This window comes from Lemur catta, chromosome 3 (genome assembly GCF_020740605.2).
Source record: "Lemur catta isolate mLemCat1 chromosome 3, mLemCat1.pri, whole genome shotgun sequence".
NCBI classification, from domain to species: Eukaryota; Metazoa; Chordata; class Mammalia; order Primates; family Lemuridae; genus Lemur; species Lemur catta.
In genome coordinates, this window is record NC_059130.1 from 107,262,880 (window position 1) to 107,401,636 (window position 138,757).

A 138,757-nucleotide genomic window follows, 5' to 3' on the forward strand; every position below is an offset into this window, starting at 1 on the left:
TCATTTGGTTAATGACTTTCTTCTTCACCAGACTGTAAGCTCCATGAGGGTCTGAATCTGTTTTGCTTACCTTTGTAGCTGTGCCATTGGCAGGCTGCCCTCCACATGGTCGATACTTAATAATTTTTTATTGAATGGATGAATCCATGAATGAATAAATAGCTACCAGGCACTTTGCACACATGACTCATTGTTGCCACGATGAACTCACTGAATCCTCACAACTGCCCCGTTGTCACCATTTTAGAGAAGAGGTAGGGGAGGCTCAGAGAGTTAGACAGTGGTGGAGCTTGGATTGAATCTCAGGTTGGTCTGACCCCAAAGCTACTGCCTTCTGCACAGCTTCCTCCCAGCACCCAAAAGCCACAGCCAGGATTTAAATAGTCATTGGTTGTCACACCACATGTCCAGATTTGAGCCTGAAGGACACCAACTGGGATGGCACAGGGGCCCGGTTGGCACCACCCTGTTGGCGGTCTCTGCCCTTCTAAAGTCTTAGGCTGCTTCCCTCCTTCTCTCTTCTTGGCCTCCTTCCTTTCCAGGGAGGGAAAAGGACTAGGAATTACAGCCAAGACAGCCCTTCTGGGAAAAACAATCCTGTGCTGAAAAGAGCCCTGTTCTGAGAGCAGAGAAACCTGGATTTAAGTCCTGGCATGGAGCTGCCCTGCTAAGGGCCCACAGTGGCATCACTGCTGTTCTTGGAGCTTCCATGTCCTCCTTTGGGATTCTGCCTACGTTCCTGACCTGCCTATCATCCCTTACTCACGTCCTGATTCCTAGAACCCCCAAAACAGCTTGGCCGCACCCCTAGGATCACTTTCCCTCGGGAACCTTGGTGATTAACAATAGCTGGGGGACGGCCTATGCCCAAGTCTATGCTGACTAGAGAGATGGGGGACTGGCCTGGCACCCTTAAGACTTTCCCTGGAATGCTAAGACGATGAGGGATGGAAGTCTTTCTCGGGTGACACCAGGCCTGGCAGGGAGAAATACAGGAATGGAAGCCAAAAGATACAGACTTGAGTCCCAGGGTTGTTTCAAATTCTCTGGGTGACCCTGGGTAAGTCATGTAACATCACGGAGACTCCGTTTTCTCTTCTGCAAAATGAGGATAATACCTGCCTGACAGGGTTGCTCTAGAGAACCAAATGAGGTTTCTTTGCCAACTTGTGAATTTGTCACACTGTTTACCAGCTGCAGCCTTTTATAATCAAGAAGAGAGGCCTTATGCCCATTCGTGCATGAATCCTCAACAAACCGCCCCAGGACGTGAGGTAGATATGACTGCTCCTATTTTGCAGAAGTTTAAACTAAGACCCAGATAGGTTCAGGGAGTTGTCTGAGGTCGCTGAGCGAGGTGGCAGTTAAACCAGGGTCCAGCTCACTTAACCATGGCCTTTCAGAACTAGTTCCCCGTGCCAGGACACGAGCCTCGCCCCGGATGGATCCTTTAGGGCGGGCTGGTGCGGATGACTCACTCTCCCCACCCTACTTTCCGCCTGGGCTGAGACCCGAGTGAAGGGACAACACTATCTGCAACTTGAGGGGTGTCTACAGAAAGTTTGTGGACTTGTCTCCTTCCTTCCACCAAAAATACTGGTTCTTTGAACTCTAACAAAAAGAATTCGTCTTTCAACATACTTTATACAAGTTTTTACACTTTCTTAGGTGGGATTTTCCTACTGTGAATTTAAGAGTTGATTGACTTTAATCTCCGCCCCCACTTCACTTGGTTTGCCCCCCGCTGTTTACTCCGATTGCGGAAGTTGGCCGGGTGGAGCTCCTGGGACAGTACCCTTGAGTACGCCTTTTGCGTAGTTATTTAACTGGCATTGCACTCAGGCCAATGGAATGCCCGGAAGCCCCAGGAGGGTGGGGCAGGGAACCAATCAGGGCCGTTGGCGGGGTGTGGCTGCGTCCCAGGGCGGGGAATCGCGTAATGGCGGACACAGGCCGTGCGAGCGCGGCTGGGGGCGTAGCGCGCTGAGGGGGGTCCGGCCGTGTGGCAGCCCGCGAGGCGGTCCGCGGGAGCAGACCCCGTGCAGAGACTGGGCGGGCGGCCGACCCTTCCTGTCGCTGAGGGCGACTGCGGGAGGCCAGGTGAGCAACAAGTCGGTTGGGACAGACCCCCGCCGTGAGGCGCGGTGGGGGGGCCCCAGCCGGGCCGACCCTCCGGAGCCGCGCAGGGTCCGGGGGGAGTGGGTGCCGCGCCTCCTGTTGTAGACCGGCAGAGGCCAGGCGAGCGGTCAGCGCGGGGTGGCGTCTTAGTCCACTCCACCCCCTCGAGGGGGTGACCTGGAGCCCCAGTCGGAGACTTGGAGGGGGCCGCAAGTCTGTGAGGCAGTGAAAGTGTCCCAACTTGACCTGGCACTGCCACCAACTCGCTGTGTGATCTTGGGCAAGTCACTTCCCTCTCTGGGCCTTAGTGTCCCTATTGGTAAAACGAAGCCTTTGTTGGTAGTTGTACATGAGTTGGGTCTCAGCTATTGTCTTCAGATCTTGGGCAAGTTCTTCCCCAGCCTGAGCCTCAGTTTCCATCTCTGGACGGTGAAGCAATTGAGGTGCTGGTTGAGGCTCTTGGCCTGCTAAGTTGCGGAGCCTCAGAGAGGCCACTGAGTGTGTATATGTACAAGATGGCCTGCAGAACAAGGAGAGTTGGCCAAAGGGGCTCTGCCACGAAGGCCATAGGCGCTACCCAGACCATGATGGGGTGAGGTAGGGTCTGCATATAACACCCCAGGAATCCTGGAGCCTCTGAGACGGGGAAGTTTTTATACAGTTGTCCATGGAGTCAGAAGAGGAAGGACTCCTTGGTGCCTCTTGGGGCTGGGATTGGAATTTAGGCCCAGAAGTCAAAAGGTTTAGGAGGAAGAGGGAGAACATTTATGGCACTCCTGCTACTATGTGCCAAACCTTGCTTAGGTATATGTTCTTATTTAATTTTTACAGCCACCCTTGAGAATTTACACATAAGGAAACTAAGTTTCAGAGGAGTTAATTAACTTGCCCAAGGTCACACAGTAAAGTGCAGAGGTTATCAACACTAAGTTGTTTCCTTTGAGAATCACCGGGCAAGGGGGAAAGTCACTGCCCACTTAAAAGTAGGGAAGTTTGCTTTGTCACAAATGGGGGAAGGAGCCCAGCCCGATTTGACTTCTGGCAAGGAGACAGTCTTGATCTCTGGATGGTTAATTATAAGTTCATCCCCTTTGTTCAGTCTGTGATTTGGAAAGGGCTGTTTCTAAGTTGGTAAATGTCACTTTGAAGTCTTGTCAGAACCTCAGAGAGTGCCGTTTGAATCCTGGTCCATTGGCCTACAGGAGAAATTTCACCAGCTATTGGTGTATTGACTTGGTTCAGAGTGGTGCCAGCTTTTTCTCCTCCCTAAGAAGGCCACGTTTTCTTGGGATGGGAGAAATTTCCCATTTGTTAGTTCAAATTTCTTTGGATTCCTTGGGATGAAAGGTTCAATAGCCCACCTCTGATGAAGCTTAATATCCCTTTCTTTGTGCTCCCTGTTATCTATTTCCAGATGAGTGAAGATTGTGGATTTGGGGTAGGCAGTAGTTAGGTACTAAAAATTGCAGCCCTTAATTTTTCCAAACCTCAGAGCTTTTGGTTAATCAAAATAGTGGGACCGGCCTTGAGTATTGTTCTCATATGGCTATGGTAAGGAAGAAAATTGGAAGAGGAAGTTGCTGAGAAAGAGGGCGTTTCTTAGCAGTGGAGCCAATATGTATTTCTTTGTTTGAAATTCTAAAACCAGAAAAGCAGCACTTAAAGGAGGAAGGAAGGAGAGAACTGTGAAACTCTTCTTCCTGTTCAAATATCTTTAAGGGCTGTTCCTGTCTCTATCCATGTCCAAGGCTCTGCTTTCACAGAAAAAGTCAATTGTAATTTGTTCAACATTTTCTTCTAGAATGAAATAATTTTAAATCTTAAACCCTCTGAGATAAATGTTTTTATAAAGTCAGAACATTTTAGTAAATTGCTTATCAGTGAATGATTCTTCTTCCCAACATAATTACCATTCAGTCTTTGGCTATAGTTTAACTGTGGTTTAAATCAGTGAATTTCAACCTAAGGATTGATTTAGATATTGGAGGATGCAAATGTCACCATCACTTGAAAAACGCTTAACAGTGTTTTTGGTTTTTGACATTTGTTAAAAGTATTTTTAATGCTTTATTTTCCAGGATTATGTATATGTGATAGTTGTTAAGACATTGAATTTACTACATGGGAAGATCAACATTTATTCTCAGTATTAGTTATATTTTCTGCGTAAGATTTAGTCTTCATTAGTATCCCAGTACCGTATTCAAAATCTTTGGGGGCCACAAAAAGTTCTTGGGGCAGGTGTGTTTCTGAGTTTAGACATTTTTGGCTGTTTGGATTTTAGAAAAGAAATGTGGTGTATGTACTACATATTATGTAACACACCAGAGAGGTCTGGGGCAGCACCTTTTAATCAAATGTATTACTATTTCTGTAGTAAACTGAATGTTCACACTAACTGGGATAAATAAATACTGTACTATCAATAGCCTCATGCCATTTCTTGTCTGGTTTTGCTACCAAATGAATAACAAAAAACTTGTTTTTCACAGCCTTTTGGATTTTGGAATTGAAGTGAAGGGATTGTGGACCTCTGAGTAAAATTATATGATGATGACAAGAATAATTACAAGGAAAAATATTGTATAACCAAATTAATTTCAAAGTCATGAGTCCTAAAAACAGTATTACATAGAAGATGCTTTTTGTTTGTTTGTTTCTGTCCTGTTAAAATCTTACTCTAATTAAAAGGTCTGATGTGCATTTTCCCTTAAGTACCAAAATTTATCTTTTTATACCTTCACTAGACTTCGTTTTATATGTTAGAATGACACTGTCCACTTCTTTTTTAAATAGCAATTTGTAGGATCTTTCCTCATTATTTTTTGTATAGCATTTAAGAGAATCGTACCTTTTTCTATATAATTCAGAGAAAGACTAATCAGGTGAGAATCTGTAGATTCTTGTTTGTAGGCTTTTAAAGCTGATTTTTCCCTTCAGGGTGGTCTTTGGTATGAGGTAGTAACTGTTGGATTGAATTTGGGTCAAATTTTTATTTATTTTTAATTTATGAAGCTTCCACAATTTGCACATCTTGGTGTAAGGAGTTCACTAAAATATATTTAATTTAGAGTATTTCTATTTTATGTGTATGCTATATGAGAAACTTGTGTTTACCAACCATATGAATTTGGGTGGTTTCTTTAAATGGCCAAAGTCCTCTATGAGTATATTTTTTAAAACTTAGGTTAACTTAGCTTTTCTCAGATACCTCTACTATAGAATTGAGGTAGATTGGTGTTGTTGGAGGATGAAGAATTATTTTTTCTCTTTAGAAGAAGCCCCATGACAGCATGGATTTGAAGAATTCTGTCCTTCAGGAAACCGTGTAGCCACCTGGTTTGAGGGCTTCAATTTATTTTCCTATTTAGGTGGCTCCGTAGTTCCTGAAGATGGTGTACCTTCACTGTCTGAGAGATACAAGGGGTGTGAAACAGTGTATCAGGAGTTGCAGGTGGAGTCGGTGATTGGACTAGGAATTAGGAACAATTCTTATCCAGACTGCCCAATTTCTTGTGTTTCATAAGCACTGATAATACTACAAAAGGAAGCCAGGCGTTAGTGGCACGTGCCTATAGTCCCAGCTACTCAAGAGGCTACGGTGGGAGGATCGATTGAGCCCAGGGGTTTGAGGCTGCAGTGTGAGCTATGGTGACACACGACTGCACTCTGGCCTGCACAACAGCACAAGACCCCATCTCTTAAAAAAAAAAGTAAGTAAAATATATTGCAAAAGGATTACAAATTAGTAGACTAACGTCCTATTCCAAGTTATTTTGTTGTGACTGTGGGTAAATTCTTGAAGACAGGTACTGTGTCTTACATTTCCTTTGTATTCTGTAATGCCTAAAGGCCTGGGCTTCTCAAACTTATCAGAATTTTCCCCCAAAATATGTATATCTGGCCCAGGAGCTCTGATGTCAGTATACAGCCAGGATTGAGAACCATTGGTAAAATACATTGTAAATGATCAATAAGTATTTTGAGCACTTACAACTGGCCTGAGTTGGGTAGCGTGGAAGAGGACCCAGATTTTTTCATAAACTAAAATAGCTTTTCGAGATACCAACACATATCTGACAGCAGATCTGTCAGTTCATTGTTGACTACTCTGCCAGAATTACCACCCTTATTTTATGACCTAGGCAGGGTTAGACGCAGTCTGTGTTAACAGACAATTGAAATTTTTGTTTACCCCTTGGTTAGTGGCCTTACTATGATTGATTAGGGCAGCAATTGCTAAATTGGGAAGAGGTGGAAATGCAGAATTCTTGAGGATTTGGGTGGGGGAGGTGGATCAATGGGCACCAGTAATACCAAAGGAAGAAATGAAAAGTTGTAATTTGGGTCTCCAAGACATAATACAACACATGAAACATAATTGACACTTCATAGCTTTTTCTTGACTGTTGAAATGAATGGCTTCTTGTTTTTATTTATTTTTATTTTTTTTCATTTTTCCTTTTTATATATATTTATCATGTCTTAAAGCTATGAATGGCTTCTTGTTTGGGAAGAGAAGTACGGGCTGTGACATAAGATCCAAGATGCTTCCTACTCATTCTTCATGACAGATCATCCGTTTCATGAAGCTTTCTCTGGGAAAAGTTGAGTGACTCCCTTTTTTTTTTTTTTACCCCTTTGTTAAAGCATTTGTCAGATTGTCAAATCTGATATTGGACAAATTACAAAACTCTTTCTCCTATCTGATTGTGAGCTCCTTAAGGTCAGGACTATATTGTTCTTTTTTTTTTTTTTTTAAAGGGATGGGGTCTCACTATGTTGCCCAGGCGGGAGTACAGTGGCTATTCACAGATGTGGTCATAGCTCACTGCAGCCTTGAACTCCTGGGCTCAAGCAATCCTCCTGCCACAGCCTCCTGAGGAGCGGGGACCACAGGTGGGCCACTGCACCTGGCTTATATGATTCGTTTTTGAATGACCAGTGCACAATACCACAATATAGGCTTAATAGATGTGAATAATCCTTAAATTATGGCCTCTGTATTCTTCCTGCTTCATTCTTGTGTGCTCCTCTTAAATTTTATGGTCAGATCAGGAATGTTTAAGCAGCATCCCTGGTCTACCCACTAGATGCCAGTAGAAAACCCCCCCCCCCACTGTGTGACAATCAAAAATGTCTCCAGGCATTGTCACATGTACCCTGGGGGGCAAAAGTATCCCCTTTTGAGAACTGTATCCACAGGAGTAGGGATGGTAGAGTAATAGAGCAAAGTGAGTGTATATGTTCTCAGGTGCATTCTTTCCTTTTATTCTTTCTTTCTGGTTATAGAGTTCCTGTCTCTGATTTTGGTTAAGAAAGGAAAATGAGGGAAATCAGGAGGTGACAACTTTAAAATAGCCCCATTATTTTTATTCTGTTCAAATTTTATTTTATTCAGTTTAAATATATTAGAGCAGTACAGATAGCTGAATTATTTATGCAGATCTATGTAAATTCAATTTCTACCACTGATTAAGATTAGATGGAGTAAAGAACTACTAGAATATTACTACCTTGCATGAAAGACTGTTTCTTAGAAAAGCTCATAGCTATAGCACAACAAAGTGACTATGGTCAACAATAAGTTAGGGTATAATTTAAAATAACTAAAAGAGTGGAATCAGAATGTTCCTAATGCAAGGAAATGATAGATCCCTGAGATGATGGATACCCCAGTTACTCTGATTTGATTAATTTATATGCCTGTATCAGAATATCACATGTACCCTATAAAGATATACAACCATTATATACCCATAATAATTAAAAAATAAAAAAGCCCCCCCCCCAAAAAAAAAACCTGAAAAGTTTTACATAGCTGAAGAGTTTAACACCTAAATAATAACCAGCATTGCTTTCATAAAGAACTTGTTAGGCTTGTCAGGATTCTTCTTTGCTAATTTTTGAGCTTCATAGCTAAGATATATCTTTTGATATTCCTGCAAAGTTACTTTATACCTCTAAAAAAACATGTTTAGCATGGACATGCTTTTCTTTTCTTTTTTCTTTTTCTCACAGATGGGGTCTTGCTATGTTGCCCAGGCTGGACTTGAACCTGGGCTCAAGTGATTCTCCCACCTTAGCCTCCCAAGTTGCTGGGACTATACACATGTGCCACAGTGTCCAGCTTAGTCATGCTTTTCCAAGCTCAGTATTTTTTGTTATAGGTAGACTGATCAAGGCAGTGGTCCTTGGTTCTTTTGGGCATTCATAAATTAAGGACAAGGTGGTAGTAACATTTGGGGACTTCACTCTCTTTTGGCCAACTCTCTAGAATATAATGTTATAATCATTCATGTCTTAGTCACCACTAAGGTGAAGTTGAATGAGTGTTTTTTTCCTGTTCCGTTTGAAGTTATGAATGGTACTTTAGAGAATTCAAATGTATAGTTATGAATAGTATCTCAGAATAGTTACCATTTATGCAAATGAAACACACTTCTTAACTTAGAAACCAAACAGAATTGAATTAGAAAAGAGAAGAATAGAGACAAGAATTGTTGAATGCTTGCTGAGGAAATAATGTTCAGATACAGAAGTGTCTCAGAAAAATTTGCTTTTCATCATGATCTCCACAGACTAATAAAAATAAATAATTTGAGATTGATGGGAGAAGCTGTTAAACTTTGCCTGTGATATTTCTTTTCAAACTGTGTTTTTCTTTTCTGGTAAAATATGGAGAAGTCTGAGATACTCTCTTAGTTGTAAGATAAATTCCAGTTGAAAAAAAAATTTTTTTTTAAATTTTAGAATATAGAAGCCCTTTTGAGAAATAGCAGTTCAACTCAGTTGCAATTTGAGCAAATATGGATGTGTGTATGCGCACATGCATACTTACACAGGTATATATATATATGTATATGTATATATATGTATATGTATATGTATGATGTGGCTCCTGTGAAATTTATTTTTTTATTTTTTATTTTTTTGAGATAGAGTCTCAGTCTGTTGCCCGGGTGAGTGCTGTGGCATCAGCCTAGTTCACAGCAACCTCAAACTCCTGGGCTCAAGTGATCCTCTGCCTCAGCCTCCTGAGTAGCTGGGACTACAGACTTGTACCACCACACCTGGCTAATTTTTCTATATTTAGTAGAGATGGGGTCTCGGTCTTGCTCAGGCTGGTGGTCTGGAACTCCTGAGCTCAAGCAGTCCTCCTGCCTCTGGCCTCCCAGAGTGCCAGGATTACAGGCATGAGCCACCACGCCCGGCCTGAAATTTAAACTTTGTAATTGACATAGTAAAGTAAGGAGAGCAGTTCATTTACTATCAAGTATCTAGAATTGAAACTCTCCCCTCCTCCCCGTTATGCCATTGTTCTAGCAAGTACTTAGTCTAAAAAGCTTTCTCTCTTATCAAGTCTTTAGAAATTTTATTTAACTATGTAGAAGAATGTCTTGGATCATGCCCATTGATCTCATTGATACTCCCTTTGACTCACAATTCGGAACTGTAAATAAATGTCCCTTTTTAGAATATTGGTAGTCTTTAAAGAATAGTATTCCCAATACCAATGGCATCTGTGGAATTATGAAAAGTATAGGACCAACTTCCCCCTTCTGTACTTTTAAAACTCCTTCACCAGCCTGAGCAACAGGACAAGACCCTGTCTCTACAAAAAAATAGAAAAATCAGCGCGGTATGGTGGTGCATGCCTGTAGTCCCAGCTACTCGGGAGGCTGAGGCAGAAGGATCGCTTGAGCCCAGGAGTTTGAGGTTGCTGTGAGCTAGGCTGATGCCATGGCACTCTAGCCCGGGCAACAGAGTGAGACTCTGTCTGAAACAAAAAAAAAAAAGAGTGAAAGTTTCCTCATTTATTTTTGTTTCTGCCTTTTTCCAATTATGAAAATAGTGCTCTTTGTAAAAGTAAATAAATAAATAAAAATGGCCCAATTTGGATAATATGAAGCAGAAAATGAGTATCGCCCGTCATCTCACCAGTTAGCATTTTGACACATTTTCCTCTTTTTCTGCATTTTGTTGACCACAGCTGAGATCATAGTTTAAGGGTTTTTGGGCTTCCCTTGTTATATAGGTTTGTCACACCCTCAATCAGTTTTTGTTATTTCAGTTCTCACGTTTGGGGCTACCCTAAATCTGACTGTCTAGCTGTGGGTAAACTTGGCAGGGTTGGCTTCATTAGGCAAAATTTTGGAACACTTACTATACACTCCTTTATCGCCCACCTTATTCTTGCATACCTATCACCCAGCATTTCTGGAAGAATAGGAGGCAGTATTACTCCATTGTTACGAGTATAAATTCTAGAGTCAGTCCATCTGGGTTCAAATGTAGGCTTCTCCACTTACGTTAGCTCTGTAGCCTTGGGCAAATGACATAACCTCTCTTAGCCTCAGTTTTCTCATCTGTAAAATGGAGACCTATCTCATTTTACTGTAAAATATAGAGCATATCTCAGAGGAATATTGGAAGGACTAAATGATATCACCTTAGTCTAGTGCTCAATAGATATTAACAATTATTATCATAAACTAAGATACAGCATATATGGTTAGAAACATCTATGTAATACAAAATTCTGCTTTTTTTAATGGTGAAGAAAATGTATTTATTTATTTATTTTTTATTTAAAAAAATGTGTATTTAGAATTAGGCAGCTGAACTTAGTTTGGATGATCCTAATTTTGTTGGCAATGTGGAAAGGATCATAGTCAGGAGCCAGTCGAACATATGACTTCTTTTCTTCATCAAGCCTCATCAGGGTGTTGACCTTGGCCGCTTCAGTGTCATAGAGCTTCTTCATAGCCTGTTTGATCTGGTGCTTGTTGGCCTTGAGATCCATAGTGAACACAAGTGTGTTGTTTTCTGTCTTCTTCATGGCCCACTCAGTGGTCAGATGATGGCATAGTGGTCAAGCTTGTTTCTCCTGGGGGTGCTCTTCCGAGAATATTTGGGTTCTCTCCAGAGACACAGTGACTTGGGCTACCGGAAGGTGGGTGATATGTGGATTTTTTTTTTTTTCTTTGTGGCTATGGATGCCTTTGAACCCTGCCTTCTTGGCCTTCAAAGTCTTTGCTTTGGCTTTGGCTTTGGGAGAGGCAGGAGCTTCGTACTTTGCCTTTGATGCCATCTTGGTGAAAAGGCAAAATTGTGCTTATATACTTCCAAGGAGCTGCTTGTCGGGTTGTCAGGAAGGCATGAAAACATGAACTTCAGAATTTAGGGCTATGTTTCCCCAAATTCATTTCTCTTAGGAGTTTCTTTTTCTTTTCTTCTTCTTCTTCTTCTTTTTTTTTTTTTTTTTTTTAGAGATAGGGTCTTGCTCTGTCTCCCAGGCTAGAGTGCAGTGGCGCAATCATACCTCACTATAACCTCGAATTCCTAGCCTCAAGAGAGCCTTCTGCCTCAGCCTCCCAGGTAGCTAGGACTACAGGTGTGTGCAAACATGCCTGACTAATTTTTTTTTTTTTTTTTTTTTGAGACAGAGTCTTGCTCTGTTGCCCGGCTAGAGTGAGTGCCGTGGCGTCAGCCTAGCTCACAGCAACCTCAAACTCCTGGGCTTGAGCGATCCTACTGCCTCACCCTCCCAAGTAGCTGGGACTACAGGCATGTGCCCCCATGCCCGGCTTATTTTTTCTATATATATTTTTAGTTGGCCAGATAATTTCTTTCTATTTTTAGTAGAGACGGGGTCGCGCTCTTGCTCAGGCTTGTCTCGAACTCCTGACCTCGAGCGATCCACCCGCCTCGGCCTCCCAGAGTGCTAGGATTACAGGTGTGAGCCACCGCACCCGGCCCTGACTAACTTTTTTATTTTTTTATAAATATAGGTTCTCATTCTGTTGCCCAGGATGGTCTTGAATTCCTGGCCTCAAGTGGTCCTCTTGTCTCAGTCTCCCAAAGTGCTGGGATTATAGGTGTGAGCCACCTTGCCCAGCTTCTTAGGAGTTTCTTATGGGAATGTTACCTATGAATTTATTTATATTATTTTTTGGATTATTTTTTCTTATATTTTATACTCTCCATTTTAGTGATGAGTTTTATACTGCATTATTAATACTTCATCTACTGGATTGGCTAGTAAACCATTACTTTTTGTTGGCTCTAATAAAGGCAGTAGCTACTGTGTGTTGAATATATACTATGTGCCAGGCAGTGTTCATCCTCACAGCAGTCCTTCAGATTAGTTGTTATTTCCAGATAAGAGAGGCTCAAAGAAATTAAGTAGCTTGCCCATGGTCACACAGCTAGGCCTACTGGGACTAGCATGTAAAACCCCCGTCTCTCTGATTTTATTTTATTTATTTATTTTCTCCCCTCCCCCTCATGATTTTAAAACCTGGCTTAAAATTTGTTTATTTATTTAGAGACAGGATCTCGTTCTGTCGCCCAAGCTGGAGTGCCACGGTGTGATCATAGCTTACTACAACCTCAAACTCCTGGGCTTAAGTGATCCTCCTGCCTCAGCCTCCCAAATAGCTGGGACTACAGGCACATGCCACCATGCCCAGCTAACTTTTATAGTTTTTGTAGAGATGGGGTCTTGCTATATTGCTCAGGCTGGTCTGGAACTCCTGGGCTAAAGCTATACTCTTGGCCTCAAGCTATCCTTCCACCTCCCAGAGTGCTGAGATTACTGGTGTGAAGTGTATTTTTAAATATACATCATTGTTTTTCTTTTTTCCTTTTCTTTTTTTAGAGATGGGATCTTTCTATGTTGCCCAGGTTGGCTTGAACTCCTGGGCTCAAGTGATCCTCCTACCTCAGCCTCCCAAGTAACTGGGAAACTGGGACTGTAGGCCTGCACGCACCACTGTGTCCAGCTGTTTCTTTAGACTTTTAACTGCTTTATAACTTCTAAGATTTGATACAGAAGCCTCTGTATTTACCATTTCATACCATCTTTGTTTCACATTAAAGTGTCCTTTATATATCTACATATATTCATATTTGTAAAAAATCTGTATTCACACTGTAAAAAATCTGTATTCACACGGAAGCCCCTCTGTCCTTAGGTCTTTTTGGGTACCTCTCTAGGTCTTCTCTATTTTACCTTTTTTTGTGCTATAATGACCACAAGTGCACATTCTATTCTAGGTACAGATACAGTTTGGTTTGTACAAGGATAGGATAATGTGTTCTGTGTTTCCAAAGCTTTCATAATAACAGCCAGCATTTTGTTGCCTTTTTGAAGCTGTATTCAGGATGCAGTCCAGGGACTTCGAAACCCCTTTCCTGTGTTGTAACAGGTAGCTTTAGAGCTCCTCATCTGGTAATTATAGTTTGAACTGTTTTTCCATTACTATCACCTTATTTTTGTCTCCATGGAAGCAGTTTTTCACATTTCTGGACACATAACGGCCTTGCACCCATTGGCCTTCTATGTATTGCTATAGAGTCATCTGCAAACTGGGAAGATTTCACTAGTTTTTTTTCTAGATAATTTCACAAAATGTTAATTGTATTAATTGTGATAGGTTTTTATCCTTGATTCCTAGAGGACCCTTTGTTTATACATCTTTAGAGCAGGGCCTATATCACAACTCTCTTATTTTTGTTTCTAAATGAATTCTCTGGGGGATGCATAGTCTGTTTATTTGCTGTTTTCAGTAGCCTCTGGAAGAGTTTTTTTTTTTTTTTTTTTAATTCTGTCCATTTAATTCCCATACTATGTATCCTCTCACTTCAGGTGTATATGTGTGTTATCTGAAGCCTTGCAAATAATAGTGGGTTCTCTGTAAGCCTTTGTTATATTAAACACTCAGCAATAGGGTAATGCCTAGTATAGAGTTATTAGTTTAACATTCAACAGCTTTATTGAGTGCGTACAGTGTGCCAGGTACTAGGATACATCTTTTTTTTTTTTGTTTGTTTGTTTTTTGAAACAGAGTCTCATTCTGTTGCCCTGAGTAGAATGCAGTGGCATCATCATAGCTCACTGTAACCTCAAACTCTTGGGCTCAGGGATCCTCCTGCTTTAGCCTCCCAAGTAGCTGGGGACTACAGGTGCACACTGCCATACCCAGCTAATTTTTCTATTTTTAGTAGAGATGGGGTCTCACTCTTCCTCAGGCTGGTCTCAAACTCCTGAGCTCAAGCGATCTTCTCGCCTCTGGCCTCCCAGGGTGCTAGGATTACAGGTGTGAGCCACCATGCCCAGCTGGGATGCATCTCACTGATAATGAGAAACAAGCTCCCTGCTCTTATGCAGTTTGGGAATGCCTGATAGACAATAAACACATAAATAAAATGTTAAAAGATTGTGATGTGTTAGGAAGAGAATAAAATAGGATGCTATAATAGAGAGTAATGGAGGAACTTTGATGAGGAAGGACAGGGCAGGCTTGGAAGGTGACAGACTGGAACTCAAGGATGAAAATGAACCAGCCAAAGGAAGAGATGCCAGAAGAGAGTTCCAGGTGGAAGGAACTGTAAGGGCAAAGGCCCTGAATCAGGAAAATCCTTAGTATATTCTAAGAATGATGGAAGCCCACTATGACTATAGACTAGTGAACAATGGTAGCATGATATATGATTGAAAAAGTAGGTAGGAGCCAGATAGGACTGATAAGGAGTTTTATTTTTAAGTATAAAAAAATGGGAAGCTTGAAAAAGTGTTTTGTTTTTAAATTGAGATGCTTGAAGAGGATTTTTGTTTTGTTTTTTAGATAGAGTCTCACTCTGTTGCCGGGATTAGAGTGCAGTGGTGTCATGATAGCTCACTGCAACCTTAAACTCCTGTACTCAAGTGATTCTCCTGCCTCTGCCTCCCAGAGTAGTTGGGACTACAGGCACACGTCACCACACCCAGTTAATTTTTCTTTTCTTTTGTTTTTTTGGTAGAGACAGTGTCTTGCCATGTTGCCCAGGCTGGGCTTGACCTCCTGGCCTCAAGTGATCTTCCCACTTCGACCTCCCAAAGTGCTAGGATTATAGGCATGAGCCACCATGCCCGGCTTGAAGAGTTTTATAAAGGCTTTTTTTCGTTGTTTTTTTGTTTTGTAATTTGCCCCCATTCCCCTTCTGTCTGATATAAAAGCTTTTTAGTGCAAAGTTTCAAGCATATATAAAAGTAAAGAGAATGATATTATGAACCCCTATGTATCTGTCTCCTAACTTCAACAATTATCAACTCGTGGCCAAGTACAGCAGGTCCTCGAATAAACTTGTTCTGTTCAGTGTGGTTTCATTATAACTTTGATGAGGAAAAAAAAAAATCTATTCCTGGCCAGGACCACTGCCCGTGTGGAGTTGGCATGTTCTCCCCATGTCTGTGTGGGTTTTTTCCAGGCACTGTAGTGTCCTCCCACATCTGAAGCTGTGTATGTTTGGTGAATTGGCATGTCTGATTGGTTCCAGTGTGAGTGTGCATGTGAGTGTGCCCTGCAATGGGATGGTGTCCTCTCCAGAGTGTGGGTTTCTTCCTGGTGCCCTGAGCTGCTGGAAGAGGCTCCCGCCTCTGCAACCCTGAACTGGCATAATTGGGTAAATAATCATCTTATTTTTATTAATTTTTCTTAAATGTTTGTATAGCTCACATTTATTTTGATATTTAATATTAGAAGCGTTTTGGTCTTTATTTAGAAGTTTGGTGATGTTTTTGTGATCAGAAATATAGAAGGAACTTAATTTTTTTTGTTTACATCAATTAGCCACTGGTAAATTGGTTTTGTTGTATGTCCATTTGCTTAAAGTTGCTATTTCTAAGAACTATTGACAATGTTAAGTGAGGACTTACTGTGTTATTTTTTTCTAATTCTTCTCTCCCCGCCCCTATTATTTTTTTTAAATAATTAACAATGTAACATTTATTTAAAATTATTTTCTGACCTATAGAACTCTAGCAGTTTAAATACTAGAATTAATGGTGCTTTTTACTAATTAACTTACTATTTTAGAGACAGGGTCTCTGTCACCCAGGCTGGAGTACAGTGGCACAATCATAACTGATCCTCTTGCCTCAGCCTCCCAAGTAGCTGGGACTACAGGTGCATGCCACCACACCCAGCTAATTTTTATTTTATTTTATTTTTTGAGACAGTCTCGCTCTGTTGCCAGGCTAGAGTGCCGTGGCATCAGCCTAGCTCACAGCAACCTCAAACTCCTGGGCTTAAGCAATCCTTCTGCCTCAGCCTTCTGGGTAGCTGGAACTACAGGTATGCACCACTATGCCTGGCTAATTTTTTCTATATATATTTAGTTGTCCAGCTAATTTCTTTCTATTTTTAGTAAAGACAGGGGTCTCACTCTTGCTCAGGCTGGTCTTAAACTCCTGACCTCGAGCAATCCTCCTGCCGTGGCCTCCCAGAGTGCTAGGATTACAGGCATGAGCTGCCACGCCTGGCCTAATTTTTAAATTTTTTATGGAGATAGGGTCTTACTCTGTTGTCCAGGTTGGTCAGGAATTCCTGGCCCCAAGCGATCCTTCTACCTCAGCCTCCTAGATTGTTAGGATTACAAGTGTGAGCCACTGCGCCCAGCCAGCGGTGCTTTTATTTTATTTTTACAACAGCTTTATTAAGGTATTATTGCCATACAATAAACTACACATATTTAAAATGCAAAATTTAATAAGTTGTGACATATGTATATACCAATGAAACCACTACCATAGTCAAGACAATGAATATATCTATTTACCTCTAATCATTTCCTCCTGACCCCTTTGTAATCACTCCCACCTTCTCCTCTGCCCACCTGCCCCTCAGTCCACAGGCAACCACTGATCTGCTTTCTTTCACTATAAAGTAGGTCATATCTTCTAGAATTTTATATAAATGGAATCATACAATATGTGCTCATTTGAGGGGGGTATCTAGTTTCTTTCATTCTGGATAATTATTTTGAAATTCATCCATATCAATAGTTCAATCTTTTTTATTGCCAAATAATAATTCATTATATGGGTGTACTAATTTGTTTAGCCATTCACCTGTTGATGCACATTTGAGGTGTTTTCAATTTTTGGCGACTACAAATAAGGCTTCTGTGAACATTTGTGTATGTCATTGTATGGACTTTTTTAATTTTAAAAATTGAGATATAATTTATATACCAAACAATTCACCCATTTAAAGTGTACGGTTTAGTATATTCACAAGGTTGTGCAACCATCACCAATATTTAATTCCAGAACATTTTTCATCACCCCAAAAAGAAACCTTATACCTATTAATAGTCATTCCCCATTCCTCCCTCCCCCCAAACCTAGGCAGTTGCTAATCTACTTTCTCTCTTTATGGATTTGCCTATTCTTGAGATTTCATTTAAATGGCATCTTATGTGGTCTTTTGTGACTGATTTCTTTCACTTAGCATAATGTTTTCAAAGGTTTATCCATATGGCATAGATTAGGACTTCATTCCTTTTTATGACAAAATAATATTCCATTGTATGAAATACTACCTTTGTTTATCCATTCATCACTTGGTAGACATTCGGGTTGTTTTTGCTTTTTGGCTATTATGGGCAAAGGTGCTATAAATATTCATGTACATATTTTTTGTGTGGACAAGTTTTCATTTCTCTTGGTATATATGCCTGTGAGTGGAATTGCTGGATCATCTGATAACTCTACATTTGAAGAAATGACAGACTGTCTTCCAAAGTGACTACACCACTTTATGTTCTTACCAGCAGTGTGTAAGATTTCCCCACATCTTTGCCAGTACTTCTTATTATCTTTTTTTTTTTTTTTTTTCCAGACAGAGTCTCGCTCTGTTGCCCGGGCTAGAGTGCTGTGGCATCAGCCTAGCTCACAGCAACCTCAAACTCCTGGGCTTAAGCAATCCTTCTGCCTCAGCCTCCCAAGTAGCTGGGGCTACAGGCATGTGCCACCATGCCTGGCTAATTTTTTTCTATATATATTTTTAGCTGTCCAGATATTTCTTTCTATTTTTAGTAGAGACGGGGTCTCGCTCTTGCTCAGGCTGGTCTCGAACTCCTGGCCTCAAGTGATCCTCCCGCCTTGGCCTCCCAGAGTGTTAGGATTACAGGCGTGAGCCACCTCGCCCGGCCCTGTCTTTTTGATTATAGCCATCCTAGTGGATGTGAAGTGGCATCTCATTGTAATTTTGATTTGCATTTCCCTAATGACTATGATATTGAACATCTTTTCATGTATTTATTGGCTATTTGGATATCTTTTTTGGAGAACTGTCTATATAATTTTTTTTCTTTTTTTTTTTTTGAGACAGTCTCGCTCTATCGCCCCAGCTAGAATGCAATGGTGTCATCGTAGCTCACTAGAACCTCAAACTCCTGGGCTCAAGCAATACCCCTCCCTCAACCTCCCAAGTAGCTGGGACTACAGTCATGTGCTAGCACACCTGGCTAATTTTTAAAGTTTTTGTAGAAAAGGGGGGTCTTCCTTTGTTGCCCAGGCTGGTCTTGAACTCCTGGCCTCAAAGTTTCTCCTATCTCAGCCTCCCAAGGTGCTGGGATTATAGGCATGAACTATTAATACCACGTCTGACCTATAGTTCTTTATATATTCTGGATGCAGTTTCCTTATCAGATATGTGATTTGCAAAGATTTTCTCCCATTCTGTGGGTTGTCTTTTCACTTTCATGATCATGCCCTGTAAAGCATAAAATTTTTTAAGTTTGAAGTCCAGTTTATCAATGTTTTCTTTGCTTGTGCTTTAGGTGTCATATCTAAGAAACTATTGTCTGTCAAATCTAAGACCATGAAGATTACACCTATGTTTTCCTCCAAAAGTTTTATACTTTTAGATCTTGTATTTAGTCCTTTGATCCATTGTGAATTAACTTTTGTATATGGTATAACGTAGGGGTCCAACTTTATCCTTTTGCATGTGGGTATCCAGTTGTCCCAGCACCATTTGTTGAAAGACAGTTCTTTTCCCGTAGAATATTCTTCTACCATAAATGTATGGATTTATTTTGGGACTCTCAATTCTATTCCATTGATCTAAATATCTATCCTCCCATCCAAGTACTAACCAGGCCCGACCCTGCTTAGCTTCTGAGATCGGGCGCATTCAGGGCGGTATGCCCGTAGACTAAACATCTATCCTTATGGTAGTACCACATGGTCTTCATTACTGTAACACCACAGTTAAGTTTTGAAGTCAAAATGTATGAATTCTGCAGCCTTATTCTTTTTCAGTAATCTGAGTTCCTTGCACTTCCAAATCAATTTTACACTCAGCTTGTCAATTTCTGCAAAAAATCCAGCTAGGATTTTGACAGAGATTTCATTGAATCTGTAAATCAATTTGGAGAGTATTGCCATTTTAACAATATTACAATTTCCAATACATCAATATGGGATGACTTGTCTTTTATTTAGATCTTCTTTAATTTTTTCTTTTTTTTTTTTTTTTTTGAGACAGAGTGTCACTTTGGTCCCCGGGCTAGAGTGAGTGCCGTGGCATCAGCCTAGCTCACAGCAACCTCAAACTCCTGGGCTTAAGCGATCCTACTGCCTCAGCCTCCCGAGTAGCTGGGACTACAGGCATGTGCCACCATGCCCGGCTAATTTTTTGTATATATATTTTTAGTTGTCCAGATAGTTTATTTTGATTTTTAGTAGAGACGGGGTCTCACTCAGGCTGGTCTCGAACTCCTGACCTCGAGCGATCCACCCGCCTCGGCCTCCCAGAGGGCTAGGATTACAGGTGTGAGCCACCGCGCCCGGCCAAGATCTTCTTTAATTTTTTCTGTGTTTTATAGTTTTCAGTGTACAAGTCTTACACTCCTTTTGTTAAATTTATTCCTAAGTATTTTATTCTTTTTAATGGTTTTATTTTCTTAATTTCATTTTTGGATTATTTGTTGCTAGTATATAGAAATATAATTGGTTTTTGAATATTAATCTTATATCTTGCCACCTTGGCTCTAATAGTTTCTTTTGTGGATTCCTTGGCATTTTCTATGTACAAGATCATTTCATCTGCAAACAGAGATAGTTTTACTTCTTCCTTTCCGATCTAAATGCCTTTTTTTCCTTTGCCTAATTGCCATGGCTAGTACATCTAGTACAAAGTTGAATAGAATTGGTGAGAGAGGACATCTATTCTTGTTCCTGATCTTAGGGGGAAAGTCTTTCACCGTTAAGTGTGATGTTAGCTCGGGTTTTTCTTGTAGATGCTGTTTGTCAGGTTGAGAAAGTTCCCTTCTATTCCTAGTTATTTGAGTGTTTTTATTATGAAAGAGTGTTGGATTTTGTCATATGTTTTTTTCCGTATCTGTTGAGATGATTGGTTTTTGTCCCTGTCTCATAAATGTGTATATTATATTGATTGATTTTCGTATGTTGAACCAACTTTGCATTCCTAGGATAAATGGTCATGGTGTATAATCTTTTTTGTATGTTGCTGAATTCATTTTGCTAGTATTTTGTTGAGATTTTTTGCATCTCTATTCGTAAGGGATATTGGCCCATGGTTTTCTTATGATGTCTTTGCCTGGTTTTGATATCAGCATAATACTGGCCTCATAGAATGAGTTCAGAAATATTTGCCCTTATTATTTGGAAAAAGATCCCAGACTTCATTTCATCTGTAAATATTCCAGTGTATATCTCTGAAAGACAAATATTCCTCATTGGAACATAATTGTCATACCCTAATATCTTTAAATATCCAGTTACTTAAAGATTTTTAAATGGGATGGGCAGTGAGTGGGGAGTGGGTGGGATATGATCTGATTTCCTTTTCTTTCCATTTCCATTTTTGAAAGATTAATTCAATTGCTGCAAAGAGACTGGATTATTTGGGGGCAGGACTTGATTTAGATGGGTAACAGAAGGCTATTGCAGAGATCTAGGTAATGATAGAACTAGATTGGTGGCAAAAGTGATGGAGAGAAGTGGATGTATTTAATATATATTTTGGAGGTAGAGCTGGTAAGACTTGTTGATTGATTAGATATGTGGGTCAAGGAAGAAGACAAGGACTAAACATGGCTTCCTTCTGGAAACTCTTCTCTTAGCTTTTATGACACAGCATTTGTTCTGGTTCTTCTGCCTTTCTGATCCTTCTTTGTCAGTCTCTAAGTTGTCCTCCGACCTTGCTTCTCATTTTTATGCTTTTGTATTAAGAGGTCATTTACTCTTGTGTCTTTAATTACAAACTCTATACAGTAACTCCCACATCTATATTTGAGATATTTGAGTTCCAGTGCCAGAATTCCCATTGTACTACTCCATTGATATCCTGTCTGTACCTGCAGCTTTTCATGGGCTGCGTGCTTTGGGGAACCTGTCGTCAGATTGTTACAGCTTATCTTCTCCTTTACAAGTTTTAAGGGTGGATTTTCTACCTTTTATATAGGTTTTAATGATGGAACCTTTATCGCTTCTCAGCCTTTTGGCTAAGATCAAGTGTAATGATGGAATCTTTGCTTCAGAGAAGTGCATTTTCAAGAAAGACACTTAGCACTCTTGGGCAGCATTTTGTCCTTTAGGACCTTGGCTTCCTCTTAGTTTAAAACGAGAAGGCTAAGCTTATCTCCTGCCCACCCCACTCTTCTACCCCCCCGGGTCCCAGACTTGCTGCTCTTTGTCATGATTCACATATTTCTATTTATTTATTCACTCAGTAATTCATTTATTCAGCACTATTCAGGGCTGGTGTAGGTCTGCCAACACGATAAACATTGGCCCCACCAATCTCCCAGTTCATCCAGATGTAAAACCTTAGTGTTGACTTCCCTGAAGTCTTACCTCTTATTGTACCTAGGCACTCTCAGATCCTCGCTGTCTTTTTCTCCCACTGTTCCAGTTCAGGTCCTTTGTTACCATTTGCCTTGATTATCTATCCCTTCTTCCAGTCTCCCTCACGAACTGTATTCTTTTTTTTTATGTAGACAGTCTCACTCTGTCACCCTTGCTAGGGTGGAGTGGCGGCATCATAGCTCATAGCAACCTCAAACTCCTGGGCTCAAGCGATCCTCCTGCCTCAGCCTCCTGAGTGGCTGGGACTATAGGCATGCGGCACCATGCCTGGCTAATTTTTTCTATTTTTAGTAGACATGGGGTCTCGCTCTTGCTCAAGCTGGTCTCGAACTCCTGACCTCAAACGAGCCTCCTGCCTTGGCCTCCCAGAGTGCTGGGATTACAGATATGAGCCACCATGGCTGGCCCCCACCTCCATTCTGTTCTCCTCTACTTAGGTGAGATGTATATCTTCTTCATACATATTCTATAATCTAAAACTCAAGTTGCTTTTGACTAAAGTACAAACTCAGCCAGATATTTAAGATTCTGTGATCTTAATTTTCTGACCTTGCTTCCCACTACTTGTAAATAATGTACTCATCTTTATTTCCCAAAAATGTCATATTTTGCCTCTGTGCTTCTGCTTACATTGTCTATATATCTCAGTTGTAATACTCCTTGTAACCACCTATCTCAATCCTACCCATTTTTAATGCCTAGTTATACGGCATTACTCTATGATGCCTTCTATGATTTATTTGACCAGAAGTTCCTTACTTATGATACTTAAACCATAGCTTCATCACTTTTTACCTTGTTTTGTGTTTATGTACTTTTCTCATCTTTCTTATATAACTAAACTCCTTAAACATAAACCATTTCTTTTATTTCTATGCATTTTCTACAATGCCAGGGCATTCCCACTTAGTAAATTACTCAGTAAATATTTTTCGAGTGTGATAATGTTGTTGTGTGTCCTGGAGGTGGTAAACTAGATTGAATGACCTCTTGAGTATTGGCCAACTCCATGGTTTATTTATTATGTATTTTTGTAGATTTAAGAGCTAGAAGAGTCCTTATGGGTACATTTGTTTGCTTGTCTCATCTTTAAAAATTGTAGAAAATTTCAAATACATACAAATGTAGAGAGGATGATATAATGAACCCCTATATGCCCATTACTCAGCTTTAACAGTTATCAGCTCATGGTCATTCTTGTTTCATCTATACCACTACCCATTCCCTCACCCACTAGATTCTTTTGAAACAAATCCCACACATTATATCGTTTAAATTGTAAATAATTTCAGTAGCTCTGAAAGATAAAAGGTATTTTTGTTTTACAAATACAACCGTAGTATATCATCAAATATCCAGTTAATGTTCAAATGTCTACAATTGATTTTTATTTCTTCTACTCTCTCTTTATCCCTGCCATTCCTTCTCTCTAAACATTTGGTTTATTTGAATCAAATAAATCTTTAGGTTTCAAATAAGGTCCGTACATTGATTTGGTTTGTATGGCTTCTTTTTTTTTCTTTTCTTTTCTTTTCTTTTTTTTTTTGAGACAAGAGTCTCACTCTGTTGCTCCACCCCAGCTAGAGTGTAGTACTGGAATCATAGCTCACTGCAACCTCAAACTCCTGGGCTCAAGTGATCCTCCTTCTTTAGCCTCGCAGAGTAGCTGGGACTACAGGTGCATGCCACCATGCCCTGCTAATTTTTTTTTTCTTTCTTTTTTTTTTTGTAGAGACAGGGTCTCACTCTTGCTCAGGCTTGTCTTGAACTCCTGAGCTCAAGCAGTCCTCCCACCTCAGCCTCCCAGAGTGCTAGGATTACAGGTGTGAGCCACTGCACCCAGCCTGGTTTATAAGACTTCTAAGTCTCTTTTTTAATCTATAGGTTCTCTCACCTCTTTGTTTCTCTTGTATTTTTGTTGTAGTTGCTGCTGCTGCTGTTGTTGATGAAACTCTTGTTGTATAGTTTTCCCATTCTAGACTTTGATAATTGAATTTCTATGATTCATTCATGTTCCTCTATCTCAAATATTCTCTGTAAAATGGCTGTTAGATCTAGAGCAGTGTTGTGTAATTAAAATATTCAGGCATCAAAATTTAAATATTTTAGTTGGCACATTAAAAAGATATGGAAAAAACTCATAATGTTCTGAAATAAAAAAATATACTTAAAAACATAAAAAGATTAAGGAAAAAACCAAGTGTAAGCCTTATCTCAAACTCCGGGCCTCAAGCAATCCTGCCTCAGCCTCCCAAAGTTCTGCGATTATAGGCATGAGCCACCACACCCAGCCTCCTGATTCCTTTTGACATAACTGCTGCAGTGGTCCTTGATAATGTTCCTCATTTTCTTTTTCTTTCTTTCTTTTTTTTTTTTTTTTTGAGACATAGTCTCGCTCTGTTGCCCAAGGCTAGAGTGCTGTGGCATCAGCCTAGCTCACGGCAACCTCAAATTCCTGGGCTTAGGCTATCCTCCTGCCTCAGCCTCCTGAGTGGCTGGGACTACAGATGCACACCACCAGGCCTGGCTAATTTTTCCTATTTTTAGTTGCCCAGCTAATCCTTTTTTTTTCTATTTTTAGTAAAGATGGGGTCTTGCTCTTGCTCAGGCTAGTCTCGAACTCCTGAGCTCAAGCAATCCTCCCGTCTCAGCCTCCCAGAGTGCTAGGATTGTGTTCCTCATTTTCTAGTGTGATAAGATGTTCCAGACTTGTCTTACACATTTTCTGCCCTTTCCCCAAAGAGCTCTGGATCCTTTTGTATTTAGAGACCACATTGTTGGCTCCCTCATTTTGTAAATGAGGCAACTGAAGGCTAGAAAAGTTGAGTGATTTAACTAAGGTCACAAAGATTTCGGGCCATAATCTGCCCTAGAACCCTAGCCTTCTGGCTCTTAGCTCTATGCCATTGCCATTTTGTCTTGCTTCCTCTACCTAGTTTCTAGGACAGGTGGTTTGACTACATTTTAGCTTCTACTCTAGGCCATCAGGGGAGGATAGGTTTTGTGGGTCATCATTGGAGGTACTATCAAACTTTATTAATTTGGGCTAATTGGGGGAAAACCTACAGTGTTGTGTGTTGTTTTTCTTTAGGTACAGCAGTTACTTTGAGTTCTCATAGTAATTGAAACAAGGCTAATAGTGTTACCAGGTTATTTTGTTAGGTAGAGGTCCATGTACCTGGTTTAATGAATAGCTGAGAATGATGTGCAATTTAACTTTAATTGTATGTAAATTAGACTCAAAATGCCTAAAAACAGCTCATTAAACATTTCTCCCTGCAATCTTAATTTACACTGTTTTCTTAGTCTTTATTAGAGGGCAGAGGTAAACTTTAGCTCAGATCTGAATTTATCTCATGTTTCAAATGGGAGTCTCTATATTAATAAAGTATTGCCATAAAGTTCAGAGAATTTTAGATATTTGAGAAAGTGCAGAGGAAGAGCATCTGAAAGTCAGACATCTGGCAGAGTCCACCAATCAGAATGCAGTTCCTTGTATCTAAAAACTAAGCTGAAAGTGCTTCTGAGTGGAAAGAGCTTTCAGAAACCTCCTTTCACTTTACCCCGAAAGTGTAGCATCACCCCAGGGCCTCACTTGGTTAATTGTATTAATATATATGGAGGCACAGATAACCCAGGTATGTGAGGGCTAACTGTTGCCTGTTGATGCTGTGTCCCAAAGTAAGTCACTTGACTTCTTTGAGCCTTAATTTATTCAGCTATAAATGAGGTAGTTCAAATTGGGAGTAGTGGCCTGGGGAGGGCAGGGGACCAAGCCCTGGCCGTATGACTCCCGACAGGATGGAAAAAAAATTGATAGTAGTAATACATGTTCTTTTTACCTCACAGACTACCTATAAGATTCATATCAGCTAATCAAATGATATTAATATAACAGATATTTATTGAATTAATGAGAGATGACATGAAAGTACTTTTTTAACTGGAAGCTTTGTATGACTATGAGTATTATTAGAATAATATAGATTAGACACAACAATACATGCTTATGCCCAGAAACATGACAGCAGGCAGAGATTCAAGTTGTCTGTCTAGAACTTTGTAGCCATTTTACTACAGGGGCACATAGACCTCACACCTTAGACACATAACAATGTCACAGTTCTATAGCAGTACCACTGCTGATTTGAAGACCCTGAGTTTCCAAGAAAAGGTTAAATTATATTTAATATATTCTGTTTAAGAAATAATTGGTATATACAATATATCTTAGATTTTGATTAAAAATGGTTTCAAAAAACATAGTATGTAAAGAGTTATTTCCATTCTCTGACAGTTCTATCTTATGTGGAGTCTGTCATTCTCTAAAAAGCATCTCATATGTGCACTGAAGCCAGCAACTATTCTAAATTCTTTATTTTATTTACTCCTTCATTTCTCCTGGTAAACATATGAGGCAGGTGCTATTATTAATCTCCATTTTGCAAATGGGGAAAATGATGTACAGAGAGGTTAAGAAACCTGCCCAGGATTCTGGATTAGGAACCTGGGAAAAAAAGAATTGCTTTAAAGAGCGTTAGTGGGACAACTGGTAGAATTTTTAATTTTTTTGAGACAAGGTCATGCTCCATCACCCAGGCTGGAGTGTAGTGGTCTCATAGCTTACTGTAACCTTGAATTCTTGGCCTTAGGCGATCCTGTCACCTCAACCTCCTGAGTAGCTGGGAATACAGGCATGTGCCACCATGCCTGGCTAATTTTTTTATTTTTTGTACATATAGGGGGAGATGTCTCGCTAATGTTGCCCAGGCTTGTCTGGAGCTCCTGGCCTCAAGCAATTCTCCGACCTCAGTCTCTCAAAGTGCTGGGATTACAGGTGTGAGCCACCACACCCAGCCTACAACTGGTAGAATTTTTTTTTTTTTTTTTTTTTAAGGCAGTGTCTAACTCTGTCACCCAGACTAGAATGCTGTGGCATCAGCCTAGCTCACAGCATCCTCAAACTCCTGGGCTCAAGCGATCCTCCTGCCTCAGCCTCCTGAGCAGCTGGGACTACAGGCGCACACCACCACACCCAGCTAATTTTTTCTATTTTTGGTAGAGACAGGGTCTCACTCTTGTTCAGGTTAGTCTCAAGCAATCCTCCCGCCTCGGCCTCCCAAGCGTGAGCGACAACACCCAGCCCAACTAGTAGAATTTAGATATGGACTTTATCTTTGATAATAATATTGTATCAACATTATGTTTCCTAATGTGATAATTGTACTACAGTTTGTTTTAAGAAATAACCCACTGAAGTATTTTGAGAAAGGGACATGATGTCTGCAACCTGTGATCAAATGGTTTAATAATTAGTAATAAAATAGTGTATGTAAGGGTGTGTAGAGAGAGATACAAAGTAAATGTGGCAAAATGTTAGTAATTGGTGAACCTAAGTGAAAGGCACGTTGGAGCTCTTTGTACTGTTCTTGCAACTTTTCTCCAAGTTAGAAATTACTTCATTTTTTTCTTTTTTTGGTTTTTTCTTGCCCCCCCTTTTTTTCTTTTCCTAATCAAATAGCTCAGATTATATGAAATTATTTAAAAATAAAAAGTAAAATAAAAGAATTTTTCTGAGGTTATAAAGCTAAAGAGTACATATAGCAAGGCTGAGGTTTGAACCTAGGCCATTTGGTTCCAGAATCCATGTTCTTAATTCTAGTGCTATTGTGCTGCCCTATTCATGGTGCTAGATAAATGAGGTGTGTTTGTACCAAATCTGACTGTGGGACTATGATTGGATGCTAAACACTGGACTATGTTAGCAGCTCTGCCTTCTGATTCTTCAAGGATAGGGCGATCATATAATGTATTGTATAAATGAGTTCACTTTTAAAAGTAAGAAGGAATACTATTAATCACTCTGGGATGATTGATGTAAACCAAGACGAATGGACACCCTAAAAGGATACCTCTTGGCAGAATTCAGTTTTAAAAAATGTGACAGGACATGATAATTGCCTCATTATAATTGAATTTGGTTTACCATGGATTCTTATTTACACAATACAGATACTTTTTTTATCCTGCCAACAGAACTCAGGCCTTCACCTAATGCATTTTCATATTTTCTTCTCTCGATTTTGCAAATTCTTTTGCTTCCTTCCAGACCACTTGGGAAATACTCTTTGTCAAACTCCATTTCCTCTAAGTCTGAAAAATACCAGCAGGAATTTCTGTAACACTTGTCCCATTTTTAAAATTATTGGCATTTAAAACCATAAATCCCAAAACATCTTTATTAACATGATTTCTACAAGGAGAAGAGCCAGTAAATGCATCTGCATTACTAGATTGACAGAGAAATATTACTGTCATCAACTTCCCATAGATATTTGGAAATAACCTTATTGTATGATACTAGAGGCTGTGTTAATGTTTGTCAAAAAGGATTATACTGGTCTAGAATCAAAGGCATGTATGTTGTTTCATTGATCCGTTGGCCAGGTAGTATCCATTGCCATTCTTCTAATCATAACTTATTTGCAATAACACTCTGCTAGAGCTGCATCCAATTAGAGGTTGACCTTTACTATAGGGCTAGTATTTTTTGGTCAAATCTCTAAGCTTTAACAATTATTCTAATACAGTCTGCACTGAATTTTTAAGATCAAGTTACCTCTTTTTGTCTTCTTCATACAGTATATATTTAACCAAGTACAGATCCACTAGGGCAGGAGCGGGTGGGACAGGGAAAGGATGCTGACAATTTTTTTCTTTTTCTTTTTTCTTTTGTTTTCCTTGTGAGACAGAGTCTTGCTCTTGTTGCCCAGGCTAGAGGGCAGTGGCATCATCGAAGCTCACTGCAACCTCAAACTGGGCTCAAGGGATCCATCTGTCTCAACCTCCTGAGTAGTTGGGACTACAGGTGGACATCACCACGCCAGGCTAATTTTTCTATTTTTAGTAGAGACAGGGTCTCAGTCTTGCTCAGGTTGGTCTCAAACTTCTGAGTTCAAGTGATCTTCCTGCCTCAGCTTCCCAGGTGCTGGGATTACAGGCGTGAGCCAATATGCCTGGCCATTTTTTCATTTTCAAGAGATAGGGTCTCACTCTGTCACCCAGGTTGGAGTATAGTGGCCTGATCATAGCTCACTGTAACCTTAAATTCCGGGGCTCAAGTGATCCTCTTACCTCAGCCTCCCAAGCAGCTAGGACTACAGGCACACATTACCGTGCCCAGCTAATTGTTTTGTTTTTTGTAGAGAGAGGATCTGGCTGTGTTCCTCAGGCTGGTCTTGAACTTCTGGCCTCAAATGATCCTCTCACCTTGACCTCCCAAAGTGCTCAGATTACAGATGTGAGCCACTGTACTCAGCCCAATTTTTACTTAATTTTTAAAAATCTTTATTTATCTTTTTGAGATCAATCTCATTCTGTCACCCACACTGGAATGCAGTGGCGTGATCATAGCTTACTGCAGCCTTGAACTTCTGGGCTCAAATGATCCTCCCACCTCAGCCTTCTGAGTAGCTAGGATTACATGTGCATGCTACAATGCCTGGCTAATTTAAAAATTTTTTTGTAGAGATGGGGCGTTACTCTGTTGCCCAGGTTGGTCTTGAACTCCGGGCCTAAAGGGATGCTCCCACCTTGGCCTCCCCAAATGGTGGAATTACAGGTGTGAGCCACCATGCCTAGCCAAAAATCTTTATTTTTTAAGACAACAGCAAATGTCACTTAGGTAACCTATGCACAAATAGAAATCAGCTATTAAAATAATGAGATACCTACTTGGCTTTAATTATGAATTTTGTATTTTTTATTTGATATAGGAAATCAGATATTTTTGAAAATATACTATGTGTAAAGTCTATGATAGACATAAGTTCCTGTCCAAAAGAAGCCTATATTCTGAGAACACAGAGACATATGAAAATGTTGCAATATTGTTGAATCCTAAATCTTTATGTCTGGATTATCTCTGCCATTATTCCATTTTTCTAGCCATTTTTTAAGAATTTTTTTTTGTTGTTGTTTTTGAGACAAGGCCTCACTCTGTTGCCTGAGCTAGAGTGCAGTGGTGTGTCATCATAGCTCATTGCAACCTTAAACTCCTGAACTCAAGCAATCCTCCTGCCTTAGCCTCCTGAGTAGCTGGGACTACAGGCATGTGCCACCATGCCTACCTGATTTTTCTATTTCTATAGAGATGAACTCTTGCTATGTTGCTCAGGCTAGTCTTGAATTCCTGGCCTCAAGTGATCTTCCCACCTCAGCCTCCCAAAATGCTAGGATTATAGGCATGAGCCACTATGCCCGGCCTTCTTCTAGCCATTTTATCGTAATAACAATAATTTTTGCTAATCAATTTAAGGAATACTATGAATATTGTGTCAATTATTTGCAAACTTAGATTAAAATGGACAAACTCCTAATAAAAGATGCTCATAACTTACCAAGATGACTCAAGAAAAAATGGAAAACCTTTAACTATTAAATAAATGGAAGCTGTCCTTAAACAACTTCTCGCAGAGAAAACACCGTACCCAAATAATTTTTCCAGATGAATTCCATAAGACTTTCAAGATACAGTCTATAGTTTTAGCATCAATTATAAATTCCACTTTTTCTTGCTACTGTTCCTCACAGTAAGAAAGTGACCTATGGTTTACATTTTCACTTCCTGGCCATTCTGACGTGGGTCTCTACTAAGGGGACATAACCATCACAATTTATTTTTTATTAGTTCCTACTTCCTATTTCCTTCCTTGCCTTTTCTCTAATTTTTTTCTTCATAGTCAGCAAGAGTCAGAAAGAACCTTTCCAGTGTTTTGGGATTTTTTTCCCTCAGCAGATTCTGTTCATTTTTCACTTATCCAGTATTTTATGAAGGTTCAATGGGTGACAAAAGTGCTGCTTGGCACCTCTGGGTTTAGAAGATAGTACCTTCCCTCAAAGAGCTCACAATGTATTCCTGTTAAAACTGCAATATGGGATGGATGCTATAATAGAGGAATAATAGAGTGCTATTGGAGTAGATGCGAGCTTGAACTCTGTTTTGGAAAAGTAAAAAGTAGCTCCTTTCTACAAAAAGGATTGGGGATGTTCAGCCTCATCAGTAATCAGGGAAATGCAAATTAAAACTACAGTGATATACTGGTTTTATGTTCATCAGATTGGCAAAAATTAAAAGTCTGACAAAAAATGTTGGCAAGCATATGAAGCAAGTAGAACCCTGCAAGCAGGAGTGTGAATGAATACAACCATTTTTCAAAAACAATTTGGTATTATCTCATGATTAAAGATGTGCCTACCCTATGACCTAGAAATTCCATTCCTAGGTATCTACCCTAAATAACTCTTACACGTGTACCTGGAGACAAGTATAAAAATGTCCGTAGCAACACTATTTTGGCAGTAGCAAAACAGAGTCAAAAAGTCCAAACTGGAAAAAATTCCAGTGTCCATCAACTTGAGATTGGATAAGTAAATCAATCTCATATATTCACACAACAGAATACTATATAACAGTAAAAATTAGTAAATGGCAGCTATAGCAACATAAATTAATCTCAAGAACAAACTGTAGAGTGAAAAAGTTGCAGAAGAATATATACATGGAGATTAGAGTCCTGTGAAGTTCAGCAATATGTGAGACTAAATAATATAACGATTTGAGATAGAAATGTGATAAAACTTTATAGAAAAGGAAATGGTAAGCACACATTTCAGGATAGTGGTTATCTCAGGGTAAGGAGGGAAAGAGATGGGTTTAAGAGAGGCATCCAGGGGGCTTTAAAGCTAATTAGAATACTATTCTTAAACAGGGTGGTAAGTACACTGATATTTGCTATATTGTGATTCTTTATACCTTATATTTTTAAATGTTTATAAATTTAAAGCATTAAGAAAAGGTTAGTTTATTCTCCCTGTTCCTGTCAACAAAATTAAAATAAAAAGAAAAGATTAGTGACACCTGATCTAGTCTAGTGTTCCCCCTAGTTATTCTATCACACATATACACATTTTTCAAAATATAAAAACTAAGGGCTAGAGAGATTAAGTACAGTAGTCCCCCCTTATCCACAGTTTCCGTTACCTGTGGTCAACCGTGGTCCAAAAATAAGTGAATACTGTGAGATATTTTGAGAGAGAGACCACATTCACATAGATTTTATTACAGTGTTTTGTTATAATTGTTCTGTTTTATTACCATTGTTAATCTCTTACTGTGACTAATTTATAAATTAAATTTTATCATAGGTATATATGTATAGGAAAAATATAGTATATATAGGATTCAGTACTATCAAGCAGTTTTAGGCGTCCACTGGGGGTCTTGGAACTATCTCCTGTGGATAAGGGGGGTACCAATGTAACTTAATTGTTCAAAGGAGAAAGCTTATTGATGATAGAACCTGGTCTCAATCCCAGTATGGAGCTCTATCATCTTATGTTGCAACCCTCCTGTTATGTAGATTCTATCCATCAATTAGAAGTGTTTCCACTTGGACTACTGCCTCAGTCTTTCACCCCTTCATGCAGTACATTCTCCACACTGCTGCCAGAGAGAGCTTTCTAAATGCAAATCTGATCATGTCACTCTCTGGCCTCCATCTTAAACAGCTTCCTATATCCCTCAGCACACTGCAAGTGTTACAGTGCAGCATACAAGGTTCTCTGTGCCTCGGCTTCTGTCTGCCTTACTAGCCTCATCACTCATGACTTCCTGTCCTTCAGCCACACCATGCTGTTTGATGTTCCTGGAACACTGTTTTCCTCTGCACATGCTGCTCCCTCCCTCTACCTGGAACTTCTCTTAACTAGCCTTATTTGTGTCTTATAAGACACCCTTTCTTTTTTTTTTTTTTTGAGACAGAATCTCGCTCTGTTACCTAGGCTAGAGTGCCATGGCATCAGCCTAGCTCACAGCAACCTCACACTCCTGGGTTCAAGCAATCCTGCCTCAGCCTCCCGAGTAGCTGGGACTACAAGCATGTGCCACCATGCCCGGCTAATTTTTTTTTCTATATATATTTTTAGCTGTCCAGATCATTTCTTTCTATTTTTAGTAGAGACAGGGTCTCGCTCTTGCTCAGGCTTGTCTCGAACTCCTGACCTCAAGCGATCCTCCTGCCTCGGCCTCCCAGAGTGCTAGGATTACAGGCGTGAGCCACCGCGCCTGGCCGAGACACCCTTTCTTAACTGACTCCCTCTTGCCCAACTTGAGTTGGATGGCTCCATAACATCTTGAACTTAACATTTGTAGTCACACTTACCACAGAGTATTATTTATTGTCCCCTTTATTTGTATCTCCTTCAGTAGCTTGCAAGCTTTGTGAAGGCAGAGGAAGTATTGAGTTAATACCACCAGTGTGTGGCACAGTGCTTGGTACATAAAAGTTTATTGAATGAATGAACAAATAATTTTATATCACTTTATACAAATCATATATATATTATATTTTTTAATATAGAGTCTTCCTATGTTGCCTAGGATGGCCTTAAACTCCTGGGCTCAAGCTATCCTCCCACCTTAGCCTCCCAGGTAGCTGTGACTACAGCCATGGGCCACTGCACCCAGCTCCAGTATATATTTTATAGTTGTCATTTGTGTGCCAGATTTTTACCAGCTCTATCTGTAGTTTTAGAGGAAAAAAATGAAGGAAGAGAGGGAGAGAAAAAGGGAAGGGAAAGGAAAGGAAAATAAGGGAAGAGGAAAAAAAGCAGACAGGTGAGTCAGTAGATGGGTAGGAGAAAAATATTGAGGAGAAGGAAGCAAGAAGCTGATTTGAGAGGGAAAGGAAGGATTCACGGGCTTATTAACATTTTAGGCCAAGTGCCTAGAGAGTTTAAGACAGCCTGGATTTCTTTCAAGCTTTGGACATATGCTAATTTTCATGACTTACCTTATTCTGACCTTCCTTAGCTTTTTTGGAATTCTCTCCCTTGGCTAATAACTCTTTTTTCTCTCCTTACATTAGAGAGTAAGAGCTCTGAGGCACATGAATAAAATGGAGATGGCAAACAGCTCATGTTGGTCAGGGTGGCCTTAGTTTCTAATTTTTAACTTCTCACTCTACTCTATCCCAGATTGGACCCCTAATCGCCTCCCTGGGCTTTAGGAGTATACATACATCCTATCTTGTAACCTGGAGAACTGCCAGGAATCTTAATTCTAAAACAGAGGTTGAACTTGTGCTGTTTAGATTGGGTTATCTTCCCTCAGGAAACAGTACTGTAAGACTGGAGGTCCAGATACCCTCTTTATCCTTTCCTTTGTGAGGGCCAAAGCACAAGAGCCACTAACTGACTTCATTCATTTGATAAACATTTATTGAACATTCTCTTCATACTTAGCATGGTGGTAGGCACTAGGATTAGAGATGACTCATAGCACCAGCCTCAGAGAACTTACAGTCCAGTGGGAGAACAAGTTAGAAAATCAGTCATTTTAATCCAATGCAATGGTACAGTCGTGGACAATGTGTCATGGAAGCTTAGAGACCCACTGTGGCATGTGGGAGGGGGGACACCACCTTTGGGGCAAGGCCCATCAAGAAATGTTTCACTTAAGCCTCAATCTTGTAAAACCTCAGAAGTTGGTGGGGGTTGTGGTGGGTGGTCAGATTTGAACAAAAGTATGGAAGTAAGAGAGAACGTGATACAATATGGAGCCATGAGAGGGTATGTAGGACTGCAGAGAAGAGCGTGTGTGTATGAGAATCTCAGGAGATGAGACTGGAGCTAAAGGGGCCATACTGTGAATGACCTTTTCTACTTTCCTAGATGAAAGGGATTATCAGTGGAAGTGTTCTCATTCATACAATGTTAGGTGTTTAGTGTTTCTCCTACTATTGTCTCTTGAGTAACTGAGTTTTACCATGTTTTATTTCTTTGATTTGCTCTTTTTATGATGCCCGAATTTGGAGCCCTCTTTCTTTTTATTCTTTAGGTGATTCCTCTTTGAGTACCATCTAGTCAAACTCCACATACAAGCATTGTGGAATGGATGATGCATTGCTTTTAAGGCAGCTTGGAAGGAGGAGGATTTAAATGACCTTCAAAGACTAATGTCAGGCCCCCATGTCAGTGTCACTGCAATTCATGCATGCATAGAGAGTGGGAAAGCGGACTTAATTATGGAGGAGGGGAATTGTAACCGTGCTTGAATGGGTAGTTGAAAGTCCTGGGTCCGCCCCTAAGCCTCAAAAAAGGACTTTCTTACATTTGCTGCCAAGAGGTCAGAGGGAGAGTGCACATAAATACCATCCTTCCTCTGGGGTGTGTGAGCCAGTCTTATTCTTTTACTTCCACAGGTGCAGAATAGGTTCACCAAATAGTATTCTGATCTCCATTGAACAGAATTTGGCATCTTATTGTCCTTCTCCAGAAAATCAATCCCTTTAAAGCATTGGAACATGGCAATTTTAGGCCAGCAGGCATTTAAAGACACCTTTTTAACTTTCAAGGGCTTGACCTAATAAGATATATTTTGTACAAAAATACCGGTGTTATCAATATGAGACTTGAATGATTTAAATTTTGCAGTGGGCTTAATTTTAGCTGCTAGTGCACCTTTTACCTGTGCAATTACTTCTTATTGTCTTTAAATGGTGCTGTCCTTCTGGGGCACTGTGATCATCATCAGATACCAGGCTCCATCCCTTCTGCTAACCTTTGGTAACTGTTCAGAATCCATTAGTGTTTGGAATGAGGGAACCCCCAGCAACCCATGTCACTGTCCTTTTAGACCAAAAAATAACTTTCCATAGTTAGGCTGGAGGACAGCAGACGCCACCCTTATGTAGTCAGGAACTGCTCTGACATGGCTACAGTCGAATAACCAAAGGAGTTGGTCACAGCCTCATTCATTTCATTAATTTGTTTAGCAAAATGGTATCAGTGAGACTGAGGTGCACCTTTGACTTGTTAATACCAGGTCTGAACAGGAAAATCTATTTCAGAGAAATCCTTGAGAGTTGCTGAAAACACATGATACCTGTTAATACTTTAAATAGAACTTTTCTACTTTGGAGCGAAATTGTGTAAACATGGCCGAGTTGTTACCTTTATAACATATGTATTCATATAGTTCTTGCTATTTCTGAAGTTTGGAAAAAGTTCTGTGTTAATGTAAATATAATTTAATTTCTATAAATATATATTCATATCTTAACACTCATTAATAGATGTTGGTAGGAGGTAGAAAAACAAAGCTCAATCTTAATTCTTCCTCTATGTAAGCCTCTTCCCTCCATTCTAGCAGACATTCTTCAGTGCTCAGAGGTGGCAGAGCCCATTTTCAAAGAGACTTAGCTGTGTAATTTATTTACCATTGGTCACCAAGAAAGAATAAAAACCAAAGAACCAGATGGCTACTGAGGGAAAATATTATAACAGCAAACTTGAGGGGCTAGAGACCAAAGAGCAAGAAGAATGCTTGGGGGGTGGTCTCAGGTAACTATGATTGATAGTACAACAGAAATTAGGTTATTTAGGCTGCTGTACCAAAGACATTCTTCTAACAAATTTTGTCTTGGGATTGTCTTTCCAAGTAAAGTTTTTATGATGATTGGAATGCCACAGAATTCATCTCCGGGCTTTTTGTCCCACTAAGGCATTAGAATTTAAAACAGACCCTTTAACATGATTTATAGCAGACAAGAAATAATACCAGTTCAGTTTGGGCAGGTGGTATTTAATTACCCCTCTCTGTGGGAGTGGGGCTATTCCCACCAAAATTGTTTGTAGGTGAAACCACAACAAAGATCCAGAAAGTACGGTTTTATGTATGTGTCAGTATAAATATGTATATATACATATTTTTAAAAGAGACATCAGTTTCTTGCATTTTTCTAATGTCAAAGGTTAATTTAAAATATTAATGCTTAAAAGATTAATTTAAGATATTAAATCTAGGCAAAAATACATGTACATATTGTAATTACTCCTTTTTACAATTAAAGTAATTGGATTATATTTAACAAGCTATTTACATTTAATAATTAAAAAAGACTTATCTTTTCAGTATTCCCTGTATGCAGAAAGAGATGAGGGAAAACTCACTTCTGATGTAATTATCTTGACTTGGGCTAAATAGAAAAAACAACTGTGTTTTTTAGAAAAAGGGTTAGAAGAATATTACATTAAAATATACGTATATAGTTTAGGGATTACCCATAGTAATGTGTTTTGGTTCATTGTAAAAGAAGGTGAAAGATTAGGTGATTTAACAAAAAAAAGTCCCTGATGACATGATTTGATGAGTTGAACAGTGAACAGAGAACGAATTGATTCTCAGGGACCCTGTGGATAAAAGTAGCCTGTCAGAAATGATAGAACCCCAAATGTCTAGCCATTTGAAAACGGGTTTGTTTGAAAAGCAATAGTATCTGAACATGTTATCTGAAGCTGGCACTTTAAATAAGCCAGTGTTTATGTTTAAAGTAAAAGATGTGAAGCCCCTGAGCAGCTGGCTAAAATTGGGTGTAGAGAGGGAGAAAGCAGTGTGTTATCCTCATTGACACCATTTCACTTCCAGGGTAAATATGTCAGGAAGGCTTTCTTAAGTTAACATGCAGTCTTTTTTCAAGGGGGAAGAAACTAGTCTGGGGTTTGGTGGCACTTGTGTATGAAGATGAGAAGTATGGGCATACAGTTTTTGAAGAGTCAGTGTGGTCTCATAGAAAGAGCATGAACTTTGGACACAGATGGACCTGGGTTTAAAAACTATCTGTGTGACTTTGATAAAGTTAAGGAACCACTCTGAGTTTTAGCTTTCTCATCTGTAAAACCAGAATACTACTACTTTACTTGGAGAATTGTTTTGAGCATTATAGATACTCAAGAAAATGTGAATAAATATCTGGCACATTTTAGGAATTTAACAAATGTTTATTGAGCAGACACTATAGGATACAAAGAAGTGTTAAGAATCCCACCCTTGTCTCCAGATAGCTGCTGTTGCTACTACTACTTGTGTTAGGTTTAAAGATATTTTGTTTTTCAATTCCTTTACTCAAAGAGTTGTAAACTCTGAAAATCTGTGCTACAAAATAGAATGTAGTGACTGCCATAAAGAGGTTCAGCGTACCTCTTTGGCACTTTTAGAGAGGAAGAAATGAATTCAGACTAGAAGAGTTGCGGAAAATGTCTTAGAAGTGGTGACATTTGCCTTAGGCCTTTAAGATGAAAGCGTTTTTTGTTTGTTTGTTTTTAAAAAGAAATACCATAATCCAGATAATATTCTCTTTGAGACTGTTTTCCTTTCAAAGTACATAAAGTGAAAATACTGGATTGACTCTTGACTGTGATTTGGAAGACTGATACCGTTTGTCTTAATCCTTAATAATTTGCATAATGTAAGCAAAGGTCATCCATCTTTCTCTTGATTTGTCTCCTGGAGAGCCTGTCTCAGAAGGTAAGAGGCCCACCCACTACTTGGCCTCCACTGAGACCAAATAAGAGAAGACCAATTAGGAGAGCTCTTGTGTAATGTTCATTGTTGTTTAATTTGACCTGCTCTCCTTAGATTATTCCATTACCACTAGGAGGTGAGTCCAAACAAACTCAGCATTCCTTTGAATTAGTAATAATGAGAGCTGTCAATTACCAAGTACCTATTGGGTGCTAGGTACCCCTCTAGAAGCCTTACATAATGTTATTTCATCTCATGCTTAGAACTGTCCTATGTGGTAGGTTTTATTTTTCCCATTTTATAGATGACACTCTAGAGAGATTAACCAACCTAAGGTCTTATAGCTAGTGGCTCAAGGCATCCTTGCTTTCCTTGGCTGAACATGCCTCTGGGTTTACCAAGCTATATTGATTTTTTGTTTGTGTGGGTTTTTTTGAGTTTTTTTTTTTTTTTTTTTTAAAGAGACTGTGGGTCTTGCTGGGTTGCCCAGGCTGGCTTGGAACTCCTGGGCTCAAGTGATCCTCCCATCTTAGCCTCTTGAGTAGCTGGGATTATAGGTGTGTTCCACCACATCTGGCTAATTTTATTTTTTTAGAAACAGTGTCTCGCTATGTTGCCCAGGCTGATCTCAAATTCCTGGGCAATCCATCTGCCTCTGCCTCCTGAATAGCTGGGATGGAAAGACCTCTTAAAGACTACTTTGTCCATCCTCTCATGTTATTAAAAAATGTATTTCAAAATATATTTCAGCCAGGCACTGCTGCATGCCTGTGTAGTTCAAGCTACTTGGAAGGCTGAGGCAGGAAAACTGCTTGAGCCCAGGAGTTTGAGGCTGTAGTGTGCTATGATTGCACTTGTGAATAGCCACTGCACTCCAACCTGAACAACCTAGTGAGACTCTCCCTTTAAAAAATACATGTATTTCATTGATTCTGAGATGTACAATTTCCCCCACATTTTAAAATCTCCTGAATCATGATGCATTTTACAACAATGGCATGTAGATTTGATGAAATATGGTAGAAGCCCATTGGAATTGTGACTTTTCCATAAATATTAGTGGTAGAGTTCAAGACTTCTTTTTATGATATTACCTCTCCTTGGAAAACCTTCACCTCTTTATTCTTTACATCCAGATTCTACTAGTTCAGATCTTTGTTTCAGGAAGTCTGTTTAGTCTCTTCAGTTCACAGTGATCTTTTCATCCTTTCTAAATTGTCATCATTGACTGCATCATTCATTTGATAATAGAGCTTCTATTTATTTGATATTTGGTTACTTAGCTGTGGTTTTATCTGTCTCCTCAACTAAATTATAAGCTCTTGGAGTCCAGGGAGAGAATTCATTCTTCTTTGTGTCTTCTAGTGTCTACTTGGTAAATATTCATTGATTGATAAGGGTACTATAATTAATAGTTAACCATTAATACAACCTGAGACTTAAGACAGTATTATATAAAGAGAAACACATATAAAACATTTAGAACAGTGCAAGTGCTAGATGCATGTTAGCTATTCTACTAGTACCACCACCACCACTACTATTACTACAGTTACTAATACTACTATTTTAATTATCTGTTCTGTGCCAGGCACTGTGCTAAGCATTTTATCCATGGGTTATTCCATTTTTCTTCACAATAACCTTACAAACTAGGACTCATTATGTTAATTTAACAGGCTAGGAAGAAGACTGAGAGCTGAGACTGTTTGTCAAGGTCTCAAAACTAAAATGTGGCAGTGGTGGAGTGAAACCCACACTCTGGTCAAGCTTGGTAAATTTTCTGTATATGCTTGATAAGAATGTTCGTGTTATTGATGCAATTATATATATATAATTCAAATTTAATACTTATTAATTTTCATTCATATTTTTTAGGCTTTAAGAGACAGCTATGTCTCTTAAAGTTCATGCCCTTGCGGCTCTGCCCCACTGCTTATTAGATTTTGAAGGCTTTGGTAACTGCCTAGTAAACTGAGGGTAGAAGGGAAAGAATAAGTACTTATTTTCCCTTCTGCTCAAGGATTTTTCCTTATAAATCCTATGTTTTGAGTGGTGACTAGACCTTGTGAGAGGAAGTAGATGTACAGCTGCCCTTTGCTTTGACTCTGAGTCAGCTGCTGGCGGCTTGGCTGTTAGTGACAGATGTGTGTGTAACACTTTTTCAGGAATGAATTCTTGTTACAGCTGGCAGAATAGAATAGTTGATATGGAATTGCATGGCAGTTTGCTCCATAATTCCACTCCCTGTTGCTCAGATGTAGTTGTGATGGCTAGGTCTCTCCCCTCACTTATGTTGGTATATTAACAGTCGCATGTCTGGACTGCTGCTTCTGCTTGCTCCATGACCACACGGTGTGTTTGTATATTGCCCTGAGCTGTCAGCAAAACATTTTGCTGAATTTTCTTTTTTGTTGTTGCTCTGCAACCTTCTTTTCCCTGGCCTTTCTCAGTTGTGTAAAGTCAGTTTCTTTTTTGGCCTTTCCATCCCAGAGAGGGAGCAGTTACTGCAAAGAGAAGCTTGAAATAAGAAGTGAGGCCGGGCGCGGTGGCTCACGCCTGTAATCCTAGCTCTGGGAGGCCGAGGCGGGTGGATCGCTCGAGGTCAGGAGTTCGAGACCAGCCTGAGCAAGAGTGAGACCCCGTCTCTACTAAAAATAGAAAGAAATTATCTGGCCAACTAAAAAATATATATACAAAAAAATTAGCCGGGCATGGTGGCTCATGCCTGTAGTCCCAGCTACTAGGGAGGCTGAGGCAGTAGGATCGCTTAAGCCCAGGAGTCTGAGGTTGCTGTGAGCTAGGCTGATGCCACGGCACTCACTCTAGCCCGGGCAACAAAGTGACACTCTGTCTCAAAAAAAAAAAAAAAAAAAAAAAAAAAAAAAAAAAAAGAAGTGAGGCGCAGGCCAGGCGCGGTGGCTCACGCCTGTAATCCTAGCACTCTGGGAGGCCGAGGCAGGAGGATCACTCGAGGTCAGGAGTTCGAGACCAGCCTGAGCAAGAGCAAGACCCCATCTCTACTAAAAATAGAAAGAAATTATATGGACAGCTAAAAATATATATAGAAAAAAATAGCGGGGCATGGCGGCGCATGCCTGTAGTCCCAGCTACTTGGGAGACTGAAGCAGAAGGATCACTTGAGCCCAGGAGTTTGAGGTTGCTGTGAGCTAGGCTGACACCACAGCACTCTAGCCTGGGCACCAGAGTGAGACTCTGTCTTAAAAAAAAAAAAAAAAAAAGAAGTGAGGCGTCACAGATTAAAACGAATGGTTAGGCAGCTGGCCAGTTGAAATGAGACTTTATTCAGTGCCTGATGTGCAATTCACCTCTGATTACCTCTTTCCCACCCCTCCTATTTTCAAACCTGCCACTGTATCTAATCCGCCAGTGGGTACTCCAGTGCCTTGTCCAAAGGGAGTTTAATCTAGTACAGTACTCATTGCTACTTGTAAGAGCCAAGAAAGAAAGATTACAGCCTAGCACCATCCTCTCCATTCCTGAGTAGGGTGGTAAAATGAGATTAGACCCTTCCATAAAAACCAACTGTGTGTTCACATATGACATTGGACTTTTGGCTCTCCATTTGTCTGGTAGTCTAGAACACATGCCCAGGTTTGGCTTCCTCCCAGGAACTTGGAGAGGAATGCCTTTTGTATCTATCCTCTTATCTTAAATTTTTGGGCACTGCCAACTGGAGATCATTCTCTTCTGTTGTTGACTATAAATAAAAAAGGAAGCATTTAAATATGAAGAGTACTTTATTGGGGTTTGTGTGAGTTATTGATGTATTTCTAGTAATCTTGTGAACTAATTGTTGAGGTTTAATAATTTGTGTGTGGATATTTGTTTTTTTCAGAGCAGTTTAGTTGTTTCGTGTTAAACTCCTCTGCGAATTTCATGCTCAATTGATGACTATGATTTTTTTTTTTTTTGAGACAGAGTCTCGCTCTGTTGCCCGGGCTAGAGTGAGTGCCGTGGCTTCAGCCCAGCTCACAGCAACCTCAAACTCCTGGGCTTAAGTGATCCTACTGCCTCAGCCTCCTGAGTAGCTGGGACTACAGGCATGCGCCACCATGCCCGGCTAATTTTTTTTTTTCTATATATATTTTTAGTTGGCCACATAATTTGTTTCTATTTTTAGTAGAGACGGGGTCTCGCTCTTGCTCAGGCTGGTCTCGAACTCCTGACCTCGAGCGATCCGCCCGCCTTGGCCTCCCAGAGTGCTAGGATTACAGGCGTGAGCCACCGTGCCCGGCCTGATGACTATGATTGAAAGAAATCTGGTACCTATACATGTTAAGGGTAAGAATTTTCCATTAATGAGTAAAATTATTCATAATCTCTATTTATCCAATCAAAGTAAAAGTAAGCCCATTTAGATGGATAGTTTGAAGTATTTCAAACCGTGTCATTTTCATGATATGGGTGTGCTAGAAATTGGCATTAGATTGGGAAAATAATACAACTTTCAGTTGTAACTGAAAGTCATCAGTGACAACATTGTAGATCCTGTATAAGTGGATCCATAACAGGGAATTGGGCCAAGATGGAGATACAAGAAATACTTTATGCAGATAAAACTTTTCTTCCGACCTCAGAATACTTTGTAAACAAAATCTCAGTTTTATGTAGCATCTCTCAAGGATCTTTTAGTGTAGCTCACAGCTGGACTAGAGAGGGATGAATTGAAATTTTATCCCCAATTGCCAGTCATCATTAGACTAAGAACTAGAATCCAGGTTTCCAACTCACAGTTTAAATATAATTTCTTTTGGACAACCAGATGGATCCTACTAAAAAGAGAGACTAATTTTGGCCAGTTAGAAGGCAGTTTTCTATAGAATAGTTGATACTAGAAGAAACCAATTTTGAAGGTAAAAGTGATCCCCCCATTTTTAGTTTGAAGAACGAAATGCTGATTAGAACCTGAAGAGTAGTAAAAGTAAGAACAAAAGGTGGTATTGCCCCCAAAAGGTAATCGAAAGTTAGGGAATTACCAGATGCGAATGGTCCTTGATAGATGTATATGTTGTCCTCAAGGAGTTTAAGATACTGGAGTTTAGAAGTCCTGTTTTCCTGGGCTGCTGTCTCAAAGCCAAATCAAGACAAGAAGAACCTTACATTGATTGAATGTAGGCCCAGAGTTGGTGTTACTCCTTTATGAAATTGGAAATTTCTCCTGGTTATAGATCACAAGTAAGCTGTTTTTCTTGGTTCTCACAGTCAAATACTTTCTCTCTCTACCCTAAGAGTTCCATTTCTGTCCTACTTGCTCATTTGGACATTGTTTTAGTGACCTAAACACATTTGTCAGTAATTCCTTGTGTTTGGAGACAGTCTGGTTATATTTGTCAGTTCAGCCCCACCCTGTATTTCAACAGGAAGTGGGTGGGTGCTCAAGCCTATAATGAAGCATTCCTTCTTGTAGTTTCTGCATTATAGTGAGAACTGCTATATGCAACAGTAAATTCATACTTTAAACATTTTAGTATACAGACTTAGATTACAGTAGGACCATATATTGTCTGTCATTCTGAAGTCAAATGATTATTCAGCTTTTCAATTGAAATTCTTGAACCCTGTTGAATGCATATTATTTGACATAAAGAAATTTGTCTCTTGAGAGAGGAAACTATAAACCTCTTCTCATATGCCCCCATCCAATGCGCTGTTAACTATAGAACAGTGGGAAATGCTGAAGTGAAAGCAGAAGTCCTAATTGGCACACATGCAACATCCCCACATGTTCCATCCCCTGCTACTGCTGATCAGCGTTTTGGGGGGATGTTTCAAAGAGGAACTGCCTCGAGAAGCATTTCTGTTGTGATGGTTATTGCTCAGATATACTTGCTATTTGGATGTGACCATAGAAATCTGCAGGTGTTATCAGTAACCTTGGCTCTAAATGCAGCATTGTTTGTTTGTTTATCATAAACAGCTAGTAATAAACATCATCTCCAGAATGAGCAGTCATCTGTCTTCTGTCCTGGTAATAACAGGAATTCAGAGTGTGGGGTACAGATGAGTGCCTCCTACTTCTTCCCTCTCACATGCAGCCCTCCCTTACTACCTTCCTCCTACCCCCACCTCATCCCACCTACCCCCGGCTGTTGGGAGCAGAGTTGTGGGAGTTCAGAAAGTAGAGTGGATGTCACAGTCTCTTTTTGACTTTACACTGACCAAATATGGTATGTAAATATTCCATAACTTCCACTATATAGACTTAAAGAATCTCACTGTCTGAGGGGAACTCAAAGAGCCGCAACCAGTTTTCATTGCAAAGCATGAATCCCATAATGGCACTGACAGTCCAGGCTTATCAGTATACTGCCAGGCCATGGCTAGGAAGGGATGCTTAAAGTCTTTTATTTGTTATCAGATACATTCTCCAGTCCCTTAGGCTGAAACTAGCTAGGGGTAAAGATGGGAATTGCGGCTGAGTCTGGCCTAGATGTCTGGAACTGGTCCGAAAGCCAATTTTTCCTTTGACTTCTTTGGGTAGCCAACTCCGAGATCAATCTGGGAGCCTCTTAGGCAGTATAAATAACTTAACCCTAGGGCTGTGTCTGAAATTTCTTGGGCCATTCTGGATTCCACCTGTCCTGGTAACTAGATGAACATAGACCTGGAGAAGGGGCTTGCTTGATTCATGGCCATTAATCCACCCCTCTCTGTAGTCCCTAAACTTGCCTCTGATCTTGTGTTTAGAATGCAAGTTGATGTTGGCTGAGTGAGGAGGTTATGGCAGCTTGGGTAGAAACAAACCCAGAAATTTTAGAGCTGGGAAGCTTCTTAAAGATCATTTAGCTTAGTCCCTTTATTTTGCAGAACAGGAGACTAAAGCCCAGAGTGAGAATTATAGCATCTTTGATATAGAAGGCATTGTAGAGGTCACCCAGTCTGACTTTCCAACACCTTATACTCTAGGAATTTCTCCCCCAACATGCTTGATTAGCTGGTCATCCAGAGGATGAGGGCTGGAGGAACTCATGACCTTATCTAAAGAGAACCCATTCTACTATAGGACAGTTCCAATTAAAAGGAACTAGATAAATTGAAATCTGCTTCCCTGTAACTTTTATCTTCTCAGCGATTCTAATTTAATTCTATGTAACATCCCCCAAGGTAAGGCCTCAAATCCCCAAATTAGCAAATACTACATAGCATATAATTTCCCTAATCAAGTAAAGGATGACTGAAAGAGACCTTCACTGATTCCATAAAGACAGGGCACTCCACTCTTTCATGTATTTAGAATTTTTTTTTTTCTTGAGGCAAGGTCTTACTCTGTTGCCTAGGCTAGAGCTCAGTGGCATCATTATAGCTCACTGCAACCTCAAACTTCCGGGCTCAAGCAGTCCTCCTGGCTCAGCGTCCCGAGTAGCTAGGACTACAGGTGCATACCACCATGCCTGGCTAATTTTTGTATTTTTTGTAGAGACAGGGTCTTGCCATGTTGCTCAGGTTGGTTTTGAACTCCTAGCTTCAAGCGATTCTCCTGCCTTGGCTTCCTAGAATTTATTTTTCTACCTCAGAACCACTACTTCATTGGTTTTCTTCACTTTGTTTTCATTTCTGTCACTGGCATTAGCATTTAGCTCTTTTCATGACACTTCATAAGGAAACATACATTTTATCACTTTGTGAATATAACTGCACAAAACTATAAGGAGAGATTGGGCGCAGTGGCTCACGCCTGTAATCCTAGCACTCTGGGAGGCCGAGGTGGGCGGATCGTTTGAGCTCAGGAGTTCGAGACCAGCCTGAGCAAGAGCGAGACCCCGTCTCTACTAAAAATAGAAAGAAATTATATGGACAGCTAAAAATGTATATAGAAAAAATTAGCCAGGCATGGTGGTGCATGCCTGTAGTCCCAGCTACTCGGGAGGCTGAGGCAGGAGGATCGCTCGAGCCCAGGAGTTTGAGGTTGCTGTGAGCTAGGGGGATGCCACGGCACTCTAGCCTGGGCAACAGAGTGAGACTCTGTCTCAAAACAAAAAAAAAACCAAAACTGTACGGAGAGAGCAGCAGGGCTGAAGGGCTAGACTCCCCCTTACAGCCTGTCTGTGGTTTCTCAGTTCATATCTGTCAGCTGTGGTGTAGTAGCCTCTCCCTTCCTGCTCTCTCCTTCTCAGCCTGGGAAGAGTTTCCCAATTGGTCTTCTTACCTCCAGCCTTTTCCTGCCCAAATAAAACTTCCGTGGTTATGTTAGAATGATTTGTCTAAAATGCAAATGTGACCATGTACTTCCTTAATTCAGTGGTTCCTGAACACTCAGTGCTCCATAAGTTTTCCAGTAAAATGTTCCTCATGATAGAGAAGCCTTTCTCAACTAGGGTTCCGTGGAAGAATTAAACCCAAATGCCATTAGGCATCCATTGTATATAATGTGTTAACTTTTCTCCAGTGCATCTAAAATAGTGCTGGTTATTTACAGTCTTCAGGATAATTGAGAAAACAGTCTCTCTGATCATTTTCTTTATTCTGTGGTTCAGATGAGGACCCCAGTTATGAGAGACTGGAGAAGAGAGAGAGTATGTTGTTCAGGAGGCCTAGGACCATAGCTGGGAGCAACCTCCAGGAAAAAACCACCAAATTTTATTGAAGTCTAGAGTTTCATCTTTAAATTTTTATGTGAATATTGCATTCTACTATATAATATGTCTATGGTTAAAAGTGTTTTTAAATATTTATCAATGAATAGAATTGATTCTATAGGAAGATTTGCCCAGGGTCAGTGGAACTACATATAACTGTTTTTTAGCCTGTAGTGGGCATTTTATATACATTATATTATTTATTGTCTCTAGGAAAATTGCCCAAGGTCACATGTTAGTAAGGTATCAAAGTCGGGGTTCTACCCCAAGTATGTCTCAACTCCAAAGCCCTTGCATTTTCTACACCTTGCAGTTAAATTGAAAGGATTAAGAGCTTGGAAGTCTTGTTGCCCATTTCTAAGTTTATCTTCACCAGAATGTAGGATTTTTTTTGTTGTTGGTCAAGTAACTGTTGTGGTTCAGATCATGCATAATTCCATACGTCTTGTGCAGAAGATAACCAACTATGGATTTTCTAAAGGAAAGATGAACAATGGTGGCAAGTGAGTTCATATAACAGGGAATCTTGTCTCTTTTTAGTGGCTTTGAAACAAATTAAATGGCTTTTTAAAAAATAGCAGATATACTTTTCTAGTTGTTTTGCCTTAATGGATATTGACATATTATTATTTCTTGAAAACTCTCTAGCTGTAATGGGAGCTTACTTTTTCAGCAATTTATAGGAGCTGACTTTTTTAGAAAGAGGAAGCCATCTTGCTTTTGAAAACTTGGTTCCAGGTAAACGCCACCAAGATGACATAGAATTAACTCCATTTGTGTCTGCTTACTCAAAGCACTTGGAAAAGCATAAATGCTAAAGTACCAAGGTGTTAGAATTTGCCCCCCAACCCCAATCTGACATTTCCTAGCCATCTGGAATCTATAGAGGGAAAGCCTGGAATGCCCTGTTGGTGATCACATTCAACACAGAATTTCAAGGTGGTCTGGCTCTTTTAGCTCCTCTGAAAAGCTGGAACAAGTACTCAAATGATTGCTAATGGAGGGAGCCACACTGGCTGTTTCCAGTCATTCCTGCCTGTATCCCAAATATCTGGTTCTTCCAGAAAGTTTGAAATTTGGGAATCTAAGGGCATCTAGAGGATGGTGTACAGAGCTCTGCAAGATTCTTTTATTTGTAACCTCCTGCCTCCTTTCTTGTTCCAAACTCTTTTCACTGTGTTACTGAAGATTGTATCTTAGTGCCTGATACCTTTTACATTAAGGAAAAGTTAAACTGGAAAGTCCAGAGTTTAGATTAGAAAACCTGTTGAGTCAAAGGGGGAATTTTGCAGAGGAATGGAATGGAAATCATTTCCTTAGACAGTAGACAAGTATTCAGGAAACACCTCTGCACCCCAAAGATAGGCACAGCTGCCACACAGTGACTATTAAGAGGAGGTTCAAAGTTATAAGCAAACAGCTGATTCTCTTGGTTCTTGGGCTGTTGCTGTTGGTGACAGGAAATCTTGTTCCCCAAGCTGCTGGCTTCCTGTTTTATTTTTACTTGTAGCAGATCAGAATGTCCATAACAAGGAGCAGTCTGTTCCAAAGGGTTCTACTCCCCCTTTGAGGCTGAAGGGTTTTTTTTTTCCTTTTGGTCAGACAATATGTTGGTTTGCTTTTAAGATCTATGATGTTTAGTTTGATTTAAGCATTTTATATTCACAATCAACTTTTGGTGATGCCCTGGTGTTTTAAGCTTTGATGTAAGTAAACTGCTATTTTGCTTTTTTGAAAAGAGGAGTTTATAATATTGGGGGCTTGGATATGTTACCTTTATGCTTTGTCTTTTCATTTAAGTGAATTTGCCATTTTCCCTAGCATGAGAACCATTAGGCCACTTTAGATTTCTTTAGTTTTGCAAGATATGGAAAAAAGACCATCCCAGTGTGCCTGAACTGTAATCGTATCCGTTTTGTGGAGATTAAAACCTCTTCCTATTCTTGTAAAGCTAGAAATTTGGTAATCTAAATCTAAAACAATAGCTCAGCGTGAATATAAAATGCTGGGGGATTTCTTTGGGAAAGGGGCTCAGCTGACTAGATAAGAAACAGTATCGGGCTGAGTGTGGTGGCTCACACCTATAATCTAGCTCTCTGGGAGGCTGAGGCAGGAGGATTGCTTGAGCCCAGGAGTTCGAGACCAGCCTGAGCAAGAGCAAGACCCTGTCTCTACTACAAACAGAAAGGTCTCTACTAAAAATAGAAAAATTAGCTGGATGTCATAGCGCACACCTGTAGTCCCAGCTACTCAGGAGGTTGAGGCAGGAGGATCGCTTGAACTCCTGGGCTTGAGGTTGCAGTGACCTATGATGACACCACTGCACTCTACCCTGGGGTGACAGAATAAAACTGTGTCTCAAAAAAAAAAAAAAAATTTATCTGGAATGTTTCCGGATCTGCTCCAGACACTTCCTGCTGTCTCTAGAGCCTTTTGGCTCAGGTGTGTTGAACCAGATGGGAGACAGAAAGGGAGATGTGTGATAGAAGAGAAAGGACGGGGGAATCTTATAGCACAGTTTACTCAGCATGTTTTGACATATTGAACACGTAAAATTTTTCTTTATATTCTTTCATTCTGTCAATTTATAGACTAACCTAAGTAGATACTAGCAGTAGAATTTAGTTATACATTAACAATCATCCACCAAGGAAGAACTGGCAAAGTTACGTCCTGATTTATATCAGTGAAGTCACTATTGGCATCTTGATTTCATTGTGGAGATTATTAGATAACAGAAGCTCTCTTTTGATCCTTGTAATTGATGGCCTAGAAGATGATCTGTCCTGGTAACGGACACCTCAAGGATAGGATCTCTACTATCCAGTGCCTGCTGAGTGGGCTCTTTTCTAAGCATGCCTTTTTGCCTCTGGGGACTCTTGGTTGGAGCAGTAGATGTCACTTTAAGGGTTTTTTTGCTGCCTGTGTACCTCAGCCAGCAGTCACCAGTTCAGAATTTCTAAACTTATATAGCAAGTCTTCTAATAACAAACCTTAAGAAGGGTAGGGGGAGGACTTAAAAATGAAAAAAAAAAAAAAAGATAGGAGTGAAGATTTTTTAAAAACTGTTTTAGATCAGAGCAAGACCCCCGCCCCCCCCCCAAAAAAAAAGACTCACACAGCCCTAGTGTGCCTGGAATTTGTGGTTGAGTAATACTTTCCTGTTATTTCTTTTTTAGGTTGTTTTTCATCATTCAGAACATTGCCTGAAGCAGGTCCACCATGCCATTAGTAACGAGGAACATCGAGCCAAGGCACCTGTGCCGTCAGACGTTGCCTAGTGTTAGAAGCGAGCTGGAATGCGTGACCAACATCTCCCTGGCAAATGTCATCCGACAGCTGGGCAGCCTGAGTGAGTGCCTCCGAGAGCCTGTGCTTTGCCCTCAGGGGTCGTTGGTGCTCTTTATTTAGTTTCCTTTTCCTCCGTGTTCCTGTTTCTCCCCCATCTGCCTTCCCTAGGTAATGCAAAAATGTATCCCTCCCCAAAGAGAGGCTCCTTTTTGGTATAGATTCTTCCCCTCAACCTTCTTTATCTGCTACCACCCTCTAGGTTCCCTCCCCCTCCCCCTCCACCTGCTTCAAAAGAAATCTGTGGGAAGGGTGGCAGGAAGGGCTGCAGCAAAAACTGCAGATGGAATGACAGAGCAGAATTCTCTCTGTAAAGTGGGAGGTTCACAGAGCAGTATCTTGGGTCGGGGAATGTGTCTGTAATTACATGAGCTGTTCGATGTAGCTTGACTTTCTTAAAGCCTCAAATGTGCCAATAGTCTTTATCTACCCGAGGCCCCCCCAACTCTTTTCTTCCCAAAGAGGAGTAAAGCAAACATGCACTCAGAGAGATTCTGGCTGACTTGTCCACCCTGGTACACATTTAATTGTGCTGCAAGCCCCCAGGTCCAAGTTCAGAGTACAAATTACTTCTGCAGTCTCTGGGGTATTAGGAGTTTTGCAAGCTGTGTGAACACACAGTGACACAAATAGTAGCTGGAGCCATTCTTCTCTAGGAGGAAGGTGGGGGTTAGCCCAGTCTGTTTTGGAGCTGAGAGAAAGCCAGCTCAACTATATATATTTTTTTAATTGGCAAGAATGAATGAGACTGCCTTGGGTGGGGTACATGCATGTGGTTTGGATTTCATTCTGAATCAAGCTGACTTTGTTTGCTTGAAGCTGAGGTATGGGAAGGGCAGATGCTTGGATTGGCTCTGCATTTGTCTAGTGCCACTCCAGCTCCCGTAAGAACCTCCGTCAAAATGCCATTTTTGTGATCTTCCTTAGCAAAGGCATCTTGGTGTGAATTATTTCAGACACTTGCCCCTCCTATCGCGTCACTGCCCTTAGTGAAGGCAGTGGAATATCGAGAAAGCCTGCATTCCCCCAGATAGTAATAGGCCCAGCCTTTAAAGTTGGAGCCTGAGGAGACAAAGCTCTGTGACCAGATGATGTATGGAGTCTGAGATTCCTAAGCCTTCACCTAGCTCAGGGACCATCTCAGTTGATCCAGGGCTTAGGAAAACCTGGATGGGGCATTGCAAAGAAATGAAACCCTGCCAGTGTCTGTCTTATACAAAGGAACGTTGACAGTAGCGCAATAGCAGTGCAGCTGACAAGCAAGCATATGAAGGCTGCAGAGAGCCTCACTGCTGCTTAAAAGCATTATTTCTGCTTCTGTCTCCCTGAGAAGGCCAAATAGGTAGAAGTCAATCACATACTGTTCCTTCTCCATAGGACAAAGACCATCTAGCTAATGATGCTTCTTATTCTCACTCAGCAGAAGTTATGCCCTCTCACAGGTGTTTTTCCAGGGTGGTGTTGATGGATGCCATCGCTCACTTTGCCACTTGTGATCAGACCACTCCTCTCTTGAGGAAGCCAGTCTGAGGGCCAGGGTTGGTTTGTGCCTAAGGAAACAAGATTTCCTCACATTGTGGGGCTAACTGACTCTTTATTCGTCCAATAAACATGTATTAAACATATTTTATGTGCCAGATGCTGAGGGGATACAGTGGTGATAAGAAATGGTCTCTGCCTTCCAGGAGCTCATAATCTACCAAGGGAGACAGAAATAAATAATTGTTAAGAGGAGAATGGGGAGAGAGTAAGAAGGGAAGTCATGTTTGTTGATTGTCTACTTTATGCCAGGTTTTGATAGGGGCTTGACACATATTATTGCTTTTTATCTTTTCGATAATCCTATGAGGGTAGGTGCTCGTATTCCCATTTTCAGCTGAAGAAGTGAAGGCTCAGAAAAGTAATGTAACTTGCCTAAAGAGATACAGCCAGTATTTAAACTGAGACTTCCTAAGAATTTCTCAGCTCTGTTCCTTACTTTCTGTCTGCCATTAGTGCCCTGGTTCAGACCCTCATTGACTTTCACCAAAACTACTGGGCACCATAGCTTGTGAACCCATTGTCCCAGCTTCTTGAGAGGCTGAGGTGGGAAGATCGCTTGAGCCCAGGAGTTCGAGGCTGCAGTGAGCTGTGATCACTCCACTGCACTGCAGCCTGGGCAACAGAGTGAGGCCCCATCTTTTGGAGGAAAAAAAAAAAGGTAAAAACAACAAAACTTTCACCTGAACTATTTTGTCCAAGCCTCCTCCTGGCCTCCTTTGTCTGATCCAGCCCCCTTAGGCCTATCCCCTATACCCCTCCCAGAGTGATCTGCCTGAAACACAGATCTCACGTTTTACTTTTATAATTAGTAATTTTTGAGTTTTTAAATCTTACAGTTTAACAAGTATTTTTACAGTAAAAGTATAAATCTTAATTATTTTTCTTTCCTGTCCTTCAGTATGGAATTGTCTAAGTTCTTTGGTCTAGCTCTCCAAGACCTGCCTTCCTTTCCAGCCTCATTTTCTGCAATCTGCCTTCTCCCGTATTATAGTCTTTTTAAAAGATTTCTTTTAAAAGGGAAAAGGGAAAAAAGGAAGAAAGAATGAATTATCACCCACTAGTAGTTCTCCTGAGACCGGCAATGCTCTTTCACACTTCCGTGCAGTACTCTTCTGTCCCCGCTGGCTGGACAGCCCTTGCCATCTTTGTCTGCCTGGCGGGCTGTAGCTGATCTTTCAAGGCCCAGCTCAGGGATCTGCTCCTCCAGATTGGTCTAAGTGCTCCTCTGAGCTCCTGTTACATGCCTATATTATTACTTATCACATTATGTTGCAAATTACCTATCTCTTTTACTAAATTAAAAATTCTTTGAAGGCAGAAATCATGTATTGTTTGTCCTTGAACCCCAGCGTCTGCCTTATATAGTACCTGTCTCCCAGTTAGAAGCTCAGTAAATGTTTGTTGAGTGATTCATTCTTATATGTTCTCCACCATTCCATGCTGTTAGTGCAGAGACTATAGGGAAGGAAGGAATACTTACTGTAGGGAGTTGAGGCACAGGTGGGGATAGGGAAGGTCAAGGAAAGCTTTATAGAAGAGGTTACATTTGAACCAGGCCTTGAAATATGACTAGGATTTCATCTAGCAGAAAGGGGCTCAGGGAAGGGCTTATTATATGTGCTTCAGGCTCATGACCTTGGCCTCATGTGCGTCGTACTCTAGGCAGAACTGCTCAGCCTAGTAGTGAAAGTCTGATTATGGAATGGATAAAGCATAAAAAACTAAAAATTCTACAGCCATGGATCGCTCTGTGACAGCACATCCAGAATTCTTATTTTCCCTCAAGTACAGTGAGATTGGCATTTCACATATTAGGTTGCCATATCTTAGGAAATACAGGCACAACCAGCCAGCCAGCACTTTTGATCAGTATTGTGGCCACCTAGGAGAGTGGAACTCCCACTTGGGTCATTAGAAGATCATGCTATGATATTGAGTTTCTAACTGACTGTAGTAGGGGTGAGGGGGCCGGGCATGCCATTGGGGAGCTCCGAGACTCCCACTCAGACTTCAACAAGAGCAGCTTCACATTTTTAAAAATCAGTTTTACCTGTTCTGCTTCCACATAACATTTCATTTGAAGAGTTCTGCTAAGGGAGACTGCTTCTGGAATATTTTGCAAAAAGTGATATCTGTTGTGAATGTCCTGATGGATATTGAGTCTGCCTTGGTAATCTGAACGAGTGAAATTTAACTCTGAACAAGGTGTTTTGGTTTTCTTCTATTTAAGTATCACACTTCTGTTTTCAGAGGTTGGAATAATTTTTAGCACTTGAAGAATAGGGACTATCAAATAACTGATTGTAATTATATTTCAATTTTTCCTCTAAGCTTAAAACTTAAAGTATTTAGATATTCACACCTTAAAAGTCATCTAATGTTGAGCAATATAAGGAAGAATCTCATTGTAACAACTTGTATTTTTAGTTCATTTAATGCTTACGGTAACTTGATGAGGTAGATGTAGTTATCCATTTTACAGATGAGGAAACTAGGCTGAGAAATTGTGACTCACTGCAGAGTACACAGGTATAAATAGAAAGAGCTGAGACTTAAATACAGAAGTTCACCGCTCCTTCTGTGTAGCTCTAGGTCTGCCTAGGGCCTGAGGTGGTGTGACCAGGGGAAGCCTTCGTATCACCTCACTTCCTCTTTAAGATAGAGATCTCATTGTTACTGGTACTGCCACTGTCACTGCCCCCTTTACTAAGGAGCAGGAAATCCTGGGTGCTCTCTTGGTGACCTAAGGGTAAGTTGATTTGGAATTTTCTTTTCCTCTAGAGCAGCTGGGTGGTTAACAGATATTTTTGAGCTTGGTTTATTTTCCACACATAATGTTGCATATTGCTCTGTTTTAGCCTTCCAAACACAATTTTCCATTACCTAGATGACCATGATACAGTAAGTTTTTAGAGGACCTTAGCCATATTGTAGCCAAGCATCAAATAGGATCCCCAACCTGCAGAGTAGAAATGCAGCTCATTAGCTGATTTGAGTCCTTTGCGCTCAGGAGCTTCCATAGTTGTTTAGATCACAAAACCGTTCAGTATTCAAGGACTTGCCCCTTCCTTGATTAGAAACTCCTTATTGACTTAAATTTACCAGCAATTCAAAATCCGCAGTTGATTGGTCTTCTCCTTACTCTCCAGGTTATATTGGGAAGGTGAGCTGCAGTTCACCCTGAAGATGCAGTTTTGGCCTTTAAGACTAATTTTTTTCCCTTCAGATATGGACTAAGCATAAATGTAGTTTAGAAGCTAAAAATTAGAGCCTACTTTAAATAGTTCTTTGAAAAAATTTTTAGTTGGGCACAGTCGCTTATGCCTGCCTTCACCTTGCAAGTAAGAAGCTCAGATGGTATATTTATTCGTATGTACCACTTTTTATTCCTAGTAAGAATGTGCCTTGTGGCTTGGAATGACAATATGGAGGTAGTGTCAAATTGCTGTTATGTTTCTTTGGCTGCAAATTCTCCTTGCATTCCAGGGTTGAAAGTACAGAACTTTTTTCTTTTCTTTTTTTCTAAAAAACAAAACATTGTGGCAAGAGACCACTGGTGCGTTGTTTTTCAGGGAAGGCTTGAAAATTTCAGCTTTTGTTTCCTAAGATGTAGATTTGAAGGATTATAACCTAGAGCAAAGACTTTGAAAGTTATAGGTTACAAAATGTAAGTTAACCTTTTTACCCTTAGAAAAAGTTATGTGTCTCTGCTGTGGGTTGTTGATAAGTTCAAGGCCCTTCAAAGATACTACAACTCATCTTGGTTGTTCAGTGTACTTTTGAGGCTCCATTGAAGAAGTAATTTCTTATTTGTCATGTTAATTGTAGATACCTAGAAGGTCCTCTTAACTCCCAATCTGTTTTCCAGAACCATTTTACAAGGTGCTTTTACAAAACAGCAAGAGGCTAAGGAATATAGGCAAGTGTGTAGACTTATTGTCTACTCTTCCAGGATTAATTTTTTGCATTACCCCTTTTGAGTTATAGAATATAACTCGAATATAGAATATTACCCCTCTCTGAGTTATAGAATATATGCAGACTGCCCTAGCTATGGAGGGGTGGAGGGTATGTCTCCATCTCCAAGAGCAAGCACCTGCATATAGTTCAAACCATCTTAGGGTTTGTGGGAGGGGGGTGTGGCAGGGGTGTTTTGGGGGTGGGGAATATGATCTTTAATAGCCAGTTTTTCTGACCATTTATGTTACTTTTATGTAGTAGTGACTTGGTTTCTTTGCTCTTTCCAGGTAAATATGCAGAGGACATTTTTGGAGAGCTCTTTACTCAGGCAAATACCTTTGCCTCTCGGGTAAGCTCCCTTGCTAAGAGGGTTGACCGACTACAAGTTAAAGTCACTCAGTTGGATCCCAAGGAAGAAGAAGGTAAGAAAGCTGAGCTCAGCATTTGCAGGCTCTGCTGAGCAGTTTCTTAGAATTTTTTCCCCTGAGTGAAAAGTAAAAAGTGAGGGGAGAAATCACAGAGACGTATGGAATTCTGCTTTGAAATGACACAAGCCTGGGTGGTGTAAAGAAACCTTTTTAGCTCTACCACACCCTCATATACTTCCTTTCTCCCATTCCCCCTATTCCCTCGTTCTCAGATTTCCCCTCCTTCGATCATATTTTGCTACCATAAAAGTACTTGGAAGATTCATTCCTCCTAGGGAGAGCCTGCTAGATCTGGCCACATAGTAAACCTTTGTGTTGCCTCATTTTGTTCAGTCGTGAAATGGCTGGGCTGCTGACAGCCTTGTGGGGCTTCCCCAGAGGGGGAGGAAAAAAAAACCTGGCTGCAGACAGCCGCAGCCAAGAAATGCAGCAGCTGAGGCCTCTCTGACTAGTGTGACTCAGTGTTTGCTCAAATAGCCTGTCGTCCATTTTCTAACGCCTTCCATCTTCTCTCAGTGTCACTACAAGGAATCAACACCCGGAAGGCCTTCAGAAGCTCTACCATTCAAGACCAGAAGCTTTTTGACAGAAACTCTCTCCCAGTGCCTGTCTTAGAAACATACAATACCTGTGATACTCCTCCCCCTCTCAACAATCTTACCCCTTACAGGTAATGGCTGGCTAGCTCCTCCCTTTTGGGTATATAGTTAACACTGGATTGTCTTTTTATCTGAAGAGTTGTTTACATCAGAGGATTGTATCAAAAAGCTCACTACCTACCCCAAAGTTGTTTGTGGCACAAGCTAAAGTTTACCCTATAAATAATTATCACTTACTATTATTTGGCTTCTGAAATTTATAGTGAATATAATATATATTTTAAGTTTGCTGTAACATTGCATGCTACAGAGTTTAATTTGGTATAAGCCAGGTCCATCTTGGATTTCATCCAAGGAATTTAAGTTATTATAGAACCAAAAGGACTTTGTTACAAGGCAGTCCTACAGCGTAGATCCCAGGGGCAACATTCTAGCAAGGCTCCCAGTTACTTGGAAACCACTAGATTACCAGATGTTTGGGCGTGTTACTGGGGCCAGCCTCATGGACTGGCTGCTCTGAGCCCAGAGGGGTCTTTCCAAAGCTTAAGGAGTAATTAGAATTCTTCCAAATGAGCATCGTTCACTTTGTTTTGAACATCCTTTGGACATTTCCTTCTGAAAGGACCTACCCTGCTACATACAGCTGGACTTGAAAAAGAAGGTAGCCTTATAGACAACTTAAAGCCTGTCCCCGCCAATGGTTTGGTAGTGAGTGTTGTCATCCTGCAAAAACCACTGAACAGGGGCTGAAAGCGAATGTTTATCTTACTTACATCCATAAATATCTTTGGAACAGGTAAAAAGTAATTACAGATAGCTGGAGGCAGATGTCTTCTATCAGACATGGGTACACTGCAAGGTAGAGAGAGAGTGTGTGTGTGTGCGCGCACGTGCACGTGTGTATGCACCCCTGTGAAATTCAAGGACACCAGCCTGATTCAGGGAGCTTGAAATAGGAGCTTGGTAGCTTCTCACACAGCTACAGAGAATGTGCATGGCATCTGTCCTTTGTTGTTACTGTGTGGAATTGCATTTGCCCCTTGGCTTTCGAAGGGGCTAGCTAGCAGAGCAGGACAGAGATTTGACTCTGTAGTCTCCATCACTGAGTCTGGTTAGGTTGGGCAGAGGGATTGTTGGGCAGGAAGGGGTCACACACCTGATACTATTGTAGGAGTATGATATAGGGTTTGTGTGGTAGAATAGGATAAACAAATGATATTAAGAGAATTTTATTCTTCAGTTAATGGTATTTTCTTTTTTAACATACAACCCCAGAATTAGCATCTCCTCTCAATTATCTGGACCTGGCCTAACAGAAACAAGTGGTGGTGTATCTAACTCAGAACAAGATTTAATGTAGAAATCATTAACATTTGATTTGGAAATGCTTTCTATGTGTTGTGATAGGATTCGAGGGACGGGGAATAGAATTACTTTTCTAATTTGTTTTAGTTCAGAATAATGTTAGAATAAACGTTCACCCTAAGCTCATGCTTTCTGTGTAGTCAGAGGGGCTTAGCCATGCCAAAGTGCAGGATTCCAATCAGGATCATTGAATTTGGCAGATAGCCCGTATATAGACACTCAGGAGCTCACTCTGTACTTCTGTCGCAGCCACTAAGTGTTGGTGATTAAACCTTGTGGTCTGGCCAGTCACGGTGGCTCACACCTGTAATCCTAGCACTCTGGGAGGCTGAGACAGGTGGATTATTTGAGGTCAGGAGTTCGAGATCAGCCTGAGCAAGAGCAAGATCCTGTCTCTACCAAAAATAGAAAAAATTAGCCACGCATGGTGGTGTGTGCCTGTAGTCCCAGGTACTTGGAAGGCTGAGGCAGGAGGGTCGCTTGAGCCCAGGAGTTTGAGGTTGTAGTGAGCTATGATGCCACCACTGTACTCTAGCCAGGGCGACTGAGAGAGACCCTGCCTCAAAAAAAAAACAAAAAACAAACCATCTTGTGGTCTGAAACAGGTGGCTTTCTATTCTCACTGGAGCCCCCTTGTGGTGGTGGGGCGGATACTGAGCTATCGCGAAGGGAGCTAGAAGGTGGAATATACTGTGGTTATCTGTGTGTGCAGAGGAATAACAGCTGTACATGTGTACACATTTCATGTGTGTACATATGTACACATGCGAACCTGCACATGTGTGCACACGTTTCAGGTGAGTGGGAAGCTACTAATGCTTCCCAGAGAGTCCTGGGGAATTGGTAGGGGAAAGAAAACCAGTGGCAGAAATCCCCTCTGATGTGCCAGGATATCTGGATATCCTCAGGGAGATGTCTGTGGCCATGCAGATCATTAGAAATAATCAGGATCCCTGCTGCTATAGCCTGTTCTTGCCCTGACCATGCAGATTCCTCTGCTAAGAATTGAAAGTAAGGCTAAGGTTCTTAAAAAGCCAGATAAGTAGAGAGGTGCCGTTCAGGGGCATTGAAATGCTGGTATGGGAGAGGAAATATGCAATCGATTCAAATGACTTCTTGATTTCTTAGTGTAAAAACTGTTAACTGGTAGGTGTTTGGAATATTGGATTTGGTTGGGAGCTCATCTGTCTACTGACAGCTACTTGTCTTCATTTCTATCCCAGGGACGATGGAAAAGAGGCACTCAAATTCTACACAGACCCTTCATACTTCTTTGATCTTTGGAAGGAGAAGATGCTGCAGGACACCAAGGATATCATGAAAGAGAAGAGAAAGCATAGGGTGAGGGGAAAGGGGCCTCTGTTCTACACATCAGTAGGCACGGTTGTGGAGGGGGGATAAAAAGGACTCCAGTCTTACGTGAAGTAATCATTTCGAGTGGCTGCTTGCTTGGATGCCAGGTGAAACTCTTAAAAAAAAAATGTGTCCACACCAAGCACAACCAAGATGAAAGTATAAATCACACCAAAAATGTGTTTGTTCCCCCCAGCGCTATTAACAATTGAGTATATTCAGGCTGAGTTTTAGAAATTGACTTTTCTATTCACCATTTATTTCTCTTGCAATTTGCACCTGACTCTGCTGGACACTCAAGCTAGGCTAGTACCTTCCCTGCCAGTTTTGCAGCTCATTTCTCAAAGATCAGCACAAGGTTCTGCAGTGTGTGATTTGCAACTGGAGCAGTTTAACACCTTCTGGTTGGGCAGGGCTAGGGTGGGGGGATATGCATAGTTTTTGGAGATTTTCCTCTCCCCTTAGACTCCTAGTGGTATGTATGTGACCCACCGAGTTCACCCGCACAATCCCATTAGCATGGCTGCCAGGAGGCCCAAGAGTACCGGGGCTAGTGCAGCTGCACAGGCCGAAAAATTCTTCATTGGTTTTTGTTTTGTTTTCGTTTTTTTTATTAACCATTTCCCTATATCTGTCCCAGATATCTGCAGCTGTCATTACTTTTCATCTTCCTTGACTGACTTTTGTGGCAGAGCAAATAACAAATAGCTGTTTACTCACTTTTTTAACAATTAGAACAGTTCAAAAATGTGAGTGTTCCCTGAAGCTGAGCTCAAAGGGAAAACAAACATGACTGAGTTACCCAAAGAGGTAGTGGGTTTCCCTCACTAAAGGTGTTTTGAGTGTGGGAGTGAGCAAATGTTTCGCCCAGTGGGCAGTTTGGATTAAATGGCCTCTAGGTCACTCCAAACCCAGTAATTCTGTAAGTTCTGTAGCTATCATGTTGTCTTGGCAAATCATCTCTTGGATTTACATGTACGGAGATGGGTAGAATTTTAATGAAGAACTTTGGAAAATGTTTCACAAATGTTCTCTTCCTTTTCATTATAGAAAGAAAAGAAAGATAATCCAAATCGAGGGAATGTAAACCCACGTAAAATCAAGACCCGTAAGGAAGAGTGGGAGAAAATGAAGATGGGACAAGAATTTGTGGAGTCCAAAGAAAAGCTGGGGCCTTCTGGGTAGGTGGTGCATTTGTACTTTCAGTAACATTCTTTGAAGGGGCTGGGGACCTGGGGACAACAGTCTGACTGCTGTGGCATGACACCTTTCACACCCCCTGAAGTCTGGCTGTGTGGCTTAGATCAATACCACTAGTAATCAGCTACTTTAAAGTGTATTCATCTGGTGATTAAAATTTGCTAAATAAATCACGAGACTCAACAATTGAAATGAGGTGACTGAAGTCATCTGAAAAAGAAAACCCATGGCTGGCCCATGCTAGCCATGGCTCCTGGTGCCCAAACTCTGCCAGACACTGGTGTGTTTAAAGGCCTCAGAGGAAAGACTGGAAAGGGAAGAAAATTGGTCTTGGGAGCCCTTTGCCTCCAGAGCATTGATGAGAAGGTTGTGCCTCAGAGCTGGGCATTCCACAGGAGTGGGGAGGGCCGGGCAGGCAAGTTGTGCACATCACCAAAGTAACTTTTCAGCCAGCCTTTGTCAGTCTTGGGAGAGAGGCTGGCCAAGGGACTGAATGCAGACCTCAGAGACAGTGTGGGAAAGGTTGCTTGGCCAGTATTGAGGCTGTATATCTCTGCAGAGAAATAAGAGATGTCAGTCTGACCCCAATTTCCCAATACCAAATCACACTGGAGGTTTAAAGGGGAAAAAATGGTTTTAAAGCTTGGTTTGATGCTTATCCTAGTGTCTGACCTGTGTGACATTCAAAGCCAAGTCACCATGACTGCTTGGCGTGAATGTCGCCCTGGTTTTTCCTCTAAATACATTGCATCCTGCCTGTCAGAGAACCATGCCAGCCTATGCCGGGTGGCTAGGAATGATAAAAGGAAAGAGTTGAGTTGTTCTTGCTTTTAGGAATAACTCTACCATGAAAATCTTGACTTTTAAAAATCTTGACACTTCTGACACTTCTTCTTCATGGATTAAGAGATTTGTTTTAAAAGAGTGATGAAGATGGTGAAAGTAAAAATGAACCTTTCTCTCTACTGGGAAATCAGCCCGGAGGGTGCCTTCCTTACCTTCACCTCCCAATAAAGGGGGCCATTTTGTTCCATAGTCCCATCGTGTTCAGACAGGCACTTGTCATAGGTTCAGTGACTCTGAGGCCAGAAGCTTGCATATTCGGAATGCCAACTATCGTGTGTGTCCTTTTTTGTGGAGTGGGGATAGTGAAGATGAGGATTTGCTTCCCATTTTCATGTTGTCCGAGAGGTTTGCTAGGCTGCATGGCTAGTCTATCTGGACATGCTTGTTGGTGAGCCTGTAAAGACATGTGCCAAGCCTACAGGACTCCAGGCTTCGGGGTTTTCCAAGTCAGCATCTTTTGATTGAGTTAGTTCCCTCCAGCCCTGTTCTTCCTGGGGTGTGTTTTAGATGAGTTCTTCAGAACCCAACAATGATGGAAAGAAGCGGGAGGTAGAGCAGAACAGGCCAAATTTTGCTAGCTGATGCTTGATGTACTTGTGCTTGTTGCTGGGTGTATTTGTTCTGGTTTGAAGTTTTGTTATTGTTGACCCAGAACAAATTCATCCAAGGCCCCATGCTCTGAGGGACAGGTTTCCATGAGGCAACCCCTAGCACCCTACTTTAATCGTTAGCTCATTTTGTTTGATAAGAGACCTGGCAGAGAGGCCACGTTTACTACCACACAGCAACCCGCATTCATCCTTGGCTTGATTTTGCAATCAAATGCCTCCTTGGCCTTGGAGCACTCCAGAGGCTTGCTGACCTCAGAATCAGGCTGTGTGCCCGTCACGTGTTTGCAGCTCACTAGCCTGTGGGGCTTGGCTTCACCCTTTGCCACACGACAGACTTTGGGATTCAGATATAGCCGCACCTAATATTTGGGAGAGAATTTAACTGCTGGGTTTGACAAGACCAACACTGGGAAAGAAACAGCATGGTTTTAATAATCTAGGTTGAATCTCATTACGGTAAACAATTCAGGAGAATATCTATATATTTGACAATAGAATATTTAATCCTAAAATAAAATTTCAGTATAACAGAAAGTATTTGGGGAATTTACTTATTTTATTTCTCCCTAATAGTTTTTATATTCTTTATGGTGTGTTTTAAGGAGAAAAGAGATTACCACTCAGGCTCTTGAAATGACAGCTTTTGGCATTGGGTTCATTGTCAGGTATCCACCCACCTTGGTGTACCAGAATGGCAGCATCGGCTCTGTGGAAAACGTGGATGCAGGCAGCTATCCACCACCACCGCAGTCAGACTCCACTTCTTCACCTTCTCCTGCCTTCTCTGAGGACAACTTGCCTCCCCCACCAGCAGAATTCAGGTAAATGGTGGTACCTCTTCCATCCACTCTTGGTGGTTATACACTCAAGAACAACATAAGAATTCAAAGTCTTGGTCAGGATGACAAAAGTAACTTCAGGCAAGTCTGTCTACATAATGGAAATAATTAATATTTACCAAGTGTTTGCAGGGTATTATGCTAAACACTGTGTGTTCTTTAATCCCCAGAGGAGTCCTCTTAAGATAGGTACTGTTATTATTTCTGTGCTATAGATGAGTGAACTGTGAGGTACAGAGGGGTCAACGAACTTACCTAAGGTCATGCAGCCAGTAAGAGGCAGAGCCATGATTGGTCATTTGGACTCCAGACTTGTATTCTCAACTACTTGCTATTTTGCCTAAACCTGAACAGGTAGAAGTCACCAGCTTCTCTCTCATTTTTTTACTTAGCTTTAACTCAGCATGAAATGAAGTGATATAATCTGCTGTCCATGATATAATTAGCAGATACCTTGTCTGGTTATCTAGGAACCTAGCAGATAGTCACCTTCCTCTCTTGTTGCTACTGGTTCATTTCGCTGCGGTATAGAATCTCCAGAATTAAACAAGGGGAAAGGAGGGTGAAACTTCACATCTGTCCATTTTTATATCTGTCAGTATCCCTGACAGATGTGTAAAGAGGACAAGTTAGCCAGTAATGGCTGAAAAGAGGTCCGGGGATTGTTCAGATTGCACTCTTTTCTCACAGTTGCCTTTGTCCTTTCTGATGCCTGACAAATGAGAGCTTTCATAAGTGAACTTTCTCCTTGGACACTGTTTTTTTTGTTGTTTGTTTGTTTGTTTTTTGAGACAGAGTCTCACTCTTTTGACCTGGCTAGAGTGCCGTGGCGTCAGCCTAGCTCATAGCAACCTCAAACTCCTGGGCTCAAGCAATCCTTCTGTCTCAGCCTCCCGAGTAGCTGGGACTATAGGCATGAGCCACCATGCTCGGCTGATTTTTTTCTATATATTTTTAGTTGTCTGACTAATTTTCTATTTTTAGTAGAGACGGGGTCTCGCTCTTGCTCAGGCTGGTCTCGAACTCCTGAGCTCAAACAATCCTCCCTCCTCGGCCTCCCAGAGTGCTAGGATTACAGGCGTGAGCCACCGTCCCCCGGCCCTGGACACTGTTTAATTAGAGACTAAATATGTTGAGGATGCCTCAGATGGAGACGTAAAGCAATGTTGTCGTCCTCCTCTCCCCTCATTCTTCTTGGCCCTTGAAACCACAAATCCCAAATCTCTTTCTGCCTCCCCAGTCACTTCCTTCATGCCCTATCAGATGCAGCTAAGGCTTGAAGGTCTGTGGAAAATTCCAAGATGGATGCCTTCCTAAGGAGTAGCTGTTAGTGCAGGACAGATACAAAGACGGAAGAGAAGACCTTAAGCCTCACACATGGCCTGAGACCTTGCAGCTGCAGCCAAGCAAATCTGCTCCCAGGAGAAGTGTAGCCTTAATCCTCTTTCAAACCTGGGACAGGAGTCTGGTGGCACATTCACTTCCCATCCCTGCAGACCCTCAGATTGACACTCATTCTCTCTCAGGTTTTCCCCACATGAGCACTGAAGATGCATTCACCTAAATCTGTATCCCACTCAGGTCTGGTCAGGTTGCTTGGGTTTCCTGCCCTCACCAGACCTGGTGAATGTTAACAGCCTGAGAAACAGAGCACAGTGGGTGGGTGGAGTTTGAATTTTTATTCCAGTTCTTTCTTGCCTGCATTCTTAGCCTGGGCTCCAGGAGTAAACTGACAACCATCCATGGCACATTCCTCTTAGAGGAGGGTTCAGGAGGGTGCCTTCCCCTGGATAGCTGAAAGTTTGGAGGGGACCTAAGGGATGTCTCAGCCAGCTCTTACATGATAGAGGAATCCCAAGTCCTCTTCTTTCCAGGTAGTTTCCTCAATTTCTGATTATACTCCCTGTTGGTGGGAAGCTCATTACCTTAAAGGGCTACCTGTTTCCTTGTTGGTCTGCTCTGATTATAGCCAGGTCTTTCTTTGTGTTTGAACCAAAGTAAAATGGTGTAGTCAACCAAGATGAACCTAGGCTTATAGAGCCTAGGCTTATAAAGCCTGAATGTTGGTGAGTGTTTGCATCCTGAGAGTGATGCTGGGTCTTCTGTCGTTGGCCTTTTAGCTACCCAGCAGACAACCAAAGAGGATCTGGCTTGGCTGGACCCAAGAGATCCAGTGTGGTCAGCCCAAGCCACCCGCCACCGGCACCTCCTCTGGGCTCTCCACCAGGCCCCAAACCTGGGTTCGCTCCACCACCTGCTCCACCACCTCCGCCTCCAATGATGGGTGTTCCGCCTCCACCACCACCTGTAGGATTTGGGTCTCCAGGGACCCCACCACCACCTTCACCCCCATCTTTTCCACCTCACCCTGATTTTGCTGCCCCTCCCCCTCCTCCCCCCCCACCAGCAGCTGACTACCCAACTCTGCCACCACCTCCCTTGTCCCAACCAGCAGGAGGAGCCCCTCCTCCTCCCCCTCCTCCCCCTCCCCCAGGGCCCCCTCCTCTCCCTTTCAGTGGTGTGGATGGCCAGCCTGCCATACCACCACCACTTTCTGATGTCACCAAGCCTAAGTCCTCCTTGCCTGCTGTGAGCGATGCCCGTAGTGACCTGCTTTCAGCCATCCGTCAAGGTAAGCCCCAGTGGTGGGTCTGGGACCATGGAGCCTTGTCTATCTGAAGTTGGTCTAACCGATTAGGGGGGTGGTTGAGAGGGACTCTGTACCCTTCCCAGAGAATGGCTTTCGTTGGGTCAGAGCAGCCTGAAAAAAGGCTTCACCCTAAAGATACGGTGATTTAGACTTCTTTTTTTTTTTTAATGTAGAAAATTATTTTATTATTCTGTCCTTTCACTAGATTTTACTTATCTAAAATCATTATTATTTTACAATTTAAAGGCAATTGCAGATGATATGATACATTTTTGACTTATTAAAATTTTACATAATTTAGTACTTTTCAAGTTCCCAGTAAAACATAAAAACTTCAGAACTCTTCATATCCACTTACTTTCTTTTACTTTATGTGTAATTACTGTCACGAATTTTAATTGTATAAATAGTATAAGCTACATAAGATAGAATAGTACTGTTATATATAGTCAATATTTGAATTCTTTCCACCTTGGTTTAAAGTAAAGGATTCTTAACCTGAACCTTGAACTCCTTGGAAATGTATGCTTTAGGTGTGTTTGCATGTATTTTTTTTCTTGGGAAAGGATTCCTATTTTTTTTATCAGGTTCTCAAAAGAGTCTGTGCCTCAAAAAAACAAGAATCACTGTCCCAGCAGGTCCTTGTTCAGCTGGACTCAGCCACCCCTGACCTCCTCCAGTGCTCTGCCATTCACATCCTCCCTCCCTCTGCCCTCTTTCTCCCCTTCCTTTCCTTTCTCTCCCCATCTTCCTCCCCCTCATCATCTCATCCTCCTGGAGCATTTATTCTCTCTCTGTCAGGCCAGGTCTGGGCCCAAAGGGTTATAGTGGTTTGTTATTTTAATCCTCAAGGAACTTCCAGTCTAGAGGAGAAAATCTGGGGCAGCTGAGCCCCATTAGAATCGACGGAATTGGGCAGACTGAGGACCTGCTAGATGGGGTGTGGTGGCTGCTCCCCAGTCAAAGTACCATCCTCACCATAACCTGGGGAGGACAGCAGACTTCCTTTCAGGCACACCTGTAGCACCAGGGCCACCATTTCATAAAACTCCTTTACTGCTTCTCCTGCCAACCCTTTTCCCTCTTTGCTTCCAAAGGATCCTTCTTTTTCTCTGTCCTTTCCAGTATACCTCCCACCAGTGGCTACTCCCCCTTACCCAGTCCTGAATGGATTCTGAGGCTAAAGACACACCTTCCTCACCCTTCTCTCCCTCTGCCACCAGGCTTTCAGCTGCGCAGGGTTGAGGAACAGCAGGAGCAAGAGAAGCGGGATGTCGTGGGCAATGATGTGGCCACCATCTTGTCACGTCGCATTGCTGTTGAGTACAGCGACTCAGAAGATGACTCCTCTGAGTTTGATGAGGACGACTGGTCGGATTAACACTTTCTGCCGCTGCCCACCTTCTTTTTCTTTCCTTTCTACCTGCCTTCTTTGATGCCTACCCCAACAGTCCCATAAGGGAGGAAAAAAAGAATTTCAAGGGGCCAAAGCCTTCCCTGAAGCAACCAAAGATATATCCAAGTGCTTCCTCCAAATCAACATGTATTTCCTCTTCCCATTGTCAGGCCCTGTGGGGCTCCAGAGGTTCAGTAGCCGGGATGTTCCCTCTTCCCTTCAAGTGACTGTTGTGTATTGAAAGGAAGGAAAAACCCCAAAGCAGATCCCTTTGATTGAGTTTCAATTGGAGATGGTGCCTTCCCCTAGGAGCCATATTCAGGTGTGGTCTCCTTCCAAAATCCCTGCCCTCAGCCACTTCAATTAATGTCAGCCATCTCCTGGTCCTAAAGCAGCAAGAGTGGCCTGTGTGGACACAGCAGAAGGCAGAGCAGGCTGGAGGCCCTAATCAACAGGGTGGGGCTGCCTTGTGCTGAGTGATCTCTGTGCCAGGGATGCCCTTTATTCCAGGAGGCAAAAAGCCTCTAAAGAGTGTCTCGCCCCTTCTGCCCAGAAATGCTGCCTTTCTGAAGGCTGAGCTTGTTGCCTCCCTCTCAGGCTCCCTCATGGTGAATGTGGCGTTCAGGTGTCCCTGAAATGCCCCTCCCTCACCCCTAGGTGCCTTCAGGCAGCACAGCCGTTTTAACCTCCAATATCCATGACCAAACTACCCCTGACACACAGGGCCCGGGGCCTCTGCTGGCTGTCAGGAGCAAAGCTTAGAGACTTGGAATGCAGGACTGCAAGGAGGGTGGAACTCCTTGGGTCCTACCCTCTTAAGAATGCCGAGACCTAGAGGTGGGAAGTGACTTGCTCGAGGTCACACAGTTGGATAGTGACAGAGCTAGAGCCCAGAGTTCCTGATTCCAAGTCACCTGTGCTTTCTGGGACCAAGTAATGGGCACCTGCTGGGGTCTGGGCAGAGCTGTTTTGGCTCTATGCTACTCCAGACTTCACCATAGGTGGGGGCCCCAGTAGGAGGCCTTGGGCCTTTGCCAGCCTGTCAGTGCTGCTTGACCCTCCTCCCCTCTCTCAGAATTCTTTGGTTGCACCTTCCCTATCACCAGCCAACCACATGGCCTTGGGAGCTGCCCTTCTGGGAGACCATAAGTAGTGAGAGAAGGAAGGGGGTAGGCAGCTTTGACAGGTGCTGTTTTCAATTCCTCTGCAACTCCTCCCCCTTTTATTTCCCCAATTTAAGCATAGGTTCTGCCAACTGTGGAAACTTCAGTCCCTCAGGCTGGCAGCTGTGCAGGTACCTGCCTGGGGGGGCCTGGCAGCCGTGAAGCAGGCTGAAAGGCAGAGGGACTCCGGGTCCTGTTTCCAGCTTCCCCCACACCCTGCACTGCACATGGTGATGTTCCTTCTGTTCCTCCCCCCTTTTTCCCAGAGCTAATACACAGGTGCTATTATTCAGAAAAAAAACTGGTCAGCTCTGGCCAACAGTGAGGTTTCTTCTCTTCTGCCCTAACTATTGTGTAGCCTCTCATGCTGAAATCGGCTTCTCCTGGCTTCTCTGGCTTTCAGAGCCCTGAAACAAAGAGAAACAGGATCTGTCTCTACCCAGCACAGCAAATGGTTGTAGTAATTGCCAAAGCCCTCGTAAACCCCTCCGGCTTGAGGAGAATGTGTATAATCATGGGTACTGCCTCTGTGCCCTTGCTGAATGCTTCCCCTCTGCCTTCTTTCCCGGATCTCAGGACATGGGGACTAAGCCTGCTGCAGCTGCTCCCAAGCGTGCCCTCTCCCCCTCTCCAAAGATCAGGTGTCTTTGGCACAGGACTTGGCACCTAGCTCCATACCAAGACACCAAGCTATGTGGGCCCCCCGCCTTGTCTCCCACCCCCCACTTTGGAAGCTGTAGGAGTGTAGGTGCTTTCATCAGAACCCTAAAATGGCCGTTGAAGGTGCCTGGGCTGCAACCCAGCGGTGGCTGGAGAGGCAGGCAGAGGGCAGTGGTTCTCCCAAATAGGAGTCCTGGGGCCTGGCCAGGCCAGGGTTTGGGCCTAATGGCTTTGACTAAATTACCCCCATCCTCCTCCTTTCCGGAAAAGGGGGAGCCAGAGCCGCTCACTATCATTCTGCTCTGACCTTGAAGGGGGTGGTATTGGCCTGGCTTCTGGAATGGACAGAGTCCACCGTGGAAAGGGCTGGGGGCAGGAGGAGGTGGGGAGGGGCACTGCCTGCGGAAGGTAGGATTAGATCATTAGCTCAGTGACCTCCTAGGGTTTCGATGTGCTGTGTTCTCATCCTACAGCTGGTTTGGTAATGATCTGCAAGTCCCGGAGAGCAACAGCACAGCTCTGCCTGACGCTCTCATTAAAATCTATGCAGCCAAGCTCGGCGCTTTGTAGCAGCCGGCCTTGCGAAGCCTCCTCAGCTCTGGGGGCTGGGGACCCAGTCAGCCGAGAGGCCCTCTGGGCTCTATTTATGCATATGTGCACCAAAAAAAAAATTGCTTCCTTAAACCTAGAGCCCTTTAAGATGATAAAGGACCCAGTGCAGGTAATCATGTGTTCTGGAATCCTGTAATTGTAGAATGCAAAGTTTAGTGATTATTTAAACTGGGCTGAGGGTGGTAAGAGTATTGGAACAATGGCCTGTAAGGACTCTTAAGAAGCAATGAAACCAAGGAGGCTCCTTCCTTCCTAGTTTGCCCAGCCCAGGGGACCTGCCCCCATTCCTGTGGCCCAGGGGCCCAGCTTCCAGTCGGCAGTGTCAGAAGTGACTTGTGGCTTTGCCTTGGTCGTGAGATGGGTACATTCCAAATGTGGGGGTGGGGAGGATCAGCGAGCCCTAGGAGGCTCAGAGCAGCCGCCCAAGCTCTAGCTTCTCCAATGGAAGCTGGAGCGCCCTCAGAAATGACCCTGGCCAATGTCACCGCAGAGCCAAGGCGGTACTGTCAGGGTTAATGTGAAATCTCTTCCCGTGGCGCCGATCCTCCGACTCTGCCGCGCCAGCTTGGACAGATTGAGGTCTCTGTGGCTTTGGTGACCCTGCTTAAGCATTCCCACCGTGTCCCAGCTCTGCTCTAGGACTGCCTCCCGCTGCAGCCCTCACCTGACCTCAGGGCCTGGGGAGGAAGGCAGTGCTGCAAGACCAGGGGGCTTTGCTCATGAGAGATGTCAGGCTTCCTGGGGGGCGTCAGGCTTTGAGCTCTGCTGGGGTCCCGCCAACCTGGGACCAGGTGTTGCACAGAGATGTGCCTCATTCTGTGCCTCCTGCCACGTTCACTTTAATAGTGCCTCAGTGAGGGCTAGGGAACAATTTTTGTTATTGTATTAACTTTATTCAGTTAATTCAGTTGAGAAACTAACCAATTTTTACATTCTGTCTAGAATGATGTACATGTAGGAGAGTAAGCCGTAATGTTCCCAAAGTGCCTTGTCTTCTCTAAAAGAAATATATTTATAAGGACATATTCCAGTGGGTTCTTGGGTGTGTTTACCACATCAAGATTTTAGGGAGTGGGTGTGTATGTAGTGGGGATACAGTCTGAGAACAGGAGCTGAAGAGATCTGAGTGGTGGGGTTAAGCCAAACCCCTAAACTGACCCTTTCCTCTTCTGCCCTTCTCTCAGACCCTTAGAGGACATCCAGTTTTTTAAAGCCCTGTGGCTCCAAGCCTGGCCTCATTTGCTCACCTGCCAGGCTCTTGTGTGTAACATTTGTACCCCAGTGACCATGATGTTTCCATGTAACTGTTTTATGTATACACATGAATACTTAAATGCCAACATTTTAAATAATTTGATAAAGTCTCTGTAGCCACTCAGTCACCTCAGGTGTGTGTGTTGTTTCTGTAAGGGGGAGAAGAGATTAGAAGGGGCAACAGTGACAGCCACAGGTGGTGACCAGAGCTCGGGAGGGGGCTCCGGTGTGGGCCTGAGGCCAGAAGGCTTTGGGTGTGGCTGGTGCCCCAGTGCAGTGGGTGGAGAGGCTGCGGACCATTTTGGCTTAGGAGGAGACCCGAGCTGGGAGACCTACAGACCCAGCCCCCGACACCGACACCGTGAGGAAGGGGCTGCGCTGGTGCCCGGGAGACGGAGACGCACTGCTGGCAACTCCTCGTGTCAGGCAGGAAAGGAGCGCGGGCTGAATGCTGATGCTGCCACCCAACATCTGGCCGGCATCTTGTCTGCCTCTCAGACCCAAGCAACTTACCTTAAATAGAACGATTTACAATGGAATCCGATAAAAGGTTTAGGCTGCCGCACGCCCCCTCTCCTGCCTGGGGAAGGCCAGGGGGCTGGGTTTATATTTTGACCCAAAAAAATGACCTACCCAGGAAGCAACGGTTGTTCCGAGCACAGCTGCTGCGGGTAACTGTCCCTGGGGGTAATTTATGAGCAGACACCCGGTTCCGGGCCCAGCAGACGCAGTGGGGTGGCCCCAGGGAGAGGGGCGGGAGCAGGGTTGGTGACTCTGCGGGTCACGCCTGCTGTTCAGAAAGAGAGTCACCCACTGGCGTCCCAGGAGAGGGGGCAGAAGTTTTGAATTGTCAGCAACTGCTGCGCCAGCCGCTCTGAGCTCATCGCTGGAGGAGGGGGTGCAGGGGAGGGGGCTGCGGAGCCGGCTCGCCCCTGCGGAGCCCTCCACTCCACCCACCTGCTCCTGCTCGGGCCTGTGTTTAGTCAGCACTTGGCTTCCTGAGGCCTGACTGACAGGCAGCCAGACACCCGCCCTGGCAGAAGACAAAATGGTGGTGTCGGGAGCCGCCCTTGCTAGGCAATTGGAGGGAAGGAATGCAGTTCGGGAAGCAAGAGGCCTGAGCTTGAATACTGGCTCGCCACTCGGGAGCTGTGACCCTGTGCGAGTTGCTTCACCTCTTTGGGCTGATCTGAGAGGAACAAGCATTTATCGAGCGCCCACTACCTGCCAACGACTGCATATATTTTATTCCAATCTTGAGACGCAGGGGTCCCCTATTCTACATATAAGAAAAACAGATTCACAGAGGTGAAGGGAGTTGCCAAAGATCACACAGCTGGCCAGAAACAGCCACGGCTCAAACACAGGGCTCAAGCCAGAGCCCATGCTCTGTCCACCGCACAATTTAAACGGCTAAAGAATCTCTTCATCTAGAATCAGTCTGTAGTGTTGTAGGGAGCATGTTAAAGGTTTCGATTCTTATCTGCCCCTCCCCCTGGTGTCCAGTTTTACAGGTGCAATAACAGGTTAGGGTTATTTTTGCTCTTGCTTTGAAATCAAGCGAGCATGACTGAGGGCCCAGCTACCCTAGACCCTTAGAGCAGGAAGTACCCTGCGCAGCTACCTGGGAACAGAGTGGGTTCCCTAGGCATGGGTGGGAGCTTCACACAGACACACACTAACATACGTTTATGTGTACTCAGACACGTATACATGCAAGGAGACGCGTGTAAGTGGGCACACGAGAACCCAGGCCCAGGGACACATGCACGCATTGTGCACAGACCCATGCCCTTGTTTGCACAAGGACACAAATCAGCATACCGTTGCAGAAACCCACACAATCCCAGGCAAACCTCACACAAAGTCCTCAGGAGCCACCCGCTCTACTCACTGCCTCTGCCAGTTCCTCACTGCCCCCTCCTGGCTGCCCAGTGGCCAGGGCAACCTGGCACCATTTCCCGGAAGTTCTGCTCTGGGGTGGTTGTCAGCTAGTTCCCTCCTAGATCCACCAATCTGGGAGCAGTTTCAGGTGCCCCCCCTGGACTGCCCCTCAGCCTCAGGAGGTGTGGGTGCCTGGGGGGCACTCTTGAAGATTGAGGACATTAAAAAAGCCTTTAATATCCAAAGGAATCTTTCATGGTAGAATTGTCCCTTGGTGATAGGAGGGCAGGTAATACTTAGGGCAAAGGGTCCTGCGTAGCCACACTCCCTGCCCTTGCCCAAGCAACTGCGTACGCATGTCCACAGTGCACACGTGAGTTCACGCTCTGCATACACCATGAAAGAGGATCAGACTCCTGGCTGAGAAGTCAGAGATCCGGTCTTCTAGCTCCCACTTGGTGCTGCCTCTCTGGGCCTCAGCTTCCTTGCCCATTCAACAAAGAGTTGCCTGTGATGCTGTATCCGGCCCCCTACTCTGGCGTCCGACCGTATTGGGCACTGACACTGCTCCCGGAGTGTGTGCCTGAGTAAAGCATGAACCATAATCATGCACCTATGTACTCCTCCGGACAGTCTTGGAAGGATTACCAACACAAACCTTTTATTCCTATTTTACAGATGAGGAAACAAGGCACAGAGAGGCACAGCAACTTGCCCAAAGTCACACAGCAGGCTGGCAGCAGACATAGAAATAGAAACCCTCTAGTTTCCAATGCCTGTCTGCCTACAAGAGAGCAGAGCACCTGTGGGCTCGGGCCCTAGCCAAGAGGACTGGAACTGCAAAGGCTAAAAGCCAGAGGCTCTGTCCTTTTGTCTGGGAGCCCTGACAGGGTCCCTGTGGCTGTCTGAATGCTTGGAGGGGAACTAGAGGAGGTCCCAGTTTTAGGCATTTAGCATGGAGGCTGGGAAAAGGCAACTGGGAACTTGGGTGGGTTCCACTGCTCCCTGCCCCCACCAGTAGACTGAACAAACCTCAAGCTTCTTTTTATGTAAAGCCAGAGGCAGGCTAAGGAAAGAGGGTTCTTCCCAGCCTGTGGCCAGTTGGTTGCTTGTTCATCGAGGAATATACACACATGCATGCATGTCGGGACTCCATGTGTGTATACTCACATGTGGATTTATGTTGGTGCATGCCTACATGTACACTTAGGCTATTCCTAGGCATGTATAATATGTAAGTTTGTGTGTTTGAAAACCCATATACACATAACTGCATTTTTGTCTTTAGTTGAGGCATATTTATGTGTATTTGGATGTGCATATATAAATGGTGCCTGCATATATGGCAGGTGACTTTATGTACATGTAAAATTTTGCTTGCATGCATCCTTGGTATGTTCATGAGTATATTTAGGTATGTGCAAATGTTCACATGCATTGGTGTATAGAGTGGGGTAGAACATGTCTACACACACCACTGGTGTGTGTAAATGTGCATGCAGGGGTGGCTTCATGTGACTGTGTACACATGAATCATAGGAGTGCCCTCCCAAAAGGGTATGACACCAGTGTTGCACCCAGTCCTGGTATAGGAGGTGCCCTGCCTGGCTCCAGCCAGGCTCTGACTGGGCTTGCAGCACCCCCACCCTCACCCCCCACGTGCACACTATTCCCCAGACCCATCCTGCTTGGCCAATTTGCAGCCTCTCGCTCCCAGCTCCTGAGAAGGCCTGCAGCAAAGTCAAGGGGCTGGTGGCCAATTAGCGAGAGGGTTAATCAGGGATCTGGGGACCCCCGGGGGGGCGGGAAGCTGAAGGCAGGCATTAGGGTTGGCAGGAGCATGAGCTGCCTGTCGTGAAGCTGAGGGGGGGGGGGCGGGGCTGAGCCAGCCTGTTGGTGCTGGAACCGAGGGTCAGCCCATGAATTCATGATTGCTGTGCACTGACAGCAGCTGGGAGCATGTGCGGGTGTGTATGCTGTGTGTGAAAGGGTGTACACATGCATTCAAGTCCTTGAATGTGGTTCTGCATGCAATGTGCATACGTGACTATGGATACCATCTGTATGCACACATGCAGTTGTGTCTGTATATATGTGGGTGTGCAATAGTGTGCAATAGTGTGCAAATGGTTTGGGGTATGCAAGCATGCCTAGACCTGTGTGCATATATGTGTATACAGGGTAAGTCTGTGTCTGTGTATATAAACATGTGTGCAAGGGCATGTACATACATTCAAGTGTGTGCTCCAGCATGCAAACGTGCACATAAAGTTGACCTAGTACTGTGCAATTATGTATTTGTGTGCACAAGTGTGTGTACATTAGTGTGCAGATGTGGCTGGGTATACATGCATGTCTGCATGTGTGTGCATGTATATGTGTGTTCTCTGAACAGCCAGAGGCCTGGACATGTGTGCCTGCGTGTGTCTGCATGCATGCAGGTCTCTGCACAGAAGGAGCTGGGGGATGCGGGGCTGGCGGTTTCCAGACTCCAGCAGGGAATCTGACAGCCGAGCCTTGCCACAGCCCCCGGCCCCGGGAGCCTGTTTTCCAGCCTGCGGAAGCCGTGAGCCCGTGAACTCATCTTATATTAATAGCTACTGTCTCCTCACTTATTGCAAGGAGAGGCCAACATGGCCCCCGCTGGTGCTCAGCACTCAGGGCTGCCCCCCTCACCACACAAGGCCAAGGGAGAGGGGAGGACAGAGGGCCCCACCCTCATCCCAGGCCCTCCCCCTGCAGGAAGGTGGGGCTTTGGGCCCCAGCCCTGCCTGCCCAGCCCACCCTCCGGCGCCCCTGTAGCCGGCAACCGGGTACAGGGGTTGAAAAGCAGAGGCAGGGAGCCTGGGAGGCTCAGCTACCCGTCCCCACACGTGTGCGCACACACGAGCACACTCACGCACACACACGCACGTGTGTGCTGAGCAGCCCCGGGCTGAGCGCCAGAGGTGTCTGAGTCTGAGTCTGAGGCTGGAAGAGATAGGAGGCTTTGCTCTGAGGGCGGAGGATGGTCCTGCCCTCATGCGCCCTCAGTCTGAGGCAAAAGACATGACCTGCTCTGAGCCTCAGCCTAAGGGGGGAGACAGAGCCGGCTCTCAGGAGTTCCCAGTCCCCGTGGGGAGACGTGACCTTGTACTCAGGAGCCCCCAGTTCTGAGGAGAAAGAAAGAGATCTGCTTTCAGGAGCCTGCAGCTGGGACGCAGCCCTGTCTGCATGGTCGCCCCCCCCCCCGCCCCCGACTCCCCGACCCGGTCGAGGAAGACAAGACTTCTCTGTAAGTGTTCACTGGGGGAACTGTGGTGAGGTGTCCACACGAGTCCCGTCTTCGCAGCCACAGGAGGGCTCGGCCAGGGAGGCTTCCTGGAGGCCCTGAGCTGTGTCTGCAGAATCTCGTGGGGAGGGAAAACCCAACCAGCCCCACCACACACAGGCTCCCAGCTAAGGGACAGATTCAGACACCCCTCAGGGTGGGCCCAGGACCCAAGGCAGAGAGCCCAGATGCAGGCTCCCAGAAATGCCTCAGATCCACCCCACTACCACCCCCAGACAGACAGGAAGCCATCAGCATGGGGGCCCAACCCAGGCCCTCCCAGACACGGGATGACAAGCGGTAGGTCCCTGCTTGGACCCTGGAACGGGAAGCTGGGCTAGGGGAGCACAGAGCTGAGCCCCACCCAGTGTGGGATGGGCACCTGGCCCCTCTCCTGGACCTCGGTGGGGGCTTCTCAGGAGCATGGGAGAGGCAGCAAGGAGACCTTCCCTACATCACGCCTCCAAAGGTTGGGGTATAACCTGGAGACCCCCACTTTTCCCCCAGCCTGGGGACAGGCCCTCCTGCCCGTTTCCTCGATTGCTTTTTCTGGGCTATTCCTGAAACCCACTCCCTCAACCAGGAAAGAAACAGATTTTGAGTCAGATAGACCTGGGTTCAAATCCCAGCTCAATTCCTTACTAACTGTGTGACTTTGGGCAAATCCAATGTCATCTTTCAGGGAGGCCATTCTTGGGCACCTTCATTTAAAAATTACATACTCTCGGCTGGGCACAGTGGCTCACGCCTGTAATCCTAGCACTCTGGGAGGCCGAGGCGGGTGGATCCTTTGAGCTCAGGAGTTCTGAGACCAGCCTGAGCAAGAGCGAGACCCCGTCTCTACTAAAAATAGAAAGAAATTATATGGACAACTAAAAATATATATAGAAAAAATCAGCCGGGCATAGTGGCGCATGCCTGTAGTCCCAGCTACCTGGGAGGCTGAGGCAGAAGGATCGCTTAAGCCCAGGAGTTTGAGGTTGCTGTGAGCTAGGCTGACGCCATGGCACTCTAGCCTGGGCAACAGAGTGAGACTCTGTCTCAAAAAAAAAAAAAAAAAATTACATATTCCCTGTCCTTCTCCTACTTTATTTTTCTCTGAGGATCTATAGCTATCTAACATTACATTTTTACAAAAATTTTTCTGTTCATTACTATTCCCCCAGCTAGAATGTAAGCTGTCCATGAGGACAGCAGTGAATAAATGAAGGCCCGCTACTCTCAAACCCTCAACCTCCTCTCTTGTAAAATGGGGACAACGTCACCTATCTGATGGAGCCACAGTGATGGCATGAAACATTTGGCTCAAAGCTTGGTGTAGGGGAGGTGCTTACTGAGTGGGGGGTCTTTTCCAGGGACCCTTCAGGACGGTGGAGAGAGAGGAGAGGATAAGGCTCAGCCTGACCTGGTGTGGCCTCCCCCACTTGGCGCCTGGGCCTGTTGGCTTGTCCACCCACCTTGGACTTTTGGGGAGGATCTTGAACACCAGGCAAAAAGACTCTGGCCAGGGAAATGGAGAAAGACCTGTATCCAAGCCTGGCTCAGCTGTGTGAGTTTGAGCAAATGGCTGTTCGTCTTTAAGCCTCAGTGTCCCCATCTGTATGACAGAGGGGTGGGCAAGAAATGCTCTGAGGGCCCCACCTCCAGGCTTTGCCCACCTGTAAGGCCTGGGAGGCTGGGAGGCTTGGCTAATCAGAGCTTCCTCTTCAGCCACACCCCAGACCTGCTCCTGCCCTTGCCTGATGAACACCCCTTTCCAGGGTCCACCTCCTCTTCCGAAACACCCAGATTCAGGGCCCTGCACACATATGTTCCCACCTGCACACACTTATAGTCACTTACCTTTGCATGGAAAAGAAACTCTTCCAGCTCCAGAATAACCAGACCCTATCTGACTACCTCCCAAATGTGGGCCACTGGCCCTAACAATGAACTCCAACATAAATCAGGGACCAGAATGTCCTAAGTCCCAGGCTTGGGAAGGAAGGAAATGAGAGGCCATTTCTCAGTAGACAGAGCACAGATTCTGGAAACACATGTTCCCGGTTGGGCCAGTCACTGACCTCCCTCAGCCTCAGTTTCCTTATTTGTAAAATGGAGAACATACTACCAGCACCATGGGATGCTTGTTAGGCATAAGTGAAGGAGCATATGTAGTACACTTAGCCTAGCCTAGCCTACTGTGTGCCTGGCACTCAGTAAGCACCCACTATTAGAAAGGGCGGCCGGGCGTGGTGGCTCACGCCTGTAATCCTAGCACTCTGGGAGGCCAAGGCGGGAGGATTGCTTGAGCTCAGGAGTTCAAGACCAGCCTGAGCAAGGGTGAGACCACATGTCTGCTAAAAATAGAAAGAAATTAGCCAAACAACTAAAAAGAGAAAAAATTAGCCGGGCATGGTGGCGCATGCCTGTAGCCCCAGCTATTCGGGAGGCTGAGGCAGGAGGATCGCTTGAGCCCAGGAATTTGAGGTTGCTGTGAGCTAGGCTGATGCCACAACACTCTAGCCCAGGCAAGAGAGTGAGACTCTGTCTAAAAAATAAAAAAAAAGAAAAAAAAGAAAGAAAAAGAAAGGGCTGTTATTGTTAAGGAAACTAACATGCTTTGAGCATATTCACCACGCCAAAGCCCCAAACTGGCTAATGTGGGCAGGATGTAGGCATCCTCAACCCAGGATGGGCCCAGCACCCTGGTTCCTATCCCCAGGGGGAGGTGAGGTCCTTGCCAGGCAACGCCCAAGTCTGAGCAGAGGAGCACTGACATCCTGGGGAGTTACCTTCCTACCACACTCCACCCTGGGTATCCAGCCCCTGGATCTCCCAACAGGCCCCCCAGGTCTTGCCTGACCCTCTCATTCCAGGTTATCCCCCATCATACCCCCCTCCGCACCCTCCACACGCACATGTGGAAACATACTTATCACAAAATCATTTTTTTATTGAGTTGGGTTGGGGACAGGAATGGGGGATGCACTGGGGACCATACCCCGGTTGGCAGAGGGGTGGGGTGTTGGCTCGTGCCCCGCCTCCTCTAGGGCACCCGAGGATGAGGCCTGGTCCCCTGGCCCTGGCTGTGGCGCTGGAGGCCAGGCTGGAGCGTTATTGGGATTGCGCGTTCTGTTCCCGGCTGCCTGGCCGGGCTGCAATTTCCCCCAAATGGCCACCAGAGGGCAGCAGGCCCCCAGCGCAGAGGAATTCTCGGTTGCTCAGGTGATGGCTTCTTAAAAAAATAAAAAACCAGAGGCTGGTGTGTTCCCCCTGCAAACCCGAGGGGGGCGGGCCTCGGGAGAAGGCTCTGGTTTCTATGATCTCTTCGATAAAAAATAAGCAAAAATAATAACAAAATACGTGGTTTTTCTTTCTCCCTTTACCCCCTACAGGAACTGAGGTCAGAAATGGGGGTGTGGGGACTGGGGGTACCCTGGTATGGCCTGGATTTCAAGGTGTGGTCTCATTTTTCCCCTAACCACCCATAAATAAATTCAAATAAATAAATAAATCATAAATAGATACTCTCTTTGTATGTGCACATAAATAGAGACAAATCTTTCTTTCTCTTATCTAGGCAACTATGTGACTAAATCTTTCTGACTCTTTAGCCCAGAAATTCAAAAGTAAAGTGACAATGGCCAAGGTCAAATTTTGGGGAGGGGGAAGGTCAGGGACTTGGAATGGCACTGTAAAACTCCCAGCATTCTGGAACTGCAAGCCAGCTGGGCTGTGGGACATTTCTGAGTGGAACCCTGACCACCTGAACATTCTAGAACCTTGGAGCCAGCTGGCTCCCCACAGGGATCTGAACAGAATCTTGAAACACCCAATGTCCTAGAACTCCAGAACCAGCTGGGTCTTGGGGGTGTGGAGCTGGAGGTTTGGAACAAAGCCCTAGAGAACCTAACATTCTGGAATTCTGTAGTGATCAGGGCTGAAGGGTCACCAGGATGTCACTAGACGTCACTGGGGGAGCGGGACCGGAAAGGGATCTTGGAAGAGGAACAGCAGCAGCAGATGGCCCACAGCACCTTCTGCACATCCTGGTTGCGGAAGGCGTAGATGATGGGGTTGATCATGGAGTTGTAGGTGGCAGGCAGCAGGGTGAGATAGGTGTAGAGGGGCGGAGAGTGGGCATCACCCAGCAGGCAGTAGACAGTGAAGGGCAACCAGCAGGCGGCAAAGGCGCCAAGCACCACGGCCAGTGTGGCAATGCCCTTGCGGGTGGCCACATAGTGGGAGGCAGGCAGCAGGTGCCGCTGGAGGGCAATCTGCTGGGCATGGCGGCAGACGATGCGGCAGATCTGGGCATAGAGCTGCAACATGATGCCAAACACCATGAAGAAGGCAATGGCCAGGACCACCAGATGGTTCTTGGAGAGTGGATACACCACGCCACATGTGGTCAGGCCATCCAGGCAGTTCCAGGCCAGCACAGGCAGCAGCCCCAAGCCCAGAGCAACCCCCCACACTAGGGCCAGCATCACGTAGGTCCGTGTCACTGTTGTCTCCGAGTAGTAGGTGAGGGCATTGTACAGAGAAAGGTAGCGGTCAACAGTGATGGCCAGTAGACTGCCGATGCTGGCGGTAAAGGCCATTGCCAGCACACCAACCAGCACCAGTCTCATCTCCACTGAGCCGATGCAGAAGACAGCAGCAAAGTGCAGGACTAGGCCCAGGCCTGCCAGCAGGTCTGCCACAGCCAGGCTGCCCACCAGCAGGAACATTGGGGCACGGAAGGCAGGAGTGCCCACGATGATGGCCACCACCAGAGCGTTCTCACAGGACACCAGGGTGCCTGAAATGCACAGCACCACGTCCCAGGCCCTAGGCGAGCTCAGCGGTGGAGCTGGGCCTGTGGACCCCTCAGCTGGGTCTACGCTACTCATGTTCACGGTGCCTGGGCCAGCCGAGAGCCAGGCCAGGGGGCTTCCTGTACCCCACATCATGGTACCTGCAGGAGAAAGGCCCTGTGAGAAGCTGGCAGGGCTGAGTGTTTAGAGGAGGGGTCTGGAGGGGGTGTGGTGCCCCTCAGGATACCTGGTGGGGTCCCAATGCCTTGTCTCCCCATTCATGCCCTGGGGCTGTTCCCAGGATACCTTTGTCCTCGCCAATGCCCCCAGGTGCCTAAACAGGGGTCTCTTTTCCTGAGGACCCCAGTACTGGATCTCTTCACTCTCCCAATCCCCTGGGTCCTGCAGGCCTCTTTGTCCCACGTGTGTCACCAGAGGAGAGCCAGATGAAGGGCACCATAGGTGGATGGCGGCCCAGAGGATCCAGGGCATGCCCTGAAAGGCTCAAATTGGGGGAGGCAAACATCTCGAGGCTGAGAGCAGCTCTGCTCCCTCCCATCAGAGAAGATGACGCTCTGTTTCTGAGGCTCCCAGACCCCTCACGATTCTCTGCACTGCCAGCTCCAGGCTCCACCCCCAGGGAATGCGCGTGAGGCTCCCGCCAGCCACCACCCCACACTCCAGGGGTAACACCTGGGAACTCAGCCCCTCCCTACATACACCCTTCCAGACTTCTGGCCCCAGCTGGACTCCTCTTTTTGTCTGAACCCCTGGGTCTCTGGAACAGACATCCCCTGCTGGAAGCCTAGGTCCCTGAGTCAGATCCCTCCTTCTGCTCGAACACCTGAATCTTGGGCCTGACTTCGTCTCCTGGCTCGGATATCTGGATTCCTACCTAAGTCGGACACCTCCTGCTGCTCAGACGCCTGGGTCCCTGCCCCAGACGCCTCCTGCTGGGTCAACCTCAGATGACCATCGTCCCTCCAGCTCCCTGCAGAAATGCTCACCCTTCGCGGGGTCATCCAAGTGACCAGCACCGGAGCACTTAGGCCCACACCTGCTAACCCAGAATCTCAGCCTCGACCTCAGACCCCGGCCAGCGGCTGGGAGCCTTCTGCCGGCCCAGTGCCCCAGCATCCTGCTCGCCCCCCGGACGCCTGGTGCCCGCGCGGGGACACTACTCACCGCTCAGGACTGGGCGCGGCCGGGCCGCGGGAAGGCTCTGCTCGGGTCCTGAAGGCGCAGGGCGTGCGCGGACCCCTAGAAGCCCCCACGGCCGCGGGAGAAGCGGCGTGAGTCACCCCGCCCCGCCCCCGGCCACCGGTTCGGTGACGTCAGCGGCCCGGTCGGCCAATGGGCGCGGCACGCTGGGGCGCAGCGCGCGCAGCGCGGCATAGTAATGAGGCCTCGCACCGCCCGCTCCCCCATTCATAAAAAGCGACCGTGGCCGCGGCCCCGCCCCCTCCCTAGTCGGCCCGCGCTGTCCTTGACGCGGCGCCCTCTGCGGGCCGGGGGTTTCAGGGGCGCTGGTGGGAGAGCCTTTGAGAAGTCTCAAGGAGGCTGCAGGGGATGGGGTGGGAGGAGCGGAAAGGGGACCCCAATAGGCGGTGGGGTGATGGGACCCTCGGGTGGCAGAGAGAGGCTAAAGAAATTCAGGTGACGAAGATCTTGTGATGGGGGTGAATGGGCCTCCCTGTGAGGATGACGGAGTTGCCGAGATGATGGGGCCCTGAGGTGACGGTGGCAGGAGCACGAGGGAGCAGGGAGGTGGGTGGCAGTGACGGTATGAGCATGATGACAGGATCTTGGGGGATGGTGGCCGTGGGACGGTACAGGGGGAAGCCCCCAGGGCAATCACAGCAGTTTCAGGGTGACTCTGCAGCATGATGGAATTCAGGGATCCCAGGATGGCCGAGAGGTGGCCAGGGAAGATGGAGTGTCCAGGTGATAGAACTTCAGGTCATCACAACCCTGTCAGAAGTGCCAAGGTACTGAGGTGAGAAAGCTAAGTGATGAGGGTTGTAGGGTCCTGGAATGAAGATAGCAGGCGACAGCAGTGAGTGGGCCCCAGGGTGCAGGGGACAGGGTGGAGGGTCTGGACTGACAGTGACCAGGCAGGTAAGTTGCTGCCAGGGCAGGTCCCGTGATTTTGGGGTTGGGATAAGGAGCTGGGTGATGTCACTCACGTCAGCCCAATAGCGCCCTCACAGCTTGGGAGGGGTGGGCCTGGCAAGATCTCAAAACCTGAATTATTTATTCAAGGATCTGGAAAGCCAGCAAGGGGGGGGGGGCACTTCCCCGAAGCAGCAGGAGATGGGGAGCCGGGAAGAACTTGGATGAAGAAAATCTGGCAGCTCAGCCCTCAGGCCAGGCCCCTCTCAGCCTTTCAGGCATCCTGGTGGGGTGTGCAAGGAGAAAGCTCCCTCTTCCCCATCCCTGCCTGCCCTAAATCCCAGGGAACCACCCCAGCAGAGTTCTCCAGGTGGGACTGATGTGACCAGTCCTGGGGCAGGGGGGCTAGCTGCCCCTTCTCCCCCTGTCTCTAGCTTTGATCCAGGGGTCACCCAGACCCCCATCACAGCCTCTCTGCAGCTCCCTTGGTCAGGGTCCACCAGGCAGGTTCTGGGCTTGGGTGCAGGGCAAGGGAAGGCCCAAGTGGCAAGGAATATGGGGAGAGGAGAGGGTGGGGCTGGGGAGGGTGATGACTTCAGGCTGGGGGTGGTGAGTTGAGGGTACTTAACAGGTGGAGGTGGTCAGGAGTGTAGATTGGATTCAAATCCCAATTAATCCATTCCCTAGCTGTGTGACTTTGGAGAGTTTCTTCAGCTCTCTGTGCCTATTTCCTCATCTGTAAGACAGGAACAATATTAGCACCCACCTCCTAGGACTGTTGGGAGGGGCCACATGTCATCAGCACTAGCTGTGCTGGCTGTGGATAGCACAGCTGGCCAATGAAGAACCCTGGGAGGCACAGATGTGCAGCTGGTGCTTGGATGACATCACCCGGGGAGAGCAGAGAGTGCAGAGGGGCTTCAGGGAACCCCCCATCAAAGGCACACACTGGGGACAAGTGTGCTTCTGCCCCTGGGCCTTTGCACTGGTCATTCCTTCTGCCTAGGACCCCTCCCCTTCATCCAGGTCTCTGCTCCCAAGTCGCTTCTGACACGGACTCCCTGACCTCCACCCCAGATCACCACTCCCCTCCCCTCACTCCCCCTCCCTTCTCTTGGATTATTAGATGTCAGAGCATGAAGCTCTCCTGAAATTATGTTTACACACATTTTTGTTTGTTTTTGTTTTTTATTGAGATAAAGTCTCACTCTGTTGCTTGGGCTAAAGTGCCATGGCGTCAGCCTAGCTCACAGCAACCTCAAGCTCCTGGGCTTAAGCAGTCCTTCTGCCTCAGCCTCTCGAGTAGCTGGGACTACAGGCATGCGCCACCATGCCTGGCTAATCTTTTTCTCTATATATTTTTAGCTGTCCATATAATTTCTTTCTATTCTTAGTAGAGACAGGGTCTCGCTCTTGCTCAGGCTGATCTGGAACTCCTAACCTCGAGCGATCCTCCCGCCTCGGCCTCCCAGAGTGCTAGGATTACAGGCGTGAGCCACCACGCCCGGCCCGCCCGCACATTTGTTTTTTTTTTTTTTTTTTTTTTTGAGACAGAGTCTCGCTCTGTTGCCCGGGCTAGAGTGAGTGCCGTGGCGTCAGCCTAGCTCACAGCAACCTCAAACTCCTGGGCTTAAGCGATCCTACTGCCTCAGTCTCCCGAGTAGCTGGGACTACAGGCATGCGCCACCATGCCCGGCTAATTTTTTCTATATATATTTTTAGTTGTCCATATAATTTCTTTCTATTTTTAGTAGAGACAGGGTCTTGCTCAGGCTGGTCTCGAACTCCTGACCTCGAGCGATCCACCCGCCTTGGCCTCCCAGAGGGCTAGGATTACAGGTGTGAGCCACCACGCCCAGCCACCGCACATTTGTTTTTGCCCCATGTCAGACCCCCACTGGAACATAAACTCCATTAGGGCAGTGACTGTGTCCTGTTTTCTGCTAGAGAACAGTGCCTGATGTGTGATCAATGCTCGACAATTATTTGGTGACTGGATGATTAAAAGGAGCAGTCAGAGAGACAGAAGTTCACAGAGAGCAGTAGGATGTCTGGTGTCAAGGAACTGGGGGTGTCAGAGGAGGAATGTAAGGGCATCAGCACCCCAAGGCTCAGGCATCGCATTTCTCCCCCATCAAAGCTGGGTACCCCCAGATCCTTGTGGGGGTCTCAGAGAAGGGTGAAGGTTGGCACAGAAGGGGTGTATCAGAGACGATCTTCTGCTATATTCTGAGTGGCAGTGATTTATTTTATTTTTATTATTTTTAAAATGTTTAATATTTTAAAATTCTAATCCCATTACAAATTAGCAGTGATTTTTTGTTTAAGTTTTCGTAATTTATTGATCCTCTGGTGAAAAATCTGCACGACCGCTGCAGATAAAGTCATTGCAGAATTTTTTCCGATTGCCAGCACCAACCCAGGCCTCAGGGGTCCCTGGTTGTCTGCACTCTGCTCTTGTGTTGTTTAGCTGTTTCTTCCCACACAGGCCATGTCTTGCAAATCTGTATCTGGATTAATTTTTCTTTGCATAATCTGAGAAATCGAAATCGTAAATCATGCCCAAGCCAGTTGCCTTGCCGCCACCACAGAATGGGTTCTGAATCAAGTTTTTGTCTTAGGTCTGATTGCCTTCCCAGGGTGAAGGACATCAATGACCCTGACCATTTGTTTCTGCTGAAGTAGTCGGTTGGTCATGAACTTCCTGATCCCAATAGTTACCCTGTCATTCACAATGGAGGTTGATCCTCAGGAAGCCAGGGAGGAAAAGAGTGCAGTGATATTTCTAACCCTGAGAAACTCCGGAAATCCATGAGACTAAAGCGGGGCTATGGATTTTCACGTGTGTGCTCTCTCTCATGCACCAGACTGCTCGTGCCAACAGGACAATTGAGGCCATCCCCACTAATCAGGTCTCTCCTCCCTGAACACTTGCTCTCTAGAGGAAGGGGCAGCCCCTCCTCTCCTGTTTTTCCCCTGCCCTCCGCCCCTACCTCCTTGCTTCCTTCCCACCTACCAGGGGCCAGGCCAGAGCCCAGTGCTTATAACAACCCTGCAAAGTTAAGGGACAATGTCCCCATTTCACAGGTGAGGCCCAGATAAGCCAAGGGACTTGCCTCAAATCACATGGCAGAGCTGGGAGCTAAAGCCAGGTCCATCTGTAACCAAGTCTAGTGTGACTTCCATTCTAGCCTAGATGTGACGCTCTCCCCAGAAGGGGGCAGGGGGCGCCGGTAAAATTTGACTAGGGCTGACAATACCTGCAGTTTCCCAGGCGACCACCAGATGGCTGTGAGCACTCACTTCCAGGTGAGCCATCTTTCCTTTCCTCTCTTCACCCATCTGGGGAATCTCTTGGGCCTAAATTCTTAGGGGAGGAGTGTGTGTGTGAGAGAGACACAGATATCACCACACATGAGCCCCTTGTCCAAGACCAAGGGATCAGGCATCGCATTCTTAGCATAGACTCATTCATTCAGCCAATATTCACTGAGGGTTCCTCTGGGCTTGGGTTTTGGTGGGTGCTAGGGTCACAGAGATGATCTGGCCACAGTCCTGCATTTTCAACATTCAATAAATATTTATTGAGCATCTACTATTTGCCAGGCATGGAAGATATGGAAATGAACAAAAATCCCTGCCTTCTTCTGGGAGCTTCCATTTTAATAGGGAGAGATGTGCAATCTACAAATACATACTTAATGTGGTATCAAGTAGGGAGCCCTTGAGCGTCTCACAGACCGGTGGGGCAGATAAACATGTATACAAACAGTCTCAACATGGTGGAGTATGGTTCCTGCCTGCATGGAACTTACAGCCTAGGAAACGAATGAGTAATCAATTATACATTCGATACAGGTGCTGAAGGAAAGAGCAGGTGCAGGTGTTGTGATGTAGAATAAACAAGAGGCCTCTTTTAGGTAGGGAGGCCATGGCGCAGGTTACTTGAAGAGAGAATGGAAAATTGTCAAGGGGAGGGAAGGTGTTGATGTGCTTGAGGTCTAGAGAGGAGGCTAGTGTGTCTGGTGCCAAATCAGCAAAGGGGAAAGAGAGGGGTTGAGCTCAGTGAGGTGGGCAGGGGCAAGATCGAGTGGTCGCAGAAAGCAGTGAGGCAGAAGCCACTGGTGGGTTTAAGGAGGGGAGTGATATGGTCTGACATGTTTTCAAAGGATTGCTCTGCTGAGTGGAGAACAGACTGGAGCAGGAGGCCACTGCAGGCATTCAGGCAGGAGGTGGCGAGGGCTCCGGTATGGAAAAGCGAATGGATCAGAGCTACCAGCTGGTACAACTGCTATAGCAGCTCAACCTCGTTCTGAGACAGTCACAGAGGGCTTCCTGCAGGAGGTGGCCTTTTAATGGTGTCTTGAAGGATTAGTTAGATGGAGTCGGGGCGAAGGAGGACCCTCTAGGAGACAGAGCAGCTAGGATAAAGGCAACGGGATATGAAGGGGGAGGTGGAGGTGCTGTTCTGTCTTCTTGGAGTGTGGGGAGGTAATGAGAGCCCAAGACAAACTAAAAAGACTTCTAGAGCCAGGAATCAAAGGGTTGTGGAGGCCAAGCCATTGTTGAAAAGTTAACTGGAAGAGACATGATCAAATCCACGGTTTCAGGCGAGCCTTGCTCTTTGGTGCCAGTGTGGGGAGGGGCCGGGAGGCTGAGAAGCCGCAGGAGGGAGAGAGGGCAGAGAGGGGTGAAGATGAGACTTGGTTTCCAACTAAGCAGATGGGCAGAGGAAGACGGAGAAGAGGGGGAGGAGGTGCCCCCTAAGGAGCCTGAGAGGTGGCTGTGGGGAGAGGCGACAACCCAAAGAAGCTGGTGCCAGAGCAGGAGAGGTGGCCGTGGGGAAGGCTGCGGAAAGGCCCAGCTGACCTAGGAATGGTGTGACCCAAAGGGTGTGGTGGGGCCGAGGCAGACACAGGGGCTGAGGGGCACAGGGAGGAGGGTGCAAGGGCTGAAGCGAGGTGGAGAGGGGGCACCAAAGCTGGGCCTGGGCAGCCAGAGGCGACGGGTCAACTGAAGCCCGTCCCGGCGGTCACGGGGCCTGGTTGGAAGGCGCACCCGGCAAGGCCTGGCCTGTGCTGAGCCCTGAAGGCAGGAAAGTGACCTCACTTCAAATCCAGATTTTGCCACTAACTCTGTGACCTCGGACTAGTCACTCACCTTTTCTGAGCTTCAGTTTCCTCACCTGTGAAGCAGGGGAAAACACAGTCGCAACTTAACAAAGTTTTCACGAAGCAGCCCTTGGGGGTACCCAACAACCACGTCTGCAACTAGTCATGGACCCCGCCCGCTTTTGTCCAAGCCCCGCCCAGACCACTGAACACAGCCCACCTGACCGCGCCCACCAGCCACGCCCCCATCTGCCCCCGCCTTTCCCTGGCTCAGTCCTGGACGAGCGAGCCCAGTCCCACCTGGCCGTTCCCCCACAGGCCACGCCCCTGCCTGACCACGCCCCCATTTGACCACGCCCCGGTTGCCCAGGTCTCGTTCCCCACGAGCTCGGCAGAGCCCAGTCCAGAAGGGACGCGCCACGCCAGCTGTCCGCGGACCCCCGCTCCCGCCCCCGCGCCCATGGCCGCGCCGGGACCCCGCGCCTTGCGGGCTGCGCTCTGTGGCGGCTGCTGCTGCCTCCTCCTGTGTGCCCAGCTTGCTGTGGCTGGTAACGCGCTCAGGGTCTGGTCAGGGGCCCAGACAGGGGCGGGTGGAGCATGGCCCTCACCCAGCGGCCATCCCAGGAGCAGTCTGGGCTGGGGAGTGGGGAATTTTCCAGACGTGTGCAGAACTCCGGGGGTGGAAGAAGGGGGCTCTAGCTATGTGTGGGGCCCTGTGTGATATACAGGCTCCAGGTGTGGGGGATTAGGGACCTTCAGGTGCGTCTGGGGGTGGTGGCTCCAAATGTATCTGGGAAGCCCAGATGTATGCAACTGGAGGGCCTCTGGGTGAATGGATGTGGGGGAGGTTCTAGGTGAGGGTAACCATGCACTTGTGGAAGCTCCAGGTGTGTGCAGGGGGTGCAAGCCCCAGTAGTGGCAGGGTGGAGGTGGGTGGGTGATGCCGCTTGGCTTTGAGGAGCTGCTCCCTCCCCACTCCCATTGCACTCCCAGGTAAAGGAGCTCGAGGCTTTGGGCGGGGAGCCCTGATCCGCCTGAACATCTGGCCAGCTGTTCAAGGAGGCTGCAAACAACTGGAGTTCTGTAAGCATTGTGTGGAGGGGGACAGAGCACACAACCTCTCGGGCTGTGTGTGGGAGCAGTGTCAACCAGAGGAGCCAGGTATGCAGTTGGCAGCATCCCAAGTTGTGTGTCTCCGGCTCTGAACTCCGGGGCCTTGGCCCCTCTCCTCAAAACCTCTCCCCTGCACTTTCTCCCACCAGGACACTGTGTGGCTCCAGCTGAGGTAGCCAAGGAAGGTTGCTCTGTCTACAACCGCTCAGAGTCATGTCCAGGTAAGGCAGCTCCCACTGGCCAAAGCCAAGTTGGAGGGAGGGGGCTGAAGTCTCCCCAACCATAGCCTGCCCCCTAGGAGGAACCAGCCTCTCTCTGGGAGTGGACTATACCCACCAATACTTGGGTCCAGTTTCAATTGTCTTTAGCTCACTGAGAAGTCCCTTCCCCCCTCCGGCCTGTTTCCTCATCTGAAAATTGGTGCAGGTGTATAGAAGGATGGGGCATTAGCTCTTCTAATTTAAGGCATGTTAAGGGCTTGGGACATTCAGAAGGGAATGGAGGGGGCTTCCTGGAGGAAGTGACATCAGTGATGAGCCCTGAAGGTAGAGCTGGAGAGAGGGCACATCTGGTGGAGGGAGGGAACTGCGTAACTAAAACTTGCAGGTAGGGATGTCAGGTGTCTGGAGCAGGGACAGGGGCTTGATCTGAATCAGAAGTCCAGCTGTGGGCAGGACTGGGGTTTGAGGGAGTCGGGGTGGGAGGGCTGTTTGGTCATGCATTTCCCGTCTCCCCAGCAGCCCACCACCACCCCACTGATGAACCGAAGACGATCACAACAGGTAGGTACTACCAGGGGGTGGGGCAGCGGAAAGACGACAGGTACAGGGAAAGACAGATCTGGGCTCAGGCACTGATATGCCCTGTGACCTCAGCCTGTGACTTCTCCCCTCTGAGCCGGTTTCCATGTCTGTGAAATGGGCTGGATTATACCTATATCGCAGCATCGCTGTGTGGATTTTATGAGAGGGGGCATAGTGCCCACTTGGGTATCTGACTCACTGAAGGCGAAGATATGACAGCGCCCCTCCCTTCCCCCATCACCAGTTCTGGGAACTCAGGGTGACCCCTCAGGACCTGTCCTTGGAGCTGAGGGTGTGTGGCTCACATTGGTGATAAGATGTCCTCAGTGACTACTGCAACCTCCAGGCCCAGAGAGGGTCACAAAGCAGGTTCCTGGCACAGCAGAGGCAAGAACCCTGCCCCCCTCGGTTCCCACTGCCCCTCGGAGCCTGGAGGTCAGCAGACTTGGCTGGGATGGCTGGAGAGGCTCTTGGTTAATTAAAGCCAGAAACCGATCTCACAGGCTGCATTATTGATGGCTCGGCTCCCTCAGCGCGAGCCCCAGATCGGCCTTGTGTGGCTCATTTCTCCCCTCTCTGCTCCTCTTCCCCCTGCTATTGCCTCTGGGGCTCCCTGAGCAGCAGCTGGGATAAGCCTTTGCCCTTCATATTCTCAGACTCCCTTACTGGCACAGCAGAGGCAAGAACCCTGCCCCCCTCGGTTCCCACTGCCCCTCGGAGCCTGCCCTGTCCTGGGCACCTGGCCCAGGGCCTGAAATGGAATCCCTGGTAGGAGCTGACGGGTAACATGGCACAGTTGGGAGCCACCCAGGTATACTCTGGCAACCATGCCCCTAAGGCTCTAGCCTCTAAGGGGCAGAGGAAAGTGTCAGGGGACCCTCTGTGAGTATGGCTCTAAGTCTGAGGTGACTTTGGCCAAGCCTGGCCCTCAGCCAGGACCCTCCCTCTGACATGCAATCAGCAGGGTGCTGGCTCTGGGCCTCCACTTCCTCCTCTGCCCCCTAAGTAAGGCCTCTGACATTGGGTGACACTGGGGTCTCAGGGCTTAGGAGTCCTGAGAAAGGACCTCATCATCTGTATGTGGGCTCTGAACCCTGAGATCCAAGCCTGAAAGGGACTCTGGGCTGGGTGGTCTGGATGCCCGAGTTCTAGATCCATCCTCACCATGTTGGGCTAGTGAGGGACAGGGAGGCTGGAGGGGAGCTCAGCCACCATCTGGTCCATGTGATCAGGAGGCCCAGAGAGGGTGTGCGTGGGGTAAAGCCACAGAGCAACTCGGGCAGAGCCAGGGCTGAACAAGCACCCCGCCCCCCAGCCACTGTCCCTCCTACCAGGCACTCCTTAGCTGTCTGCAGGAGCTGGGGGGAACTTCAGAGCCCAGTGTTCAAGGACCACATAGTGATGACTGGGGCCTCAGGGTACACCAGTTATGGGGGTTGAGCTTTGACCTCTACCCTGCCTCACCCCTGCAGGGAGCCCCTCAGTCCCTGAGGCCCACAGCCCTGGCTTTGATGGGGCCAGCTTTATCGGGGGTGTCGTGCTAGTGCTGAGCCTGCAGGCAGTGGCCTTCTTCGTGCTGCGCTTCCTCAAAGCCAAGGACAGTACCTACCAGACACTGTGAGTACCTGGCCAGTGCAATCGCAGCCACTTCCCCCTCCTGCCCTGCAGTTCCCCTCAGCCCTAAGGACAATGACTCCCTCCCAACGTCCCCGTGTGAGCCACACCCCTTTTCTCTCCTCCATTTGGGGAGCTTTCTCTGCCAGATGTTGGCTGGGATGAGGACTCAGCCTGGGCCAGGTGTCTGGGAGCCCAGCTGAGCCCTGCTGTGTCTTTGTTCCCTCATGCTGCCAGCAGGGAGGAGAACCAGTAGGTGACAGCCCGGGCGAGTCCATGGCCTGCAGTTCTGTGGCCGTGGGCAGGAGCTGGGGCCGTGTGTCTAGTTTGGTTTTCCTCTGAGAAGGAGAGCTGTGCCTGGGCCCCCGTGTGCCGTGTGTGCTGTGGGATGGGTTACTGCAGCCTGGATTGAAGTGTTTGCTCTTCCAGCCGCTGCCTGCTCTCCGGGGGGTGGGGTCCTCAGCCAGCTGAGGCAGGGTCACCTCCCTGAATGTCCTCTCTACCCTCTGCAGAATCTGACCCCTTGGGCCTGGACTCCACACTGAGGGGAAGGGGGGACGCAGAGGCTGCCCTCTTGACCCCTGTGGCAGGGTGGGTGGGAAAAATTTTGGCCACCAATTTTTGGCCCCTGTGGGCACGGAACAGGCCCAGCGCCCGATGCCTGACGTGCCTTCCTGTTCCGGGCCTGGTACCTGCAGCTGAGAGCCTCCCTCAACCACCTCGTGTCTTGTCCATCGTCCCTGCTGGGCTCCACAGCCTGGCACCTGAGTTTTGTGCCTGCCTCTTCCCACCAACCTGGCCTAGGCACTGTCCCCAAATAAAGGAACTCCTTCCAGTACTGTGCTTCATGTCCTGTGTCTTGGGCTCTGCGTGGGTTGGATGGGGCGAGGGTATGGCCACTGTTCTCTCCTTTATTTACTTATTTTTTTTTGAAACAGTATTGCTCTGTTGCCCAGGCTAGAGTGCCGTAGCATCAGCCGAGCTCACAGCAACCTCAAACTCCTGGGCTCAAGTGCTCCTCCTGCCTCAGCCTCCCAAGTAGCTGGGACTATAGGCACGAGCCACCATGACTAGCTAATTTTTCTCTTTTTAGTAGAGACGGGGTCTCACTCTTGCTCAGGCTGGTCTCGAACTCCGGAGCTCAAGCCATCCTCCCGCCTCAGCCCACTGTTCTCTGCTTAACGGGCATTCTGCCTAGGATTGTTGCTGTCACCTTTTAAAATATTTTCATCTTTGACACCTGCCTAACCCTCTCCGCCTGCCCTTGTAGTACACAGGTGAGGGTTCGAAGACTCAGAAAGGTAAATGTACCTGCCCGGGATCACACGGCTGGATGGGGCAGGGCTGGAGTCTCGGTCCAGGCTTTTCTGACCCCAGAGTGAGCAGAACTTCATCCCCAAGTAATCTCCAGGCTCTCTCAGCCCCGTAAAGTTAGGTCTTTGCCCCGGTGTCCAGGTAGAGCACCCCAGGACTCCCAGGCAGCTGTGTCTGGCGTTCCTCACTCAGGCTCTCCTGGAAAGCCCTGGCTCCCGTGCCCCATCCCTGGGCACAGAAGTTCCCCAACTAATACTGTCTCCCACTGATCAGGCACTTGCTGGGGCCAGGCTAGCTAAGAGTTTGGCGTCCTCATCTCATTCGACCCCATAACTGTGCTGGGAATTTGAGAGGAACAGGGCAAGGGTTGAGAGCTCAGCCCAGGGAGCCTGATTGCCCTGTGTGAACCCAAGCAAGTTGTGTAACAGCTCTGGCCCTCAGTTTCCCCATCTGTAAAGTGGGGGTAGCACATCCAGTGGGATGTGGAGAAGGTTCAGAGCAGGCGTGCGTGCTGTTTGCTTCATTCCAGGCCTCCCCATCAGTCCTTCCAGCTGTGGAGCCCGTGGCTGGGCCCTCTCACCTCTTCCTCCTGCAGTACAGCCACACTCTGGGGGCTGCGGCTGCAGGTGGAGCTGCTCTACAGGTAGTTCCACCTCCTCTGCTCACAGAGGGCTCACCTGCCCACAGGCCGCACCACCCACGATGCCAACCACGGTCCAACCCACCCTCACTCGTGCCGAATCTCTAGCCTCTCGGGCATCAGCCCCCTCTTTAAGCTCCCCTCCAGCTCCTTGGTCCCCATCCTGTTCCCAGCCCGCCTTGCCTTCTCTACCTTCCCAGCCTTCGCACGTGCCATTTCTCCTGCCCGGATCACTCTTCCCTGGCTTCTCCCTCAGCACAATTTCTCTTTATCACTCTCATTTTATTTATTTATTTTTAGAGACAAGGTCTCACTCTGTCGCCTAGGCTGGAGCACCATGGTGCAGTCAGAGCTCATTGCAGCCTTGAACTCCTGGGCTCAAGAGACCCTCCAGTCTCTCAAGTAGCTGGGACTGCAGACTGAGATGGGGTCTCTCTATGTTGCCCAGTCTGGTCTGAAACTCTAGGCTGAAGCAATCCTCCCGCCTCAGGCTCCTGAGTGCATTTCAGACCTTTTTCTATGAATTTACAACATATATACACACTCATAACGTTTTTAAAATACAAAGTGGGCTCATGCTGTACATATAGTTCTGTGCTTTTGCCCTTCTCGTCACAGATCAGATTCACCCTGACTTGTCCAGATGGTCACAGTTTATTTGCCTGGGTCCTATCAATGGCTGGCTGGGTCATTTCCACGTTGACTCTTACAAGATCTTGGCATGCCCATGGGAGAGTTTGAGGGGGACAGATTCCTGGAACTGAAACTGCAGTTTCAGGGCATCCTTCTCACGGACGCATCCTGCCAGGCAAAATCAGCCTGCACTTCCCTGATACCACCCGTGCCTCAGCCCGCTGGTACTGGGCCCAGCACAGAGGAGCCCTCAGGGAGGGCTTGCAGAATGAGTGAATGAATGAACGAATGAGGCCTCCCTCTCCTCCCCTTCCACCTGAGGTCCCTCTCTGACTCAGGCCTCATCCTTCACATGTGGACCATGGCTGCTGGGTTCTCGCTGGCCTCAGCCCCCAGGCACCCCCTGCACAGGCTGCCCTTTCGATTGGCCTATATTAGCAGCTGTCTCCTAGGCCTCAAGGGACTTGCGGTTGGGCATGAAGTCACTTCCCTAAGGGGGCTTCTGCCTGGTGGGGGCATGGGACTTGGGCAAAAGCTCTGTGGCTCTGGGCACATGAGTGCCGGAGAGAGCAGAACTACATCCCATCTCTGGGCCTCAGTTTCTCCTTTCTTCAACAAGTGTTTATTGAGCACCTGCTTTGTAGCAGGCCTGTAACCCAGGGCCAATGATAAGGGCTAAGAGAGAGGCTGGGAGGGTGGGAGGTGACGTGCAAACCCCGCACTCAGTGTGACCCTGGACTGCAGTAGGTGCCCAGTAAATAGTGGCAGTAGTCACTGTTAAGAGTGGAGACAAGGATCAGGGGAGGATTCCTAGTGGAGATGGCCTTCGGGCTGGACCTTCCTGGACAGGTGGAGCTTCACAGGTAGAGATGAACATGAGTGTAGAGGGCTGGAGAGGCGGCTGGGGGCCCTGGCAGCCAGGGTCAGAAGTTGGACTCCATCCTGGTTGGACAGGGCAGAGGGAGGAAAGGCCCCCACCCCCTGCTGGCTCCAGCCTGGGCGGGGTGTCCCTGCGGGACAATGAGAGGAAGTCTTCTTCCTTCACATCCTTCCACCAGCCTGGCCCCTTATAAGACAGAATCCTTCCTCTGGTGACCCCAGAAAGATGGGCCTCCTGTGGACCCCTCTGTCCCTGCTGCTGCTCCTGCTTGGGGAGCCTGCCTGCCTGAGGGCCCAGGACCACCCCAGCTGCCCAGGTACGGGCCTAGGGTGCCCTCCCCACCAACCCACCTCTCATTCCCTCCCTGGGTGTCCCCCCACTCAGGCTCACCAGTCCCAAGGAGCAGGGTGGGAGTTTGATAGTCTGGGGCGTACATGTAAATACATGCAAATAGGATGCAAATCACATAAACCCTTGCCAGCTCGGGAGACGAGTATCCTGACAGCTAGAATCTGGGAGATGGAAAGAGAACTGCAGAGGGGTCTGGGAGAGACAGGCCCACCCTATGCTCACCCGCCTGTGTCTCCCTGCAGGACCCAGGGAACTGGAAGCCAGCAAAGTTGTCCTCCTGCCTAGTTGTCCTGGAGCCCCAGGAAGTCCTGGGGAGAAGGGGGCTCCAGGTCCTCAAGGTGAGAGATGTGAGAGATGCTGGGGAACAAACAGAGCCCTTGGGGGAAACCAGGGCTGCTGGGGAGGCAGCAGTCACTCTGTGCCAAGGAGCCACAGCAAAGGGCAAGGAGCCTGCTCCATGCCAGGCTCCGGGCTGGGCGCCCAGCATCCTACAATCCACTCTGCCAGGTAGGCAGTATCAATTCTGTCTACGGAGGAGGAAGGTGAGGCCAGAAGAGGGTGAGTTTTTTGCCCACAGTCACAGAGCTAACGAAGGTGGAAACTGGGATTTGAACCTTCTTGCTCCAAATCCCTTGGGGTTTTTTGTTTGTTTATTTTGTCGTGGGTATGGGGCAGGACTCAGGGCATCTCTGCATCTGGGATTTCAGGGCAACCTGGACCACCAGGCAAGATGGGCCCCAAAGGCGAGCCAGGTGAGTGTGTGGGTTGGTGGCCTCCCCTCCTTTCTCTGCTTGTGTCCCTCAAACAGAGGGTGGGAAGTCTCCACTTGGCGCTGCTCAGCAATGGGCTAGATTGCCCCCCACAAGGGGACAGGAGGCTGGGAGGAATCGGCGGATTAGAAGGGCCTGGGCACCTGCTCCACATTGGTTCATGGGCCTTTCCCTGGGGGTGCTCAGGCCTCAAGCCAACACTCAACCTTCTCTGGACAGGCGATCCAGCCAACCTGCTCCGGTGCCAGGAGGGTGAGCAGTCTCGGCAGGCACCAGGAACTCGGAATCAGGCGGTACCGGGGTGTCGGGGACCCCCACCCCCACCCCCAGCGTGGCCAAGCCCTTCCCCACAGCCCTCCTTAGGACTCTTCCTCAGGGGCCTAAAGGAGCCAAGAGGGCTCCTGGGGTCCCACACTTGATCCAGTGCCCGGTTGTGGGGTTGGGAAGTAACTTGGGGGCCCCCCTCAGTTTATCTCCCCTTTCCAGGCCCCAGGAGCTGCCGGGAACTGCTAAGCCGGGGCGTCACCTTGAGCGGCTGGTACCATCTGTGCCTACCTGAGGGCAGGGCCCTCCCAGTCTTTTGCGACATGGACACCTCAGGGGGCGGCTGGCTGGTGCGTGTCTGAGAAACCAACTGGTAGGCCAGGCCCAGTGGTCACTTCTGGCCCCAGCCCCTAGGGGCCCCTAGGGGGAGCCGGAGCCCCCCGGAGCAAGGCATTCCTTAGCGATTCACTGCCACATCTACTGAGCTCCCAGCCGGGCCTGAAGAAGTATAAGTCTTCACAGAGGAGGTGTCATTTGAAAGAAATGTGAAGGCTGTCTAGAAGTTCTCTAGACAGATGTGGCGTGGGGGGCATTCCAGGTAGCCGTAAGGCAAACTCAGGGAGGCAGGAGAGTACAAGAGGGTTTGTGGGACTGTGGGTAGGCTGAGGTCTGCTGAGGTAGGCCAGGCATGGACAGAGGACCTCTGCAGAGGCCAGCTCATGGACGGTGCCAAATGACCCTCTGAGGAGTGTGCAGGGCACTGGGGAGCCACAGGAGAGTGTTAAGCAGGGGAGGGACAAGGCCAGACTTCTGTTATAGAAAGATGACTCAGGCTACACGGCACAAGGTGCATTGCAGTGGGGGACAAGCGTGGAGGCAGGGACATGGCTTAGGACGACTAGGGGGCTGGGCAGGAGAAGACAGTGGACAGTAGAGCAATGGAAATCAAGGTGCTTAGGTGGAAAGACATTTAGGAAGAAACTCCGCAGGGCCTAGGCGCTGCTTGGCTTGGCTTGGAGGGACATCTGGGTAGGGCCAGGTTCCAGCTTGGGCCTGTGGGGCTAAACTCTCTGCTTTCAATATCCTGGTTAAATTAAAGCAGGTTATTTTGAGTCTAACTCCCAGCCTGACTGTCTCCTGAGGGCAGAGACACTGTTTCTGTCATTTGTCATTTCAGTCCTCCCCAGGGCTTGCAAGGCTAAGGTGTGAAGTTGAAGTGTCAGTGTCAGTAAAAGTCAATAAACGAATGTGGAGTTCATCAATATATCAATATATTCACAGGCAAAGCTCACTTGAAGGAATCACTTTTTTTTTTTTTTTTTTAGAGACAGTGTCTCACTCTATCTGCTAGAGTGTAGTGGTGCAATCATAGCTCACTGCAGCTTTGAACTCCTGAGCTCAAGCCATCCTCCTGCCTCAGCTTCCCAAAGTGCTGGGATTACGGGCGTGAGCCATTGCACCCGGTCAGAAATTGCATTCTATCACCAATCCAAAGAGAGAGGAAGTGTCTACCCACTTCTCAGAGTTCATGCATGCTCAGATGCCACTTCCCTGTGCTTCCCCGCAGCCCGTGCCCAGCCCCGAGTAACAGCTGGTGTGCTGCCCTCTCCTCCCTAGGTGTTCCAGAGGCGCCAGGATGGCTCTGTGGATTTCTTCCGCCCTTGGTCCTCCTACAAAGCAGGTTTTGGGAGCCAGGAGTCTGAATTCTGGCTGGGGAATGAGAATTTGCACCAGCTTACTCTCCAGGGTGAGTTCCCTGCAGGGTCCAGGGACCCTGAGGGGTACTGTCTGCTGTCCTGAATGCCCCCTACCCTGGGATCTGAGGGTTCCTCTGTACCTGCACCCCCTTCCTTCCAGGTACCTGGGAGCTGCGGGTAGAGCTGGAAGACTTTAATGGCAACCGTACCTTTGCCCACTATGCGACCTTCCGCCTCCTGGGGGAAGCTGAGCACTACCAGCTGGTGTTGGGCAAGTTCTCAGAGGGCACTGCAGGTGGGTGACCTCAGGTAGGGCCCTGGGGAGGGAGGCTGGATCCTTTCCCAGCACTGCCACTGCCTCTATGAATGACCAAGGGCAATTCCTTCCCCTCTGTGGGCCTCAGTTTCCTCATCTGAGAAATGACACTTATGAGACAGGATGGTGCAAGAGTGAAGAATTTGGGCTCTGGAGGCAAACAGACCTGAGTCTGAGTCCAGCTCTTCTACTTACTAACTAGGTGACCTTGGGCAAGTCCCTTCCTGGTCAGAGCCTCATTCTGTCTCTACAAGATGGGTGGGGAGAGGGAGGGGCTGTGGGTGCCGTGGGAGGCTGCGTTGAGTGTTAGCCTTCTCCGCTTCAGAAGAGGAACCAGGGAAGGCTTCTTTCAAAGCAGTAGTGACTGTTGGGGAGAGATTTGAAAGGGGGAAGTGGTTATGGGGAGGGGCCTCAGGGGAAGCCCCTTTCCTGCCCAGGTGTCCCCAAGGTTCCTCCTGGCGGTCCCTGGTAGAGTTGCTGAGGCTGCTGCTGGGAGCCCAGAGGGGACAAGAGGAGACAAGGAGCTAGAGGGAGGCTGGGGATGGCGGGGGGGGGGGGGGGGGGGGGGAGGTGAAGTAAGGGGAAGAGCTATTGGCTGTGGAGCCAGAGAGTCCTGAGTTCAAGCCCCACTGCCGTTGTGACTAGCTGAGTGACATTGGGCAAACAACCTGGCCCCTTGGTGCTGCTGTTTTCTCACGGAGCCTGATAAAATTCACTGCCATGTTGCTCTGAGGCTCCTATGACATAATATCTCCAAAGGTGCCAGACATGGTGCTGGGAACCAAGGTGCCCTCCATCTCCTCCCTGCCAGGGGACTCCCTGAGCTTCCACAGCAAAAAGCCCTTTACCACCTATGATGCGGACCACGACTCGAGTGGGAGCAACTGCGCGGTGGTTGTCCATGGTGCCTGGTGGTACGGATCCTGCTATCAATCCAATCTCAACGGGCGCTACGCAATGTCCGAGGCTGCTGCCCACAAGTATGGCATCGACTGGGCCTCAGGTCGCGGTGTGGGCCACCCCTACCGCAGGGTTCGGATGATGCTTCGCTAGGGCACCCTGGCAGCCAGCACCCTTATCTCTCCCATACAGCTTCCTACCCATGGCCAACCGACTCTGCTTCCTTGGCCGCATTTAAAAATAAAACCATTTTAACCTTTTCTTGGCTTTCAGGACTTTTCCAGTCAGTGGGGAAAACCCTAGAGGGAAGAGCAGGGACACAAGTTCCAGCTCCACTCAAGGAAGAACTTCCTTCCAGTCAGGAAGATGGAAGGGACAGCCTCAAAAGGTAGTGAGGCTTCTGTCACTGGAAGCATGCAAGACAAGGCCAGAGGAGCATATAGTAGAAGGACTGGCAGAGATTCAAGCATCCGGGGACAATCTCCCTGGGCCCTTCAGGTCCTGCAAGTGGTTGGTTTTGTGGTGGGAATTGTGCAGCTTTTCCCAGCATCCTTTGCATTGCTCATGCCTGCCCCTTGTAAGTTGTCTGTTCCTACCATAGCCTCTGTCATAGGCCAAGTCCTCACCCTCTACTAAGTCTCTCCTTGTTCCATTGGGGGCCGATTTGAATCCAGGGTCAAACTAAGGAGGGTACATTTTTCTTCCATGAGGCAACAGCGCAATGAAACAGCAGCCACTGGACTAGCATTTATTGAGCAGTTTATCTGTCCAATGTCACATTCTAGTAAGTGACAGAAATGAATTGTTAGGAGTCTGATGGGTAGTCCTGGGGTTGCACCCTGCTCTATCATGTAGTGATCTTGGACAAGTTACTCAGCCTAAGTCCCCAGTTCCTGATTTCCGGGTCCACTGAGGTTTACACCAGGTTGTTGCTTCAGCCCCTAATTCACACAATGAAGTTAGGGATTCTTGGGGATTTGAAGCTGGGAAGCTGTTGCAGCCCAAAGGGCTAGGGTTTCTAGGGTTCTCCTTCAAAGGGTGGCTAGAGAGATGTTTACAGTGGGAAGTGCTTTGTAGGTCCCATGGTCATGTTCTGGGTAGAAGGCAGCAGGGCTCCACAGCAGGTTGGGTTCTGGGGAAAGCAGCCCCCAGCAAGAGGGTAAAGGCTGTGGCTCAGATGCCCAGTCCCACTCCAGGGCTGAAGACTTCTGGGCAGGCTGGCCTTCCACATCCCGGTCCCTGCCTGTGCGTGCTGCGCCCTGGAGAGCTGTTCTGCGCTGTGTTCCGCACACCCTGACGTCTCTGGAGAGCCCTTCATTCAACAGATCGCGCCTCTTCCTTAGCCCTGGTCTGGGCACACACCTCATGAGCCCAGTCCACAGTGGTTGGCATGTACAGAGGCACGGGCTGTTCTGGAAGCGGCCAGTCTCAGAGGTTCTGGCGGGAGAGTGTAACCAGCTCCATGAACCCCTATGTTTTTTATAATCTTCTCCCTTAACTACTTGACCCTTTAAGTTGTTTCTCAAAAATGATTGACTCCTGGCCTCAAGTGATCCTCCAGCCTGGGCCTCCCAAAGTGCTAAGATTATAGGTGTGAGCCACCACATTGGCCTGAAATGATGGATTTTGTAAAAGACAAAGGAGTTGAGTTCTGAAAGCCCCAGAGCAGACTTCCTGACGCCAGGATTCGCTATACACCCTCCACAACCTGCCCCCATGCAGGTAGCCCCTTGTGAGATACACCCCGACCTGCCCCCAGATACTGTGGCCCCTCCTTTAAAAGTCCACGACATCCCTTAATCCAGAGATGGGTTTGAGGCAGCTTCTCCCGTTCTCCTGGAAGGACGTCTGTCCTATTAAAAATTCCTTTCTTCCTTGGCAATCCTCGTAGTCTCAATAATTGGATTTTTGTGCGACCAGCAGTTGGACCTACACGGAAACCCCCTTGCGGTTTCGACAAAAGGAGGGAGGAGAGAGGCCGAGTCCCAAACTGCTAGGGAGTGGCGCTGCCCTAGGGCCGAGGGTGGAGCTTTCCCCGTCGACCGGGAATGGGCTGGGCCCAGCCTACTTGTGAAGGCAGGACTGAGCGTGGGCGGGCGGTCCCTTGAGGAGTCTGGGAGGCAGACCCCGCCGCACCGACTCCCGGGAGCCCCCACGTGACTGAGCCGCCGATCACCGGATGCCCCAGATTCCTGGGACCCAATCCCCGATTTCAGATCCTCAGGAACTTGCAAGTCTGAGCTCGGATTTCTTCCTAAACTTGATTCCCGGAACGGGACGTCCGGCAGGATTCCGGATCCCCAGATCCTGTAGGAGATTGTCCGATCCCGACCGGATTCCCGAGCGCAAGATTCCTGGATCCGCCGGCCCAGGCTCCTGCCCCGCCGCGGGTTCCCAGCGCCCCAAGCCCCGCGCCCAAGCGCCCTGCATGGCGGGGCCGTGCGCCCGGCCCGGGGCGCAGCGCGCCGGCAGTTGCTGGCAGGACCCGCTGGCCGAGGCGCTGAGCAGGGGTCGGCCGCTCGCGGGGTCCCCGGGCCGGGGCTGCGCGCGGAGCCGGCCGCTCAGCGTGGTCTACGTGCTGACCCGGGAGCCGCGGCCTGGGGTGGAGCCGGGGGAGGGAACCGAGACCGAGCCGCTGCCCCTGCGCTGCCTGCGCGAGGCTTGCGCGCAGGTCTCCGGGCCGCGGCCGCCGCCGCAGCTGCGCAGCCTGCCGTTTGGGACGCTGGCGCTGGGCGACACCGCGGCGCTGGACTCCTTCTACAACGCGGGTGAGCGCGCGCCGGGGGCGCGGCCTCTCGGGGCGGGGCCGGGGTGGGTACCGGGTCTAGGGGCCTTAAGGTGAGGTAAAGCTGCAGGACTTGAGGCGGAGCCCGGACAAAAGTGGAGTTTAGGGGATCTGGAGCGCTGCCGGGCTCGGGATGGGACTTTGGGATCCAGGCCCGGTTCCGGGGTTCCGAGTTGGGGCTTAAGCACCCTTCAGTCGCGGCCGTGCCCCGCGAGCGCGGCAAGCGCCGGGCGGAGCTTAGGAGCCCTGGGGCGGGGCTGTGGCGTCCCACGGGTGGGGGTGGAGAACTCAGCTTGGGACGGTCTCGCGGGGACCTCCTGAGGGCAGATCCCGGGAAGGCAGCTTGGAGTAGGGAAAGGAGCTCACCTGGGGGGCTGGGGTTCAGGGGTCCTAAGCATACTACTTCCGAGGATCGGGCTAGAGAGGCAGAAAGGGAAGCGAAGGGACCCAGCGGGACCGGATTCTGGGAAAGTGAGTTTAGGTCAAGAGGCCCAGGCAGCCAAGAGGGAATGGGCGGGGCAGGGGCGGAGCTGGAGGAGGGCCAGGGCTGGCCGGGGGCGGGGCCAGAAGGTGGCTGTTCCAGCGCGGGTCACCGCTCCCTCCCGTCAACCCCGGCGCCCCGCCCTCGGTACTTGCTCATCCTAGAGTCCGGGAGCTGTGCTTCCCGGATGTCCGTGAAATCGCAACCTAAAAACGAAGGCTGACCCGACCTCGAGGACACAAAGACACACACAGTCATTGACAGACTAACAAGTCGCATACATGTTGACTTACCCAGGCTCTTGCAGAGATACAGTGGGACACAGTAAGCTACACACACACACACACACACACACACACACAGCGTTGTCTACACACATTGGTGGTGCCGGCCCCTTTAAAGGGACTGGGTTGGAGATGGGGGGGGGGGGACTTCTGTGTGTACACAACTGCCTTCCAAATGGCCTGGAACAGGGTCTGAGCTGGGGCACAGCCTTCCCTTTCCCATGCCCGGTACTCACAGGGTCTGAACAGTGGGACCAAGGTCCCAGCACAGTGAACCCAACTCTGCTCTTGCAACACCACAGATATCAGTTCTGTGAAAGAGCCAGAGGGACCCTAAAAGGGAGAAACTGAGGCCCAGAGCAGAATCGGACCCTGCTGATGTCCCACAGAAAGGCAGGCTGAGCCAGGATGGACCCAGGCTCCTTCCCTGTCGAGCTGGGCCTCGGGCTCAGGGCCTGCCCCTCTGTGCCCGCAGACGTGGTGGTTCTGGAGGTGAGCAGCTCTCTGGCACAACCCTCCCTGTTCTACCACCTCGGTGTGCGTGAGAGCTTCAGCATGACCAACAACGTGCTCCTCTGCTCCCAGGCGGACCTCCCCGACCTGCAGGCCTTGCGGGTAGGTGGCCAGGGGGCCGGTGGAGGCAGGAGCAGGGTTGGGGTGGCATCTACCCAGAACACCAGTTTCTGACTGTCTGCCTCCTGCAGGAGGATGTTTTCCAGAGGAACTCGGTGAGCAGAATCTACCCCTCACTTAAGTGCCCTTTGACCTCCACTGTGACTTGTGACCTCTACTAATCTTCCTGGCCTCTTCAGTTACCTCTGACCCCCTAATGCCCCCTGACATCTGTATGACCCTCTGTTTTGTTTCCTATTGCCACCTTTCATGAAGTATGCCCTTTCCTGCTGTCCCAATCCCCACTGGTGCTGACCTCTGACCCCATCACTGCCCGTTTCTTGCCCTGTGCTGACCTCTGATCTCCACTGATTCCTGCCTCCCTCCCACCAGGATTGCGTTGGCAGCTACACACTGATCCCCTATGTGGTGACATCCACTGGTCGGGTGCTGTGTGGTGATGTAGGCCTTCTCAGGGGTCTGGCTGATGGCCTTGTACAGGCTGGAGTGGGCACTGAGGCCCTGCTCACCCCTCTGGTGGGCAGGCTTGCCCGCCTGCTGGAGGTCACACCCACGGACTCTTGGTAATGGGGACATCCAGGGATGGCACACCGGGAGGAGGGGCCAGGGCCGAGACACAGGCCCCACCATCCTCTCTCCTTGCCTCCCCTGTCCTGGGTGTCAGTGGCTATTTCCGGGAGACCATTCGGCAGGATATCCGGCGGGCAAGGGAGCGGTTCAGTGGGCAGCAGCTGCGCCAGGAGCTGGCCCGCCTGCAGCGGAGACTGGACAGCGTGGAGCTGCTGAGCCTCGACATCATCATGAACTTGCTGCTGTCCTACCGCGATGTGCAGGTGTGTGGCGTTCAGAGAGGCAGTCGGGCAGCGTGGGTTTGAGGTCAGACACACCCAAGTTCAGCTCTCAGCTGTGCCACTTGCTCACTGGTGGCTTTAAGCAAATTATCAAACGTCTCTGAGCCTTGGTTTCCTTATTTATAATAGGGGGTGATCATGTCACTGACTCCCAGGGCAGTTGTGAGGTTGGGAACACCCAGCATGGGGCACACCGTAGGTGCTCCCTGTAAGGTGTGGTGTCTGGTCTGAGGGATGAGTGCGGAGGATGCGGGTGGGAAGGTGGGATGTCAGGGGTGGGACAGGACACTGGCTGAAGGTATTCCTCAGGGGCTGGGGCCAATCATGGCAGAGTTTGCTGTCCCTCATGCAGGACTACTCGGCCATCATTGAACTGGTGGAGACGCTGCAGGCCTTGCCCACTTGTGATGTGGCTGAGCAGCACAATGTCTGCTTCCACTACACATTTGCCCTCAACCGGTGAGTGGCAGAGCAAGGCTTGGGTCATAGGCACATGGGAGTTTGCTGTGGCCTGGGTCTCTGCCATGCAAAGTCATTGCTGTCTGGGATCACTGCTGTTCTGGGCGGCTGCTGTCAATAGGTCCCTGTTGTTTGGGTTACTGTTGCCTGGGCGGGGGTAGGGGAGGTGGTGCTGCCTTTAGTGTGTTCACAGCTGTCCAAGGTCACTGTGCCTTAGAGTCATTGTATCTAGAAATCACTTCCATCTGAGGTCACTACCCTAGAGATGTCAGTGCTGGCCAGGATCACTGTCATTTTGGGGTCATTATAGTCAGGCTCCTGGAAAGGTCCCTGCTGTTAGGGGTCTGGGGTCCCTAGACAGAGTGGGTCAAGGCCACCAGACAGGTCCTGAGCCCATCTTCCCTCTTCCCTAGGAGGAACAGGCCTGGGGACCGGGAGAAGGCACTGGCTGTACTGCTGCCACTGGTACAGTTTGAGGGCTCTGTGGCACCCGATCTATACTGCATGTGTGGCCGTGTGTACAAGGACATGTTCTTCAGCTCTGGCTTCCAGGACGCTAGACACCGGGAGCAGGCCTATCACTGGTAAGGAGCACGGTGAGGGGCGGCGGGCTGAGCCAGTGATCTGAGAGGTGATGCGGTGGCATCAGTCGGCCCTGTGCCCCACCCCAGGTACCGCAAGGCTTTTGATGTGGAGCCCAGCCTCCACTCGGGCATCAACGCGGCTGTGCTCCTCCTTGCTGCTGGCCAGCACTTTGAGGACTCCGAGGAACTCCGGCTAATAGGTGAGCCCAGATCCTGGCTTCCTGTCCCCTCCCCCACAGGGCCTTGGAGGGGCCTGGGAAGAGGTAGGGAAAGAACACTGGCCAGGAGCTAGGATTGAGTTCATCTGTTTTGGACTATCCTGCCTGTACCCACACCTGGGTCCTCGTACCTGTCCTGGGCCCTCAGGAGCTCTCGAGCCCACAACTGTCCCCAACTTCACACCTGTGTTCAATACACCCTGAGTTCCATGTATACTTGTGCCCAAACCCTCATCTCTGCCTGAGCTCCTACTCCCACCTGCAACCTTGCCACCCAACGTTTTACCCATATCTATGTTCATTCCCACCTGAATGGTAGGCCTTACCCACACCTGCACCCACACTCACTGGAGCCCACACCCGTCTCCCCCAGGCATGAAGCTGGGCTGCCTACTGGCCCGAAAAGGCTGCGTGGAGAAGATGCAGTATTACTGGGATGTAGGTTTCTACCTGGGAGCCCAGATCCTCGCCAATGACCCCACCCAGGTGGTGGTGGCTGCAGAGCAGCTGTACAAGCTCAATGCCCCCATATGGTAGGTGGCCCCGTCTGCATTCTTGGTCTGGCCTGGGCTGCCAGCTCCTACCCCCATGTCCATTGGCACCCTAGCCTGAACCCTGAGCCAATGACCTGGCCACTTTTTGACCAGTGCCCGTAGCACCCAGTGCCCATGGTCTGGCTACATCCAAGCCAGTTTACTCTCCCTGGCAGTGCCGGCTGGTGCCTGGGCTGAGCTGAGGACAAGGCTGTGCCTGCAGGTACCTGGTGTCTGTGATGGAAACCTTCCTCCTCTACCGGCACTTCCGACCCATGCCAGAGCCCTCTGGAGGACCTCCACGCCGTGCCCACTTCTGGCTACACTTCTTGCTACAGTCCTGCCAGCCATTCAAGACAGCCTCTCCCCAGGGGGACCAGTGCTTGGTGAGGCCATAGGTGAGGGGAACCTGGGAAAGGAATGAGTCCTTTCTGACCTACCCCTCTCCTCCACTGCCCTCAGGTGCTGGTCCTGGAGATGAACAAGGTGCTGCTGCCAGCGCAGGTTGAGGTTCAGGGTAGGGACCCGGTGAGCGCAGTGATCCTGAGCTTGCTGGATGGGGAGACCCAGGTGATGTCACCTCTGAGTTCCCTCACTCACATCTAACTTAGAGACTTTCTTCCATCCTCAGACCCCTCTCTTGTCCCCAGAACTCCCCATCAAACCCCATTTCCTCTCGCAGGACGTTCCCGCCAGCTGGACCTTCCCAGTCGCCTCCATCTGCGGAGTCAGGTGAGAGCCAGGACCTCGGGCAGACCCGGGTTGGAGAAGATGGGGCAGGCGCTGCGGCAGCCTGTGTCTCACCGGGTCTTTCGTCCTTTCCCAGCGCCTCCAAGCGGGACGAGCGCTGCTGCTTCCTCTATGCGCTGCCCCCGGCCCAGGACGTCCAGCTGTGCTTCCCCAGCGTGGGGCACTGCCAGTGGTGCGCACAGCCTCTCGTGGTCGTGGTCGGGGTACTCAGAGGGCTGGGACGCCCAGGGGAGTAAGGGAAAGGAAGGGACGACGTCTGCAGGTGCTCCCGGCTTGGGAGGGGACGGCTTCTGTCCAAGATGCCCCCCCGCAGGTCTGACCTCCCCTGCCCTCAGGTTCTGCGGCCTGATCCAGGCTTTGGTGACAAATCCGGATTCCTCAGCGCCCACAGAAGCGGCAGAGGGCGTGGGGGAGGTGCTGGAGGTGAGGACGTGGGACTGGGACCTGGAGGAGGGCGACCAGCTGCGGGCCCAGCTGAACCGCCATCTCGCTCCGCGCCCCGCAGTTTGATTATGAGTACACGGAGACGGGCGAGCGGCTGGTGCTGGGCAAGGGCACGTACGGGGTGGTATACGCGGGCCGCGAGCGGCACACGAGGGTACGCATCGCCATCAAGGAGATCCCGGAGCGGGACAGCAGGTGCGGTGCTCCCAGCCGCGGGCGGGGTGGAGAGCTCGCGGGGGCCCGAGTTGGGGGGCTCTACGGACGGGGCCGTGCGGGCGCGGCTGAGGTCTGGAGGGTCGGGTGATAGGGCTGGGGACCGGCTTGTGGGCGGGGCGGACCCCCGGGAGCGTGGCCTGGCTGGTACCAGAGACGATACTGGAAAGGCTTCTCTGCCCAAATCCTTTCTCCCCTACCTCCCCCCAGGTTCTCTCAGCCCCTGCATGAGGAGATCGCTCTTCACAAACGCCTGCGCCACAAGAACATCGTGCGCTATCTGGGCTCAGCTAGCCAGGGCGGCTACCTTAAGATCTTCATGGAGGAAGTGCCTGGAGGTACCTGCCCCGTGTGCGATGGGAATGAAACCGGAGGTATAGGGATGGGTGGGGGCAGGAAGGGGTGGAGAGCCCTGAGGGGAATAAACCCTAGATGTGTGGGTGGTGTAGCCCAGAATTAGCTGCCGGAGTGGCATTGGGTGATGGAGTCTGGGCTATGGCATGGGTGTGTCTGAGTCTTGAGTGGAGAAATGTGGGCTGGAATAGCGGGTGCCAATAATGAACTTGGACTGTACCTGCCCAGGTAGCCTATCCTCCTTGCTGCGGTCAGTGTGGGGACCCCTGAAGGATAACGAGAGCACCATCAGCTTCTACACCCGCCAGATCCTGCAGGGACTCAGCTACCTGCACGACAACCATATTGTGCACCGGGACATCAAGGCAAGTCCTGAGGCAGGCCCACCCGGGCCTGCTGGGGGTTGCAGGGAGGGGAGGAGAAATGGTCTCAGAGGTTGGCAGTTTAGGTTAAGTGGGCAGACCTGGTGCAAAGGGTGGGGAAGGTTCCTTAGAGAAGTTCAGCCTTGAAGCCAAACCAGATGCCAGCTCCCAGAGGGCCATATAAGTGGGATGGCAGGGGGAAGGCGTTGATAGAGACAGGGCCAGGCTGGGATCCCCAGGCGATGGGGTCCCAGGAAAAGTCCAGTTCTGCTCTCAGGGGCCCAGCTCAGTGTCTACTAATCACCATCAATCAGGGGGACAATGTGCTGATCAATACCTTCAGTGGGCTGCTCAAGATTTCTGACTTTGGCACCTCCAAGCGGCTGGCGGGCATCACACCCTGCACTGAGACCTTCACAGGTAACAGGTGTGGGGCTGGTGCATGGGGATGCTGACCTGGAGCAGAAGAACTCCCAAAGCCTTCTAGGGAATAGAGTGTCTCCCAGGAATGGAGTTAGAGTCCTAACGAGGGACGAAACCCAGGCAGGTGATTCGGCCAGGGATGAGGGGTTGGAATCTTGAACTGGAGCTGGATAATTGATGAAATTGAAGTTAGCACCTGAAATGGATCCCAGGAGTGTTGATGCAGGCCAATGTGGGTGTTGGACGAAAAGGAGGTGAGAGTTCAGGGAGGATGATGCAATCCAGGTTATGTGATGCAGCCCTACTGTGGGTGAGTCCATGAATGTGATGGAGGGTAGGATGAGTGTTGAAAGCCTTGGCAGGTGATGGAGCCTAGGGTGGGTGATGAAACTCAGCAAAGATGTTTGATGGCCAAGGTAGGTGATGGAATCCATTTTGGATGATAGATTCAGCATGGGTACAGGCGGCCAGAGGATGCTGGAGTTCCACTCTCCCACATAACCCCCACCCCATGAAAAAGCCTAGACAGACATTGTTGCTCCTGTTCCTGTCCTAGGGACCCTGCAGTATATGGCTCCAGAAATCATTGACCAGGGCCCACGAGGGTATGGGAAGGCGGCTGACATCTGGTCATTGGGCTGCACTGTAATTGAGATGGCCACAGGTCGCCCACCCTTCCACGAGCTGGGAAGCCCACAGGCTGCCATGTTTCAGGTGAGACCCCACAAGGTCTGGCCCATGGAGGTGGAGTGGGGCCAGACTGGGCCTTCAGCACCTCTAAACTTGACTTTTATTTTCCCTCCCCCCTCAGGTGGGCATGTACAAGGTGCATCCACCAATACCCAGTTCTCTGTCTGCTGAAGCCCAAGCCTTCCTCCTTCGAACTTTTGAACCAGATCCCCGCCTCCGAGCCAGTGCCCAAGCACTGCTGAGGGACCCCTTCCTACAGCCGGGGAAGAGGAGCCGGAGCCCTGGCTCCCCCCAACATGCTCCACGTCCCTCAGGTTCTTTGGGGGTGGGGGAAGGGAGCACATTGGAGGGCTGAGGAGCCGTGGAGGCGACAGGGCTGGGGGGCCCAGCTGACAGCCTTGTCCCTCCCTCAGATGCCCCTTCCACCAGTTCCATTCCTTCAGCTGACTTGACCATCCAGTCTCAGACTTTCCCACGCCCTCAGGCACCCTCTCAACACCTACCCAGCCCACCGAAGCGCTGCCTCAGTTATGGGGACACCAGCCAGCTCCGGTGAGAGCCTGGGGTCCTAGGGGTGGGTTTCTTTTGCTTAGTTTTGCCTTTGTACTCCTTCCAGAAAAAGCCCTCCTTGGGGGCCTGGGCACCTTGCCACATGCCAAGGATGGCATTTTATGCCTGCTGTGCCGTGTCCCAGAAACTTTAACTTGTACTTGTTGTGCCCCCTCAGTGCTGGTTTTATTTCTTTGTATCCCTGTGAGGTACGCATAAAAATAAGAAGCCCAGGATTCAAACTGTGCAGCAGAGGTGGCTGGACGGTGTTGCTGCCCGCCCTCCATCAGCTGCTCCCCATTGTATTGTGCCCAGGGTGCCTGAGGAGCCTGGGGCTGAGGAGCCCGCGTCCCCGGAGGAGAGTTCGGGGCTGAGCCTGTTGCGCCAAGAGAGCAAGCGCCGGGCCATGCTGGCTGCGGTGCTGGAGCAGGAGCTGGCCACGCTGGCGGACAATCTGCTCCTGGAGCAGGAGCAGGTGGGCGGCCCACCCCAGAGCCCCCTGGTGGTCGAGTATGAACAGGACTCCTGCAGATGACCTTGCCCCACCCACAGCATCTCTCTCGGCTAGGGTGGGGACATCGGGTGTCCGGGTGACAACTCCTCTCTTGCTTCTCAGGGTTCCCGTCTGGGCAGGAATCATGTGGAACAGCTGCTGCGCTGCCTCGGGGCGCATATCCACACTCCCAACCGTCGGCAGCTGGTCCAGGAGCTGCGGGCACTGCAAGGGCAGCTTCGAGCCAAGGGCCTTGAGCCTACACTTCTGCAAGGACCGCTCTTTGCCTTCCCGGAAGCGGTGAGGGGGCTTTCTGGCAGTTAGGGCTACCCAGTAACAGACAATTTGCTTCCTGTGCCTGGAAATGTGCAAGGACTTTATGTTCCAAGATTCTCTGTCTCTTCCTGGAAGATAGGGCCATCAGGAAAGGGACGTCTGCCCAGTCCTAGCTTCCCAGCCCTTCCCTTCACCCCAGGCTCGCCCACCCCACTTGCTTCCGCAGAAGACTTTCTGGCCTTTCCAGCTCAAGCCCCACCTCTAGTTGGGGCTCAGCAGTCTCAGCAGCGCTCTCCCTCCTGTCTAGGTGAAGCAAATCCTCCGCAGGCGCCAGATCCGCCCACACTGGATGTTCGTGCTGGACTCGTTGCTCAGCCGCGCGGTGCGGGCTGCCCTGGCTGTGCTGGGCCCGGGTAGGCGCAGGAGGGGACCGGCCGGCCTGCGGCGAGGGTGTGGCCCTTGGGGGCGTGGCGAACGCCAAATGGGGTGGGGTGGGGGCGTGGCCTTCGGGGCCGGGATCCACAGGAACTGGCCACAGCGGGTGGGGGCGTGGTTAAATGGACCAGACCCAGACTGGGCCCTGCAAAGAGCCCGGTATCTGGGCCCACCCGCCCTCGCTGGTGTCTGGGGGTCCCAAACAGACGTTCTTGCCCTGCCTGAGCTCACCCCACTCGTACTGGCAGAGGCGGACAAGGCAGTCCCATCGAGGTCAGGGTTGAGTAAAGAGGGGGAGTCCCAGCAGAAGCAGCAGGAGACCCGGGTCCAGCAGAGCCCGCTTCCCACGGAACCCGCGCAGGGCCCCCCGCCTCTCATGGTGCAGCTGAGCCTCCTGCGAGCAGAGACTGATAGGTAAAGCCCCTCCGAATCGCTCATAGGTTCCGCGCCAGCATCAAGCTACTCTCCACTCGCCACTCCATTCTACTCTCTGTCCTCCAACAGGCTTCGCCAAGTCCTGGCTGAGAAGGAACAGGAGTGCCAGGCCCTGGTGCAGCAGGCGCTGCAGCGGGTGAATGCGGAGGCCAGAACCAACGCCCTGGCCTCAGAGCCCCCAGGTGAGCGGGCCTGGCTGGAAAACACTAGTGGTGGGTGTGGGGCAGCTTCTAGCAGGAGGCACACTGGGCTCATCACCTGACTTCTTGACAGCTGCTCTCCCAACTGACCAGGGCCTGGTGCAGTGGCTACAGGAACTGAGTGTGGATTCAGCCACCATCCAAATGGTGAGGGGCTGCTGGCCATCCCTAACCCCAACAACCACAGACTCCATCTCTCTCTGTCTGTCAGCTCTTCTCACTGTTCCATCTGATGTAGAGAATCTCAAAAATGGAAGAGCACTTAGTATACTCCTCCCATTGTACAGATGAGAAAACTGAGCCCCCAGAAAAAGGGGGAGATCTGCCTCAGTATTTTTGCAGTAGAAAGTAGCTAGTACCTGGGTCTTTGGACACATCTTTCTGGAACTTTATCTGTCCCTGTTTCTGTGGGTCTTTGTCCACAACCAGCTGCTGAACCACAGATTTACCCTCCATGCCCTGCTCACCTGTGCCACCCGAGATGACCTCATCTACACCCGCATCAGGTACATCTTGGGCCCTCCAGGGATGAGCCATCCATATGGCCTCATGCTGGCCAGCGGCAGGCCTGCCTAGGTTCTTCCCTGGAAACTACAGGGGCACCTAGGTTCCCTGAGGACAGAGGGGGCATCAGGCAGAGAGTGGGTACCAGAGAGAGCCCAGGGCCTTCTGGCTGAGCCACATTGAGCCCACTACCCCCAGGGGAGGGATGGTATGCCGCATCTGGAGAGCCATCTTGGCACAGCGAGCAGGATCCACACCAGTTACCCCTGGACCCCGGGAGGCTAAGTGAGCACATCGGAGGCAGGACAGACACAAGGATGGATGACTGGAGAAGATGCAAGCTGCTTCTGATGTGCCCACCCCAAGACCCATGGGCAACTGCAGGAGGCCAGGTGGGTGGGGGCCAGGGTAGGGCCCAGGCCTAGCCCCAGTGTGGGGAACCAACCAGAGGCACCCAAGCACACTGAGCACTACCAGAAAAGAGATTATTAAACTGAACACTTTTGTACCCTTGTCCTGACAATTTCAGAGGGGTGTGTGTGTGTGGGTATCCTAGGAACAGCCCCAGGGTCTTTGTGTCAGAGTCTGAAGTTCCTTAATCTGGCCCCTCTCACTTCCCTGCTGTCACCTTCCTTCCTCTCTCTCCTAGCAGACACCAGCCCCTTATTTCCCTTGGAGCAGACTTTATTGACTTTAGCTAAGGGCAGACCCTGAGAGGGAGGTCCAGAGAGAGGGGTTGGTAGGGCTACGTCCTGGGGGCCAGGTTGGTTCTGAGGGGTAGAAGGCCATCCACCCACTCGCATGGCTGCTCCAGGAGTGTCTGCCACAGCTGCTTCTCCTCAGGTGTGGAATCCATCCAGGGCACCTGGAGCCCGTAGCTGCTGCCTGGATGTGGGCGGGCAGGGGTGGAGGGCATGGAGAAACACCTGCCTGGTCCCAGATTATGCGCTGTTCCCAGTCACTCCCAGTTCTCAGTGGACTCCAAAGCTTAGGAAGGGCTCAAGGCCACCCAGTATTGGCTCCCCTCAGGGTCCTCCCCTGCTTACCGGTGCCCAGGCTGAGGCGTGTGCCCCCCAGCTGGCGGCTGGCCAGGGCCCCGTGGTCCCAGAGGGAGAGCTCAGCACAGGCCTGGCGCAGGTCAGCAGGCCCAAAGCCGTCGTAAACCATGGTGTGGTTGAACACGGGGCTGAGGCTGCGACGAACCACCCTGGTACGCTGGCGGCTGGCCCGGCTGTCATCAGGCAGCACCGAGCTGTGGGGGAGGTGGGCTGGCATCAGGTGACCACCACCCTCTCTCACTTCCTAGAGGCAACCAGTCACCAAGTCCTACTCATTCTCCCTCATATATGTCCATGCCTCCTGGCTCCCGCCTGAGACCTGGCCTCAAGCCCTCACTGCCCTGGGGCCTTTGCACCAGCCTCCTCTCAGGGCTCCTGCCTTTTAAAGATTCAGCTCCTATTCATAGGACCCCAGAGTGATGTCTCTGAAATGCAATTCTGCTACTTCCTGGCTCAGTGACTTTCACTGGCTCCCTACCACCTCCCTCCTCCCCATAGTTTTCAAAGTTTTCAAAGCCTCAGAACTCTTTCTGCAAAATAAAATATTCTCAAAGGTACAATACCTGAAAGAAAACCAGAATGCCTCTGGCTGAATCAGGGTTAGCAGCTCAGAACAGGATTGGTCTACCTTCATTTCTCTCTCTGAGGGTGGGGCAGCACCTGGAGGCACCCCTAGAGGTACCCCCAAAAGCTTGCTTTGAAAACCACTGAACTAGAAGTTCAGGGCCAAGCCCCACAGCCTGGCTTTCCAGTTCTCCATGGAGGGGCTCCTGCTGCCTCTCAGCCTCAGATCTCCAAGTCCTACAGGCCCCAGGCACCCTGAAATGCAGCTCCTGAAAGGGGTTGTCAATTTTCCTGACTCCAGGCCTTTGCTCAAGCTGGCCCCTTCACTCCTGCTCTGTTGTCAAAGCCCAGGCTGGGGGGTCAAGGGTTGATTACTAGGGTTTCGGAGGTTGGGAGTTCCACTGCAAAAAGAAGGAAAGCAGGGAGCCCTCTTCTCACCATTGCACGTAAGTATCCAGGGATCCCGAGCGCAGTGGGATGAGGTCCTGAGCTTCCTTCACCCAGAAGTGCAGCTCCCCGCTGGGGGGCAGTCCCGCGCCTGCGGAGAGGCTCGGCTCAGGCCCGCGCCCCAGACAGAGTCCACCCCATCTCGGGACAGGAGTCTTCCGCCTCCCAGAGCCCATCCAGCTTGGCCTCTTGCGGGGCGGTCACTCACCCTCCGAGCCGGCGGGGACGTACTTGAGGGACAGGGAGAGCAGCCCGCGGCTGGGAAGCTCGTCGGGAGAGGGTGGGACCTGCGGGAGGTGGGCTCATCGTGGGGTGGGTGCAGGGCCTAAGGTAAAGGGCCTCAAGGGGATGGGGTCTCCATAAGCCTTGGGGTGTGATTAGCGGGGGTGGGGCCTCCAGAGAAGGGCCCTGGGGATCCTAGCACCCACAGGCGAGGGGCCTACGGTTGTGAGGCCGGGGAGGTTCTGGAAAGCCTGGTAGGGTGAAGGCGGGAGATCCGTGCCGCAGGTCTCCCCACGCGCCCAGCTGCCTCACCCGCGGCTGTAGGGGGAGCCAGGTGGGCTCAGAGTCCCAATTCCATGTGTCCAGGGGCACTTCAACTTCACCCAGAAAGATGTTGCGACCCAGGCTTTCGCGGTGCCACACCGACAGGCTAAGCACGCGGCCCGGGAGCTCGGCCTGCGGGACAGAGTACTGGGGACAGGAGGTGCTTTTTAGTGGAGCAGCGCTGGTGGCCCAGAGCGGGTCCTACCGCGCTCCTCGCAGGATGAAATCCTGGGGAGCCCCGGAGGGCATTAATAGGGGTCTGGACTATCACCAACCCTACCACAAGACTAACAAACTGGGCTGCCCCGAAAGTCCTGAGTTATCTCAATTGATTGTTCACAGTCAGTTACAAATGGAGCTCCTTGCTCTACTCTTTCTCCGTTTCTCACTACTGCATTTGACTTTTTTTTTTTTTTTTAAGACAGGGTCTAACTTTGTTGCCCCCGCTAGAGTGCGGTGGCGCCATCCTTGCCCATTGTAACCTCAAACTCCTGGGCTCAAGCGATCCTCCTGCCTCAGCCTTCCAAGTAGCTGGGAGTACAGGCACATGCCACCACACCCGGCTAAGTTTTCTAATTTTTAGTAGATACGGGGTCTCTCTATGGTGCTCAGGCTCGTCTTGAACTCCTGGCCTCAAGCGATCCTCCCGCCTTGGCCTCCCAAAGCGCTGGGATTATAGGCGTGAGCCACCAAGCCCGGCCTTAACTAGTTTTTTAAAAAATGTTTTTTTTAAAGACATAGAGGGGAACGCGTTAATGGGGGCCTGACGCTCCGACAGAATGGAGGGTGTCCCCGCCACGCCAATCCGCAGGAAGGCGCATCCTGCTCATTAAGGGGACCCCACCATGGTCGCAGCCTTACCCGCAGAGTCTCGTTGAAGACCGGGTTCAGATTCCGTTTCTTCACGGCCGTCTTGCGCTTGCTCTGCTTATCCGGGAGGAGGTAGCTTTTGACGTAGCTGGGGCGGGAGAGGTGAGGGCCCGCGGTCAGGAGGGGCCCTGCCAGCCTGCTCCCAGCCCTGGGCCTCGCGCTGCAGGCGTCTTATGGGATCACCTCCCGCAACCCCACGCCTCCCACACGCTGCCATTCCCGTTTTGAAGACGAGGCACCCGAGGTCGAGAAAGCTGAGTGGCGTGTTGGGCTGCGAGAGCGGCCCCCTTTCGCCCCCGCACCGCCCGGAGGGGAGCGGGGCGGGCACTCACGGGTCGGAGCGGCGGCGCCGCGCGGCGGCCAGGCCCTGGCACTGGATCACGTGCACGCGCAGCTCGGCGGCGCCCGGCTCGTAGTGCAGCGCGAAGTGCACCGAGCCGCGCACCGGCACCGCCTCGGCCTCCCCAGACAGGCTCATCTGGCTGCCGCTCAGCTGCGGGCGGGGGAGGGCGGCAGTCAGGGCGTGCGCGGGGCTCACGTAGGGGCTGGGGGAGCTCAGAGGGTTCAGACCCCGGCATGGGGGCGGGAGCGCTGGGTCCCCGGGCGAGGGAGGGGTCCGGCTGGGGCTATGCCTCGGGACGTGGAGGGAGGAAGCCCCCACCTCCAGTCTCCCCCAGGCCTTCTCCCTCACCCCCTCACCGTGGAGGAGTTCAGGCTGGACACGGAGGAGCTGCTGCTGAGCATGCGGTCCAGTGCGGGGCCAGACCCCGGGGCCTCCTTCCAGTTCTCCAGGATCTTGGGTGCAGCCTTGGTCCAGAGAGGGGAGAAGTGTCGGGGGCTCCCCCTCTTTCCCTTCCAGTCCCCCGACCGCACTGGGTCGCAGATAGCTCGCAGCCCTGGGCAGGAGCACTCCCCGCCCAAAGTCCGCTCCGGGTCTTGAGAGCAGCCGCGGGCCGCTCCCGCCTACCTGGGCTGGCGGGGGCAGCAGCTCCTTCTCTACCCTCGACGCGGGCTCCAGCTCCGGGTCCGCCTCCTCCGCACAGACCTGCACGTCCCCTTGGCCGGGGGCTGGAGTGGAGCACAGGCTGCTGAGCGAGCCCCTCTCCTGCCCGCCCTTGAGCAAATTTGGAGGGACTGGTTTGCAACCCCGGTGACCTGCGGATTCAGGCCCCGGTGCTGCCCAGTGGTTGCCCATGGAAGCCACACGGAACCCCCCCACACAACGCGGGAGGAGGAGGGTGAGCACAGGTGTTTGGGGCCAGTTAGATCTGCCTCTGATCCCTGAAACCTCTGTGCCGCAACACATGCTCCCACTCACCTTCCTGGGCCTCCTCCTCCTGATCTGAAGCCTTTAAGAGAACATATGGCGATGGGAAATCAGGTCCCTGAAAGAAGGAAGGGGTAGAGGTCACACTGGGAGCCAGTGAGGAAGGGTCAAAGGTCATGCTGGGGTGACCCGGTCACAGGCTCCCGCCACACACCCCAGTTTCAGATTTAGGGCAGCCCTCAGGGCAGAGCTGCAGGACCAGTCAGACCTGTACTTCACGCCCCTCACACCTTGCCTGCCCCGCCTGACTGCTAGCCTGTCAGTGGGCGGGGCGGGGGGAGTGCAGTACCATCTGAGTCCCCGACCTCCCCGCTCAGTCCCGCCCCTCTCCTAATATTCACCTGTTCCCTTAGAGTCCGGCTCCACACCACCCTTTCATCAAGGAGGATGCTGAGGCCCAGACAAGGGAAGGGGTGTCCCAGGTCTCCTGCTTCCCAGGCTCAGGCTCTTTCCCAGGAACATTCTGCCTGCACTCCAGGGGCACTGTGTACTCATTTAGTAACTCCTCCCTTCCTTACCTCAGTCTCCTTGAGCCTCTCTTGGGGGGCCTCATCTATGGGGGGCCTAGCAGTAGGGAGACACAGTTTTCAGGGAGGAGACCCAGGTGGCCAGTAGGCAGCTTCTCTCGTCTCCCAAGTCATGTCCTCACCTGGGCTCTGGCTCCTCTTCATTCTCTTTCCCAGCAGCCTCAGCCTCCCCATCGCTGCCCACAGCCTGGTCTCCTGGGCCCAGGTGAGAAGCTCTGTGAGCCCCCTTCTCAGGAAGTTTGTCTGTGACTCACAGCAGAGGACCTTGGAGATGCCCACCCACCTCCTATAGCCCATGGAGGGGCATTGCCCATCCAAAGACACAGTATTGGGGCAGCCAGGACGGGAGCCCAGGGGCCCACTCTCCCTGCCCACAGACAGCCAGCACCCTGGACTGCAAAGTCTTGCCCACCCTGGGGATCCCCCCTCACCCCTGGAGCTCTTCTTCCTGCGGATGGAGGCTCGGACAAGGTCAGAGCCGAAGTGTGCATGGTGGTGCCGTTGGGAGCGTGCTTCCTGGAACCAGTCCCCTGTCAGGATCTTCAGCTGCCCAGGGTCTACCAGCGAGGCCCGGAGCTTGCTGGAGGATGGGAGAGAGTGTGGCTGTCACTACTCACCCAACCAACATTCCTGCCACCCACTCTGTACCAGGCTCTGTATAGGGACCAGGGACCCAGCAGCAAATTAGACTTGATCCGTGCTCTGGAGGAGCCAAGGCTGCTGGGGAGATGAGCCCAGAAGAGACAAGCACACTGTAGCGAGGTAGGTGATGTGACAGATGTAAGAAGGGCCAGCTCTGCCTGTGAGAATCTAGGAGGTGACATTTGAATTGCTCTTAAAGGACAAAGGAATCGTCCAGGTAAAGAAGGATAACAATTAGGTATTTACTGTGGACCATACTTGCATGATCCCTCTTAATTCTGTGAGGTAGGACTCCCCAGCCTCATTGTACAGATGAGGAGTGTGGTACTCAGGGAGGTCAGGTAAGTTGCCCAAGGTTACATAGCTAGGAAGCATCTGTCCCCAAACGCTGTTTGGAAAGGCCACTGTGCTCTTCCAGAAAGAAGGAATAGCACAGGCTTGGATGTGACAGGTGTGTTCAGAGACTGGGGAGCAGCCGGTGCTGTGTGGATACTTTGTGTGCGTGTGTTGAGTGGGGGTTATGGAGAAAGATGAGATGGTGGAGGCTGGCATGGACCAATCAGAGAGGCCTTGTGGACAGCCCAGCAGGGGTGGGTTTCAGCAGGGATATTAAGGACAGATCTGGACAGCTCGAGCCACAGCATGGCGGGTGGGCTGGAGGGACCCTCGAAAGGGAGCTGGTGCAGCCACCCTGGGAAAGGTGATGAGCTCTGAGCTGGCCAAGGCCAGAGGGGACCAAAGGGTGAAATCAAGAACCACTCAGACATCTTCCAGGCAGCAGGTTGGGAGCCATTCAAGCCTCCCAGTGCTCCCCTGGCCTGGGTCTCCCTGCCTCACCTGACCCGCCCCTCCTCCAGCTGGCGCAGGCGGGCATCTCGCTTGAGGACCTCAGCAATGGCCGCTTGCTCCTCCTCTGTCAGGAAGCTGAGGTCCAACAGTCCTTCAGCCTCAGGCTCTGGCTCATGCTCCATTGGGAGGGAGGGCAGAACCCAAAGCCCCTCTTGAGATGGGTGCCCCCTCTGGGGCATCAGCTGGGGCTGTGCCCCAGCTGGGCACACGTGGCTCCCTGGGGGCAGACCAAGGGCCAGGTTGAGCCCTGTACAAACACACAGCACATCCTGGAGCCAACTGCCCTTTTCTCCCCAAACATATGCCCAGGTGGTGGGTAGCATACAACCCCAGGAAGGCTGAGGTCAAGGTGGGGTGAGATACACCCATGGACTTATGCATACACTGGCCCATGAACACACTCAGGGACACACTCAAAGAAGTGTACAGAGACACACATGCACACACTGATTCATGTAGGCACAAATACCAGTCACACATGCACACTGATACCTGTATAAAGACAGGCACACACACCTGTTCCCCCATGAAGGGACTTCTGCAGACACAGGCAGAAACCTATGCCCAAGAGAGAGACATGTGCACACATCCTTAACCTGCACATGGCATGTGCACACAAAGGCGGACAGGGGGACAGGGGCCCACCCAGATAGGTTCACCTATACAAAAATAAGTCGGGGGACAAATATGTCCCTAGATATACGCACACAGACTTTTGCACACATACACTGCCCATCTAACTGGGTTGTGAGCTCCTTAAAGCTAGGGACAGTGAATCGCCCTCAAAGTCAGTACTTTGCACACACACAACAGATAGTTGGTACAAGTCTGATTAATTAAATACAGAAATACACCTGCACACCTGGGAATGCACACACACGACCACCCACCCACCCAAACACACACACACACACACATACACACACACACCTGCTCACCCAATGCTCTGGCAACCCCCCCCCCTTTACCCTTCACCTCCACCCTGCGCAGGCCCATTTGGCCTTCCTGTCTGAGGCAACCTCCTCCCTAGCCCACAGCCCCACTTCCTCCCCCGAGGTAACTGCTGCACCCAAGCCTACTGAGGCCTCCAGTGCAGGGATGCCCCCGCTGCTGGCCCTGCCCTTTTGCCCAGAGCCCCTGGGCCCCTCTGCTCTGGCCACATGGTCCCCCAGCTCCCACCCTAGACCTGGCTGGGGGCCCGGCGGTGGAGGCCCAGGTTGGCAAAGCAGCTTGTGCCCAGGTACCACAGTGACTCCGGAAGGAAAACATTTGCCCAGTCCTGAGGGGCATGTGGACGTGGCAGGGGGCCCATGACTCGGCCATTAACTGTGGCCTGAGCCCACTGGGTGGTCTCTCCTCCCCTCCCCTTCCATGCCAGGGCTCCAAGTGGGGCTAAGATGGAAGAGGCGGTTCTGCAGGCAGGTCCTGGCTTGTGCCTGCCGCCTCTTGAGCTCTGTCCCCTCCCAGCTGAGTCAGTGTCTAAGCCCAAGTGAGCCCTCATGCCACAATGACCCGTCCCAGGAGCCTGGGGTTTCTGCACGTCCATATGGTATATAACACTGACTGTGTGAATGCCTGTGTGCCCAACATTAACAATTTTCATGAATGTTTATGTCCAAAGCGCTGGGTGTTGCAAATGCAGTTTGGGCCCCCCTGTGGAATGGCGTGTGAGCCCCAGTTTCTGTCTCTGCCGCACTGTCTGGAGTGCGAGTCTGGGCGTGGTGGGCGTGTCTGTGTACTGTGGAGTTTATGTGCAGTTTGCATGTGTGAATGTTGTCTGTGTGTGTGCCTGTGTGTCGCGTCGCAGTGTGATACTTCATGGGGGACTATATTGTCTGTGTGTTGTGTTCAGTGACTTTCTGGGTGACAGTGCTATGTGGGTGTGTGCACAGTGTGCATTTCCTCCTATGCTGTATGTGTGACTGGGTGACGGAGCTATGTATTGTGGTGTGTCCTCTGGTGCTCCAGGGGCCACCAGATACGTGGGTCTGAAGGTAGAAGTCGGGGGATGTTTGGCAGCCCTGAGCCTGGGCTGGGCCAAGGGCATCTGAGCCCAGTGTCCCCAGAACCACCTCCTCCCCACAGTCCTCTCTCTGTCCAGAGGCAGAATCCAGTATCTAGTCCTCCCTGCTGTTTCAACACTAAAAGACAGACCCACGGGTCAATAGGAGGGTCTGTCCATCTGCCCGCTGTTCCAGTCCCAGACATGCTCCCGCCTCCCCCACCCCAAGGTCCTAAGGTGCCCAAGGGTGCTCAGGATACCAGGTGGCAGTGCCTGCCCTTCTGGACCCTGACAGGGGACCCTACCACCAAGGTGTTACCTGTAGGAGTCCAGTATGGGAGGACACTTTCGTAGGAGGCTCCAGCTCCCCTGGGCCAAGTTTCAGGGACCTGGAGGAGAGCAGTGAGAGACTAAGGCTGACTCAACCCGCCCCACAGCAGTTGCCCCGCCGCTAAGGAGGAGGAAACACCTCTGCAGGGCTTGATGCAAAACCGGGCCTGGACTCCCAGCTCCCTGGGGACATGCCCCCCCACCTCCAGCATAGAGCCCGGGGCGTGGCCCCAGCTCCACTGCAGACTCAGGGGAATTGGAGCAGGCCTCAACCCCTCTGTAGAATGCACACCAGTCCCACCCTGCCCACAGAGCTGATAGGAACTTGCTTTGAAAGCAAAGTTAGAAACTTTCCTTTGTAAGCATCCGGGTAATGTAGACTTTGCAGGTATACAACCCTGAGCAGACTCCCAGCTCTGCCACTATGCGACCTTGCACAGGTCTCTTAACCTCTCTGAGCAGCAACATCTTCCCATAGCAGAGTGCAAGGAGCCTATTATAAGGGAAATGAGGCGGGCCGAGGTGGGAGGATTGCTTGAGCTCAGGAGTTTGAGACCAGCCTGAGCAAGAGTGAGACCACCCCTGTACCCCCGTCTCTACCAAAAAGAAAAAAAATAATAATAAAATAAGAGACCAGCCTGAGCAAGAGCAAGGCCATGTCTCTACTAAAAATAGAAAAAATTAGCTGGGCATGGTTGTGTGTGCCTGTAGTCCTCAAGAGGCTGAGGCAGGAGGATTGCTTGAGCCCAGGAGTTTGAGGTTGCTGTGAGCTAGGCTGACGCCACGGCACTCGCCTGGGCAACAGAGTGAGATTCTGTCTCAAGAAAAAAAAAAAAAGGGAAGTGAGGCCAGGCGCAGTGGCTCACTCCTGTAATCCTAGCACTCTGGGAGACTGAGGCAGGAGGATCACTTGAGATCAGGAGTTCGAGACCAGCCTGAGCAAAAGTGAGACCCCCATCTCTACTAAAAATAGAAAAATTAGCCAGGCATTGTAGTGTGTGCCTGTAGTCCCTGCCACTCAGGAGACTGAGGCAAAAGGATTGCTTGAACCCAGGAGTTTGAGGTTGCAGTGAGCTATGGCGACACCACTGCACTCTACCCAGGGCGACAGAGCAAAACTCTGTCTCAAAAAAAAAGAAAAAGGAAGTAAAAGTGTGTGGTACAAGCTGGCATTTAGCTGGTGCCAGGTATGCTCTCTTCAACACAGTCCGGTACTCAATACCTGTGGTCACTTCAGTAACTACCACCCTTCCATGTCCACATACACCTCTGGGAAGTGCTGGCCACAGCAGAGCAGCTCTCTGTCCCCTCTGCCAATCTGGGCCCCGTCTGTTTGGGAATGGACTCTTCCAGTGCCAAGGTGAGGGTCCCACACCCTCTATGGGTAGTCCCTTTGAGCACCCTATTCTGCTCCCAGATTTTGGGCCCCAGATTACATTGGCTTCAGGACCATGAACCTCTGGGGATGTCTTTATTCTGGTCTTGGCCACAAGAGGCCAAGCCAAAGCTCCCCGACTGCCTCTAAGTCTACCTCTTTCCCCAGTGCCTGCCCTGCTGCCCCCTTCCCCACACCTGGAGCCATGGATTGATTACAGGGTGCCTCACAGAGGAGCTGGGGCAAGGGTGGATTTTAAACCCTACTCCTCCTCTCCTCCTCAGAACTGGCTCCTGAATGTTTCCACCTCTTAGAGACTGGGGGATCCCTCCTCCACCCAAGCCCAACATCTGGCCTTCCCTATTTATTTTTTGCAAGTTAATCTTATTTTCAGAGTCTCTTTTCCCTCATCTGTTAAATGGGGGCAATAATCCCAGCTCAAGGGGTTTTCATTACAATGAGATCCCAGCAGACTCCTACTACAGATAAGCATTTATATATGCAATACCCTCTGAGTAGCCACCATTACTGGCACAGGTGATGTCTCCTCAGTCAAGGCCCCGACATGGAAGGAGAACGGCCAACAGCATCCTCACTTCCCACCCGCTGTCCTGGTCCTAGCTCCCCACAAGGATGATTCTCTAGGGGCCTCCCCAAACCCCCAAAGGCACAAAACTTCATTGGTCTTCACGCTTTTAAATTTCCCTTCTCTGCTATCCTGTCCTCCCTTTAGCTGTGACTTTCCAGGACTCTAGTTATTTCCAGCCAACTCTCCTGCTGTCATCTCAACCCGACTTCATCTGGCCCCTTCCACCTGAAACCTCTTATTCCCAAGTTTCCACGTTGGTAGCAAGCCCCCCTGGTCCTGGCCCCCAGGCTTCCTGCCCATCTCTTTCCCACCTTGCCGCCTCCGTCTGCCCTCCTGCTGCCCAGGTCTGTCCCTGCTCAGCCTCTTCCGAAAGCCTCCTCTTCTCTGGCCTCCTGGCCGCCACACCTGGCCCCTCCAGCCCTTCATTGCACAGCTGTCAGAGGGCCCTTTGGAACACACCAGTTTTCTTTCATTCCTTGGGTCTGGAAGGTGCTGCCAGATAGTCAGGGTAACCCTTGGCACATTCACAAATCTCTGAGCCAGTCCAGCCCCGTTGGACATGTCACTGACACACGCCTCACTACCTACTGGGACAGCCAACCCCTCAGCCTGACCTGCAGGATCACCATCGTAAATCTGGCGGACTGTCCCTCGTCCTACGCCCTTAAAGCCTTAGCTACAGCCTCTACTTCCTGTCCCTTCAACACCTGGGTCCTTTGGTCCTATTGAGTTGCCTGCTCAACTGCTTTCCCCAGCCAGCCATCCACACCCCTCCAGGACTAGCTCAGCCTCCTCGAGTTCAGTGTCTCTGTACTGCAGCCAGTCTCCAGGCAACGTCCTTCGGTTAAGTGGCAGGGTCCTGGAGGCCAGGAGATCTGGGTTAAAATTCTGGCTCTGCCACCTGGTTTTTTTGTGGCCTTGGCTCAATGACAATCTCTGTAAGCCTTACTCTCTCCCTTTATAAAGCAGGGACAATAGCAGCCATCTCACAGGACTGTCGGAAGGACTGCTTTCTTTTTTTCACCTCCAGCATCCATTCTCCCTTCTTTTTGGTCACAGCACCCACCACATCCTTTGCAGAAGCAGCCCTTCTCCACTTGCACCCTTGTGCTCCAGTGAGGCTGTCTTGAAGGGTGGTTCGAGGGGAGGCTGGGAGCCAGGCTGCTGGGCTTGAGCCATGGCTCCACTCCTCCTCCTCTTGCCATCTCAAGCAGATCACTTTACTGCTCTGTGCTTACTTCTTCATCTGCAAAATGGAATAACACCTTGAAGGGCTGTTGTGAGGATAAATAAGCCGATACTTTATTACAAGGTAGTATGCACTGTTCACAAATAGTTAGCACTCAGTAACTATTGGTGACTTTCATGGCAGGTTTATGTCCTGTTTCCCCAAGGCCAATTTTAAGTTCTGCTGCGCAGAAGAAAACCTTTTTCTATCTATTCTTCTGTGGTTGTCCTCAGTACCGAACTTATCTCCCCGACTCCACTCTCATGTAGAACAAATATGCAAAGCAAGTTTAAAAATTTTTTTTTTCCAGAGACAGGGTCTTGCTCTGTCACCCAAGCTGGAGTGCAGTGGCATGATCATTGCTCACTGCAGCCTTGAACTTCTGGGCTCAAGTGATCCTCCCACCTCTGCCTCCTGTCGCTGGGACTATAGGCATGCACCACTGCACCCAGTCAAAACAGGTTTTTTTTTTTTTTTTTTTGAGACAGAGTCTCACTTTGTTGCCTGGGCTAGAGTGAGTGCCATGGCGTCAGCCTAGCTCACAGCAACCTCAAACTCCTGGGCTTAAGCGATCCTTCTGCCTCAGCCTCCCGAGTAGCTGGGACTACAGCCATGCGCCACCATGCCTGGCTAATTTTTTCTATATATATTTTTAGTTGTCCAGATAATTTTTATTTCTATTTTTAGTAGAGACGAGGTCTCGCTCAGGCTGGTCTCGAACTCCTGACCTTGAGCGATCCACCCGCCTCGGCCTCCCAGAGTGCTAGGATTACAGGCGTGAGCCAGTGAGCCACTGCGCCCGGCTGAAACAGGTTTTTGAAAACGGAATTGCTGTGGTCAGGAGGGGGCACCTGTGCCTTGCCTGAAGTCCCAAGCTTGGAAGCCAAGCACTGCAGGGCCTGGGGTGAGCTGGTAGATGCCTGATCCAGGGCCCCAATGGCCAGCTGCTAGGGCCTGTCCTCAAGGCCATCCTCAGGATGAGCACCAAGAATTCAGAGACCAAATCCATGGCTAGCTCAACTGAAGTGACATGTGGGTAGGGTAGGGAAAGACTTCACCAAGGAGGCAGCTTTGGGGAAGGCAGGCCACGATTTCAACAGGTAGAATGCAAAGGACTGGGCAAGTGCCAGAGAGCAGGGTGTGCAGAACACAAGGAGCCTGGGGAGCCTTGAAGGCCACTGACATGGAACAGGATCATGACACAATCACCACGGTCAGCATGAGTTTAGCAATGTGACCGATGGATGCGGCAGGGCTGGGGGCTGACAGTTCTCTTGGCTTATCCCAAACTGTGTGCCCCTGGAGGAGGGGACAGGTCCAGGGCCCTGGTCTGCCCAGTAAAGTCCTGCTCAGCCCCAACCCTAACCCTACTGCCAAGTTCTTCCCAACAGGGGAGATGGGATGGGTTTCAATACTCATTTGCCTCAAGGAGAAAGCTTTGGGATGGTGGATGTGGAGTGACAGGGATTCCCACAGCCTGGGCACCAGGAAGCATTTACCTGAGGGATGCTGGTGGCACTGCAAACTCCAGGCACTGAAGACTCAACCATGGGGCCGGCGACCAGACCCCTTGCCAAGGGGAGAGGAGCTGAGGGGCGAGGAGGCCGCAGAGAGGAGGACACAATGCAGAGCACCACCCAGAGTCAACTCTTTATTACCCTGCCCAGGGAGCCCCTCACAAAGGAATCTGCGGAGCAGGAGGGTGGGGGAAACAGCCCCCCTGCTCCCTGATGGCACTGGCTGTGCTGGCAGCCCACAGTATTTTGGACCCACAGGGAGCCATCACCAGCAGGAGGCCCACACCTGGGGCTGGGGCCAAGCGGTGTTGACGCTCCCTTGTCTACAGGGTCACTCTGGCACATGTCAGCTCCATGCACCTCTCCAGCCAGGCCTCAAACTGCAGGGGCCCAATGTTGGGAGGACCTGGGAGGGTGAAGAGGGGCTGCACGGGCTAGAGGATGCCAGGAGATGGACACACACTTCCCCCAGTGCAGCTGCTGGCAGATATCCAACAGAGCGGCCCAGCTAGCCCTTCTGGACTGTTCTAGAGGCCCAGAGCAGCTTAGTTTATAGAAATGTCTCAGTGTACCCCATCCCACTACAGGACCAGAGCTAATGCAGAAGGGCAGGCTCCTAATCGAGCTCTGGTCCAAGTGCCGCCTTGGCCAGCGGGTCCAAATGTCCTCCCCTCCCCACACTGGGCACTGGGCTGAGGCAGGAGCCCAGCAGGCACTGGCAGGAGAAGCTCTACAGAGGGTAGCTAAGGTTTTTCCAACACAAGAACAAAGAGGGGCCTTAAGGGCAGGGGTCACAAGCCTGGGGAGAAGGGACAGGGGGCTTCTGAGTGGCCAGTGAGAAAACAAACACTCCCACGCCACAACGCATCCTCAGCCCTTCCACCTAGCCCAGACCCCGGGGTCCGAAAGAATAGTCCAACACTGCCTTTTGGGGTGAGGAGAAAGAATCTGGAACCAAAAGAGGGTGATAGCTGCCTCTTTGGGAGCCTGGTCGGTTCGGGGCCACAGGGGAGCCATCACCGGAGGTTGAAGACGAGGCTGACGGTCAGAATGATGCCAAGGAGAAGCATGAAGGGCAGCCAGGTCTTCACGAAGGCCCCGATGCTGACAGAGAGGAACAGGGACAGAGCACAGGGGGGCAGGACAAGGTGAGCAGGCGTGTGGCCCAGAGCCCCATCCACAGACCCTGACAGGGCTGCCACCCCTAAAGAGGCCCCTGGAACGATTCCCTCATCCCCGAACTTGGTCAAGCCAGGGACCGGGCTGGGCCTGGCGCTATGGGGGACCACCAACTATAGTCAGGGGCAGGGGCTGTTCCAGGCTGCTGGTGGAGATCCACTGACACCTCGCTGGTTGGGTGTAGCAGATGTGCTCACCCTCTTTGGGCCTCACTAACTCCATCCATAACCACCCGTCTCTGGGAGAGAAGTCTCTAGCAAGAGAACCAGGAACTTTAGTTCTGGTGTAGAAGCCATGAGTGCTCTCTGCCCACGGCCCTCATAATGGGTCCTGCTGGGAGGCGGGGGTTGGTGAGAGTTTGCACAGTGTTGTGGCTGGAGCCAAGCGGCTGGGAGCCAGGAGCCTGGGTTTGACCCTGGCTCTGCCTCAGTCTCCATGTGACCACAGTTATGTTCTTCTCAGGGGACTTCTAAAAGCCTTCCAGGACTAAAAAATACTTCTTTTTTTTTTTTTTTTTTTTTGAGACAAAGTCTCACTCTGTTGCCCGGGCTAGAGTGAGTGCCGTGGCGTCAGCCTAGCTTACAGCAACCTCAAACTCTTGGGCTTAAGCGATCCTTCTGCCTCAGCCTCCCGAGTAGCTGGGACTACAGGCATGCGCCACCATGCCCAGCTAATTTTTCCTATGTATTTTTAGTTGGCCAGATAATTTCTATTTTTAGTAGAGATGGGGTCTTGCTCTTGCTCAGGCTGGTCTCGAACTCCTGACCTTGAGTGATCCACCCGCCTCGGCCTCCCAGAGTGCCAGGATTACAGGCGTGAGCCACCGCGCCCGGCCTAAAAAATACTTCCGAGAGTCTCCTTTTCAGAAGCTCTTACTAAGGAGGAAGGAGCATGGCTAAGAGGAACACTTGGAGAGCAGCGGCAGCAAGATCAGCCCAGGCATGTGCTGGCTTCGAGTCTGGGCTCTGCTGTGGGACCATGGGTGACTCACTCGACCTGAACTCTCCCTTTACCTCTGAATTGGGATGAATGCCTTTGACTTCACACGAGGCTGAGGCTTCAAAGGTCCTCCCAGGCCACCACTGGGACCCACCTGCCCAGGACCCTGCTTCTGACAAGGGATGCTTGGGAGGGACCCTGTGGGGGTGGTCCACACACCATCCTGTGAGGACCCAGCTGTTTACTTTACCTGAGTACAGAGCTCTGTAGACTCACAGCCTCCCTCAGCAGCCAGAATCACTGCCCCATTTTACCAAGGACAGCTGTAGCTCAGAGAGGCAGTTACCCACGGTCTCACAGTGAGCAAGTGCCAGAGCTGTGTTGGGGATGCAGGTAGAGTGGGACTTCAGAAAAGCCACCTCCCTCTCCACCAGGAGCTTAGTCATTCTAGAACCTTCAAGGCTCCAACCAGCATCTGCTCCAACTGTCCCTGCTGACTGAAGGACTCTAGAAATATCTTTCCGGGATCCTTGGGAGAGCAGCCCTCGGGGAATGTGCGGGTGGGCAGGCAGCTCACCTGACGTACTTCCCATAGAGCAGGCAGAAGAAGCAGAGTGTCACCATATTCCAGTTGGTGCTGTTGTTGTAGCGCATCAGGTTCAGGGCCAACGCCACGTGCGAGTGACAATTGTCACAGCAGAGATTGTGCTGGAGGTGCCGGAAGGGTTCAGTCAGGATGGGTCGCAGGGGAACCTCCCGCCCTGGTCCTGCCTTAGGAGCACCAGCCCTGCCCCAGCCGACCTACCATGCGGTGCTTGTACTCCTCAGAGGCGTCGTGCACAGCCGTGTCCCAGGCATTGGGACCGCTAGTGTATACCTGAGCAGGGTCCAACTTCCAGTACCTGATGGGAGAGAGGGGGTTCTGGACCCTGGCTCAGCTCCCTTGTGGCCCCTCAGCTCTGTGCCCTGAGCTGGGTGCTGAGGCTGTGAGGCTGAGGTCTGATCCAGGGCAAGAGTCACGCGGCAGATCACCTTAACACAGGGCAGGCGCCCAGTTCCATGGTGGATCCTGGGAGGGTATGGAACTAATTCAGTCCGGGGATGCTATGGTCTGAATGTTTGTGTCCCCCTCAAACTCATACGCTGGAATCTTAACCCCCACTGTGATGGTATGAGGAGGTGGGGCTCATGGAAGGTGATGAGGTCATAGCGGTGGATCCCTCATGAATGGGATTAGTGCCTTTATAAAAGAGGACGGAGAGGGGACCCCTCGTTCCTTCCACCATGTGAGGACACAGTGAGAAGGCACTGTGGGTCCTCACCAGACACTGGGGTGCCTTGATCTTGGACCGTCCAGTCTTCAGAGCAGTGAGAAATCAGTTTCTGCTGTTTATAAGACATCCAGTGTCTGGTATTTTGTCATGGCAGCCTGAACGGACTAAGACGGGGGAGGCGTGCTTCCTGGAGGTGGTGAGTGTCTGAAGGCGGAGAGTTTGGCCAGGCACAGAAAGGGGAGGTGGGTGTTCTGGCCATAGGAACAGCTTAAACAAAGTGACAGGCATGAAACTGCACAGTATGTCCCAGAAATTAGGGGATTCAGAAGGAGAAACGGGTGAAGGAACGCTAGGAGGTGAGGCTGGAGATGAGGTGGGGCCACACCACGCGGGGAGTTCACCATCAGCAAGCACTGTCCCTGTCTCCCACACAGCTTGCCAAAGCCCACAGACCTGCGGCTGGGTAAGAACTGCTGCTCTGAGTAATGGAGTGCCCACAGGTTGCAGGCCAGGGAGAGCCAGGTCAGGGTGACCCCAGCACTGTTTGGGGGATGGCTTAGAGACAGTGGCCTGGCCGGGGGCTGCTCAGAGGCTCATGCCTGGAAAAGGGTGCCCCAAAACTGTCCTTGGAAAGCAGCCTGGCAGAAAATACCTGGCCCAGAGACCCTTGAATCCCACTGCCTCCTGCCTGAGGACATCAGCCCTGTGCCAAGCTGCCTCTGCTGTACGGAACACTCGGCCCCCACCACTCCTGGTGCGGCCTTGGGCAACAGGTCACCTGATGTTCTGAGAACATGGACAACGGAGGCATTGTCACTAGGCCTGCAGCTGAGGTGGGCACCTGAGACTGAAAAAACGAAGACCAAAAGTCCCACACCAAACCAACAATAGCTACCTGAGGGCCTGGACTGCTCTTATTCTCTCCAACCAGAACTTTCCAGCAGAGTTTCAAACAATGCTTCTATTACACCTTAAATGGCTTGTTTGCTCCCAACGGGCAAGAGAGTGCCCTGCCCTGCCACTTCCTAACTGTGTGACCTTGACCAAGTTCCTTCCCTTTCCTCACCTTTGCCATGGAGTTGAAAACATGACCTTGCAGAGCTGAGGCAAGGTCTGGATGGTATACGGGAAAGGCCCTAGCCAGGGACTGGCACAGCAGATGCTTGGTACAGGGCTGCTGTGCTCTGGTGGACCCTGGCTGTTCCTCCCCTCCACACTCTGTCCTCAGGTGCTGGTTCCTGCTGTGCCCCAGAAGGCCCAGCCTGCTGTTCTGGGCAGGAGGAACGTGGCCCTACGGCCAGTCACGTGGGTGCTCATCACTTACTTGGCAGGCTTTCCAAAGGCCATGTTGTCTTCCTGTTGAGGGATAAGAGCAGAGGTCAGTGGGGAACCTATATCCAGGCTGGATGACAAACGTGGACCAGCAACTTAGAAGGGGGTATGTCAGGGGTGCACAGAAGTGTGGCACGGGTGCACCCCTGGGGTAGGCAGGGTATCTGCAGTGCTAGTAGTGGCTTTTCTGTGGGAAGGAGGGGGTGCAGCAGAAGTGCACAGAGCACTGCACGCTGGGAGACCAAAGGCCTGGGCTCCAGCTGCCACTGTGCCTCTGTGTGGCACCCAGGGAATTCTCTCGCCCTCTCTGGGCCTCATTTTCTCCAAGTTCTCTGGTCAATCTTTTCTCATCTTTGATCTTGGGCAGCTGGTTTCCTTCATCGTCTGGGCTCCCCACAGAGCCCATCTCTGTGCCCGGCTGTCTGACTGCATTCTAAGCAGGGCGGGAGGTGCTGGGCCCAAGGCGGCTTCCTGTGAGGCAGACACTACAACGATGTCCTTCCTAGACTCACCACATGAGACCCGGGGTGTGGGAGTTATGCAGAGACAGATTCTGGGCTCAGAATCAGGAAGACCCTGCTGACAGAGCTGGTCAAGGATGCATTATCATAAAAATATACAACAGTGAAAGTAATGGATGTGAAAGTATTTTTAAGTGCACAGTGACAGATCTTTGTCATGTTAAAATGATTGGGACAACTATTAATATAAACAGGTTGGTGCCACCATATTCCTTCATTCCAGCCTCTGAAACCTGGAAATAGGCAGGCTGATGCATGCTCATCAGGAGCTAGCCCACTGGGCCCGTCCTAGTCACATCCCCAGGGAACAGACCTGAGAACTCAGCTCTTTCATCCTCAAGTCCCACCCCCTCTTCTCTGCAGCCACACCCAGAGAACCATGTCGGCCTCCCCTGTTCCCCGATCTCGACTCCCACCTTCTGAATGTCCAGAGATGTGGTTCCTGGATGGTCTCACTCTCCAATCTTGCCTCTACACCCTACCCATGTCTCGGTACCCCAGGGGGCAAATGGCTGGGTCAGTTACTTAAGAATCCTTCTGGCCACACTCCCTCCTGGCCTGTCCTAGAGGCAAGAGAAGGGGGGAAGGGGTCACACACTGGTGAGGGGCAGAGCTGGTGAGGGGGAGCAGAGGCACAGGGCAGGACGTCATGTTATCTGCATTCTCCTGTGCCTGCAGGCAAGACAGGCCGGCCTTCCACTTAAACCTTGGAACCCTCCAGAGGGTGGCAGGATGGGGACTCACCGAGACAAAGTAGGGGCCAGCGAAGTCCCGAATGACTCCTGTGGAGGTGCAGATGCCCATGTGGCCAATGATGGGGAAAAACCACCTGCAACGGAAAAAGACAGAGAAGGGATGGACCTTAGGGGGTCTTTCAACCAGTTAGATGGATACTGGGGACACTTGATCCAACGTGGGGGCATATGAATATAATGTGGCGTGATGAAAGCACATCGGGGCTATCCAGAGGGGCTGGGGAAGCACAGAAAGGGGCAGCTGCAAATGAACAGCACAGGGGATACCACTGCACCCCCCAGAATGGCTCCTACTAAAAGCAGTAACACCGAGTGCGGGTAAGGATGAGGAGTACCAAGCTCTCACTCACTGCTGGCGGAGTATAACCTGTTTCTACCATTTTGGAAAACACTTTGGCACTACACTTTATGCCTCAGCAGTTTCCCTTTGCCCCCACCCTTGGGAAACATTTGCCAAAACTCATTGACCTGTACTCTTAAAATGGGTGCATTTTATTGTATGTAAACTGTATCTCAATAAACTTGATCAAAAATAACTAGAAATGATTAAATGTCCAACAACAGTAAAAAGGGCATGTAAATCGTGGTATAGTCATACAATGAAATGGTACATAAAATGAAGGAACAAACTTCTGCCACATACAACACAGACTTCCACAGACATGGGGCTGAGTGAAAGAAACCTTTCACGGGAGTACATAACATAGTATTCTATTTACATGAAGTTCAAGAAAAGGCAAAACTAATCTATGGCCAGAGTTCCAAAGCGGGGTTGTCTTTGTGGCGTAACTGGCTAGGAGGGGATACAAGGGGGTCCTTTGGATCAGTAAATGCTCTCTATCCTCTGTCTGGATAATGTGACACGAGCGTGTATGTAAGCAAGAATTCACTGAGCTATATACTTAAGATTTGTGTACCTTTTGATATGTAAGTTATACCTCAATAAGAAAGTTTTTTTTTTAAAAAAGGTGGGGGAACAATTTAAAACAATCTGTGGGGGGTGGGGAGTTCAGGCAAGGCTTCCCTGAGGAAATGATGAAGAAACAGTATGTGCAAGGGTAGAGATCTGGACAAAAGTGTGATGTTTATCAGGAACTAAAAGTTCATTTTTTTTAAAGCCATGGGCATCTAAAAAAAAAAACAAAAACAAATCTCAAGTTCAATTTTTTTAAGGCCATAGACATTAAAAAAAACCCCAATTCTCACAGGGGCCCCAATACACAACACATAGAACCCCAGATCTGTCTGTAGTCTGAGGACCATCGCTCTCTGTATAGGGCCTGGGCGCTGGAGAGAATGATCCAGTTTAAGGATTCCCAGGGCCTACAGCCAGGTCCTGGGCATGAGCACAAAGCACCCTGTTAGGGAAGTGCAGATAAAAGCCACAGAGACGTAGCTCAAAGAAGCAATTACATGGGGCTGGGGTGGAGTCAGCACTTCACAGAAGAGGTGACTTTTAAGGGACAGGACATCAACAGGTAGAAATCAAAACTGCGAGGTAGGAAAGTGCTCCATGTGGCTGAAGAACGGGAGGTGGAGAGGCGTGGTGGGAAGGAGGGAGGCCAGCTCAGGGGCCACAGCCGTAATACGGACAAGAGATGACAGTGGTCCTGACTAGACAACCGGTGGTGGGGTGCTGAGAAGCAGATGCAGTCAGAAGATCTCTCAAAGGAAGACGGGGCAGAGTTTATGACAGACAGGATGGGGGTCTTCCAGATCTGGAGCCTGAGCACTTGAGAGGATGGGGGGCCAGACTGGTCTCTTGAGAACAGAATTAAAATCCTATCATTCTTCTGCTTAACACCCACTGATGCCTTCCTATTATTACACTTATTATTGCACTTTCAACTCCTTCCAACAGTTGGGCTCCATTATCCCTTGAACCTCACCTCACTCCCCTCTCTAGCCACACTGCCTGCTTGTGGTTCCTCAAACCGCCAAATCCTCCCACCCATGCCTTCTTTGCATTTGGAACACTCTTCCTCTAGAACTTTGCACAGCTGGCTCTCCTCATCAGTTAGGCCTCGGCTTCACTGCCAACTTTGGAGATCTTCCCTGAATCATGCCTTCTAGCGTAGCCACGCACAACCCGAGGCACCCCACATCTCATTACTCTGCTTTATTTTCTTTATAGTTTTTACTACTATCGGAAATTACCTTGGTTACTTCCATGCTGTCTGTCTCTCCCTACCAGGACATAAGCTACAGGAGAGCAAGGATGTCTTCTTGTTTATTGCAGCAGCCCCTAGGGCAGCGTCTGGCTGGTAGCTGCAACTCACTAAATACTTGACTAAATAATGAACGAAGGCCCTGCATTTAAGAGTAGAGTAAGGTTCTGATGTCAGATCTGGGTTGAATCTTGACTTTGTTTTGGGCAAGTTACTTATTCTCGCCTCTCTGTGGACAGTAATAATTACCTCAGTGGGAGGCTATTGTTAGAATTAAATAGTACATGCTTAGGACACTGCCTTGCACTTCGTAGTTGCCCAATGTTGTTCTCTTGAGGTATTCAGTAAATACTTGCTGTCTGACTGACTGGACTGACATAGAATAAGTTGCAGAAGATCCACAGTGGCCACATGATGGACGCTCAAGATTATGGGAAAGTAGTTCATCTGGCTTCCCAGTTGCTGATCTCAGACCCTCTGCCCCCAATTCCTTTCATCTGGTTGGGAGGAGGTCTGGGTTTGACCAGTACAGCACATACCACAGCTGTGCCACTGATGGAAATCAGAGTTAATGCAGAAGACAACAGCAAGAGCCCTGTGCCCAATGAAGCCCCGGAGAAGAAACCCTCAAAGTAAGTTTGTCAGTCTGGAAGCTCCACGAAGGCAAGCTCCTGGGCTGCTTTGTGGACTACTTACATAGTAAGTCCTTGATAAATATTTATTGAATGAATGAACAATTTACTGACCCTGTAGCTCTATCTGGGAAGGTAGAATATCTCGGTGGAAAAAGCCGTATACTGGCTTCTAAGCTTATTTCCTCTTTTATAAAATGAGGATGAAGTATGTATTTTCATAGGTTCATGTAAGGATTGAATGAGATAGTGAACATGCAATGTGTAGAATAGAGCCAAAACAGAGTAAATACACAATCTTAGCTGTTTTTATTAGTAGCAGCAGCTATTATCTGGCTTTTCAGCAGAATTATCAACATCTCTGAGGGGGTGGACAGATCTTTGGATTCTGTTTCCTCCTCTGATCTCCTCTCCAAAGACAGATGACAGTGCATTGTGCCACATCTATTCCTAGCTCTGCACTCTCTGTCAGCAATCATCACTATACACTACGATGGTTAATTTACCTGTCTTTCTCTCCCTCCTGCTGGAGGTGAGTCCTTTGAAGGGAATATGAACCCTCTGACAGGGACACAGTGTCTTATTCATCTGGGTCTTATGAACACCTGCACAAAGATTTGAATAGAAATGGGATGTAAGCCTCTTCTGGCCCAGATGACTGGGGACCATGGTGCCTCCACCGCATGTTGCTACCAGTTCTTGTGGAGCAGAAGACCTCGCCACAAATGGTATTTATTTATTCATTTATTTTTCTTTCCAATTTAACCCGTGTAAAGTGAACAAATGGTATTTCTGAAAATGGGAAAAGGCCAAAGAGATCTTAGGATCACAAGACAGGTCTTAACAAAACCAATACATTCCGTAAGTATCCCTCCCAATTACTTTCACACTAACATTTCCTTTCTTTGCAGCACTAATCACTATCAGACGTTCTCTTATTAGTTTATTTGTTTACAATCTATCTCCTTCCACCATGACTTAAACACTCATAAGTTTAAGGACCGTATCTGCTTTATTCAGCATTGTATATTCTTAACACCTAGAACTATCTGGGCACATGGGAGTCACTTAGCAAATGTGTTAAAAGAACATTAAATTAATTAATGAATATAGTTTCTTAAAAACTTTATTTTTGGCCAGGCGCAGTGGCTCACGCCTGTAATCCCAACACTCTGGGAGGCTCAGGCAGGAGGATCACTTGAGGTCAGGAGTTCGAGATCAGCCTAGGCAAGAGTAAGACCCCCATCTCTACTTAAAATAGAAAAATTAGTGGGCACAGTGGTGCACACCTGTAGTCCCAGCTACTCAGGAAGCTGAGGCAGGAGGCTCGCTTGAGCCTGGGAGTTTGAGGTTGCAGTGAGCTATGATGATGCCACTTCACTCCAGCCTGGACGACAGAGCAAGACTATCTCAAAAAAAAAAAAAAAAGGAATTTATTTTTAAAGGACAGATTTGGATGCTCTTAAAAATGCATAAGTATTTGAACACACAAAATAATTCAAATATTTTAACACAAAAAAATTAAGGTCATTTTAGGATCAACAACATAGAAGGCCAAAAATGATCCCTCCTCCACACCACCATTTGGCTGTTTTTAATAGACAGAACAAATCTATCACATCAGGTAAGAGTGTTTAAGATGTAGTTGAGAACAAGTTAGAGTCTGAAGACTAAGTTTTGAATCCCTTTGCTTATTGGGGCATAAGTTTGATGAAGATACCTAATACTACAAGAAGCTGAGCTTCACCATCTGAAAAGATAGTTCCTATCTTAGAATAGAAATTCGAAGAAAATGGCTGTGAAAGAGCCTGGCAAACTGTCTAGCACAGTGAGGAGGGGTTACTGTTATCAGCTGTCAAGGCTGAAGCAAGAGAGCAAACCACCTCCCTCCACCCAGGAGTCCTGGCTAAAAGGTAGCAAGCAGGACCAAGCGCCTGCTTCTCTCCTGACAAAAGCTGAAGCTATAGAAAGAACCTTGGTCTAGGACGCAGACATCCTAGGACTTAAACTCCCTTTGCAACTGAGATGGTTTGTGACACAAGGGGTTGGACTACCGGATCTCTGGGGGCCCTTCCAATGTAGACATTCTCAGAGGCGGTGTGGTCCCAACCAAACTCCCATTCTTATTTCCAGACCCAGCAAGATGTAATGGTAAATAATCAGTAAGCCTTCGCTCAATGAGTGAACAAACCAATAAATGAATGAATGAGGTCTCCTCAGACCCAATTAGGGGGCCCACTTCTGTACCCCTGCAGCTCCTGAGCCTCCCTGCCACACACCCTTTCCTGCCCGTCTACAACTCTTTCTCTAGACCGTGTAATAAGAGCCGGGAGCGTGTTCCAACCGTTAGCAGAAGTGGGCACTGCGCGGCTGGCGGGATTCTGGTGACTACACGAGGTATGCGGGCCTGACCCGCGGGAAGGGTACGTAGGCGCTGGAGGCTGGCCCGGGTTCGCCCAAGGATGCCACGCGAGCTTCGGCTCTCCCCGGGCCCTCCTAGTCCCTGGACTGATTCCGAAGAAGACTCACGTGAGCACCGGGATGGGCGTCCACACCACGCAGTAGGGGAAGCGGCTCCGCTCCACGTCCATGGTGACGCCGCCGGAGCCGTGGCAATGTTTCATGTCCGTCTCGGCCGCCGTCGGCGCCTCCACTTCCGCCATCCCGGGCGGGGGTGGTGGCGGCGGCAACAGGAGCGGAGAACTCCCTTCCGCTTCCGCCGCCATGCTGCGCGCGCCCCGCTCCGGCTGGCCCCTGCTTCATCGCTGCTCGTCCCCATGGCGTCACTTCCTGGAGATGGGGTCCGCCCCACTTAGCCTTCCCCCTGGGAATTGCAGCCGCGTCCCTCTGGGCCCAGCCCGCCAGCCCCGCGACTTTGCAGCCTACACTGCGCGGATGCCTTCAGGCAGCTCGTAGTCTAGTGCCGCAGACCAACAAAGAACTCTAATTCAGTACGCTGAGGGCTCCTAAGAGGTGTGATACAGTCGCTATTTATTGAGCAATTTTTAGGTGCCAAGCACTTGACTTGCATTGTTTTTAATCTCCATAAACTGATTAGACATGCAAGTTTAGGTATTTCCGTCCTTTTACAAGCGAGAAACTGAGGCTCAAGAGGTGAGCTGCAGGGCCACGATTCAAACACAGACAGGTCTTTATATATCTCCCTTGCCGTTTTAATTCTGTGGCCTCTCACGGGGTAGTGGTAACATGAAGAACAGACTAAAACGTTGTGTGGCGTGCATGTGTAAGCAGGGAAGACTGGCCTGAAGATATTTGAGCTGTCTTGACGTTTGCCAGGTTGCACGGGGGTGGGGGTGATCTGATCCCTTCATTGTACAAATGGGAAAACAGACTCAGGGAAGTTAATTGTTTGAGATCACACACAATCATACTTAATAAAGAGGCCAGACTCAAATCTTGGAGTCTTTTGGCTTTTTCAAGGATGCCAAGATAGACAAGGGAAAGGAAATCTGCCGGAGTGGGGGAGAGCCAAAAGTAAGAAAAAAAGGCAGCTTCTAAAAATCAGGCTTAAAAACAAAACAGAATAAAAATAAAACTCAGGCTAAAGGAAGGTATGGACAAATCCACTCAGGAAGGTGGGAGCGCCATCATTTTGGGAAGGTCTTCCATTGAATTACTGTCCCTCAAAGCTGATCTATGGAAAGTCTGCTGTCCTGCTAAAAGCACCTAGTATTTTAATGCATTTTTTGGGTATATTTGTCTCTGCTATAGAACGCTAAGGTCCTTAACTGTAGCTAGTACAGTTCCTGGTGCACAGCAGATGCACACTAGATGTTTATTGATTTAGTGAGTGATTGAATGAATGGATGTTTTATAAAGACCTCACAGATACCACAGGTGAAAATAATTCTAACCCACTCAAAATTCTTTGGACACGTTTGTACCTCTCCTGTGACCTTTGTGTAGTGTGTGATCCTTGAAGGGCAACAACCAGCATCCAGCACATGGTTTGGAATACATTAGGTGTGTAGTACATAGTTGAGAATAAATTACTTCTTGATTCAATCACTGTAGTTATCTAATCTCTTTTGGACAACAGGCTC

At 48.7% G+C, this 138,757-nt stretch overlaps 7 protein-coding genes and 1 pseudogene across 10 annotated transcripts; 5 read left to right on the top strand and 3 right to left on the bottom strand.

Moving 5' to 3' along the window:
- Window positions 1-1,898: 1,898 nt before the first annotated feature.
- On the top strand, window positions 1,899-70,701 carry WASF2 (WASP family member 2). Of its 2 annotated transcripts, XM_045545822.1 has the most exons (10): window positions 1,933-2,100; window positions 6,610-6,725; window positions 49,927-50,099; window positions 55,885-56,019; window positions 56,542-56,695; window positions 59,213-59,330; window positions 60,393-60,523; window positions 62,665-62,820; window positions 64,959-65,470; window positions 66,712-70,701. In XM_045545822.1, exons 3-10 carry the CDS (start codon window positions 49,970-49,972, stop codon window positions 66,867-66,869), a joined length of 1,494 nt encoding a protein of 497 aa, XP_045401778.1. In that variant the 5' UTR covers window positions 1,933-2,100; window positions 6,610-6,725; window positions 49,927-49,969; the 3' UTR covers window positions 66,870-70,701. The 2 variants fall into 2 exon arrangements, with proteins under 2 accessions (XP_045401777.1, XP_045401778.1); XM_045545821.1 differs by lacking the exon at window positions 6,610-6,725 and having other exon boundaries at window positions 1,899-2,100.
- On the top strand, window positions 21,401-21,557 carry LOC123636084 (annotated as a pseudogene).
- Window positions 70,702-78,681: 7,980 nt separating the features above from the next.
- GPR3 (G protein-coupled receptor 3) lies at window positions 78,682-81,849 on the bottom strand. The gene is made up of 2 exons (XM_045545823.1): window positions 81,734-81,849; window positions 78,682-80,709 (listed from the first exon to the last, which is right to left on the bottom strand). Exon 2 carries the CDS (start codon window positions 80,702-80,704, stop codon window positions 79,712-79,714), a length of 993 nt encoding a protein of 330 aa, XP_045401779.1. The 5' UTR covers window positions 80,705-80,709; window positions 81,734-81,849; the 3' UTR covers window positions 78,682-79,711.
- Window positions 81,850-88,187: 6,338 nt separating this feature from the next.
- Window positions 88,188-92,037, top strand: CD164L2 (CD164 molecule like 2). The gene is made up of 5 exons (XM_045545824.1): window positions 88,188-88,319; window positions 88,765-88,932; window positions 89,034-89,105; window positions 89,622-89,666; window positions 91,160-92,037. The coding sequence occupies exons 1-5, from the start codon at window positions 88,232-88,234 to the stop codon at window positions 91,306-91,308; spliced, it is 522 nt and encodes a 173-aa protein (XP_045401780.1). The 5' UTR covers window positions 88,188-88,231; the 3' UTR covers window positions 91,309-92,037.
- Window positions 92,038-94,967: 2,930 nt separating this feature from the next.
- Window positions 94,968-99,326, top strand: FCN3 (ficolin 3). Its single transcript, XM_045545829.1, has 8 exons — window positions 94,968-95,084; window positions 95,362-95,457; window positions 95,827-95,871; window positions 96,109-96,141; window positions 96,376-96,503; window positions 97,771-97,900; window positions 98,011-98,145; window positions 98,978-99,326. Exons 1-8 carry the CDS (start codon window positions 94,994-94,996, stop codon window positions 99,217-99,219), a joined length of 900 nt encoding a protein of 299 aa, XP_045401785.1. The 5' UTR covers window positions 94,968-94,993; the 3' UTR covers window positions 99,220-99,326.
- Window positions 99,327-101,162: 1,836 nt separating this feature from the next.
- On the top strand, window positions 101,163-112,530 carry MAP3K6 (mitogen-activated protein kinase kinase kinase 6). Of its 2 annotated transcripts, none has more exons than XM_045545825.1 (29): window positions 101,163-101,834; window positions 103,092-103,231; window positions 103,321-103,344; window positions 103,622-103,812; window positions 103,914-104,082; window positions 104,453-104,559; window positions 104,973-105,143; window positions 105,231-105,343; window positions 105,735-105,894; window positions 106,118-106,280; window positions 106,357-106,464; window positions 106,577-106,626; window positions 106,721-106,816; window positions 106,980-107,067; window positions 107,150-107,283; window positions 107,512-107,639; window positions 107,884-108,020; window positions 108,332-108,437; window positions 108,997-109,154; window positions 109,252-109,444; window positions 109,544-109,682; window positions 109,995-110,154; window positions 110,296-110,472; window positions 110,756-110,861; window positions 111,132-111,297; window positions 111,388-111,500; window positions 111,592-111,665; window positions 111,948-112,024; window positions 112,221-112,530. In XM_045545825.1, exons 1-29 carry the CDS (start codon window positions 101,246-101,248, stop codon window positions 112,309-112,311), a joined length of 4,128 nt encoding a protein of 1,375 aa, XP_045401781.1. In that variant the 5' UTR covers window positions 101,163-101,245; the 3' UTR covers window positions 112,312-112,530. The 2 variants fall into 2 exon arrangements, with proteins under 2 accessions (XP_045401781.1, XP_045401782.1); XM_045545826.1 differs by lacking the exon at window positions 101,163-101,834 and adding an exon at window positions 102,462-102,479.
- A 163-nt stretch (window positions 112,531-112,693) lies between these two features.
- SYTL1 (synaptotagmin like 1) lies at window positions 112,694-126,664 on the bottom strand. Of its 2 annotated transcripts, none has more exons than XM_045545828.1 (16): window positions 125,876-126,664; window positions 121,174-121,243; window positions 118,841-119,069; window positions 117,793-117,941; window positions 117,484-117,556; window positions 117,353-117,398; window positions 116,826-116,892; window positions 116,475-116,575; window positions 116,207-116,314; window positions 115,840-116,000; window positions 115,499-115,595; window positions 114,626-114,784; window positions 114,300-114,378; window positions 114,083-114,182; window positions 113,069-113,274; window positions 112,694-112,907 (listed from the first exon to the last, which is right to left on the bottom strand). In XM_045545828.1, the coding sequence occupies exons 1-16, from the start codon at window positions 125,924-125,926 to the stop codon at window positions 112,768-112,770; spliced, it is 1,836 nt and encodes a 611-aa protein (XP_045401784.1). In that variant the 5' UTR covers window positions 125,927-126,664; the 3' UTR covers window positions 112,694-112,767. The 2 variants fall into 2 exon arrangements, with proteins under 2 accessions (XP_045401784.1, XP_045401783.1); XM_045545827.1 differs by having other exon boundaries at window positions 117,484-117,604.
- On the bottom strand, window positions 126,015-137,472 carry TMEM222 (transmembrane protein 222). The gene is made up of 6 exons (XM_045545830.1): window positions 137,223-137,472; window positions 131,883-131,967; window positions 130,610-130,641; window positions 128,817-128,913; window positions 128,589-128,719; window positions 126,015-126,997 (listed from the first exon to the last, which is right to left on the bottom strand). The coding sequence occupies exons 1-6, from the start codon at window positions 137,417-137,419 to the stop codon at window positions 126,910-126,912; spliced, it is 630 nt and encodes a 209-aa protein (XP_045401786.1). The 5' UTR covers window positions 137,420-137,472; the 3' UTR covers window positions 126,015-126,909.
- Window positions 137,473-138,757: the final 1,285 nt, after the last annotated feature.

What these genes read in the sequence shown, in the direction of transcription:
- WASF2 (XM_045545821.1), top strand. Translation starts at nt 49,970, where the DNA reads ATGCCATTAGTAACGAGGAACATCGAGCCAAGGCACCTGTGCCGTCAG. An exon ending in AACAATCTTACCCCTTACAG is followed by an intron (nt 56,696 to 59,212) that starts GTAATGGCTGGC and finishes TTTCTATCCCAG; the next exon opens with GGACGATGGAAAAGAGGCAC. An exon ending in GCTTTCAGCCATCCGTCAAG is followed by an intron (nt 65,471 to 66,711) that starts GTAAGCCCCAGT and finishes CTCTGCCACCAG; the next exon opens with GCTTTCAGCTGCGCAGGGTT.
- GPR3 (XM_045545823.1), bottom strand. Translation starts at nt 80,704, where the DNA reads ATGATGTGGGGTACAGGAAGCCCCCTGGCCTGGCTCTCGGCTGGCCCA.
- CD164L2 (XM_045545824.1), top strand. Translation starts at nt 88,232, where the DNA reads ATGGCCGCGCCGGGACCCCGCGCCTTGCGGGCTGCGCTCTGTGGCGGC. An exon ending in TGCCCAGCTTGCTGTGGCTG is followed by an intron (nt 88,320 to 88,764) that starts GTAACGCGCTCA and finishes TTGCACTCCCAG; the next exon opens with GTAAAGGAGCTCGAGGCTTT. An exon ending in CCGCTCAGAGTCATGTCCAG is followed by an intron (nt 89,106 to 89,621) that starts GTAAGGCAGCTC and finishes CCGTCTCCCCAG; the next exon opens with CAGCCCACCACCACCCCACT.
- FCN3 (XM_045545829.1), top strand. Translation starts at nt 94,994, where the DNA reads ATGGGCCTCCTGTGGACCCCTCTGTCCCTGCTGCTGCTCCTGCTTGGG. An exon ending in GGACCACCCCAGCTGCCCAG is followed by an intron (nt 95,085 to 95,361) that starts GTACGGGCCTAG and finishes GTCTCCCTGCAG; the next exon opens with GACCCAGGGAACTGGAAGCC. An exon ending in GCACCAGCTTACTCTCCAGG is followed by an intron (nt 97,901 to 98,010) that starts GTGAGTTCCCTG and finishes CCTTCCTTCCAG; the next exon opens with GTACCTGGGAGCTGCGGGTA.
- MAP3K6 (XM_045545825.1), top strand. Translation starts at nt 101,246, where the DNA reads ATGCCCCAGATTCCTGGGACCCAATCCCCGATTTCAGATCCTCAGGAA. An exon ending in AAGCTCAATGCCCCCATATG is followed by an intron (nt 105,895 to 106,117) that starts GTAGGTGGCCCC and finishes CTGTGCCTGCAG; the next exon opens with GTACCTGGTGTCTGTGATGG. An exon ending in TGCTGGATGGGGAGACCCAG is followed by an intron (nt 106,465 to 106,576) that starts GTGATGTCACCT and finishes TTCCTCTCGCAG; the next exon opens with GACGTTCCCGCCAGCTGGAC.
- SYTL1 (XM_045545827.1), bottom strand. Translation starts at nt 125,926, where the DNA reads ATGGTTGAGTCTTCAGTGCCTGGAGTTTGCAGTGCCACCAGCATCCCT. An exon ending in GAAGAGGAGCCAGAGCCCAG is followed by an intron (nt 117,399 to 117,483) that starts GTGAGGACATGA and finishes CCCTACTGCTAG; the next exon opens with GCCCCCCATAGATGAGGCCC. An exon ending in TCTTCAACGAGACTCTGCGG is followed by an intron (nt 114,785 to 115,498) that starts GTAAGGCTGCGA and finishes TCCTGTCCCCAG; the next exon opens with TACTCTGTCCCGCAGGCCGA.
- TMEM222 (XM_045545830.1), bottom strand. Translation starts at nt 137,419, where the DNA reads ATGGCGGCGGAAGCGGAAGGGAGTTCTCCGCTCCTGTTGCCGCCGCCA. An exon ending in ACGCCCATCCCGGTGCTCAC is followed by an intron (nt 131,968 to 137,222) that starts GTGAGTCTTCTT and finishes TTTCCGTTGCAG; the next exon opens with GTGGTTTTTCCCCATCATTG. An exon ending in AGGAGTACAAGCACCGCATG is followed by an intron (nt 128,720 to 128,816) that starts GTAGGTCGGCTG and finishes CGGCACCTCCAG; the next exon opens with CACAATCTCTGCTGTGACAA.